Genomic DNA, 144179 nt, shown 5'->3' with positions numbered 1-144179 from the left:
CGAAATATATATTTTATATTATTTGTTTTACACAGTAAGAAATGAAATTTAGTTTGACTTTGAGGCATGGAAACAAAGTAATGACTACAATAGAAAAAATAGCAAATGCATAAAATCAAGTAGGAACAGGCAAAGTTTATTCCATGTTGAAAAGAGAAACACATCACTTCAGCTATAGAGCCTTCTTCGGGTGTCAATAAAATAAAGTATATACATATCATCGCTCTGTGACTACACTTAGTCTATTGCCTCAACCAAAATGATCAATAGCAGAGACTGCACAGCAGAATGAGTGACATATTTGTAGGGATAGTTAATGACTATGGTATTGTTTACTCAAATCATGAAATAATCTCCCCAGGGATCCATTTCTAAGTTTATTTCCAAGCCAATGTGTTCAATCTATCAAATCAAAGTGCTCCTATAACAGCATCTCTGTCCTATTTCCTCTCAGTCTCCACATATGTTCCTTGTACGTACACCATGCTTTCTCAATATGTTGTGTTAGTACTCCATGCACATCTCTGTGGACCAGTAAATTCCTCCTAAATGATAGCTATATCCACAATGTCCTTCTTGGATCCATGGCAGTGATGCAACATCCAACTCAGATGGTACTCAGCCTGGGCACCATCCAGACATGTGGGGAGGAGAATAGGATAGTTTGGTCAGATCAGATGCATCTACCTGGTGGGCCAACATAGAGGCACACAATGGCATGTACAGCAGCACCAGCAGCCATGGTTGCAGCAGGCTAAAATGTAAGGTGTGAGTAAGCTAGGCTGAAATAATAGGTCTTAAGTCTGGATTCGAATACTGAGATTGACTTGGTATCCCAAATATAGGGTGTGAGACTGTTCCATAAGCTAGGGGCCATGCAACTAAAGGCTTTACCACAAACTGTTATTTTATTAATTCGTGGAATATGAAGAAGACCTGCATTCTGTGATCTAAGCAGGCGACTTGGATGGTAAACATTAATAAGTTCCATTAGACAGACAGGTGCCTGACCTCTGAGAGCCTTGTAAGTAAGTAGAAGGATTTTGAAGTCCGCCCTGTACCTGACAGGAAGACAATGAAGAGAGCTAAGTATGGGGGTTATATGGTTGTACTTTCTGCTCCTAGTAACAATTCTAGCTGCTGCATTCTGAATTTGCTGTAAGGTGTTGAAAGAGTGGTGAGTGCTCCCTGATAGTAGGGCATTGCAGTAGTCTAACCTGCTGTAAATAGATAGATACTTTATTGATCCCGTGAGGGAAATTGCAGTGCAACAGCAGCTTAACACAGACAACACAGCAACAGTGTAACGAATGATACAATAATATTAATACAATACATACAATACAATCAGTACAGTGAGAAATGCACTAAGAAGAGTAACTCACAGTCCAGAACACACAAAGAACAAACCAGAACCGTACACAAAAAAGTCGTATTGCACAATATAAGTATAAATATAAATGTATTGCACAGGTCCCTGGCATATATTGCACAAAAACGGTTGTAAACAGGAACAAGAAAAAGAACAGATGTATCAGTTTACTGTTCAGTCCAGAAACAGGTCACTGTCAATGTTGCCTCTGCCCAGACGCAAGGTGGATTCGTTGTACAGTCTTATGACAGATGGCAAGAATTACCTCCTGTAGCGCTCCCTGTCGCACCATGGATGGATCAGTCTATTGCTGAACGTGCTCTTCATTTCTACAAGCATGTCATAGAGGGGATGGGAGACGTTGTCCATGATGGCCTCTAGTTTGGACACCATTCTCCTCTCAGCCACTACCTCCAGGAGGTCCAGGCCAGACCCAATGACAGAGCTTGCTCTCCTGATGAGCTTGTTCAGCCTGTTAGAATCCACTGCTCTAATCCCAGAGCCCCAGCATACCACCGCGTAGAAAATGGCGCTCGCCACCACCGACTGATAGAACATGTGAAGCATCTTCTACATACATTGAAGGACCTGAGCCTCCTCAAGAAGTAAAGTCGGCTCTGACCCTTCTTGTAAATGGCCTCGATGTTCTTAGACCATTCCAGTCTATCGTCGATGTGCACTCCCAGGTACTTGTACGAGTCCACCATCTCCACGCCACTCCCATGGATGTAGACAGGAGTAGGTTTGACCCTTTTCCTCCTGAAATCTACCACCAGTTCCTTCGTCTTTGTTACATTCAATTGCAGATGGTTCTCCCCACACCACTCCACAAAGCTGCTGACCAGTCCTCTGTAGTCTTCCTCCTGCCCACCCTTGATACATCTCACAATTGCAGAGTCATCTGAGAACTTCTGCAGGTGGCACGACTTTCGAGTTGTATTTAATGTCCGAAGTATAGAGGGTGAAGAGGAACGGAGAAAGAACTGTCCCCTGAGGACCCCCTGTGTTACTTACTACCTGTTCAGACACACAGTTCTGAAGTCTCACAGACTGTGGTCTGCCAGTCAGGTAGTCAGTGATCCATGAGATCATGGAGGCACCGACTTGCATCTCCTCCAGCTTCCTCCTTAGAAGTAAGAGCTGGATAGTATTGAAGGCACTGGAGAAGTCGAAAAACATAATCCTTACCGTGTTGCCAGCCTTGTCCAGGTGTGAGTAGGCCCTTTGCAGCATGTAGATGATTGCATACTCCACACCAACACTGGGCTGGTAGGCGAACTGTAGGGTGTCCAGTGATGAACTAACCAGGGGTCTCAGGTGGGATAAGACCAGCCTCTCCAGTGTCTTCATGACATGAGAAGTCAGCGCAACTGGTCTGTAGTCATTGAGGACAATGGGGCGCCCTTACTTTGTCACCGGGACCAGGCTTGATGTCTTCCAGAGCACAGGGACTTTCTCCAAGCGCAGGCTCAGGTTGAACAGTCGCTGGAGCACTCCGCTCAGCTGATCAGCACGAGCCCTCAGAACTCTGGGACAGACGTTATCTGGTCCTGTGGCCTTACCCTGGTGCAGTCTCCTCAGCTCCCTCTTCACCTGGTCAGCCGTGTTGGTCAGTCTGGCCTGGGGGATGGTGCTCATAGCGCTGTCAGTGCTAATGGTGGAGGTGTTGGAGAGTGGCAGCTGTGGAGGATGGGGGGGTGAGTAGCTGTTGGGGTTGTAGCTGTAGGTGGCCATGATTGTGAGGGGATGGAGGAGGTGTTGGGCAGTCGCAGCTGTGAAGGCTTAGGGAGCATGTGGCTGTGGGGGGATGGGTGTTGAGCCACAGAAGGCCCTGAATCAAACCAGTTCTTTAACAGGTTCAACTCGTTGGCCATCTCCAGGTTCCCCTCCATTGTACCCCCAGCCTGTTTGAAGCCAGTGATCTCTCTCATGCTGCTCCATTCATTCCTCACCCTATTCCTTTGCAGCTTGTCCTCTACCTTCCTCCTGTAGGCATCCTTGCTCTCTCTTAACTTCTGCTTTAGTTCCCTCTGTACATGCTTGACCTCTTCCTTATCCCCCCTCCTAAAGGCTCTCTTCTTGTCATTCAGAAGAGCCTTAAGGTCACTGGTGATCCAGGGTTTGTTATTGGAAAAGCAGTGTACGTCTTTGGTGGGGATGGTGTTGTCAATGCAGAAGTTGATGTAGTCAGTGACACAGTCCACCATGCTGTCTACGTCGTCCCCATGTGGTTCGCACAGCACATCCCAGTCGGTAGCCTCCAAAGCACCACGTAGATCCTCCATAGCCTCCTGAGACCATCTCTTCATAATCCTCTTTGTTGCAGGTTGGCGCTGGACAATAGGCTCGTATAGTGGTGTAAGCAAGACAAGGTTGTGATCTGATCTGCCAAGGGGGGGAAGGGCTGTGGAATTATATGCATCCTTAGCATTGGCATATAATAAGTCCAGCGTTATGTTTTCTCTGGTCGGGCACTTAACAAACTGGTGGAAAGTAGGCAAAGTGCTGTAAATAGAGACATGGTTAAAGTCCCCTGAAATAGCTATAAAAGCACTAGGGTGCTTTGTTTGTAGCCTGGCTGTGACTGTGTGTATGACGTCACATGCTGCCTCTGCGTTTGCCGTGGGTGAAATGTAAACAACAACAAAGATGGCGCATGTAAACTCCCGCGGCAGATAGTATGGACACAGTCCTATGGCAACCAGTCCGGGTTACAAACCCGCTCCTTCACGTGAATATGTCCAGGATTACACCATCTGTTGTTGACGAGCACCGCAAGTCCCCTTCCTTTCCTCTTACCGCTCTCGGTGTTTCTGTCTACCCGCAGTGTCTGAAAGCCGCCAATGGTAACATTCGAGTCCGGAATAAGTTCCTGCAGCCACGTCTCGGTGAAACACATGATACTGCATTCTCTATACTCCCTCTGGCTCCTCACCAATGCTCCCAGTTCGTCCATCTTGTTCACTAAGGACCTCAAATAATAGCATGTATTAATTTCTCTGTCTTGAGTGGAGAGAAACTGCCTTAGTTTTGTAATATTTTATAACTGTAGGAAGCATGTTTTAGATACTGTTTTCATATGAGAATATGTGCTGAGTCTTTGAGGCAAATTAAATCTTCTGAGTTAAGTGCTGAAGTTATAGTAGTCCTATCAGTATTGTTGATTATAAAATCGTCTTACAATTCTGATGCCAAGGTGTGAAAGATAATGTAACAGACTGTCAAAATCCTGAAGTACAGGAAATTTTACTGAACTTTTTTTAAAATATGAACATCTGAACATGGCATGGCATGACAACTGTCCTATCTTTCTAACACCCGAAGAAGGCTTCACAGCTGAAATACGTTTCTTCTCCTTTCAGCATGGAGTAAACCTTTACTTGTTCCTTTTCAGCCTACGCTTGCTGATGCAGCTACCCACCTGATATATAACATTCCTCTAATCACAACTATGAATGTCCACTGTGGGCATTTTTTCCATGATTATTTATTCTGGCATTGAAGCATATGTTATGTTATACCGAAGTGTCATAACCACTGAAAATAAGACATTTTTTCATCGAGAAAGTAAAACAATGACAAATCACTATGTATTGCAATTATCCGGTCCTGATCTAGATTTTCTACATACTTTAACATGCCATGTTCAGAAAGTCACAACTCCACACACAGACGCACAAACCAGTGACCCACAGCAAGAACACACAGACTCCACACAAACAGACAACACTACCAGTGATCTAAAGCAGGAACTAGTTAAGGGGGTTCATACAGAGACACTGAATCTTTCAACTGCCAATAGTGTCGTGGAATAGAATCACAACCCTTTCCCCCTAAATAAATTGGAGAAAGTGATTAAGTGAGCATGTTTTCTGAATGAGCAACACCAAAAATAACGAAGTACATACTGCATACATGCCACATAAGTATGCTGTTAACCTTTATCAATGGTCCATCAACATGCTTTTAGCTACATATAGTCCCAAATAGCGTTTGGCTATATCTCTAAAAACGCTTTATAACTTCACATACATCCAAAAATGTTTTTACTTACTGCCTGTTGAGTCGGGAGTTGCCTGTGGTGTATTTTCCAACCCCCTTTCTGGCAAACTGATGCTTGCAGGGATTTGATCTCGGTTGTTTCTTCTGCTGTGCCTCCATTTTCAGAGACACATTCTTGAACCTTGACCTTTACCCAGTCTATGAGCGCTGTAATTATTCCCCCAATGCACGTGAATAACGGTTCCGTTTTTCAATTAGTAGAACAGTAATTAAGATTTCATATGTGAAAATTAGATCTTTGTTAAGTGTTTTGTTTGTATTCATTCCTCTTTCTCATTACAGTGTTAACATACTGAATGATCCAGTCTCTTAGTGTCTCTTTATGAACCCCCTTAATTAGTTCCTGCTGTAGATCACTGGTAGTGTTGTCTGTTTGTATGGAGTCTGCGTGTTCTTGCTGTGTTGAGAGAGCTTTAGACTGAAGATCTAAAGGTCCCTTGTTCGATCCCAGGTTTCGGCATTTTGGTATTTTATGCCCTTTGTTCGTCTCTCCAGTCCCCCCTGCCTAAAGTGGAACTTTTGGTTAATTATGTGAGAAATAAACACAGCTTCTTTGTATTCGCAACAAGAGCCACCAGCAGTAGCAGCAGCAGCACTTTCTGCAGGTTTCCGTAGTGTATTGGTTATCACATTGGCCTAACACGCGAAAGGTCCTGGGTTCAAAATGGAGCGGAAACAAGCCACCTCTTCTCGCACACGTCTCTACTGCATACAGGTCCCTAGTGACAGGCCATATGTTTCCAATGTATTTCTGGTGCCTTCACGGCATCTTGTACAGTGTTCCTTCTGTACACTGAGCTGATCATTTACAATTTGGCTGTGCAGAGAGACCAAGATGAGCTATGTCGACTCAAAAGCAGCTGAAAAGAACAACAGACTGTTCACAAACCCCTTCTTAGTGAGCCCAAAATCTCATCAAGAAGCCAGGATATCGACTCCAGCAACAGGCCTGGGCAGATTGTTCCATACCTCGACTACTCTTGGCGTAAACAAGTCTCTCCTGTTCTCTGATTGAAATGAACTCCTCTGTCAGGCGCTGTTCTTTCACATCACTTATGTGGGGCAACATTAGTTGGGTGAAACCTTGCAGTACACTTTGCTATGCAGCTTTTTCGTTTTCCTTCATTCCTGCAAGCAGTAAAAGCGGAGCACCCTTCCTGCCGTGACCCGGATTCGAACTGGGTTGTTGCGGATTCCTTACAAACTTGACTGAACTGCTGAATGAGCTGAATGTCGACCTGCAGGGACACAATAAGCAGTGTCAACACGTAAAAAAAAAAAGTGCTCTCAAGTAAGCTTCTCAGTGCCAATGCTCACATTAAGGTAGGATATTCTTTTTTCTAAAATGGGGAACATTTTTTGTTCCCACAGAACAGGGGCTGCAGCAGAGCCTAGCACTGCTGGAGCTGTACTGTCAGACCTGGGCACTGCCAGCCTATCCGGGCCCAGAACAGGGGCTGGAGCAGAGCCTGGTACTGCTGGAGCAGGACTGTTAGACCTGGGCACTGACAGTCAATCTGGACAAGACCAGAGTTATGGTTTTCCAGAAGAAAGCCAGACCTCAGGGAAACAGGTACAAATTCACCCTCAACAACAACACATTGGAGCACACATCCAGCTACACACACCTCGGTCTCACTATCAGCTCATGCAGTGAAAAATTTGGTCTGAGGGAGAGCTCTACGAGGCATGTAACGTTCCTAGTTTTTCATCAAAGAAATATGATGTGAGGCTACATGTTGTCTTAAAAGTTTTATTATACTTGCTGATATAAACTTATACGTTTTTTTCCTTCATCCATTAGTTACTGTAGCTTGATTTTTAGCGATTTAAGCATTTTGTGTATATTTTTTGCCAATTATTTTTACTGTGTTTACTGAGCCCCCTTAGTGGGCCGTGGGCCCCCGGTTGAGTCACAGCTGTGGTGGACCACCTATGCATTTGTCCACTTCTTCCCCTGTATTAATCATCACCTATGAATGTACTAAAAATAACTAATATTGAATTAAATTTTATGAAAAGTACTAACATTTTTACAAAGATGCATATTTCGCAAATGTTTTTATTAAAAAGTTAATGTGAAGAATGGAGCTGCTTTTGTTGAGCAATCAGAAAAGTGGTATCTGGATCCAAGCTGGACAACTTTAGTCTCATATCCGGAAGCAGACGAAGACATCACATCAAGCACACCTTCTGCTTCCTTGCACATCACATTTATCAAGCTGTCGGAATTAGAATTACAGCATTGCTGGTATGGTTCACAAATTACCTCACTCGCATTTCACTTCTATTCTGCATCTTGCACTTGCGCTGTCACTATCGTCTCTATATTTGTGTTTCAGAGTTTCATAATAACCCTTCTGCTTTAAATTACACTCAGGACTTTCAAACTCAAAGAAAAACATTATAATAAAAAATAATAATTGCTTATACTTATATACAGTATGTTGATGATTGATTGAGGTGAATCGCTCAACGGTTATGTCTGGGAATTCAGTTCGACGAACCGCATTTGAAATACTACTGTGAAATTAATGATAGTGAAAGTTTCATGAATTGAAAATAGAGAAGAAAAGCCGCTAGTACAATAAAAAAGCTGGTTTCGTGATTCTGATGCGGCTGATCAGAAGAAGTTGTCTTTTGTGGAGTTGCGTGAAACGATTAAAAGAAAACTAGAGGAATGCCATTGTATGACGTTAAAATTCTAGAAACGTCAGGTAAGAAGTGAGCAGTGAGTAATAAAATAAATAATTAGTATTAGACAAGTTAATTATTTGTAAGTCGAAAATAAGACGTGGGTCTGAGTTTCAAATAAAATGGGAGCACTGAAAGCGCTATGGAAAAAGCTAGTCTAAAGCACGATTTGTGTACACCACAATTTTGTAGCAGCTGTGGTTGTTCTGATGTACTTATTCTTTACTTCAATGTTAGATGGAGAAAGGGAAAAATGTGATACATCATGATTTTGACTGGACACAATAGAACACGGGTGCCCAACCAGTTAATCGATCGCAAGAAGAACTCGCACTTGACTGAGAAAGCTTCAGAGAACTTTGCATTTTTATTTTCAACAAATTGTAAATATGACATTTACATTGGTGTTTTTCACTTAAGCGTATGGAGGAATGTCAGCTGTCAATCAGAGCACCCCCTCTCTTAGGCTGGGCAAACGATTTTTTTTAATTTTTAAAAAAGAAATAAAAAATAAGATACAATGATGTGTTCCCGCATAACTAAGACATTGCATGACTTTATAAAAAACAGGTTTAAATAGTTAATAACCACTTTTTAATGCATGAAACACGGGTGATTTTTCTTCCTTGTGATCATCTTAGAATCGTTGTGTACGCTCTAAGTTTTTTACTATTAGTAATCAATAATATTAAATTTAACACTGTAATAAATTGTTGCACTTTTCCCCGCATCTTGTAAAAATATATTTTCATTGTTCAAATATACATTAAATATGACTATTAGCGTTTTTCATTCCACCTTAAATGCTGCTGCAGTGATGATATGCCGCCTTTCGCCAGTAGATGGCTCTCTACAGTCATTTTTAAATGTACTAATCCAGATGGATTACTGTACATATCCTCGGTTAAAAATAACTATACGAATAAATAGCGATTGTTCAAATTGTATTTTTGTATGGAATATATTTCAGAAAATCGCAAACCAATTTTAAAAACTCACAGTAACACGAACTTACACTGGGAAAAGGTGATTGCACTTTCTGCTTATTACTATGGCACTCCCCCCTGATTATAAAAACGTCTCACAATTCTGACACCGAGGTGTGAGAGACACTGTAACAGACTATCAAAATCCTGAAGTACAAGAAACTTTACTGTAGCTTTTTTTAAATATGACCCTCTGAACAAGGCATGAGAGAATACATTGGCAAATGGTGATTGCACGTTCTGCTGAATTGCTATGGCCCTCCCTCCTGATTATAAAAACGTCTCACAATTCTGACAATGATGTGTGAGAGACAATGTAACAGACTTTCAAAATCATGAAGTACAAAAAAATTAACTGTACCATTTTTTAAATATGACCCTCTGAACATGGCATGTTGGATTTAACACTGAAACACTGAAATAAATTCGTTGCAGACAAGGACGTCGCAGTCGTTAGCAGTAGGACAGAACTGACACCGTTTTCTTTTTGGCTCTTGCAGCCCTTGCGCTAAGAGGTGTTTTTTTTTATAAGATAAATGTAAATGACCAGTGTGATTCATGGAATTTCATCGAAAACATATATGGATCAATTTTGATTCCAGATATGCAAAATTTGGATAGTGATACAAGATCCCATTTAATGTAAAAAATAAATTCATCATGCGTGAATGAGTCAAATTAAAAATAAAACGTGTTTGCAAAGAAAGTGCATTACAGTACTGTTGGGTATGCATGATTAGCCAAACGGGGTCATTGTTATGATTTCTCTATTATTATCAGGTGTATAGATCACAGAATGCAGGTCTCCTTCATATTCCACGAATTAATAAAATAACAGTTTGTGGTAAAGCCTTTAGTTGCATGGCCCCTAGCTTATGGAACAGTCTCCCACCCCATATTTGGGATACCAAGTCAATCTCAGTATTCGAATCCAGATTTAAGACCTATTATTTCAGCCTAGCCTACTCACACCTTACATTTTAGCCTGCTGCAACCATGGCTGCTGGTGCTGCCATTGTATATCTGTATGGTGGCCCAACAGATAGATGCATCTGATCTGACCAAACTATCCTATTCTCCTCCCACACATGTCCGGATGGTGCCCAGGCTGGGTACCATCTGAATTGGATGCTACATCACTGCCATGGATCCAAGAAGGACATTGGGGATATAGCTATCGTTTAGGAGGAATCTACTGGTCTACAGAGATGTGCATGGAGTACTAACACACAGAAGACTTGATGGATGGAAGGATTAATACCCTCATCATTTCCTTTTTTTATATTATATAATGTTAGCATGCCCAAAGGGGTTGGGCAACCAGTTGACCTTGGAGCCCTAGAGGGTTTTTTTCTCCTTACTAAGGACTTTTTGGTTTCTCTCCTCCGTTATCTTCTGGTTTTCTGTTCTCTATTCACAAAATGTATCGTCAATTGCATCGTTAAGCACCTTCGGGCAACCTTGTTGTGAAAGGCGCTATATAAAAATAAATTGAATTGAATACTGTAGACACTGTGCCTGTCTCTATAGATACCCTGTATCCAATTATTGACTGTCTCTACTGTAGACACCCCCTTTCTCCCATTATAGACTGACTCTACTGTAGACACTGTACGTGTTTCTATAGACACCCAGTCTCCCATTAAAGACTGACTCTACTGTGGACACTGTGCCTGTCTCTATAGACACCCTGTCTCCCTTAATTATTAATCCTTAATTTTCATTGTTAAAAACCAGTAGCTCTAAACTATTCATGTCTTTCACTACTTTCTTTCTCTCCATGCATGAACAATTGTGAATTCTTGGCAATATTTCAGAATATTTGGGAGCATTTACGAACATATGGGAAAAGCTGAAAATCATTTGCAATCACTCGTGACTCGTGGATCTGCTTTAGATCTTTGATAAGCATTTGGCAGCAATGGAACACTGGAGCAGGGAACACTGACTACATTTGGCAGAAGGTGGGCTCATTTAGAAGAACTGTACAACACCGGGGACTAATGCATAACATTTTGCAACACTGTAAACTTACAAGAACATTACATAAAATTTAGAAGCATTTTTAAACACTGACTACATTTGGGAGAATGGGGGTGTTACATTTGGAACACTTTAGGGAAAAATTGTTCTTTGTTATCTTTTGGAAAGAGTTCACAACATTACGGAATAGTAGAGATCATTTTAGAATACTGGTAACATTAGTTAATATTTCAGAACATTTGGGAACATTTGGGAACTTTTTGAAGCAGTGAACGTCACATTGGAGCACAAGTTAATTTTGTGAAAGTTTAAGAAAATTTTACAAAATATGGAAGCATTGGTTCAGTTCACTTTATTTGTCATGTGCACAAGTGCAATGAAATGCTTATTTGCATGTACAGTATGCTCCAATTCAAAGACATTAAGGGAATTATCAATTACATAAATGCAGAACAGTAGCAACAACAGCAAGATTAATAACATACAACTTAAAAGTCAGAAAAGCACTGTGAGAATAAAAAACATCAGTGTGAGCCAGTGGTAGGGGTAGAGTTCAGTAATCTGAACGTTTGTGGGAAGAAAACTGTCTCTGAATTTGGAAGTTTGTGCCTTTATGCTCTTATAATGCTTACCAGAGGGAAGGGTAGAGAAAAGTGAGAAACCAGGATGATTGTTGTCCTTAGAAATACTCCCAGCCTTCCTGATACAGTAAGACAACGATTTGGGATTACTTTGAATACTTTTGGGACCATTTCAGATATTTTAAGAACACATGGGAGCGTTCTTAAGCTTTAGAAAATATTTAATCATATTTGGGAAATATTTTGAATCTCTTCCGATCATTTAGGATACCTGGAAATGTTTGGGAAGATTTCAGAGCATTTATGACATGGTAACATTAGTTAACATTTTAGAACATTTATTTATTTGAGGAACAGCTGTTTTAGACATGTGGGAACTTTTGGAAACCTTTTGAAGCATTTAGGAATATAATGGTGAAGATGACATGGGTTTCGAACACTGGTGACTTTTGGTACCTAAAAAATTTACACATTCACCCGTATATTTCCAAATGTTTTGAAATGGTCTCAAAAGTCACCAGTGTATGAAATTTTTTACATGCCTCTAAATGCTTCAAAAACATGGTTTGCATGTGCTCGAATAAAATGTTGCATGTAAATGTTCTTGTGTGTTTCCAATATGTTTTATAATGTTTGAAATGGTCTCAAAAGTACTGTTCCAAAATTGTACTTTTTCCAAATGCTCTGTCAAACATTACCAGGTTTTCCAAATAATCTCAAGTGATACAAAAATGTTTTTTTAATTCAAATTTTCTTTTTAAATTTTTTTTAAAGTTCACAAAAGCTTCCACATGTTCTGAAATCCATCCACCAGTGTATAGAAATTTATATGCACCTAAATGCTTCAAAAACATGGTCTGCAGAGCCCCCCAGTTTTTTAGAAGAATGCTAAATTCTAAATTTAGCATTTATCTAAATGTTCCTAAATGCTTTAAGTGTCACCAGTATATGAAAATAATGTTAGATGCACCTATATTTCAAAATGTTCCCAAATGCTTCCACATTTTTTAAAATATTATTAAATGTTCACAAAAGAAACTAGTTTTCCCAAATGTTCTACAACAGTGGTTCTCAAACTTTTTGGACCAAGTACCACCACTGATCAAACCAAAGCATCCAAGTACCACCTGCAAGTCATCTTCCCATTGGAACCACAGAAAATCTCAATGACCAACATGAGTACACGCGCACACTCTCACATACACATATAATAAAAATAGAAACACTTATAAAAATAACACTGAGCACTTACCATTTCAGTGAGAGAGGTGAGCTTGTTTAGTTGAGCAAAGCCTTCCAATGTCAGAGATGAGGGCAGTGAGCTTCAAACGTAGATCTGGTTCAGCATCCATTTTGCTGCGGTACTTTGTCTTGATTGCAGTGAGAGCAGAGAAGCCTTTCTCACAAAGGTAGGTAGTAGCAAAAGGCATCAAAAATTGCACAGCCTTTAATGAGAGGGCTGGGTATTCACTCTGTCTTTGGATCCAGAAATGCAACAGTGACTGTCGTTTCAATTCTGACATCAGAGTCGCATCAGATGATAACTCGAGCAACCTCTTGCTCAGCACAGGAGAGATTCTAGGGTATTCCTTCGGCATCAACAGTAAAGGGGTTCCTGATCCACTCTGGTGTGGCCTCAACTGGAAAATACTCTGAGAACTGTTCTTTCAATGACAAGAGGTGCACTGCAATCACATCTCGAACAGCAGCATCAAGTTCCACACCGTATGTGTGCAGATGGTTCTCCAGAGTTGGGAAAGCAGACACATCACATGCGTTGATTTTATTAACAAAAAGTTGCAGCTTTTTCTTCATAGCAGTGATCTTGTCAGACACATCAAAAATTGTTAAAGAGAGCCCCTGCAGTCCCATATTCAGCTCATTCAAGCGTGAGAATATATCAGCCAGGTAGGCCAATTTTACCAGCCACACCGGATCATCAAATAGACTTGCCAAGGGAGATTGCTGGTCATGCAAAAACATCTGTACCTCAGAGTGCAGCTCAAAGAGCCTCGTGAGCACTCTGCCCCTTGATAACCATCTCACTTCAATATGTAGCAAAACCTGCACATGTTCGCTGCCCATTTCATTACAAAGCACACTGAACAGACGTGAATTCATTGGTTGAGCCTTGATAAAATTCACAACTTTGACAGCAGAGTCTAACACGGATTTCAAATCCTCAGGTATTTTCTTGGCTGTCAAGGCCTCGCGGTGGATGCTGCAGTGCGTCCACTTCATATCTGGAGCAACCTCTCTAATTCGTGCAACTACACCGCTGTGTCTGCCTGTCATCGCTCTGGCACCGTCTGTACAAACTCCGACGCATTTTTTCCAGTCAATGCCATTCTCTTCAATAAATTCATTCAGAGGCTGAAATATGTGCTCTCCTGTAGTTCTTGTTGGTAGCGGCTTGCAGAACAGAAAGTCCTCATGCGACATGCCCTCAAACTCATATCTAACGTAAACAAGAAAATTTGCCAAATTTACGACATCTACAGACTCATCTAATTGCAGTGAAAAGCATCTGCTCATCTTAACACGCTCTATCAGCGTACTTTTGACATCATCCGCCATATCAATAATTCTACGAGTGGCTGTGTCATTCGAAAGGGCCACCAGGTCGAGCTGTTTAGAAGCTTTTTCTCCACACATAATAAGTATCAGCTCTTTTGCCAACGGTAAAAAGAGTTCTTCACCGATAGTGTGGAGCTTTCCTGCTTTAGCAATCCGCAAGCTTGCATAGTAAGATGCTTCTTTGGCTTTGGAAATTGGAGTGGCACTGTTCCTTATGGTGGACTTGTGCTGCTTCAGATCTTTAAGTTTCCTTTGAAAAAAATCAACAGGCTTATCCTTCAAAAGCGCATGCTTCGTGGTAAAGTGCCACCTTAAATGTGCTGGCTTCATGCTTTCATTGCTGAGAATCTCATAGCACACAACACACTGTGGTCTTGGCTCTTCCTCTGTCCCAGTGTAAGTAAATCCCAAATTTAGATAATTTGGATCATACTGCCTTGTAGCCATCTTCCGACGCTTGCTAACACTAGCAGGTTCAGCAGCAGAGTTTGTGTCGGTGGCCGATGTATAATCCTCCTCAGTCTCAACAGGTGTGCGTGATCTGTCGGAGCTGGCATCATTACTCTTGGTGTCTATTCCTTTCAGCCAGGACATAATACTTGATTTTTGCGAGGTATTCATTTTCAAACAATTGTTGACGAATGTGGCGCTGTTGGAGAAATATTTCCCGTTTCCCCTTTAAAGGCAGTCAGAAGTCCGTCTCAGAAGTTTTTCTTTCATGCGCATGGATGCGAAACAGAGATACTTGATGTATTTTTCTCAAACTAACCCAGAACATTCCTTAAATATTATTTCTGTTATCTATCACGCTTTCCCATGCTTACAAGATTGGCGGTGTTCCAAGATCACGCACGTTCTCCTACCTCCCTATTTGCTGGAGATAGTTTTTTTTAAATACAATTGGTCACTTACTTCATAGCATGCATTCCTATAGAGTGGTATAGAATTACATCGTAACTCTGTGTCCACTCAAATATTAGCGCGCGCTGTACCGTAGTACGTAGGCTGCGTATTCGACACGTATTAAAATAGAAAATATGAAAACCCATCCCGATTTTTCAGCGCACACAACACAGTTCCAGGGTCATATGGCGTACCACCTGGCGGCACTCCGCATACCACTCCCGGTACGCGTACCACAGTTTGAGAACCACTGCTCTACAATCTTCCCGAACGTTACTAGATTTCCCAAGCGATTCGAAATGTGCTTGAAGGTTTAGAACAGTCACCAATGTTAGAGAACCATCTCATCTCTTCCCAAATGTTCATTTCATTCTTAAATGATTTGCAAATCCCCCAGTGTTCGAAAAAGATGTCAGCTGCACCTAAATGTTCTTAAACATTTCACATTGTTCTTAAATGCTCCCACACATTTATGTTCTGCAATCTTCCTGTACCAGTTTCACAACTGACCTGAGTCAAAATGTTCTATTATGCTTCCAAATTTATTGAAATGTTTCAAATGTTCACAAATGCTTCTACATGTTTTAAAATCTTCAGAAATGGTCTCAAAATCCAGTTTTTTTATCCGAAGTAACCGTGTCAAACATTTTAAGACATTGGAAAATGTGGGAGCATATTTAGAAGCATTCCTTCTGAAGTGTTTTTTCCGGACACTAGGCGGCTCTGCAGACCATTTCTGAAGCACTTAGATGCCTGTAACATTACTTATGAAGTAAGACACAAGATGTAAAAAGGGTTAACTTAAGTCAGTTCTGACTGAAAATTAGACTTCTAAGCAACAGGGGTTTATGGCAGGAAAGGGGGTTAACTGATAAGGATTCCAGATGCGAGCTAGGAACCCCCTGGGGGCGTAATCTTAAACTGACCATTTGGCCAGGGTCTCTTAACTGGCCAAATACCATGACCCCCCCCTTACCATAACACCGAATGACATCCGAAGCAGCAAGGAAGGACTATATAACCTAAAAGTTTGTCCCGGCACATCGAACAATACTTCGGTTTTGTTGTTTCTTGCGGGAAAGAAGACTTCGGCTTTATTGTTCCTTGCATGCAATAAACTCATCTGTTTAACTTCATCTCGGGATCCAGAACCTTATTCTTTCTGTTACAACACTTATAATAATAACAGTTAATAATAATTGCTTACACTTGTAGTATCCTCTCAAGGGGAACCAGTAAAGTAGGGGTTGTACATTTACTGGGACAATTCTTAATTGTATCAGTAAGTCACAAAATGATTCTTTTTCATGGTATTGGAATCTAGCCATGCGGTATAACTCAAACAACGCACACACACGAGTACTAATACACGAGAATACATTTATTAATACATAAAATGTGCATATAAACATAACAGATCTTATCGAGAGGGTTAGCAGAATACAAGGTATATATTCAATCACGAGGAGTTACCAATACCAAGAGGACATACATTCAGTATATCATTCATTTAGACCATTTCGTAAATGAACTTGGTTACAACTTCTACACTAGATACTCAAAACAAGTACATCACTCATAGGAATTAAATTGATATCAACTGGTTGGGATAACAATTGAATTCTCGAGCTATAATGCAGAAAGTTGAATACTCATCCAATCTCTGGGGGTTCAGATCTCCCGCGGACAAAAAACTTGTTGCTGTCCAATCGGCGCTCTCTGGCTCGGTGCCAGGCTGTGCTGTGCGGCTTGCGACGTGGTGGAGATTCCTGCAGCGACTCGCTGCTGATGCTCTCTGAAAACCAGCTAGTTAGTGTTGGCTGAAACTAGCAAGAGTTTGTGCACAGGAGAAAAATGACTGCGGGTCCCAGCAGGTCAGGAAGAAGACCAGTTCGTTCCTGATGAAGCGCTAGTTCTGAATAGTCATTCAGCTGTCCACAGTTCCGACCTGTTCACGAGGCTTGCTGCTGATGCTAACCTCAGTTGGATCCTTTGGTTACGCGCTGGCAACCTCCGTCCTCGACTCTTAGAACAAAGGAAGGTCAGGACCTTCTCGGACACACTGGCCGTTACGTGGTGGTTCGGGCTGAGTCTCAGGATGCTCAGGTGGAGCCCTGAGGCTGAATGTCCAGGAGGCGCGATGGGAACTGTGTTCCCTTGGGAACTGTTCTGCGCTTCCCAACTGTTCCACAGGCTCTCTGTGCTGCCTGTTTTTACCTGGAGGAACTGCAGGTCCTTCATTGGCTGAAAGTTTCATGGGCATCCGAGACCCATGTGGTATTACCACGTCCTACCAGTTCCTGATTGGTTGATCAAGGTGAGATATGAGTCACTTACTCCTGACACTTAGAAATGCAGTCTGGATGTCCATCTGGCACTCCCTAGACAGATAGGCGCCAATGGATGACTATTGATCATGATAGCCAGGCTTAGCTAAGTGCATCCCCATTTGGGAGCTGTCCCTTATCAAAAGAAAACACCTTAAATCAGCCTGCATGAATAGCTTCTTTGTGGCTGCACCACAGAGATAAAGAGAGAGATGGGGCCTCATTTGGGAAAGCACAGCAACACTTAATTCTGTCTTATTAACAAGCATTGCCGCTACACACTCCACTCAAAGCGCTTTACAGGTAAAGGGGACTCCCCTCCGCCAGCACCAATGTGCAGCATCCACCTGGATGATGTGACGGCAGCCAGTGTGCACCAGAACGCTCACCAAACATCAGCTATCAGTGGGGAGGAGAACAGAGCAATGAAGCCAATTCATAGATGGGGATTATTAGGAGACCATGATTGACCATGATACCAATAGGAAATTTGGCCAGGACGCAAGGGTTACACCCCTACTCATTTTGAGAAACACCCTGAGATTTTTAATGACCACAAGAGTCAGGACCTCCGTTTAATGTCTCATCCGAAGGATGGCACCTTTTTACAAAATTGTGTGCCCATCACTATGCTGGGGCATTTGGACCCACATAGACTGCAGGGTGACCCCACTAACACCTCTTCCAGTAACAACCTTAATTTTTCCCAGGAGGTCTCTGACCAGGCTCACACCGTCTTAGCTCTAGTGGGTTGCCAGTTGTGAGCTGCAGGGTGATATGACTGCTGGCTGACAGTATACTTTTGTACTCTACTTTTTTTTTATTGATCCAGGTTTTAGCAAATCTTTCTAATGCCTCCAAATGCTCAAAAATGTTCCCAATATTCCCAAACGTTCCCAAGTGTTTCTCAAGTGTTACCGGATGTTCTCAACTGTTCCAAAATGTAGCCAGTGTTCCAAAATATTCTTAAAATTTCTCAAATGTTTCCACGTGTTTTCTAAAGCTCCATAATGCCCTTAAATGTTCTCAACTGTTTCCAAAAGTTCCCAGCATTCCATAATGTTCTCAACTTCTCTCAAATCTTTCCAAATGCCCCCCAAATACCAGTGTTGACCATAGTAACCCGAACTTTTCCCAAATGCTCTCTAATGCTGATAAAAATATTTCCAGTGTTTTCACTGTGCTCCAAATAATTCCAATTGTTTTAAGACAAGGCTCATCCCAGTGTTTTCAAGTGCTCTCAAATTATTAAAAATGTACTCAAATGGTCCGAACATGTCGTAAATGATCCCAAATTTAGCCAGTACTCCCAGATTTTCCAAACTATTTCCAGGTTTCCCAAACATTTCCAGTTTTCAAACTGTTTCCAATTGTTCACAGTTTTTCAGAACATTTTCAAATGCTGCCATGTTTCCAATTATTCCCAAATGTTTTAAAGGCTCCGAAATGTTCTCATTTTTTTTTCTCCAAGTGTTCTCAGATGCTACTACATGTTCTAAAATGTTTCAAAAAGTGTTTCATATTTCAAACATTATTTTCAAACTTTGTGCCAAAGTGCACCAAAATGTCCTAAAATGTTCCCAGTTTTCACAAGTGTTCCAAAAAGAATAAAGTCAGTACTTAATGGTATGAAAGGTGTGGATCTGAAACTAGGTTGGGAGAGAGAAACAAAGAGGCAGTGTAATGTGCATGAAGGGTTTGGGAAGAGACACACTGATGGAAAAGAAGGGCATGTAGCTGAGACTGTACTGAGAGCAAAACACAAAGGAAGTACTTATTATGGCTGTGAAGCAGACACTGAGCTGGGAGATTCCACAATCAATGGAAATTAAGTGGGTGGAGATGAATAATGCTCAATAATGCTCCATCTGTCTACATGTAAATATCTCATGATGTATTTGTATTGTTAATGTAGTTTTTTATGTTAATTGTACTTGTTTTGCTTTGGCAAAAATGATTTTAAACATTGATCATGCCAATCAAGCATCTTGAATTGAATTGAACAAATGCTGTTCTAAGGGACATGAAAGCTGAGATTGACATGAAAGGTGTAGAGCTGCTAGGGTGGGGAGAGTGAGACACAAGGCAATGTGATTGGAGTTCATAGTGGTTTGGGAAGAAACATAGAGGCAGGGACACGAACGGCATGAAGCTGACACTCGATTGGTAGAGAAACACAGAGGAAGCATTTATCATGGGCATGAAGGGTATGGAGCAGAGACTGGACAGGGAGAGAGAAATTTGGAGGATGTCAACAGTTTGGAGTTCACATACTGTAGGTGATAGAGAGGAAATGAAGGGCTTGATGTTGACAAGGGATATAAAGCTGGTATATAAAGACACAGATGCACATGAAGAATGTGGAGCTCACATTAGGTTAGGTGAGAAAGTAACACACAGGCAGTACTTATGGGCATGAAAGGTTGGGAGATAAAAATGGACTTGAAGAGAGACACAGAGACAGTATTAAGTGGTTTGGAGCTGACACGGGTCTGTGGAGAGAGACAGCAACCCATAGGTGGAGTTTACTGGCCCGAGTGAGGGAAACTCCAAGATCTTTAGTATTGAAGTGGGAGATGTAAATATCCAGCATTGCAATATTACCGCTTAACCACATTGTGGAAGGTGTTGCATAACAAAAGTTTTGCTAAGATGCAGTAAAGATGGCTTGCTTTAGCAGCCCCAGCAACTTAACGCTAACAACAACACTTAACATAACAAAAGACAGGACCAACACCCACAAACATACCATAAACAGGATAAAGCAGATCAATGCCTTCTGCATATCAAAGGACAGAACCTAGAGCAGGACAGAGCAGGACAAGGAGCAATTACATATCAAAGAACAGGATAAGCACTCAGATTGTTAAACAGACTTTCTAACTCTATATAAGCGTTGGGAACCCCTTGCAATGTGTCTGTTCTGTGGGGCAGACCCAGCACGCATTGCTGTCTTTATTGAGCACAATAAAACTGAATCTGCACAAGACTGTGTCCTGCTCCTCTGATGAAGAATTTCCCACAATAGTATTATCTATGTCTTAGTTCAAGTAGGTAGCTGCGTCAGCATGCATAGGCTGCAAAGGAACAGAGAACGGTCGGAAAAAAGGGTACTGATGGAGGGATCGTCCTTTAAAATGAAGTAGTTGTTAAAGATGGTCCTGGGGATAGAAAGTGTGTTAAGGTGGTAGGGAAGCACCAAGGGAGTACGGTTGTGAGACGAGGAGTTCCTGGTCTGAGGGTTGTTTTTGGCCCGGGTGATGAATAAGAATGCATTTTGAGGTGGTTCTGGAAATCCATGTCGTCACTGCACTCAATGTAGCCTGAGGAACAGTAAAAAAGGGAGAGAGTTTTTGGTGTGAGTGGGGTGAAAGGAGCTGTACAGGAGATAGCTGTGTAAATCTGAGGTAGAGTCATGGATGGTTAATAGATAAATATATGTCTAGAAATGGAAGAGTGGTGGAAGATATGTTAACTGTATATTTGAGGGAAGGGTGAGAGTTAGTGATGCAGGAAGTGCTCTAGCTGGTCATTAGCAGTCATCAATGTATCGCTTGTAGAGTTCAGGGACAAAGCCAGTATAGAAAGCAAAGAAGCATTCTTCTACCCAGCCGACAAAAATATTGGCATAGCTAGGTTCCATCCTGGTGCCCATGGCCACTCCACTAATTTGCTGATAAAAAGGTTATGAAATGAGAATGGATTCAGTGTGAGTAATAACCTTTTTTATTAAAAAACAGCCCTCGGATCATCAACTGGATCAGGAACTCCTGGTCTCACAACCGCACTCCCTTGGTGCTTCCCTACCACCCTAACACACTTTCTGTCCCCAGGTCTTTCTCACACCTGAAGAAGGCTTCACAGCCGAAACGTTGTGTTTCCTTTCTTTCCAGCATGCAATAAACCTGTTATCTGTTCCTTATCTATGTCTTGCTGTCTCTCCCCCAGCCCAGTGTCAGCTTCTTGATTTTCATTTCCATCAGTATTGCCTCTATGTCTCTTTTTCTCCCTACTTAGTATGCCCTACTTCCTTTATTTCCTTCAGTACAGTTTCTATTTCTCTCTGTTCAAGCCCAGTGTAATTTCCAAACCCTTTGTCCATGAATACTGTCAATATGCCTCCCACCCAGCAGAATTGGAAGCTGTTTGGATTTTGGCAGGTGTGGGAATTCTGAGATTATATACTGCTGGAAAAAAGAAATGCATCATTTTCTGTAATGAGAATACTATAGTTATAGCTTATGTACTTTCACAAAAAGTTGTCGATTTGTTTTAAGCCCTCTGGCCAGCAATACAGCTTGTGCAGTGAGGCATTGCAACTTGCCAATCACATGCACTTTTACCCAACAAGGTCTAGGTGGAACAATGTCTGATCAGGTCACCTTTAAAAAAGTCTTAATTCAAATCTTAGGTCACTGCAAGAAAAATACCACACTGTTTTCTGTACATTCCATAATGCATTGAATGTCACCAGAAGCAAGAAAGAGGGCCATTGGCATGTTGCAGACAGGCATGTCATGTACTAGTGTTGCCAGACACTATGGAGTAAGCCGCTCCACTGTGTCCCGACTGCAAAGTAGGTTTCAGCAGACTGGTAGGACAGAGGACCATCTAAAATCCGGTCGTCCTCGAGTGACCACACCAGAGCAGGACTGTCACATCACACTGGTCCATCTGAGAGATAATTTCAGATTTGCCACCCGTACTGCTGCTGAAACTGCCGGAAGAAACAATGCCTGCATCAGTGACAGGACAGTGAGGCTCCATGCTGCTGGCCTCAAAGAAAGGTGACCTTTCAGGGGCCCTCTGCTAACACCTCCTAGACATCACACCCAACTGGCTTGGGCCAGACAGAGGCTGCAATGGACTCGTCAGCAGTGGCATCAGGTCCTCTTCACAGATGAGTCACTCTTCAGTTTGTTCCACACAGACTGGAGGGCCAGAGTGTGGAGGTGTTGCGTTTCTTTTTTCCATTAGTATATTTATATTTAGGGAAGAATTGTCTAATCCCTGAGTATATCACAGTCCAGTAGGAAGTGCATCTCTGACTATTTCTCCGCGCTGGCAGTGGAAACACAGCCTGTCCTCTCTGGGCAGCAGGGTCTGCCTGTGTCACACAGTTTCTGTAGCCAGGCTGTGGTCACTGAGCCCGCACTTCAACAGGGTCTGTTTCTCCTTGCTGTTTCTTTCCCTGGTCAGATACGCAGATAGTGTGTATTGTCTTTTAAGCATTCTGTACCATTCCAGTTTGTGTTTGTGTGTCTCAGTAACTAAGGTTGTGTTGTTTGGTTGGTGCTGTGATTGGTTGACTTTGATTCATGTTGATAAATTGCACTGTCATGAGTTAGGTTGGTGTCAGTGAGCTTCAGGACCCTCTGGCTGAGGGGGCTCTTCTGTAAGCTCAGCTTTTTGCTCAGCGGGGCCTTTTTGTGGTAGTTCTTGTTAGGTGTAGCCAAAATTTTTAATTGTCCTCTTCTGTATATTGATTAGCAATGATTAGCAATGGGTATTGGCCTAATTCAGCCCTGCATGTATTTGTTAGGAGTTTTACTCTGCACGTGGGGGATGTTTTTATCAATGTAGCAGTATATATGTGGTATTTGTCCCATTTAGTATAATCGTGGTCTGTGAGTGGATCCCACACTTCACTGCCGTAAGGTGCAATAGAATGGATTACACTTTCAAATATTCAGAGCCAGATTTTAATGGCAGTGTTGATATCGTAGAGCCTCCTAATGAGTGTAGAAATCCCTGCGCATCTTCTTAGGTGCTCTTCCTGCCAGGTCAAAACTCCCAAATGACTGGGATGTGCAGCTGGTTGTGTGTTCCAATGTGTTATTTTTTAGTGTAAAGTGGTACCTGTTTCCCTGAGATCTGTTTTTCTTTTTGAAAACCATGAGTCTGGTTTTGTCCAGATTGACTATCATTGCTCAGCTCTGCCAGTACTGCAGCTGTCCCCGTTCTGTGGGCAACAGGAGGACCAAGTCATCAGTGTAAAGCATAAACTTGATCTTTGTTTCGTGTATTGTGAGGTCTGGTGCTGCAGACCGTTCCAACACCCCTGCATGCTCATTGATATAGATATTGAACTGTGTTGGGATCAGGTTGCAGCCTTATCTCACCCCACAACCCTGAATGAAGAATTCTCTTTTTGTTTCCGATCTTCACTGTGCACCAATTCTCTGAGTACATTGGCTTTATTACATCATAGATTTTACCGCATATACCATTTTGAAGAATCTGTAAAACAGTCCTTTGCTCCATATTAAATCAATTGCTTGATTTTTTAAATGAAAAAAGCAAGAAAATATGTTTCTATTGTTTCTTGGTGGACATGTTTGATTGTAAGAGGGTGTAAGATGTTAATGTGATCAGTTGTCTGGCACTTTGGTATTCCTACCAAAGTGCCAATCTCACAATCTGACACAGCACTCTGTGCTCAGTAATGAATAAAGGCCAGGACATTTTGGTTGGCTAGTTCTTCTGGTTTTGATTTATTTAAAATAATCAACTTTTCCCCAAAACTGTTCTGATTTATTGACACCTCTATTGATTTATTGAGCTTCTGAGAGTTGTCTGTTAGTGGGTCTTTATGGTGTTTGTGGTGTTTTACAATCTTGTAATATCTGAGGCATTGTGTGTTTCTCTGTTTTTGGTTTGATTGATCTTGCAGTGCTTTTCGACTTTATCTGCAGGTTTCTGTTCTTCTTTTGCTTTTGTCTTTTAAGTTGCTTTGCATTAATTCTTTTTCATTTTCAACCACAGTAAAGTTAGCATGAAGTTGAATATTTGCTAGATTTTGGAACCTTAACAGCATTTAAACCAAATTACCTAGAGCTATCAAACTATCTTCATTTTGTTAAGCGTGATTTGTGATTTTTTTCCACAACCTTCACTTGTTCATTTAAATGCCTTTTTAGTTTTGAGACACAATGTTTCAGATGTCAATAACTGCAAGGAAAACAAAGAGCTTTCAAACCTCAGGTAATTTAAATAAAATGATTTGTGAAAATCTTCACAACTTTTATTTAAACAATATCTATCACCTAATTGAATTTTTAGAAATATTACCTTTTTGTGTATGTGCAGTTATGCATGGGAAAGAATACGGTGAACCCAGTGTTCATAATGTTCAATTGATATTTAAGCAAAATAAGTGCATATAACCATATAATATAACATATTACCACAAAACAAATTCAACGTAGTTTCCAATCATGCATTGTGTTCAAGAAAGATAGGGTTCAGTCTTTCTCTGATTTCTGAAATAAATTTATTTTCTGTTTTTTTTTCAGATAAAGATCAACCACATACTATATGTGATACATATAATCAAAATAAAGGATGAAAAATATATCTATATCTATGATAAATATATATAACTCAATAACTATTTAACCAGAGCACCAATGAAGATCAACACATTTTTAAAAGAGCACACAGTACACAGTAAAATTCCACCTTATTTCAATGAGAAGAAATTTCTCACTTTCAACTTCATTATACACTTGAGTAATTTCACTATTATATAATGGCTGTCATTGCCGTCGTTTAAGAAATAAGATTTATGAATAACTTGAAAAAGATATCTCTTAATAATAAATAATAAGCATGTCAAAAAGAAGTAAATTAATGTCTGTAGTGCGGTAGCAAATCCATCAGACCCTGGTTATGGAGCCCTCTAACTCAGCAGGTTTTTCAGATCACCATTACATCAATTTCTAGAGATATGGAACAATTCCATTGTGATGGGATGAATTAAATATTTAATTTGTTTAATTTAACTCTGTTAAAAAAATTAATTGCTTCATCAACATTATCTTCCAGGAGGTGGTGCCAGAAGCAGCTGCTGGGACAGTATACATTTTTGTGACTGAGGTCACTGCAGATATTAAAGCTGATCTGTAGTGATAGGGTTGCGAAAGTAGCTGAGAAACAGCCAGAAAAGCTGAAGGCATTGTACACTTTTTGGGATGTCAATAATAAAGTTAGGTGAGGTTAACGCACCTCTTCAGCGTTGTGTGGAATGCAGAAATAGTGCCTCTCATTTGGCAGATTGGGGTGATGGACCTAAATTTTAAAAGTGGACACACTTCTCAGCCAGCCCTGGAAAGCCTATACAATGGGTTGTAGAAAGGAGATTCTGTCTTAGCTGTCCTCGAATACTGGAGGAACAATGCAGATTCCATCCTGGCAGTGGAACAGTACACCAACTATCTGTGCTCGCATGAACATTTGAGGGGGCATAGGAGGCAAGGTTTACGACCATGTACGCTGGGATGTCTTGCGGGAGGAGTTGTGGTTGTATGAGGTGAGAGGGCTGCGGCTGTGTGCCATCCAGTCCTTAATTTGCAGAGCAAGTAAACTATTAGTTTTTAGTGCTGTAACTGCATTCTCTGAGTTACCCTGAGCTTGTTCTAAGTAGGTAGAGTACTTGTTTACTCTCCAGTTTGTGATTTTCATGGACAGAATATCAGGATGCAGCTGAGGTTTTTAATGTATCCATCCAGTCTGCGTATTTGAGAATTCCATTTCTACTATTTGTGGATGACGTTGTCCTCTTTGCTTCATTCGACTGTAATCTCTGGCATGCACTGGAAAGATCTGCAGCTGTGTGTGACATGGGCAGGAAAATATTTGCTTAAAATTTTAGGTTATGTTTCTCTCCCACAAAAAAAGTGGCTTGCTCTCTCCGGGTGAGGAGGGACCAGCTGACCCAAGTGGAGAAGTTTAAGTATTTTACGGTCTTGTTCACAAGCGAGGGAAGAGGGAGTTACAAGATTGAGCAGCGGATTGACAGTAAACTATAATGGTGAAGTGGAAGTTGAGTTTTCAGATGAAGCTCTCAATTTTCCAGTTAAGCTATGTCCTCACCTATAGTCATGAGTTTGGGTAGTGGCCAAAAGAATGAGATTACAGGTACAAGTGTTGGAGATCAGATTTCTCATCTGCAGCTGTGGGCTTACACTTCATGACAAAGTGAGGAACTCGGCTCCATGTATTAGCCTCAAAGACATACCAAAGACTTGTGTGCCAGAGTTCTGGCTGGCCAAGAAATGTTTATTGCTTCTATCAGGAGAGACTGGATAAAATGTCCAACCCTTAACTTCTTCTGAGTAACACACAAAGGTTTAATATTTAGATTTCAGAACTACCCATGGTTTGCCCATTCATTTGATACCAAACAATCATAGTCAACTTCTTCCTGAAATAATTATGGTGACCTTAATTGTATTTTAATCTAATATTTTCTTTGTAGCTTTCTGTAAGGGAATGAAGTAGGTGACTTCATGTTTTTAAGCCGGCGTCACACTACACGACTCGACACGACTTCTAGTCGGAGAGCATGTCAAATTTAACGACTGCAGTTGCTGAATCTCGCTGCCTTTTCTGTGCTAGAGGGTGTCAAACTATACAATTAGGAATTACAGGGGGTGACTAATTACATGATTCCCTCACAACTTTTTTATCATGGTTCCACATCTCGTATTGCACTGCGAAAGTACCGCGAGGTCTCCTCATTTCGGCAGCCAATCAACGTGGAGCACACCGGAACAGGAAGAAGAGCACCATAGGTAAGTAAACAAACAACATGGAGAATAAGCACATAAACATCTTGAAAAATGTAACACAGGCACTGTTTTCCACAAATAAACATCTTCAAAAATATAATTCTTCTTTATGAATATAGAACAAATTTACAAAAATAAAAAAAAGGGTTAAAAATATAAAACACCTTTAAAACAAATACTGGAAACAAATTAGCATTGCGCTTTAACGTGTAATATAAGGGGCACATTATCTCACAAGTACACATCTGGCTCACTGCCCACCCCTACGACTTGCGACTCACTACGAGAAAATCAAACCAGTCTGATTTTATCGTAGCGAGTTGCAGAGAGTTGTAGGGGCTGTTAAGAGCGCTATGACTGAGTCACTGAGGGTGTCACACTACACAACTGACGGGCGCTCGCTGCGACTGTCTGCAACTCGCTGTGATTTTCTTACGATTATGTAAATGAAGGCTATGACTAAAAATCCTAGGAAAAGTTGTATAGCGTGACGCTGGCATTATCTATAAGAAATGAATTTTAATATTAATATAAAATATTAAAACTTCTGATATACTACAAAAGCAAAGGGAGAGGTTTGTATCCCTCTACAAACCTCTCCCTTTGGGGAGTATGGATGGTAGTACCATACTACTACTACTATGGTATGGTAGTATCATAACTGATACTGGTGGCAGTATCATAACTATCTTTAAATTTTAAATCCTTTCCATAATGCTTGTTGCAATCAGAATTCTGTTTAATAATAAATTGCTCTTTAATTTAAGACTAAACAAGTGATATCTACAGGGATTTGCTTAGACATTCCTTGTTTCTTGAGGTTTAATGCAGCTAGTTATGTTTCTTCTAAGTATAACCATATGGTTTCTTCAATTAATATAAACAGAATGGTAAAACATGGTGTTCATGGCACATAGAACATACATATGAGTGATTTTAAGATATGGTTGCAAAGTTTCTTGAAACTGAAAGCTTAACAAGAGTCCTTCCTTGCATTCCTTACTGAGAGGTGGCCCCAACTTTTTTCTCTGGTGTTGGAGAATCTCTTCTCTTGAGTTGAGAATCACCAGGCGTACTTTGTTCATGGCCAAATGGTTTTACGGCTGTCTCAGTGCAACTATTATCTCTCATGAGAGAGGTTTAGCAGATCTTCTAACCTTTTTTTTTGGCACCACAAGGAATGCAATGCACCATTATTCAGGCATGTTCCAAGTGGGGGATACTTGCAGACTTACTTGTTAGCAAGAAATTAGCACATACATACCCTAATATCAAATAGTATGATTTACAGATGGATGGACTCTTCAATAGTTTACAGTGTTATTGATGTTTAAAAACAGATGACCTATAAAACTTATTGATCAAGTCTCTCCAAAATGAGGGCTAGTGACCCCTGAAATACAAAAGTTTCCCTGAAATTCCAGCTACACGCAATTAGGAAGAGTTTAGGGAAAGCATACAGGAATTAGTTTTATTTGAAAGGGATAAATAGATACAAAAAGATAAATTTAGAATGTCAATTTAGTCATTATGTCACTAAGTCTTTAGCTAGTAGACTGTGTGACCACCTATTATCAACAGATTGTTGTATTTTACTTTAATATGTTTCCAGGTTAGAAGTAGCTGGCTTCACCCAGCCTCCAACATAAAAAATATCATAAAGGCATTGTTCTCTTGATAAGCAGGACTTATTGATTAATTTATGTTTTTCTTTTTTGATTTTTACATTTGACATTCAACGGGATACTTCACTTCATCACCTGGGCAATCAACAGCTTCATAGACAATGAGGCATTATCAATCAATTTAATGACACCAAAACCTTTAATAACCAAATTTTGAAAAGCATACAGGAATAACATACTATATATAAATATACATTTATTGATGCTTAATATATTACAAAGTTCCTGCAATGGCAGGAAAAAAGGGCAAAGGACAACAGAGAAACTCCTTGTTTGGTTATTGTTGGCAGGTTTGCAGTTTACCTCAAGATCAGTTAAATCAATGTCACGCTTAATAAGGATCACAAAGTACTGGCCTTTTGTTTATAACAGGAGGATGTTCCTTAATTTGTGTTAGCGACTAATTTTTAATTTCATTTGAAGAAAATGTTACATAAGGTTTTTTTTGCACATCCTTACGCTCTTATTAAAAAATTGGTTACACTTTCATGTAATTAATAAAAATAAAAATCAATTTCAGTATTCACTCCATTGAAAGTTGCACACTATCGGGTTGAACGTGATGTTGCTGTTCATATTTTCTTGCTAGAAGTGAAAAGAAAACCATAGCTTTAAACAGTGGAACAGCTTACATTTTCTTCAACAGTTAAAGGCAGATGTAACAATAAATTTTAAAAAATCTTTAAATCTGTTCCAACTCTGGCACATTAAACAATTTAAACCTTTCATAAAATATAATATAATACAATGATAGGGTGGTTACTAAACTACCATTGGTACTTTCTGAAAAGCAAGGGAGAGACTACAATAATCCTCACCACCAGTGAAGATCGTTGTTAAAACCCACTCATATTAATGGAATACATACAGTGCTCTCCGAGCTCTGCGAAGTTGCCCCCCTACAAACAGCACAAATGAGTAAACGTGACTATCTACAAGGAAGTTTACAGTTACCAATACACTCTGTGCTTGTGGTTTCCTGCAACATTGCTGAGTGACATCACACCCCCGAAAAAACAAAATGCATTACTTCGGAAATGAAAGCAGCACAAACGCTACTTTCAATGGCGTAAACCAAGCACTAACAAATGCTATGGTTTTCAGTGACTGTGCTGTTTGCTGGGGGTGGGGGGTGACTTAATGGAGCTGGAGAAGCAAACAGTTTCTGGGTTTTGTAGCACTGCATACTGCAAAGGACGATTTCAGCTGGGAGAAACGTGACACCTTACAAAGTCAGTCACATCTGAGTCTTCAGACGTTGTATTCTACACCAAAGATTGACAAGGAATACACAGATACGAGGACTGTTACCTAATCGTGCTACTTTTGCACGCAAGAGCGTTGTAAATACAAAGACAATGATAATGACTGTTTTTTAAGACGTTAGATATATTTTTAGTTATTTTATCTGAAAATAAAAATATCTTTCCAATATTTTTGCAATCTGCATATACGAGACTGTAAAGTTTCCAATACAGTTTTGCAGATGTGTTAAGAATTACTTATGTCAATTTAGGACATAGTGCCCCTTTAAAACAAATCCTGGTTCTTTTTCACATTTATGAATTTGCATTGCATAAAAAAATATAAAAACAATGCTCTTGTAATACAGGAAGTTCCTAATTCTTTTTAAATGTGTTGCTCTAAAGATGGATCGAATCTTTAAATGTCCCTTGATTTACATATTTATTTAAGAAGGACACAATGAGAAACTGGTTATTTTTTCAGATTTAAAAAAGCACACAGCTACAAAGTATTAAGGTGTGCTAGTTAAAGCGTTTTTTAGGAACATACAATTGATTGCTAATGTTTGCTTTTTAAGGCTTAACCTGCAACACTTCTGATTAGGGTATGATATTGGAGACAAATTTATTTTTTTCTGTTCACACAAATGCACAGAAAATGTATTAAATGCAAAATTAACAGTTGCCTCTGGGCAAACAGAGAAACAAAATAGCAGACATTATCCTCGCACCAGTAACAGAGTGCTTGAACTTAACAGATGGGGTTACTGGAATCGCTGTACTGTATATGATAAGTGATTACCCGAAAAAGAAAGGAGCTACATCTCAGGAACTAAAGCAGCTGGGAATCTACTTTTAATGGCATAAATGGAGCGCTAATTAATATAACCGGTCTGGTTCTACTACGACATTACAGGGGGGCTGAATGAGACTTGAAAAAAGAAGAGGCACCAGATCTCGGAATCACCACAAACTGGCACCAAAAAAGCATTAACGAATGAGACCAGTTCAGCTCTCCTATGCTGTTGTAGGGGGGCTAAGTGATGTCATGCACTTGGGGGAAAACAAAGGCACTGTATCTCAGAAACAAAAGCAACACAAATGCTATTTTTAACGGCACAAACTGAGCACTCCAAAATTACTTATTACTTATTTCATAGACTGTGGTACCAATTAAGACAATGCCACTATACCAGCAGCTTTAAATTTAACTTTGTAAATTATGCTTTTGTTGATTCTTTCATAGCCACCCCCCAATGTGCGACGTCCATGACCTGAAACTTTTGGAGTGCATTGATTGTCTTCAATGTAGTATTTCCTTTTATACACTTTAAGAGGCCTATATGTAGTTCCAGAGACTTTCAAAGGGTATGTTATTATAGAAGTTCAGGTGGGTAGCTGCGTCAGCATACGTAGTCTGCAAAGGAACAAGTAATAGGTTTATTCCATACTGAAAAGAGAAGAAAAAAAACACAACATTTCAGACGTGGAGCCTTCTTCAGGTGTGTGACACACCTGGAGAAGGCTCTACGGCCGAAACGTTGTGTTTTCTTTCGTCTCCTTTCAGCATGGAATAATTCAATTACTTGTTATTATAGAATACACACCTAAAGAAGGCTTCACAGCCGAAACGTTGTGTTTTCTCTTTTCAGCATGGAATAAACCTATTACTTGTTCCTTTGTTATTACAGAATTGTTTTATTCAAAGAAATACTTAAAGATGTAAATAAGTTTGACTCTTATGTTTTACGGGATTCAATTATTTATAACAAATATAATGCGTTGGCTTTGTACAATAATATTATTATTGAATTACAAGATCTTTGGAATTGTATTAAGCAAAACATTATCCAATTGTCCAATTTGTTACTATTTCCATTGTATGATGTTTTCCCACTTGTCTTATTGAGAGGTGAATATGTCTGAAGAGCAGTTAAAAATAAAGATGCCTCATCTTTGTTAAATTGTTCCATTGTTAGATTTATTTTGAAAAGTAAAAATGGAACTATGAAATGTTATGTAGGTTTTATAATAGTTAAGAAATTCAATAACATAAATCTATGTCTTTGCAATAAAAGAAGTATCTTTCTCACCAGCAGAGTACATCTCTAACTGTTGCCGTAGTCGCACTTTCTGCAAGCTGTCATAGAAGTTAGGCTCTGGTGTTATTCCTACAGTTGGTGGCAAGGTGAAAATCCTTGTTATTTTTCTTTTGTTTCTGAAAACATAAATAAAAAATGTCATCAATCTTATGAAAATGAGCAAACCCATCCATATTTTCTGTTGGAAGCTACTTATTCCAGCTAAGAGTAGCGGCAGCCTGCAGCCTCTCCTGGAATAACAAAGTATAAGAAGTACAACACCATGGATGAGGCAGCAGGGTGCCTACACCATCTACAATGTATACACACACAGGGACAAACGAGTATGCCGGGCTGCTGAACTCTGTAAAATTAAGAATTTTTGAATGTAAGGTTTGCTGCTTGTGAAATGATTAACAATGTTATTAAATGAGCGATACACAAAACAAACACGTTAGCAATAGAAAGAAAATTCATTCTCAAAACCCACGTTTCATAAATAAGTAAAATTGTTTGCTCATTACACTACCGTTTTATAACCTTTGTAAACTATTTTTAATAGTAAACAAATCACGGAAAACCTGTTCTTAACATCAAGGTTAATTTTTTACAATAGTACAGCTATACGGTAAATGGAACTGCCAGACCGAATAGATTTAATCAATGACACTATCTAGATTGCGTTGTTAAAACAACGTAGAATAGCTTAGAATCTAACTCTGTAAAAGACGTGACCATACATGTTTATAGCATATATGGCAGCTACACCGACAGAAAATGTGTTTTACTTTACGCGGAAGCCTACCGTTAAATTGTACAAATAGCTCAATTCCTCAGCAACATCAAACAAAAACCTAAAAGAGAAGAACTTATATGCATTGACTTACTTTCTTGCATAAATGAGAAGGCCAAAGCTGACAAGAATAACAAGAAGATAGACATTTGTAGCTTCATTCCAGGCTTCGTGTACAGAGTAGTCAATACTAGTACCTTCATCGGCCATCACTCCGTAGCCTCCCATAATAATTAATAAATACAATTCTCTTTGCATAGGTACTTATAACTACACACGATTCCTAGTAGTTTCTACACAGGCCGCGTTCACAAATGCAGATTTATAGAAGCCTACACGGATCTGCAAGTTCAACATTTGCAAGGTATCAGACAAAAAAAAACGACACCATGTCACAGACAGTACCGTGAAGCAAGCCTTTTTTTTTTAGCAAGTTACATTAAGCGACACTAGCTTGGCAGCACCTTTCAAAATAAAAGTCCCCTAAAACCTGCCTTGTAAAAAATAATCCTGGACCAGTTAAAGTCACATTTATAGCACAACAACAATTTATACATCCTCACAACTAGGTGGAATGTGATAAATAGACCAACAGGTAATATGAAATTGCCGTTCTTCATTAGTTTTTTGCTTTCTTACAATCTTATTGGTGTTTTTATATCACTTCCTTATTGCAAATTAACACCGAGCTGTGCACTGCTAGATAGGAAAAAGTATCATTCCTGACCCAAAAAAATTGTGCCTCTCCAAAAGTAGTTCAGATCTATTCTACAGACCCACGGGTAATAGAAAATCATCATGGTTTTCTCAGATAAGTGTCTCTGTCAAAACTGCTGGGGTTCCCAGCATTCCCAGACTGGGACTGTGCAGCAATGGGCAGGGAGCAGTCTCACCCCCCTCCTGACCAAACAAACATTTGTGCCTCTCCAAAAATACCTCAGATCTACTCTACAGACCCTCAGCTAATAGTACATAACCATGGTTTTGTGATATAAGTGTCTTTGCTAAAGTAACTAAGGTTTCTAAGACTACTTGCTGTTCCTAGACTGGGACCATGCAGTGATGGACTCATTCCCCTCCCGACCAAACCAAAATTTGTGCTTAGTCAAAAAGTGACTCAGATCTGTTCTACAGACCCCCAACTAATAGTATATAACCATGGTTTTGCCAGATGAGCGTCCTTTGCCAATGTTGCTGGGGTTTGTAGGGACCTTTTAGTGGCCGATACTAGATTTGTCTCGAAGGGCATGTTATCGCAATGTGGGCATTGTTAACGCTTCACTGTCAATTTCACACTTTTTTCCTTACTGTCTATGGGATAATTGTTTGGGGTGTAAATGTAAGACATATTATCAAACTTCGGTTTTCTGCTTTATTAAATTTATTAGAGTGTATTGAAACAGCCAAAATATTGAATAGACCTTCAGTGGTGATGTGTCTTTCCTGGGAAGGTGGTTCTGCCACAGACATGGTATGGAGCCTTTTTGATTTGATCCGGTAATGTGGAAACGATGGCTCACATGTTGCCCAAGTACCAGTTGATAATTGATTCCCCCCATGCATTCTGATAGACTGGGAAGTAAAGATGCCTTGCAGGTGTTCTGTATCAAAACATTACAGATTTTCTCTTAAATCATATCAGCTTTTATTATTTTGAGTGTAGAACTACTCAGACAGCATTCAAATGCTGCTTCAGCTGTCTGACCTTTTATCCTTTGGACACATAAATTTTGCACAGCACAGGGGGAAGGAAAAACCTCATTTAACTGCAGGAAAACCTCCGGGAGTCCATGGCTTGGGAGCTCAATTTTGGATTATAGAAGTTTCGCGAGAAATTCTCTAATATTAGATTCTATGTCAATTTTACCTGGTTTGGCATCTATGGGTATTTTTGGAAATCTGAATAGCTTTAGATCCCAGAAGGGTCTTGAAAGTCTTGTGTATTGTTACAGGTAAGGCTGTCTGTTTCATTGTCACTGATTGCAAGCTATTCAAAGACTCTTTCAGTGCCTCTTTACTATGCGGTAGAGTTTATACTGTATGTACAGTAACTGTTCAGTGGCTCCAGGTTTTTTTGTGTTTCATGAGTATAGGCATTCTCAACTGTGAGTGCATGGTTTGACCAACAAATGTCTCTGTCTGATGCCTCCTTTATTTCTAGAAAACAAACACAACATTAGTTTAGTCTATGTTATGTGTTGGCTGTGTTGTGATGTTTTAATAATTTGCTTTCAATCTAAATTTCTGTCCAATGCATGAAAGTACCGCCCAATAATGTTCACCTCTGCTTATAGACTTTCCTTCATGGCATATTGTTGATTTAATTTACATTGCACTTTTTAATGTGCTCTGGGAATCTGAATCACAATAGTTTGTGGACAAGAGCTAAATCGTTGCTTCCAGACCACTGTTTGCTTACACTTTGAGCAATTCTGTGTGACTATGTTCTCTAGAAAAGACTTGTGTATGAGGGTCGATTAACTCATGAAAAACTCAGCTATCTGTGCAAGCAAATTTTGGTATGCAAGACACTACAGTTCTAGCAAAAGTCTACATGGGAAGTAATAAAGGTACTGTTTACTTGGCCACAAACAACCCAGGACATAAGGGGAATTATTAAATTGGCTGGGTCAATTTCTCTTGAAATCTATTGAAGGTATCACTTCGCATATCTCATCTAACACTGAAAAGTAGCTGCTAGGATTGTTGATGGCAGGTTTGACTAAATTCAGTAAACAGCCAGGCAAAATCTTAAAACATTTAGAATAGAATTCCATATTGATTTTGGTCTGTATTGCCTTTTCTAATTAGCAACACCCTACATGACAAAATTTAACCAGCACTCGTTTAGGGCTTTTGTTAACCTGTTTTTGAAAATGTAATGATAGGTGGCTTGTTGTGATCATTTGGATGACCATAAATTTTGCGTTCATTATTTAGACTAAAAATGTTTGGTTGTATCTATAGGTGTGCTCCTACTCTGTTCTGTCTGTTGTTTCCGGTGCTTTGCTGTCCTTCTGGTGTTTCTCTCTCTCTGGGGCTATTTATTTATGGGTCTTTCATTTGCTTTTGCTCAGCATTGACGTTTGGATGTCCTGAGACCCGCCTAGCACCAGGTCGCCCCATGTCCGCTACCTGAGGGCATAGGTTTCTATACGGCATTTCCTGAGCCCGGCCTAACCCCCGTTTCGCCGCTACACATAGGGTCTTTTACGCTCTCCTGCCATTCCACAGTTCGTCCTTTCCAACATCCGTGACAATAGGGGGTTCTTGGAATGAATGCCTGAGATGTTATGGAATTTACTTTTCTTGTTCCATTCCTCCTCTTCCACAGGGGCAGGAGACATAGTTATTCTAGACAAATTCAGTCTTATCTTATCACAAAATTCCCTTTCATGTGCTTTGTAAAGAGTTCCTAACCTTTCCACACATTCATTTGGAACTTTATCTCAGAAATTGATGTAGTCCATCCATCTTTTCGTATTGCTGAAATCTGCCCATTAGTATGTCTGTCCATATTGGGATTGACGACAGGAAATTTAATTTGAACCAAAATAGTCATTGGGCTCTTTGTTCTCCTGTCTGTTTATATCTGCCATTGCCTTAATGTACATTTTTTAAATGGTGAAGAAATGGAGAATTCACATTCTCTATGCATCCAAAATCAACATCTGAGTCCTCAGCACCTGTAACAGTGGGGACACTGCTAGTGTTCAGTTGTGACACTCGACTTCTGAGATTGGAAATAGACTGTGTGACAGGTGTGTTACTGTATCTACTACCCATGAAAATGCAGGTGTCATAAATATGAGCAGACAGGTCTTCTAATCCCATGAAATTAACTATGACACTAAAGATATACATGCCGACTCTGCAAAGTTTCCTGGGTTGTTTTAGCTGGTTTTGGAAAATTACCACTGTGCTCGTGTTTTAACGTCAGGGGTGTTCTCATAACACCTACCATGTAGATTCATACTATCGACATCACTTCTGCACATACTGTGCATTTCACTTTCGGAGGGAATGACATGAGGAACAATTTCCTTGGGTGATGGATGCATTACATACAATACTACTTTCCACTTTTGTGTCACCATCTAGCTCGACCTCCCTATCCTGGGAAACCATCTGTTTATCGTCTGTCTTACCACAGTAAGCCCCCAAAATGAGATAATCCAGCGCTGTTTGAGCACCAATGCTGACGTGATACATCAATTTTACTTTTTTTCTGGTTACATATGACTTATTATGTATTACACTGCTGATTGCTTCACATTTGTTCATGAAACTGAACCCAGTTTTTAATGCCGTGGCTTTAACATCACAATTTTCTGAGCAACACAGAAACCCTACAGAGTCAATATTGTAACGCAACGGGGGCTCTGGCGGGCATTGCACTCCACCTTTGGTTTTTTTGGCTGTTGGGTGATTTACAGATGCATTATGGTTTTTGCCTTTTCAAAACATTGCCAGTCATCCACTCCATGTCTAATAACCTATTTTTATTGTATGGTTACTCCATGTCACAGCTTTGGTTTTGGTCACAATACTATGATCTTCAGTGTCAGCATTACTTTGGTTGGGATCACAGTTGTTGTTTACACTTTTCCCTGTCCATCACTGCACGGTACCAGTCTGGGAACAGCAAGCGATCCTATAAACCCCAGCAACTTTAGCAAAGACACTTATCTCACAAAACCATGGTTATGTACTATTAGCTGAGGGTCTTTAGAGTAGATCTGAGGCATTTTTGAAGAGGCACAAATTTATGTTTGATCTGGAGGGGGGTGAGACAGCTCCCTGTCCATCACTGCACGATCCAAGTCTGGGAATGGGAGGTGCTCTATAAACCCCAGCAGTTTTGACAAAGACACTTATCTGACAAAAACAAGGTGATTTTCTATTAGCTGAGGGTCTCTGCAATAGATTCCATCCACCTTTGGAGAGGCACAAATTTCCCCTCATCCAATTCTGCACTGCAGTTTTTCTAGAGGTGGTCCGCACAGACCAACAATATTAATAAAGACTTGAAACTGAATGAAGAAGGGTGATTTGCTATTGGATGACTGTCTTAAAATTGTATGTTTCACCGCTTTTGAAAAAATATGTTTTTGTCCCTGGTTATAGTTTAAAAAACTGATTGAATTAAAATATAATAAAGGATTTGATTTAATTAGAAATTTCAGATACAGCTCCTTTTAAAGCTTGTATCTTAAAACCTTTTTCATGGAACAGAAAAAAAACATTTCTATGAAAAAACATAGCAATGACAATTTTTACAGTACTATAAATGGAAGAAAGGTTCTGTAAAATTAATAAAAACTTCTAATAATCTTAGATTTATCAAACTTGGAGATTAGTGGAGGAGATTTAAAATTAAAAAAAGGACCCTCTCAAATTCTGCCAGAATGTTCAAGGAATTACAGATACCCACGAAGAAATAACAAATCAGGTTTTTCAGTTGCTTGTCACTTCGCTTAATGTTGCTATACTCATACGCTACCGTGGTAGCTGAAGGACTTTTATTTTGATTGAAATTCGGCTATTTACATACACTTCCGGATCATTCGTGTCGCTTAGTGTAGCTAGCTTTACGCTACTAGCGGCCGAGCATTCAAAACAATCGAAAAGCGTTGCTGAAAAAGAGGTGCGTTGGCAACTGGCTATAAGGCTCATTGCTCCTGCTGGCGCCAACTAGGGAGGAGGTGTGAAACTCTTGCAAGTTACGCTGTTCATGTCTGTGAATTTTGTGCAATTGAAAATTAATTTCCAAGTATGAATTATATTGTATTTCCAATGTCATGATCTTATGCGTTTAATGTAAATAGCAAATCAATGAAAATACACTGTAAATTAATGTACACAATTTAAAAATGTCAATTGTTCTTGACAAAATCAACCCTTGTCATACATAACAATTAGAATTATAGAGCAATTGCAACAAAATACATCATATTATTAAGGAACAATTATTTTGTAGAAAAGGTTTGTGAATGCAGCCTAGAAATTCAAGTGATTAAATTAAAGTAATTGAACTTAATTGACTTCAACAATTGGAACATTTATTATTAATAGTATTTATTAATGTAAAAAAAGTGCAGCAGTCAGGTTCAACACATGCAATCCAATACAGAGCTTCATGAAGTGCATACTCTCATTTCTACAAACTTTACAAAACAACTACAAATTGTAACCAACTACATCACTTAGCAATTCTGCAGATAACCTATCATTAAAATATCTAGATCAAAACAGTATTCATGGGAAAGTAAGCTGATATACCGTGGTACAGGTCACATTTACAATTAACTGAAAAAGCTATGTAGAGAGAGTGGGCATAGTCTCCCAACTGTCTTGCCCAATGAGGAGACGGGGGATGCAGGTCTACCTGTTGACAATTGTCCTGAGATTGCCCTCCCCAAGAGGACATTGGAGGGAAATTGGAGGGTTGTGCTGTCAGCTCCACTCATAGCTTTACCACTCAAACTTCATTTGAGTGTATTGGTACATGATCTTTATTGATGTGCTGGAAAGGAGCCACTCTGGGTACTGTCTTGTCTTGGTTATCATTGATTATGCAAGTCTGTACCCTAGAACAATCCTGCTTCTGTCTATGTCCACTGGCAGGATTGCAGAGGAGCTGAACTGGGTGTTCACAAGAGTTGGAATCCTGAAGGAGATGCTCATGGACTAGGCTAAACAGTTCATGACTCAGTAATGCAGAACCTGTCCATGGTTGACAGATATTTTATCTGTTAACTATCAACCAAGAAATATTTATTAATCATCTGTGCAAATATAAGGGGGAAAAATATTTAATATTTAATTTACTAAAGAATTTTGGAATTTTGTAGACAACTGTGTTTGAAGAAACTAGTTTCTTACTGCAATACAGTAAGAAAGCTGTACAATTGATTATTCTTTTAGCTGATTTAGCTCCATCTCTTAATTTTCTAACTCCTTCAGTTTCAGAGTCGCAGGGGAGTCAGAGCATATCCAGGCAAACAACTGGGGCAAGGCAGTGTTGTGTTATACAAATGACAAAGTTCACGTGTCTGTGAAGCAGAAGTCTCTTTGTTCATATGCATATGGAAGTCCAGCTAGCAACCACCAGACTTAAAAAAATAAGTAGCTGAAGATGGTCCTTTATATCTTAAAACAATAAAAGAGTTACTATGACACATTCTAAACAAATGATAAGACAGCAACACATGCCAATTAATTATATCTAAGTTGCAGACTAGATAACAGTTAGTTCTTTTCATGTTCTGGGCGTACAGCCAGCTTACCAAATACATGCTTTTATCTTACTGACCAAGGACAGGTAGCATCTTTGTATACATTTGAGCACAAAGCCTATGTCAAGCCACTAGACTGCATAGTTTGCAAAAACATACAAAAACAAGAAATTATATTATTATCTCACTTCCCAGGAGTCTCTCTTATCTCTTCACAGGACACACCCTGCTGGGACACACACACTCACACCAGGGACAATCACAGAAGCAAATTAATCTACCATTGTGTTTTCGGACTGTGGGAGGAAACCGGAGTACCTGGAGGAAACACATGAGAACACAGGGAGAACATACAAACTCCATACCGATAGCATGCCGGGAATCAAACCCCAGCTGCAAGGCAGTAATACCAACCACTGCACCAATGTGCTGATTTAGTTGATTCTGCTTAATTGCAGTACAATCCAGTATCCAACCAGAACAGATTGGAGAGAATTGTATCTTTCAGTAGGAATACAGTGGACATTAGACAGTGTAGTCTTAAAGATCTATATTATCTGAGAACAGATAAAAAGGGCAGTGATATTGTGCTAGATGCTACTCACCCCCTCTGTAATCAGTATGTATTTTACCATCTGGAAGCAGGATACAGTCCGTCCTATGAAGATCAAACAGGGTTTTCGAGCTTTGTGCCTGCATCCATAAGGATGTTGAATTCTAAGGGTTTCCTTATATCTATTCTCTAAAATAGATTCATGGACATATCACTCAAGCACTTCCCCCTTTTTACCAGATACCATATAATTAATTCACCTGTTTTTATCATTTTAATATTAGTGGGTAACTACAGAATACATTGGACAGTTGAACTTTTTTTAACTATTGTGTTTTTATGTTACATGTATCAGGGATGTTTTTAGTGCATTTGTATGTTTGAAGATTGTGTTCTTTAAATTGCCAAGCAGCATAAATTACATTCCTCATGGAAAAATAAAGTTCTTCTAATTCTACCCACACTGTGGGATCATAATTAATGGCATCTGAAGCTCAGTTCCTAGAGAGGTTGAATGCCATTTTTCAGCTGAACTGTTAGTTTCTTTATCTATGTTGTCTAATAAAATGGAAACATTTACATCACTTTGAGCCTTGGATTAATTTGAGGAAACTGCATCTCAAACCATATTAGGTAGAAAATGCAGTTTTGCATAAAAAAGTGTTACAAAGCCATCAATCATGAAATAATAACCTATCAATTCATTGCTTAATTTAGATCACAACACACAGTCACCTTCAAAATACGTAATGTGATATCATAATGTGTTTTATTTGTTGCTCTTGTAGTGTCCTCTCACGAGGCACCAGTAATGTAGGGGTTGTGCATTTACTGGGACAATTCTTAATTGTAGCAGTAAGTCACAAAATGATTCTTTTGATGGTATTAGAATCCAACCTTGCGGGATAACTCAAACAACGCACATACACGGGTACTAATACACAACAATACATTTATTAATACATAAAATGTGCATATAAACATAATAGATCTTATCAAGAGGGTTAGCAGAATACAAAAGGTATATATTCAATCACGAAGAGTTACATATACCAAGAGGACATACATTCAGTATATCATTCATTTAGACTGTTTCGTAAATGAACTTGGTTACAACTTCTACACTAGATACTCAAAACAAGTACATCACTCATAGGAATTAAATTGATATCAACTGGTTGAGATAACAATTGAATTCTCGAGCGGTAATACAGTGAAGTTGAATACTCATCCATCTGTGGAGTAAGATCTCCTGCAGACACAAAGAAGCAGTGGCAGGCTTGTTGCTGTCCAATCCGCGCTCTCTGGCTCAGTACCAGGCAGTGCTGTTGCAGCTGGAGAGACGTTTCTACTGCAATGCTCTAGCAGTGGGCTCTCTGAAGACCGGCTAGTTAGTTCTGGCTTACTAGCAGAGCTTGTGCACAGAAGAAAAACAACTGCGGGTCCCAGCAGGTCAGGAAGAAGACCGGTCTGTTCCTGATGAAGCGCTAGTCCTGAATACTGATTCAGCTGTCCACAGTTCCGACCTGTTCACGAGGCTTGCTGCTGATGCTAACCTCGGGTGGATCCTTTGTTACGCGCTGGCGACCTCCGCTCTCGACTCTTAGGACAAAGGAAAGTTCTGGCACTCGGACACACTGGCCGTTACGTGGTGGTCCGGGCTGAGTCTGAGGATGCTCAGGTGGAACCCTGAGGCTGAATGTCCAGTAGGCGCGCTGCTAGAAAGTTCTGCGCTTGGGAACTGTGCTGCGCTTCCCAACTGTCCTGCCCTGCAAAACATCCTGCCCTTTGAACCATTCTACAGGCTCTCTGTGTTGCCTCTTTTTACCTAGAGGAACTGCAGGTTGTTCATTGGTTGAAAGTTTCATGGGCATCCGAGACCCATGTGAGGTTAACCTGCCCTACCAGTTCCTGATTGGCTGATGATGAGTAACCATGCAATCTGACCTTAGGGTTGTAAACCAGCTTTGAATAAGACTCCCCCTTGGAATCTCAGACTTTTAGGTGCCAGAAATGACATTTGTTAAGGTGGTTGATGTGTAGCAGCTTAGCTGTAGCTGATGTGTAGCTGCTCCTTATCAGGACACTCTATCAGCTAGAAAAACACCTTAATTGAACCAAATGGAATGGCCTCTCTGTATCACGCACCACTGAGATGAAGGAGAGAGGGACTGGCAAGGGAGCAGAAAACTTAATTCCTGTATTTTAATAAGCCTCGCCGCTACACTCTGTTCTAATTAATCAGTTTCTTATGGTTCTTGTTATTTTGTTATTTGTTATTTTTTTCTTATTTGTGTTTTTGTTTTGCTGTGTAAAATTGTTTTTTCCCATGTGGAATAATTGCCTAAAACTCCTGCTAGCCACCTGATTTTATGTGTGTGATTAAAAAAAATTCAGTCCAATCCATAAAAATCCAGTTAAGAAAGTCCACATAATCTCAAATAGTGCGTCAGTTTTTTCTTTCTGTTTGATACCAAGGTTCAGGCTGTGCAAATAATATTATTAAGCAATACAAATATATATTTATTTTCCTTACTAAGGTATTTACAACAAATGTGATCAGCTGTACCTGATTTGTACCTCTCCAAAGGTTGCTGCAGTGTATTGTACAGACCCATAGCTAATAGTAAGCTAATAGTAAAAATTGCAAATGACAAAATATAAAAAAATTGTGGCTCTCCAAAAGTAGATACAATTGTACAGCCTACAGATAATAGTAAAGGACCACTGTTTGGTCAGATAAGTGTCTTTGCCAATGTTACTGCAGTTTATAGACCACGTCCTGTTCCCAGAATGGTACAGCACAGTGCTAGACAGGGAAAAGTGTCTCTCCCAACTAAACTCACAGTAAAGGGGAAATGCACCAGTGGGCCCAATTACATTTTTAAAAATTGGGTTCAGCTTGTTTGCTACTATCCAACTGAGCAAAAAAAATATTCAGCTCATTTACATGGTGGGGTGTGTGCTCAAGCAAGCTATTAATATGAGGGACCAATCATGGATTTGATCCCATGCCACACCTCCCATGCATTATTTCCATTAATTGATTCTTCTACCTTGGATTTACTGTATAGTTTTCATTTAGCCTGTTTGAATTATGTCTGTTTCTTCCTTTGAATCACTTTCCCCTTTAATCTATCATTTGTTCTGAATGCCTGCTCTTTCTTCATAATCAATTTTTTAATCTATGAGGACACCCAGAGTTTACTGTTTGCAGAGATAACAATTTGTTTATACGGGATCACATTTAAAAAAAGATAGGTAGGAGGTAACAAAATCAGCCTGGTCATTGATATACTCACAGCCAAAAACATTTCAGTCTGTACAATCAAAAGGAGCCTTGCAAAGCTTACATTTATACATATATCTCATCTAACACCGGCTCTATCTGGGACATTGATGGGAAAGCTGCTGACAGGATTATTGATGGTGGTTTTAACCTAACAGCTACAGTAGGAATAATGCTGAGACCTTCTGTATAAGATTCTACATTCTACATATTTTGTTCTGTATTGCATTCATATTAATGACATACTGCATGGTAGTGTGGAAGACCGAGTCAAAAGGTCAGGACAGTGACTATGCGCGGGAAAGGTTTTCTGTTCGCACCTAAGACCACTGTCTTAGGTGCAAACTAAAGCCTGTGATTCCTCACACCCATTCAACCAGAGAGAAATGAAACAGATTGTAGGATGCCAAATGGCATCCCCCTGTCCTGTTTGTTTGACTTCTGACACTGCCCCTTTCCCTGTATGTTCCTTTGATATGTTAAAGTCTTGCCTACTTTTAATGTATAAAAAGGAAAGTATAACTTCAGTCCAGTGAGCATGTCTTGAGTGCTAGGGGAAACCCTGTCTCTGTGATGTGCTCCCCTTCAGCTGATTGTATTAAAGATCTCTGTTGACAATCTCCCAACCTGAGTGAAGACTGAGTTTTCTTCGACAGTAGTATTACATCAGCAGTTGTGTAGGGTGTTATCCAATCTATATGTTTTCTTGACCCAGTTCAAATGGCCACTTTGACCTGTGCTTGAGAATATGCATACAAGTAACCTGCTGTGATCATTTAGGTGACCAATAATTTTGCATTCATCATCTAGATAAAAAAAAAGTTTTAATTTTTATTACTGATGTTTTTGGAATAAAGACCTGAGATATTGTGGAATTCTCCTTTTTGTTTCATTCCTCCTCTTCCACAAAGGCTGGAGACTTACTTATTTCTGATAAATTCAATCTTATCTTGTCACAAAATTCCCTATAACACTCTTTGAAAAAAAATGCTACGTTTCACACATCCGTAAATCCTTATTTTTTCTTTACTTTGAAACATGAGTAATTTTGACATTTACCTCACAAATAGATATAGTCAATGAATTAAACCAAATGTTTTCAGTTTGTTAACATCCACCAAAGTTTTAATGTTTATGTTTTGAAATTTATCAAGAAATGGATTAGACAATATTAACCCCTCTATGCTTTCAACATCTTTTTGTCAACATAAGACACTTCAACACTTGTAACATTAGGACATTATTAGTATTCAGTTGTAAAATCTGACTTCTGAGATTTGAAATGGACAGTGTAACAAGAGTGTCATACCCAAGATAATGCTGGCATCATAAATACAGTACAAGCTGACAGGTCTTCTAATCCAGTGGAATTTACTAGGAGAATGGAGATATACATGGCATTATATCTTTGATCCTTTCCACTATGCTGGTTTTTACACTGTTCACTAGCTTGCCTCATAACACGACTTTTACAAGCTCTGATAGTGAATATTAGTTCATACACTGGTGCAGTCCCTTTGACATATTTCCAACACCTTTAAAGATAGATTTCTATTTTGTTCCTGCTGAAAATATTCGGTGAGGCTCTGAACAACACTGTGGAACTTGAACTTGAACTTTATTGCCATATGTAACCGGTACTGGTACAATGGAATTCTTACTTATACTTATACTTTTTTATACTTATAGTATAATTCTTACTTACTTATAGTGTTCACTATTAATTTGGAAAGTTACTGTGTTATGCCTGAAAATGTTCTTTTCTTGCTCTTTTAATAGCTGTTAAAAGTTGCAATATACAGCACTTTGGGGTGCTTTCCTCAATCATTAAAGCTATGGACACAACTGTATGTGGTGGGACAGAACCACATGCAATGAACTCATACCACAAAATGTTTTTTTTTTACCAAATCTGTTTACGATTCCTCTAGTTGCATCTCTGAATACTGGACTGGTGTATATGAAATTCTGCCACAATCAAATACCTCATTTGGTGAAACACACCACTTTTAAAGGTACAGCCTGTACAATTGTTACAAATCCATCAATGTATTTGCCTGTTTTGTCTTAGCTTTCTAGTGTATATTTCAAAATTCAAAGTGTGGTTAGTTTATCAGTATAAAGTAATTTACTGGCTTTTATGTTCTGATGCCATTTTCTATTTTATTTGAGAAAATGGGCTTGAACCAATACCAGTTAATTTTAAAAAGCTAAAGATTTTTTCTCTGCCTTTCCTAAAAGATCATTATATAAATCGGTGGGTCTGACATTTGTCATGCCACTTGTCCGTGTTTTTTGTTTTCTGAATGGTCCTGTCTGCTATAATATCACGAGAATACTCTAGCTGCCCTATGTAAACAACAGACTTTGTGGGGTTTCAAGAGTGATAAGGAAAGTCATTTTACAAGATGTATGATCAAAGCATACTGTACATGTATTTTCAGACAGAGGTTTCTAGAAGACTTTTTATGGTTGCTAAAACTGTGGTACTTGAACATTTAAACACAATTATGGGTTCAGTTCTTGAATTGTTTCAGCAGAAGCAAAAACACGTTCACGTGTTTGTCATGAAGTAACTTCCCTTGTGATGCTGCACTAAAGTGAGCCACTGTTCCTGAGAAAGGAAAAAATGTAATTATGTTTCCAATGGACTTTTGAAAGAGTGTACTATTGCTTTGTCTGATATAATACTCTGTTTCCTGGTTTACTATGGTTTGTCTGTTAGATTGCTGACCTCGCAATCTAGTGACGTCCTAAGTGGCATCTGTGTATCTTTACTTCTAAATTTCAATTTTAGTGGTGGTATTTTTAAAATAGTTATTATTGGATTTTTTAATACACAATTCATATAAATTTAATACACAATTGACACAAATATCTACATCACTACTGCAATAATAATAATAATAATAATTTAATAATTGCTTACACTTATATAGCGCTTTTCTGGACACTCCACTCAAAGCGCTTTACAGGTAATGGGGACTCCCCTCCACCACCACCAATGTGCAGCCCCACCTGGATAATGCAATGGCAGCCATAGTGTGCCAGAATGCTCACCACACATCAGCTATCAGTGGGGAGGAGAAATAGTAATGAAGCCAATTCATAGATGGGGATTATTAAGAGGCCATGTTACACCCCTACTCTTTTCAAGAAACGCCCTGGGATTTTTAATGACCACAGAGTCAGGACGTTGGTTTTATGTCTCATCTGAAGGACGGCACCTGTTTACAGTATAGTGTCCCTGTCACTATACTGGGGCATTAGGACCCACATGGACTGCAGGGTGAATGCCCCCTGCTGGCCCCACTAACACCTCTTCCAGCAGCAACCTTAGTTTTTCCCAGGAGGTCTCCCAGGCTCACACCTGCTTAGCTTCAATGGGTTGCCAGTTGTAAGTTGCAGAGTGATATGGCTGCTGGCTTTATCTACATAACTACTGTAAGCATTCTTACAGTGTGTTTCAAATCAATGGGATTAACATCGCAAATAATTTCCTTGGGTAACGCTGTGTGCAATATTGCATGACAATATCCCCATAATGGGAAACATTTTGAGACTATTTGAGACTTTTCCCTGTCCAACACTGCACTGCACTGTCCTAATCTGGGGACGGGAAGTATTCTATAAACCTCAGCAGCATTGGCAAAGACACTTATCTAACAAAACCAAGGTGATTTTTTATTAGCTGTTGGTCTTTACAATAGTTTCCAGCCACTTTTGGAGGGACACATTTTTGTTTGGTCAGGAATGAGACTTTTCCCTGCCCAGCACTGCACAGCTCTGTGTCAATTTGCAAAGAAGACCAAAAGCATTAGCAAGGACGCAAAAGTGAATGAAGAACGATTAATTTAACATTCCATCCAGTTTTGAGGAAGCACAAATTATTGTTTTGCTATAAATGTGACATTACCTTGTCCGGAATTTTTTTCCCATGAGGCATGTTCTGAAGAGACTTTTATTTTGAAAGGTGCAGCCAATAGGAAGCCACTTCGCTTCGCTTAATGTCTGTGGCTTCACACACTGACAGGTAAGTTCAAATTTATTTAAAGTACAGTATTTTCAGTTTTTGTCATTTTTATTATCTTTGTAGTATGAGTAAGTCGCGTGCGTTTCTGAAAATATGTCAATCGTTTTCGAAAGAGGGAGCTTCTTATTACTGAATTCATGAAAACCTTCAGGGTCTGAGGCCTGGATTGAGTGAGTAAGCAGTCAGTCTGCTTTTTGGAAAAAACGAAAATGTGGTAAACGTAATATGAGAGTTCCTCTGCCTTTTGCTATCCTTGTATAACATACATTATTCATTATTGAATGTTTATAAAAGTAGCACTAATTAACAATTATATTGTGTACAAATTCCACAATATTGTATTATATTGTACGGATATATACAGCAACATAGTAACAGAAGATAAAATGTTTTTTTCTGGTCGACTGATTATCGTGTGTAGTATTTCTGGACACTTATTTATTTACAGTTTTTTTTTTCAATTCCATGAGATGGAAATAATTTTTAAATCAAGCCTTTGATAGCCAGGATAATTGACTTGCTACTATTCAGACTGTATGCTAATTCAATTGCTTTGTATGGAATTAAGGTGGAATGAACCTTTGCTAACCACTGTTCTTGCATCTTATGTGCATCATTTTCCCATGTGTACTGATGTGCAACCGATAATTTATATGCATTTACCTGTACATAACACTCTTTAATACAAACGCACGTACTGGTGTTTCCTTCAGAACGAACATTACGTCACTTTGAGCTTCGGGTAGGGTAGGTCCCCTTTTCAGGCCATTAAGGCCCATGGGGGAATGGGGGGGACAAGGGCCACTGTTTTTCTCAACCACCCAACACTGGAAGTGGAGGTGATGTGGTCAGCATCATGCTCCGGCCAGCCTATTAGCCCCGGAAGGCTTAACCCCCGGTACTCATTTGGATAGCAGGCTGAGTGGTCTTGGGAAGGAATTAGAGCAGGCTAGATCGATTGAACCCAGGACTTCCGGTCAGGAGCTAGACGCCCTTGACGTCAGAGTTACCACGGCTCCTATGAGGTTCAGGTAGCAAGGTTTAAACATGTAAATGTTTAAGGGTGAAAGCTGAAACAAAGCAACATAGTCAGCTTACCAGAATACCTCTTTGTGGTTTTGCAGTGTGTCAAGAATTGTCTTTATGCAGTTTTTTTTTAGCTGAGTAGTTGTAATTTCAGAAGGCAGGGATATGGATGTTCACATGTATTGGAATTAAACCGTTTAACATTTTGAACATTTTGATTTATAATAACTTAATTTAAAAATCCCCTGCCTTTTATTTTAAGTCTTTACAGTTTTTTATGTTTTTAGAAAATTTGAGGAACACATCCCAAGAATGGCAGCTGACTCTATGGAAATCGACGACTCTTTGTACAGGTCAGTGACTCAAAACTTCTTTCATATACAGTGGCATTTAAATTAATCATGAGATATTCTGTGTTCCTTGTTGTTCATATTAAGCACCTTCAATTCATTTTCAGTAATTTTTGTTTTAAGCTGTAGAATAATGTTTTCTTTAACTTAAATTATCAAACTAAATTGCTTCAAAATTGTGTTTGTATTTTGAAGAATACATCATGTGTCTTAAAGCTGTTGAAGGATTCTATTTCATTAAAAGTCCTCAAGTTTAATGCTAATAATATGTATTTTTGCACTATAGAAGAATACTTATAAGCTGTTGTATCACATAATTGTAATTTAGGTATGTGAGTAATGATCTTAAGTTTAGTATAACTTGTTGCAGCTATTTTTCATTTAGAACATTAAAAAATGGAAAACTTACAAACGAGAAGTCATTTAGCTGAAGACGTTTATTGATTGCATTTAATGATCACCAAACAGATAGTACAACACATGAGAAGTTAAGCCAGGGTTGGGGAACCTACCGTTATTCATATCTAATATAGGGATTAGAGTTGTTCTACACAACTAGGTTCCTGAACCTGTAGTTTAGTTGTTAGGTTCTAGGCATTCCTGTTGGCATCTCATCTTGGCAATCATTAGGTAAACAGCATAGGAATTGTGGTTAATCATAGGATTATTAATTAAATATGATGTGTTTATTGGTGCAGATCAATACATTAATGCATTTAAAGAAAAGTGAAAAGAAAATGCATGTACCAAAACATCAAAAAAGAGATTTAGTTCACACAAGTTTTCAGCTAATTCAGCAAGTGACAGCTAAAAGACAAATGATTTCATGTCTGTAGGTGTAGTAGGTGACCTCCTTTGTATGAGATGTTAAACCTGGGTGCTGACTTCTTAGTCATTATAGATGCCATGACACTGTTCATAAGAGTAGGGATATAAACCATACCGTCTTGTTTAAATTCCAGTTTGGGCTTGCACAGTATGGCCTCCCTAAATTGCCCCTTAATTCAGTTAGTGATGTAACATGACCTTCACAAGGCCTGCTGTATGGTTGCTGGTGCATAATTACATGCCTTGGGATAAAAAGAGCTATCAAATTCAAGTGACTTATTATTAAAATCATGTGACTCATGACCTAGCAGTTTTTGTTTATGTCCCCACTGCACACACTGCTATTGCACCTTGAATAAAGCAGTTTATCCCTGTTGCTCCAATCCACCCAGCACAATAAGTGGGGATGAACATTGCTGGGATTAATCCTATCCAGGGGGAAGTCACATGCTCTCAGTCCACTTTGGCTAAGGTAACCAGGTTGAGCTTGGGCCCGGTGGCTCTGGTCTGAACTTGGCCTTTGTCTATTAAAAAATTTAAGAACATATCTACTTTACTCAAAGAAAAGGCCTTCCATGTTTACAAACCACACTCTAAACCACTTTTCTTTTTCTGAAAACTGTAAAGTGTGTATTTTTCTATTCTGACTTAACGGAAGTAGACTGATGTTCAGTGAGTGTCCTCTGTTGGGTGATTCTTATCTGAGATGCAAGACTTTTGAAATTCAAAGCAAAATATAGTCATTCTTGTAAGTTTGCAAATCTGTCTGATCAGTGTGGTTCCTTTTTGTGCACCATGCAGTATACCATCTTCAGTAGAAAATGGGTAGGTTTAGACACTATTTGAGTTACAGAAATAAGTAATTTGCATAAGTATCTACTTCTTCCTTTTCATTTGTTTTAGTCGTCAAAGATATGTCCTTGGCGACAGTGCCATGCAGCAGATGGCCCAGTCCCATGTATTCCTCAGTGGGATGGGAGGTCTGGGAGTTGAAATGGGTAAGTCATAGAAATAAGAAAATGTTTTGTTACAAATGTGGAAGATTTCTTATGTTGAGAGAGTATGAATATATATTGCATGTAATTCTATTTGAAATCAATCAAAAATAATTGCTATTGTGTGGAAAGCAAAGTTCTGGAATAGAGTAAAAATAATAAACTAGTTGTAGTTCTACCTTGAAATGCATTTTCCAGCTGAAGTGCTGTTTCAAAGGTGAGACATAAAATGCACTTAACATTTTGGTCTTTGAACTGCTGATTCCTTATGTTGAGTAATTACATATTAAGAACCCCAGTTCAAGATAATGTTAATTGTAATTGTTAAATACAAAGAAATTAAAAAAAATAATTCTGAGATATATATATTAAACATTGTAAAATGACAAATGGGACATTGCAAAATAAAAGATTGGAGTCACAGCACATCAGAATTAGAGACACCGTTCCTTATGTTCAGATTTTTGAACAAACTCTCAGTTTGGTTGGGTTTTATAAGTGTTTAAAAATTTCTGTTCATACATACCTTTTGTATAGACCAAGCCAAAGATAGATGTAAATATCTTAAACTGGGTTAAGCTGTTGGTTAAAGCAGTGATGCATATAGATCCACAAGAAACATCTATCCATTTTCTAACTGCTTTGTCCAGTTTGGGGTTGCTGGGAAGCTGGAGCCTATCCCAGCAAGTAATGGGGACAAGGTAGGATACACACAGATACAAATACACATTCAAATTTCCCAGAAGCCACTTAACCTAACAATATGTGTTAGGAATGTGAGAGGCAATCGGAAAACCCGGAAGAAACCTACGTGTATAAGAGAACATATACAAACTCTGTGCAGATAGCACCAAAGGTCTGGAATTGAGCCTAAGGCTTCAGCTCTACGAAGCAGTAACGATAGCAGTGCTATTGTTACAAATGGAGGTAAAAAGGGTGAATAACAAAATAACTGAGCAGATTAATCAGAAAGTAAACTAATCTTCTAAATGTAATCCAAATTTATTTTACCAGAAATATACCTGACCAGTTAGTGTTAGAGGCATATGAGTTCTTTGTTCAAACAAATATTAATTAACAGTGACACACTAAACAACACGCAACAGAAATGTACAATGTACAAGTAATGCTATTTACAAAATTTACACACAAGGCATTCAGAAGACTTACATCTTAAATACCCAGAAAAACCCCAGACTGCTATTAAGTATTTAACTCGTATATAACAAGGGTTAAAATAAGAGAAAACCGCCTTCTTAACTAAACAGAATACATCTACAGTTAAATCTCTCTCTGTAAACCCAGATAACTGCAAAATGAATGGGAAACTATCTGCCTGTTCTAAGACTTAACCCACGAACCAGAAGAGGCTGTTTTTAACTGACGGATCGTTCACATGGGAAATCCTAACAGCAAGAGAATAGCAAGTTCTCTCAACAAGGTTCAAAGTGCCAGTCTGGTCTTTCCGGATGATCTTAATGGAGCTCCTGCCTTTCCTCTCCTGTCCTCCTCTGTCTCTTCCCCCTTTCTCTCCCTGTCTGCTTGTTTTATGCCGTCTTCCTTGACTGTTGATGGACACTTATCATTTCGGCTGCACTTAATTAAATTAAAATCAACCAAGGTAAACTTTACTATTACTATGGTTATTGAATCTTGTAACCCTACATCTCAGCAAAAATCTCCTTGCTTTGAATTCCCCAAGGAAATGTTGAGACTAGCCAGGTGTTTTTAAGAGACACTTCATAACACTATCTGCTGTGCCACCATGCCGTCACACAATTAGCATTTTTACTGCTAATACAGTGTCTGCAGAAAGTCTACAGACCTGTACAAAATAACTCATTTTGTGACCTAACAGCCTGAAATCTAGACAAATTAAGTTGGAATTTATTTTACACATTTGACAACTGAAAACTTGAACATGCTTTCAAATGTATTCATGCCCTTGAAAGTTTATTTAGGATAAAATCTAGATGTGCATTTAAGATTTTTGTATTATTTCTATAAAAATTACGGACTTGTGTGACATTCAGGGTTGTATGTGTCATAGTTTCTAAAAACATAACCAACTGTATTCACAACAGAGCACTAAGTATTTTTTATCCGTCCTTCGATAGCCTCAAGGAGGTATTTCCTGTTCCCCTTTAAGGTTTAAATTTCTCCTGAGTGATTTTTGACTTCTTGTTGCATAGCGTCTGGTTGTGATCTGCTTTCTTCAGACCAGTCTGTATTTTAAATTACTATTGGAGTTGGAGAGTTTCATGTGCGTGGGTCAACTGAGCCACATTATGTGACATTAACCTTCCACACTTGTAAGTTGGAAAAGAAATGGAAGAGAAACTTGAACTTTCTCAGATGTAAAGAAAAAATCAAAGCAAAAATCAAAAACACAAAACAGAATAAAAAATAAGTAAAAAGTTTTGGGGATTATTTAGATGTACTTAAATATTTTTCCATTTATGCTGTTGATATTGGATGATATTGGATGGGTGTTGGTGGTCCCTCATAGTAGCACAACATTATCTCCAGCTGTCACCAGTCACCTTTGGCCCATCATTTGTCAAATGTTTGCAATAATCTCATAAACCCAGGGTGTCCTCCCAGCAACTATCACAATTAATCTTTGCATAAGAAGCCAAGTACCTTCCAGTGGTTTGGACTGGAACGAATGGTTAACATGTACCCCTGCCTTTCCTGGCCTGCCACTTCCAGCAGCAAGCGCAGACTTCCATGGCCTGGCTCACCAGCTGTATCTTGTACACCAGATTTTATTTGTTTATTGATGCTTCAAGGGATCCAATTCTTCCACAGCCAAAAAATGTCCTGGTAGGTTAATTGTCTTCTGGGAATACTGGCAGTGGTGTAAGGGTGTGTGTGTCCATGTTTACTTTGTGATGCACTGGCATCCTCTCCAAGGTGTGTCCTGCATTGCACCTGTTGCTTGATGGGATAGGCTCAGGCTCCCCTGCAGCCTTGAATTGGAATGGAGGATGGATAGATAGAATATCATTATAACACTGATTCCCAGAAAAGAAATACAATTGTTACCTTTTTGGGTTGCCTCTGAGTCATGGAAGGGTACTGATTTGGAAATAAAATAGCAGTAACTTGGTCTTTGCGCCCAGACTTGCAGGAAAGCAGAGGTGGAGCTAAGAGATTTAGAGGAGTCTTACTGGATTACTTCACAGAGGGGCAGTGATGAGTGTGCTGCATGTTAAATGAAATGTATTAACTGCATATCTATTCAGGTCACCAGGATGACAATAACATAGTAGAGGTTTGTATTGTTGTTTTTTTCAAGCTAAACTGGATATTAATTGTAAAATCCAAATTTTCATGTTCGTTTTTCAATCCAGCTTTAGTAACAAATGTGGTAGTTAAAGTCATCCATAAATGTCAAAAGTGAAGTCATGCAAAAACTTTTTTTTAAATGAATATTTGCAATAATTGTATCAGTAATATATGTTTGATATAAAAGGTTGTGTTATAGGCAAAGAGGTAACCAGCAATACCTAATTAGATATTTACATTAAATGGGTGTTACCTTGATAAAAAGAACATAAAAAAGACGCTTCCCTGAAAAATGTTGGGTTAATCTGGTTAAAATGGCAGGTACAGTCAGTACAAGGTCAAAAAGTAAGTGGAAACATATACCTGTTCACAGTTGGAGAAGTGCTTGGGATATTAAGTCATTGCACCAAATAACATTACATTTTACACATGCATATACTGTACATTTTTGTTAAGCTTATCCTATTTTTTGTCACGTTTAATCTCTTTCAGTTTATTGAATTACCTTCTAAGTTAATTGCTGTATGTGTTCACTGACATACTTATTAGGATGTCTGAAGTTTTGCCAGATGACTGTTGATGTTTGTGTATAAATTAATAGCTTTTACAATATTAGACTATAAAAAGCAAGTAAAATGTTGTTATACATTTATTTTATTTATTTATGTATAACATTTATATCAATATATATTTTAATGTTAAGAATCAGTAAAAACAGAAGAAATCTGTTAAACTATGCCTACCAGTATAAAAGTGTAATGTAATATTTATGCTTATTTTCATAATTAGCAGTCAGTATGGTAATATAAATTACCATAATTACCAAAATTACCAATTACCAAAATCTTGACTTTAGGTTTTAAGTCAGAAATATTTATTGGATTGTAAATATTTTCTATGTTTTTTTCAGCAAAGAATATTGTACTTGCAGGAGTAAAGGTATGTAATTTGCATTGCATTCAAACATGACTCTATATCCATTTAAGTATATTTCATGTAATATATGGTTTTAAAGTGTACTGCAGTTCGTTTCATAGTTCTCTGTGTACCCTATCATGTTTTATATTTTTAGTGAGTAGTCTTTGAGTACAATCAGTTTTGCTGTAATGTGCAAATTGCGTTCTTGGGGAATTGTTTCAGAAATTGCACATTCTATGAACCATTTAGTCAATGCATTTTAATAGGATATGGGGTAAGTAGTATGAAGATACCACCATGGGGAAAATAGAGCTCTTCCTGCAAGACTGCAGGGAAAATACTTAGCTATAACACTGCCCTTCAGCCTGAGCTGGAGAGGAAACTAATAACTGCAGCCTGGCCCTCCGGCTGGTGCTGGGGAAAAATAATAGTTAACAGCAGTGTTGCCCTTTCAGCTAGAGCTGGAGAAAAATAATGGGTTTAGTAGCAAACCTTCAGACAAGGAACAGATTCAGTCTATGCTAGCTGAATGCTGGGCGATCAGATAGACTTCCTCCTTGAGTTTGGCTTCTTGTCAGCACCTTCTCCTATGATTTGCACACTGCCATATTTTGCAGCGGGAAAAGCTTCAAATAAAAGAAGCAGTTCACAGGGAAGGTACCGTCCCTCTAGGACCCAGATTCTTGTGGCTTCACAATATGTATTGCGTTCTTTTATTATAAGTATTTTATTGTGTTTGTAACATTGGAAAAACTAATAAAGAATGAAAAAATAAGTATTATCCTAACAAGGTAATCGCAAGGTTTAGTTTTGACTGTTAAAGAATATGTACAGTATGTGGTAGGTAATGGACATGAAACCATATACAGAATAAAGATCACAGAAACCTGAACAACACTAAACCTAATGTTAGCGTTTTTATGAAAGTGAAATAAGTTATCATTTCCAAGTAACAATCAAAGCAGTGGTTTTACTTTAGGTAAACATTTGTTTACTGTTTCCCCCTTGTTTACCCAGACTGATGATAACCTAATCAATTTCACATTCTATTATATAACTAAACCCTCAGTCATGTTCTAGGAATGAAGACTTTCTTGCAGAAATGATTGTACAGGTATTTCATAAGGAATTTAATGGCTTTCAGGTATTATGAGAACTACAGAATATTTTTTTGTTTTTGTTGTTGAGAATTAAGTCACTTGGCTTTAGAATGCTTTGTCTTGTCTAATATTGCATGTGTTGTTTGCTTATTTTATTAAGACTTCAATTTAAATTAACAGCCAGTTCTCCACTTTTAAAAAGATATTGGTTTAAAATCAAATGCTGATGTGGCAATCTTTGTGATCCCACATAATTATAGGCATTGACTGTCCATGATGCAAAGAAGTGTGAGATTTGGGATCTTGGTACCAATTTCTTCATTCATGAAGAGGATGTTCTGAGCGATAAGGCAAGGTGAGGATTGGCACTGTGGGCTTTGAGTGTGTTAGAGACACTCCTGGGTTACCTTTTCCTAGTTCCAAATCTAAGTCTGAAGTATTTTTTTAAGAACTAAAAATCTTGCAGTAATTATGCCTAGATATGTAGATATTTTATCAGGATTTTAAATAAAATTATTTTCAGCACCTGGAGTACACTTTACGTAACTGCCTACACCCTGAATTAGGACCACTGTCTAATACACATACAATCTCTAAAAATTATAACAACAATGGTTTGATTTTGGGACAATCTGACGGTTCCATAAAAATATGTAGAACTTTGTCCAAGTCAGAAAGTAAAGCATAAACTTTAAAAGGGTAACATGATTTTTGTATTTTCTGATTACATACATTTACAGATTATTTACCCACCTAAAGGGCAGTTTGTTCAGCCTGCTCTTCCATGCCTTCATACACATGTATTGTGTATGTCATGCTATCATTTTAGTTTAAAGTTCTTTTGTTATAAATAATTAAGAAAATAAGCAATAATATGTTAATTTCTGAAAGGAGCTGTTTGCAGTACTGCTCACTGTATACTTGAAAATTGGATAATTAAAGATTTAGTCATTAATCAGCACAATTTGGAATGTTTTATATTCAAATCTTTTTCTTCAGAGTGGAGGCTGTTTATCCCCGCATTGCAGAATTAAATCCTTATGTTCAGGTCAATACATCAAATGCTACTCTGGATGAAACCACTGATTTGTCATTCTTGAAACAATTTCAGGTAAGTCAGTGTTTTAAAGCTTTTGTTGAGGACAAACATTTTATCTTAATTTTTGTGTCTTGTGATTCTTAAGTTTAAAAGGATTACACCAAAACATTAACCCCTACTGGTTCCACTTACACCTCTTCCAGCAGCAACCTACTTTCCGAGGAGGTCTGCCATCCAAGTACTTATCAGGCTCACATTTGCTTAGCTTCAGTGGGTTGTCAGTTGTGAGTTGCAGGGTGATATGGGTGCTGGCTTATTCTGTTCTTCTGTCAGAGAGCAGACATGGTCCAATAATTATCAAGATCGTATTTTATAACCGTTACAGTACATTGTAATTTTAGAATGTAGAGCTCTGTTTTTTCCTTGATATAGGAAACCATAAATGTGTACTATATTTTTTTCTTGATACTCAGCAGTTATCCCTCACAGCTGAGGATGTTTTGATACTTTTGTGCTTCAATGTGCTGGACTCCTTCCCAGATATTTTTCCTCCAGTAGTTAAAGACAATATGGAGTTGATATGATCTATTTCTTCATGCTTGCTTTAGCAAAATCTTTGAAATGCTGCTTCTGGTATGATTTCCTTGGGTAAGATTGGCTAAAATCTTCCACAAAAAGTGTTGGTGATATACCTCCAGTCCTTTTATGGGTATCCTGTGTAGTGAATTGGTGATTAATAATAAATGTTCAGGAAGTGATTTTTGAAGTAGAGCTCAATATATTGAAACGAAGAAAACACGTACCTTTAACGATAGAAATGCTATGTATATTTTAATTGTATTGAGTACAAAATGAAAAGTAGATAACAATTAACAATGTTGGTTAAGGTGGCTATGTGATATTCATTATAGTCTAGATATTGCAGCAACACATAATGCTTTGGTTAAGCATAGACAGAATAATAAAAACATCTGGCACCTGATTTTTCACTGGGCTGCAGGACTTTTTGAGACTGCTGTCATGGTTTGTAGCTACTGCAAGGAATACAGGGGATCCCCACTTTACATCTCTTCTCTCACTTTATGTCCAATGGATGCAAACTCCACCTTAAAAACAGTCCAGAGTGTAAAATATGACAAATGTTTAGTAAAATAATGACAACATATCTTTTTCTATTAAAATTATCATAGATAATTCCTGTATTATTTATAACGGTATGTGTTATAAAAAGCGTTTATGTAAATGTTACGTCTTTTCTATGCTCGACTTTACGTCCTCTGAATGCAAAGTGTCCTAACTAAGACATTCAGAGATATGTTGAGAAGCACAAGGAAATTGCATTGCAAGATAAGTTAAAATATGAGTAATTTTACTCTATTCAGTATTAATTCCCTTATTTATCATATGTACAGTATTTAAGGTAGTGTTATACTGTACATAAAAGTTGAATTAAAAATTATTTTGCAGTGTGATGGTTTCATCTTCTATATACATGTATGTGATACACTGTTAAAATTAAAACTTTAAATTTTAAGTTTAATGTTTTAATGAGTTTAATATTTGAAAATGTTGTTCGTTACTCACCCTCTCTCACACATACGTTTTCTGTCTCACACACACAAAATGTGTTTCACAAACTCTCTCATTCATTGTTCATTTTCAAATTCTAAGTGTATTGAATTGTATTGAACCCAGGCCCTCATTGCTGTGAGGCAACAATGCTAAGGTTAAATTACATTTAAGTGCTCAACGTAATAGGTCATTACAGTAATAATTCTGTTTACAGTCTTAAAATGTGAATGTACACTTCTGTAAACGTACTTCGTCATGTCCCGGTCCCATTTACTGTTAAAATACAATGATTCTCATCCAGAGATATGTTAAACTTGATGTCCTTCTGGTGCCAATTAATCCCTATTTCCATGATTTCTAATAGAAAGTCTCTGCTCAATGTCCCATTTTTACGGTCCCCATTAAGTACATTAAATGGGGATGTGTTGTGATATTCATACCAATGGTTACATGTGTTGTATCACTGATCAGGTGAATAGTTTTTCTTGAGAAATACATTGAAGAAAGGTTTTTGCAGGAAGCTTATGACTTTTATGTACATGGGCTCTGGGTCCAGTATGGTCTCTATGGAGACTGTTTAAACTTCAAAGGAGATTTTTTAGAGGACAAGGTGGCACTCTTTATAAGATGGTTAGTGGAACAGTATCAAAAATAATGACAGCATATGCCAAACATGGACAAACTGCATTAGCAAAAAGGAACAGTGGTCGCAAGTCGAAGCTCACTGACCGGGATAGACGGACACTTCACAGGATAATTGCTAACTGCCACAAAAGTACGTCCTAAAAAAATTACCACAAAATTGAATCGGCATCTCTGACTCTGTCTTGACAAAAACTGTATGTCATAAGCTTCACAAAGCTGGAATTCAGGGCTGCCATTCGGAAACTGCTTGTATCAAAGGCCAATGCACAAAGATGCACAACCTGGTGGAAGGAGCACAAAACCTAAAGCCCTAATCAATGGAAAAAAAGTAATAAGGTCTGATGAGTCATCTTTCACCCTATTTCCTACATCCGGATGGGTTTACGTTTGGAGAAAGCCGAAGAATGTCTTCAACCCACAGTGGCTGTTGCCAACTGTTAAACATGGTAGGGGATCCTTAATGGTATTGGCAGCCATCTCGTGGGAGTCATTAGGTCTGATGATTGCTCTGCATGGTCATAAAATGGCCAAGGAATAATGAGGCCATTTTATAGGACCAGGTGCACCCTATGGTGTAAACACTGTTCCCTCATGATGTTCCCATATTCCAGGATGATAATTCAAAAGTGGTTTCATGGACACCAGGATGAAGTCAAATGCTTTTCATGGCCTCCCTAATTACCAGATCTAAACATCATTGAACCTTTATGGGATGTTCTGGAGCGCTGAGTGCGAAGTAGATTTTCACCTACTTCATCCCTTAAAGAACTGGAGGCTTTTCTTGAAAATTGTGCAATATTCCACTACACACAGTTCAGGACTTGTATGACAGCATTCCAAGAAGGATTGAAGCTATTCTGAAGGCAAAGAGTGGCCCTCCTCCTTATTAGGTCCTTGATATCAATTGTTAGGTGTTTCCATTATTTTGTCCACCCCCTGTATATGTTGTTTACTTGAATGCCTGCTAAAGTTGTATGTCCTACCTACTTCTTAAGGCAGATTAGGGAATGGAGCCTGTTTTTAATTTACAGTATGTCTCTGGCCTTCTCTGGCTAATGTTTTCTCGCCCAGGAATGCTTACTCCTGTTTAGTCTTACAATGAGAAATCGTAATATTACATGCCTGGTCATATTTTTTATTACATAGTTTTAAGCCTCTGCCTCCTGAACTTGCCTCATGGGCATTGAGAAATTCAGTGTGGTACATCTTCAAAGATTTGTGAGAGCTCCTGTTTGAAGTGTATGCAAGATAGATGAACCATAACAGACCTCCAACATAACCAAAGTGGCTTAGGACTGATGCAGACACCACATTACTCCATGTCCAGGCTACATGATTTTTCACATTGATGCCGGTTGTCTGATGCTCCAAAGAAAGTTTATTGCATATCCTGAATTGATTGTTTTATAAACATTGTGTTCTGGAAAAGGATTTCTTTCTTTTCTGAATTAAAATCAAAACTGCCTGTAGTACAAAGGCAAAATACCAAACCTTAGTTTAAATGCAAAATAATGTTTAAAGCAAAATAGGTTTTTACAAAAGCTTATGAATAAGAGGCTATTCACCCTGCTTAAATCATTTGAATTCCATGATTTGTATTGTAGGCAAGCATAAAAAGTGAGTTAGGCATTAGGTGTTCTATGAAGTGTTTCAAATCCGGTGCCTTGTCAGTATTCAGAATGAGCGAGCACTAAATGTGCCGAAATCTGTCATGTTTAAGTTTGTACCCTGCAGAGGTTGTGTTAACTTTGTGAACTTTTCATATAACTGTAGGTGCAGGTCATCCAGGCTTTAACAGTGAAATTTGTTTGCTTAGGAAATATGACAGACAAGATGAAGTTAAATCTACATTGGTTAGACTACATTAGACTAATGTGGGTAATCCAAAACATCTTTATTTGAAACAATAGAAACAAAATGTAACAGTTTTATTTTTAATTCTCAGTGTGTGATTCTAACAGAAGCCAGGCTACAACTGCAAAAGAGGGTTAATGCTTTTTGTCACTCACAGCAACCACCAATTAAAGTAAGTGTGATTCCTAAGTATTGGGGAAATGTTTATTTAATCTTACATGTACATATATGTAATATTTTGAACACATTTCTTATTTCTGATTGTCATCAGTAGTTTTGTTCAGTAGTAATTCCTAAATGTCTGAAACCAGGAGCATTAAATTTATTGTTTTTCAAAATCATTCATCAATGTAGTGATCTAATGTAACAGTTCAAAATGAGGAAATGTTTTTCAAAGACCTTATGCTGTGTAATTTAAGATGCAGATTTACAAAGTTGGTCCAACTTTATTGAATGCCTAACTTTTTTAGCTGAAAGATGTTATCACACTATTGGGATATTAATGATGGGTATGCAAAGCAAGCAGTGCAGATTGAAGCACCTTTTTTTTAATTATTCCTCAGGATAATAAGATCAAATAAAGAGAAACATTGTTTGCTTAGGTTCCTAAAGCAAAATTCTTTGTTGTATGTTTTGGTATCACTTTGAAGCTGACAAATTGAGTCTTAAAATACCAGTTTGTAATACACTAATAAGAGTTGTTTATTTTTTTGACAGTTTATCAGCTGTGATGTGTATGGGATCTGTGCACGAATGTTCTGTGACTTTGGAGATGCCTTTGAAGTTTCTGACTCAAATGGAGAGGAGCCCAAGGAAGTCTTTGTGCAGAATATCACACAGGTATGACTGGATTTTTTTTTCCTAGGTAGGGGTTTTAGGCAATTAATGTATGCCTTTCCATCAGAGAACCACTCTGATGACAATGAAATGACTCATGCTCATTTTGTTGCATAGAAGAGAAAGCAATCTTTTTGTGAATTGAGTGCCTGTGAATTTCACCACCGTTAATGCATTACGTAAAGATAAAGCCTTATCTGCATTGCTTATGTGTACTGCTTATGTATATAAGTTTTGTATACTTTTTAGACTTTTAATAATTTTAAACTGTGTGTATTACAGCATGTTAAACATTAAAAAGTCGGTATATTTTGTAAAAGCAAGATTGCCCAGTTGAACAAAAGTACACAACCTTCCACCTTCTTCATAAATAATTTAATAATGCATCAATATTTTACGCATCAAAGTCTTTAACTTGGTAACTTACAGTAGGTTCTGGTTTTAAAGTGCTTGTTCTAGTATTATTAAGCTTATATTCTGTACTTCATAAAAAGTTATCACGTTTTATCCTTTTCTAAGTACATAATAAGAACACCACTTGCTGTTATTGTAAAAAGATAAATGTTGTAATTTAATATCACTTGATAGTTACACGATCATGTAACTAAGCAGCTAAAGTATCATAAGTGGACATTTTGGAAACATTTTGACATTAGTTTCTTTTTAAAAAAAAATTCTATTATCCTTGTAGTGGTAATGAACACTGTAATGTAGCAAGCTGCACCCAGGCGGTTCAAAGCGCAATCAGAGCATTATTTTCGGTTTGTTTCTCATAAAGCCGAATGCATAAAAATAGTCCACTATTATAGCTTATTGTGAACGTGATCTGCCTCTTTCAGGTTTACATCCGAATTGAGAAAATCTATCTTTTGTCTTAATCCAGATGTCAGCAGCCAGTAATCAGCCAACAATTGAACTTGGAATTTAAAAAAGTTTAAACTATACTATACAGTATACCGCCTGGAATTGAACCTGGTCCATCAGCGTCATTCAACAGGGAACCAGCTGGATGAATTATTGTACGTGGTGGTTTTTTAGTTTAAGGATTTCTTCATGGAAATCTTTAAATTAAATGAGGGAGGGGGGAAGGATTATTTTTTATTAAATTTTTAAAATCAAAATTAATAAAGAAAACATAGGGTAAATATAATTTAAAATATTTTGCTAACAGTCAACAATTAACAATCTTAACTTTATAAAAATGATAAAAATTAAATATTAACTAAGGAATCGGATGGCACAGTGGTTAGCATGCCTTTTGTATGTTTTTTCATAATTACAACAGTAACACCAGATGCCTAAGAGGCTTTCAAAATTAAATTATGCATGGAAATCTTTGAACTAGAATGATGACTAAGATATCAATCCATTTTTTATAGTGGTGCAGTGATTAGCTTTGCTATCTTACCGTGCTGAGGCCCTAGGTTCAATTCCTGAGGTATTTTATGTGTGAAGTTTGCATGTTCTTTCTGGGTTCATGTGGGTTTTCTCCAGGTAATCGAACTTCCTTTTTCAGTCCAAAGCCTATTGGTAGGTTAATTGGCTTATTGGAATACTGACCCTGGTTTTAAGTGTGTGTTTGTGTCTGTTTGTCTGCCCTGTGATGGACTAACGCTATGTCCGGGGTGTATTCTGCCTTGCATCCATTTCTTGCTGGTATAGACTCCAGCTACTGAGTAAAGAATAAAGAGATTAGAAAATGGATGGAACTAAAGGCACTGTGTAACTACTGTATACACAGCGATAGAAACCCACTATGAGATGGCATGATCTCACTTAGGATAAATTATTTTATAGTGCTGGTTAAAGGAGTCAGGCTTTCCACTTCTCTGGATCTGATCAATCTAACTACCTATTTCTGAGATTTTCCTATCCTGCTTGATTTATAATTATTCTGAAAACCTCCTTCTTGAAATGGGTCATTTATAAATACCTGTTTTCACTGTTAACATCTTTCACACATCTCTGTGACAAAATATACACTGATATCAACCTGACAGCTGCTGAGTCCTTAGTTCATCCTGCTACCAGCATTGAATAAAAAAGCTTTAGATTTCTATGTTTATATCTTTATTTAGTAGTTCCATTAGTGACAAAGGTTAAGTTACTTTCTTGGAAAAATGTATTTTATGTGTTGCAAAACAAAAATGACTTGCTTTAACGAAATATATTTACAAATGCTTTCCCCTGGCAATCTACCTGAAAGGCCAACTGTTTGAGAAGCCTTCCATGAAACCATATTTGCTATTAAATCATATAAGGGCTCTCTTACTGAATTGCTCCGTTTTTCATGTGTGCAAATTTTCGGACTCTGTATCCCATCAAACCTTCATGATAGGATATCAAACCCTACCGGAAATGCACCTGGTTATTCAAGCCCCTAACCCTCTGCCAAATCTGCTTCAGGTTCACACGTTCCTTTGTAACAGCTTTCTGTGATGTTTTGTATATCTAAGGTTTTGAAAGTGTTCCTGCATCCCTCTTCTGCACTGTCTGGTCATGGCTTTTTTGTGTTTGGTTATTTCAAGATAACACCTGCTCCAATTCTAAAACTTCTTGCTCATGTGCATTTTTGTATTTTCACATTTATTTACATCTCTAACACTTTAACGTCCCAAATTTTCATTTGCCTTATTTTTTTTTAAACTGACTTTTAGTTTCAGCCTTATAAAAGCTTAAGTTTCTCTCTTTTGTTTCTTGTCCTACAGAGCTCTTGAATTGTGAAGTTCCCAGCATGCTCTATTTAATGGTCAGGTTATATGTATTGGACGTAATATACACTCTGGACATATAGCAGTTCTATTTATATTGAGTTTATTTTCATTTTATTCAGTTTTTATTGCGCTATTGTTATGCAAGTTTATTTTGTAACTTTTAATTTTGTAATCCCCCCCCCCCCCCCGAGCTTGCAGAAAAGACATTTCATTGTCAGCAATTACTGCTGCATGCCGTCTTGTTGTGCATTTGATATATACATTTTGATTTGATGTTTAAGCTGTTATTACTGATCATCGAATTATTGCACTACACATTGCTTAATTCACCCCCCTTTCCTGAATATCTATGACAAGCAGAACTACTACTGTCTCTGGTGTGATCTTTTTGAAGCTGAAATTTCAGTTAAACAAATAAGAAATTAGATTGTTCATAAATCTAATCACTTATTATATGTAAACACAAAGTCATTGCTCTATGAAAATGCTCTTTTTCTTGTTTGTTTTGGGTGAAAACAGCTATTTAATTCAAAGAAGGAAATCCATGAAGTGAAACACATCAGCGATGCTTAAAGTAGAGAAAATAAACTGGAAACTCCAGCTGAATCACCAAACAGAAATATTATGCCTTTCTCCGAAAGACAATTCGGAAAACGGCAAAACCGAGCACAAAGCAAGAATGCAAAGCAAGGCACTTCATATCTGTATCTGTATATCTGTATATACTCTGTCTGTAGCGTGTGTGGAACAGAGGAAGTCAAGACTCGGTAAGGGGGTGGGGGGGCAGGGTAATATAAATGGAGACACATCGTTCAGGTTTTTTAGAATTATAAAAAATAAACCTTTGTTGAGTATACACGAGAGACAAAAGGTACCTTTTGAGACGTGGTGTATTGCTTGTAAAGTAGCTGATTTTGACAAACAGCAAATTATTGCTTGAAGAATTTAACTGTACTGTAGCTTTATTTAATTGAACAGAAAGTCACTTTACACCTTGCTTACTCTGTTACACAGAGTTTGTGTTAAGCACAGTTCACACCCTTTTGTCTGCTGGGGAGCGGGAGCCTATTCCAGAGACATTTTCATTGTCGATATCTATGCGGGGAGAGCATGTAGATTCCAAAACACTCTACGGCAGCAGAAGTAAGCAATTACCTGCTTAAAAACAAATTTGTTCCCAAAAGCAGATACTGTACAGTTATCGCTTTTTTTGCAAACATTCCTGAATATAACCACATTGTGTACTCTACATTGTTGTATTTTGTACCGTGACAGGAAAATACACACTGTATTTATTATTGTTGTTGCTGCTGGGCTTTGAGCTTTGAATTGCCTACTTAGTTCTTTGACTAGCTTGCAGAAAAAGACATTGCCCTGTTTTTTTGTCTATCACTTAATAAAAAGGTCAGTGTAGAACACGTTATTTATTACCGTGTGTTTGTTTGGGGGCTTTATGTTTAGGTTTATAATGGAGAGTCCCCATTACCCCCAGGGGCCAGGAAGGCGAGAAGACAGTTTCATACTATTTTTATTTTTTATTAAAATCACAAAAGCGTGTTTAATTAAACGCTTCTGTTGATTCACAATTTGACAATGCAAGGCAGAACAAAAGCATTAGTGAAATCACATTCCCAAATGTCCCCCACTGCACTCAACAATCTTAGGAAGAACACGAAACGGCCTGTTTGACATGTTCCTTTTAACTACATTGCCGTTGATACTGTTGCAATAGACAATGAAATGCTCAGAGTTTGTACTGCAGGACGCTCTGAACAAGTTAAACTTTGATGCAGGACAAATAAATGTATTTCCCACAAGCTATACCGTAGTGGCTTTAAAACTATACAACACCATGCTGTATGCATGTGACTCATCTTTGTACTAGTTCAAATACAGTACAGAAAAACGAGTGTTAAGAAAAACCAGGACATTTGATTGCTGGTTGACTTATGTTAAAGAGCAACAATAACAACAGAGCATACTACTGAAAATTCGTTCCCATCCCTCAGCAGGACTGTCTATTCTACATAACAAACAAAGCAGGGTGTAACACTCCAAGCCTTTGTGAGACGTAGGGAGCTGCATTACATAAAGTGGCTGCAAAGAAATATACTGTAGTAGGTAAACGTTAATTCCAAGCTCAAAAGAAAAGACTCAATGTGTCTCCTCTATAAATCTAGCTTCTAAGGTCATTTATTATCATCTTCTATATTGCATTAAAATTGGAATGTTTTTTACAAGTGTAAATCCACCTATTTTCTAACCTCTTTATCCAGGACAGGTAACAGTCTCACCAATACTATTTGGTAACATTTTTTACGATTTTGACAGACTTCAGAATGCTTCGGCTGATGCTTAAAAATGTAACATAATGCGTAGTGTAGTAAAAGAGCTATTGAGCACGGTACATCTTTCCGCCTGTGAAAAGATTTGCATATGTAGTTTATTCTTATCTGTGTGAAAACAGGAAATACAGAGGGAGCTTCAGAAGTTAAACAGAGGTCTGGAACACCCTGTCTCAAACATAGACGTTTAATAAACTGTGTGAAAACAGTGACAAATCACCCAGAACAAAATACAATTTTAAAATATAAGCAGTTTGAAATTAATAGTTGTTATTAATAAATCACTTAACTTTGAACATGTTGTGATATTTAGAAATGCCAATAGTGTCCATCATATTTACTATTTTAATTTTTCAAAGAAATGTTTTTGTTAAAAGAAAACTCATGCCGGGTGCTGGGTTCGAACCCCCCGACCTCCAGCATGCGAGTCACATGCCAAAGCCATTACACCAAGGCGCCACTTGACAGCTTATGTCATAGCTGAAAAGGGTAGGCAAAATGTTTTCAAGTAATCATGGGTGAATGAGTCAAATTGATGCAGATGTTTACAAAGAAAGTGGACAAGAAAGAACAAGAAACGGTAATCCTTTGCTTTTTTTACTTCGATAACAAGCGCAAGTATTCATAGAAAAGGTTATTTTGGCCAGCCAATCACATGCTGTGGTGTTCTGCGCTATTCTGCAGATAAATTCGCGCAGTATGGGGTTTTACCACGCATTTTGAATGGCTTCATCTGTATGGTCCAGGCTCTGGTGCTTTCCAGGCACAGAATTAGCTGTATCTGCCAGGTTGGCTGGGCTTTTGTTGTTCCTCCTGCGTATATATCCAACCAAATGCAGTCTGTACTTTCTGCTTTCTCAACTGTACTTGCTGATCCAGCTAGGTCCTTAACATCTTTGCTTCTTTATCTTATTTTGAGTGTAATTTCGACTATCCATTGTACTATTCTCATTTACACTCTATCTTGTAACTTCTATTTTTTTAATGCCCAACATTGTTCTTCCTTTATAAAAGCTGGTCTTATTATTGTTCATCAATCTTTTTTTAAATCGTCCTCCTGCCATTTCTTCTAATCTATTTACTATTTTGACTGTTTTGACACCCTGTTTACGTTCTTCTTTCTTTCATTAGTGTAGTGTTGAACCTAGATATAACTGTTGCAAAATCTTTTCTTGCTTGTCCCTTACTTGAGCCTTCATTTTGTCTTCCTAAAATGTAAATATTTTTGTCTTTGCCCTTCTTACAAACATTCCTGCCGTTCCTGCTGCTGTTTTTGAAATTATTGTTTGTCATTATCATTGTCCTTAGTTAGCAGCATAAGTAAACACATTTTACATCGACATTTCAAATTAATATTTCATAGTCTTTCAATTAAATATTGACAATGTCGAATCTGACCAATAATACATGCATTTTCTCTTACAACAGTTAAAACATTGAAGAAATGGCAAATAAAATTACAGCGAACAGGATAAAACAATATATAACTGTTGTAAGAGAAAATGCATTCTTCTGTTTCTTCTGAGCCCCTCCTATCTTTGTTCCACCAGCATGTTTGTTTTTTGTCTTATCACCTAGTTTAGTTTGTTTTAACACAATTCCTTGTTCCAATAACACTGCTTTAGCTAATTCCTGTATTCCTTTTACACCTTCTTGACATTTCCACTGCAGTATTGTAGCTTTAAATTGATACTTAGTTTCTCCTGTAAGGTTTCATATTTTGGGTTTTAATTTCTAGCTGTTGTTGCTGCTTTCTTGCCTTCTCTTCTGTTCTCTTTTGGTTAAGTCCATCTCCCGGTATTATTCAGCTCTTACGCAGCATATGTGTTATAGTCCAGTAGCTCTTTTTTTATTTATAGTAAAATTTGACTTTGATGATTTCTGTATGATATTAAAAGATCATGTTTCTTGGGAATAGATGTATTTGCAGTATTCATTTTTGAACTCTCTGCCATCTCCGTAATCAGTTCTTGTTAGTTGTTTTTAGCTCCAAATCCTTGACCTATATTTATGGTCTCAACTGTCTTCCAACAGTTTTTCATTATTATATCTCGGTGAGACTCACTTCAACTCTGTGACTCCACCACACAGCATCTTCTGTTTATTTTCTCAATGGAGATGGTTTTGACCTTTCTTTTCTATAGCACACTTGCATGATCTTCTTTGGCTGTAGCAGGGTCTCTACAGTATCACTTGTCAATTTCTCATCTCATTTCTCAAGATGCTAGATGTTCATTGCCTTTAGGGAATACTGTAGTATTTTTCAAAAACTCAATAACAAGTAAGTGTAATAATAAGTGCACAATAAGTGTAGGGGTTTTGTGAATTTACTGGGATAGTTTGGTAATTGTAGCAGCAATCACGAGGTGGTTCGTTATGGCTTTTAGAGAATCGATCGATCAGCGAAGCACACACATGGATTCAATACATAAATTGTGCATAAAACATATAACAGTCTGCCTGGATACAGGTGGCAGATCTTATTGTGAGGGTTATCAAAGTGCAAGGTATATAATCACGAAGAGATGCAAAGAATATGCTTCAATATACTATTCGGCTATACTATCGTTAATCAGTCTACATTAGCTACTCAGAAGTAAATACATTTCTTATATGAATTGAATTGATATCAACTTGTGTTGAGGTAACAATTGAATTCTCGAGATGCAATGCAGAACATTGGGTTTACTTATCCAGATATGAATTTGTATTTCCCGGCACGGGCACCAAAGACCAGCTAGCGGCTGCGTCCAATCGCTGCGGCGTTCAATAGGCGTTGTCTTTAGGGCGAAGAAACTCGGTTTGCTTCCGGTGTAGCGCTGTTGCTGAATAAAAACTTATTCAGTTTGTTGACAAGAGTCCAAACATATACTCCGGTGATCAAGCGAAGCGTCCGCGTTGGCTAGCAATTTACGTACGGGCATTCTTGGGGCCGACACTTTGCTGAAACAAGGTTCCAGTCCCTATACAGACAACACCGGCCATCATGTGATTGTCTCTGAGGGTGTGAAAAGTGGCCAGAGAAGCAAAGTTTTTGAGCTGTGTAGTGTCTTTTAAACCAGGACCAAGACAGATGGTGATTGGTCGAAAGTTTAGCGGGCATTTCAGACCCACGTGGGGTTACCACGCCCTAGAGGTTCCTGATTGGTTGGTCAAGGTGAGAGATGAGTCACAATGACCTCTGACATCTAGGACCGCAACCCAGATGTTGTCAAGAATCTCACAGGCAGATAAGCGCCAGGAATAACCATTGATCATGATAGCCAAGCATGGCTGGGCGCATCCCCACTTGGGATCTGTTCCTTATCTGAGAGAAAACACCCTAAATCAGAACTTAATGAACAGCTTCTCTGTGGCTGCACCGCAGAGATGAGAAAGAGAGATCGGGCCTAATTTAGGAAAGCACAGCAACACTTAATTCTGTCTTATTAATAAGTATTGCTGCTACACAAGCATGAAAGTCCAGGAACCATATTGTATGTTTAGTTGGTCAGACTGACACCAGCCATTCTTACTGGCAGTGGGTCTTGCTATTGTTCTAAAGGAGTAGTCACATGACAGTGAGGGATTTGTACTCAGAAGACTGTTTTTGTGTGACTTACTATCTCAACAAGTAATAACTCAGGGTAGCATGGTGGCATAGCTGGGGTCCTGGCTTTATTTCCAGACATCAGGTATTATATACTGTATATGTTCTTCCTGTGTTTGTGTGAGTTTCCTCCCACAGCCTAAAAAATACTTGTAGGCTAATTGGCTTCTGGGAGAGTTGACCCTGGTATGCGAGTGTGTTTCTGGATGTCTGTATGTGAGTCTGCTTTCACCTCTGCATTTGTACATCTGCCCTGCAATGGGATGGTATTCCATCCAGGATGTACCCTGCATTGCAACCATTACTTGTTGGGATGGGTTCCGGCTCCTCTGCAACCCTGAATTGGATTAATTGACTAGAAAAAGAATGGATGGATTTGTATGCTCTTGACTTTGTAAAGTTTCTGGGAGCTGTCAATTGGAAAGTATCTTATGGCAGCTGATAAATGTTGCAAATAACTAATCATGAAGTTTTATGCACAATTTTCTGACAAGTATAGTTCAGCTCTGCTACAGCTGAATGTGTACCATTGACAAGCTGTCTGACATAACACTGCAGGCTCTTCAAACACTCACATCTTTTGTACATCCTGTAATCTGCGATACTGGCATTTATTATTCTTGTAGGTGTATTAGATTTAGCAAAGTATAAATGTGTAAATTGTTCCAAGTGTTATTAAAACCATAATATTACTCTCTATGGTATGATTATTGTTAATGATTTTGAGTGAATCATTGTTCTACAACCTCTTCACATGTTTCTTTTTATGTCCTTATGGTCTACTATCTGAAGTTAATTTTAAATAACTGCCAGTGTCAAACGTTTTGTAGCATATGTAATTTTTTACAAATGTCTATATGTCTGTTTATAAAAAGTGGCTGTTTCTTGAAAGAAGCCAAAGACATTTCTATGCAGCAGGAGTATTACATATTCAGGTGATGTACAGTATGTGGGGTTAAGAGAGATTTTTTCTTTCATAACCCCTTCTGCTTTTAGGGTAATCCTGGTGTAGTGACATGCATGGACAGCAAGACTCACGGGCTTCAGACCGGACAGTGCGTCACTTTCCGGGAAGTTAATGGCATGTCGGAGTTAAACGGAACCATTCACCAGATTACAGGTAGGGAGACAGTGTTTTTAAGTGTCAAAAATGTAAACAAATTACCTTCCCTTTCATCACTTCTCTCAAAAAATGGCTGAATGAGATATTCTGATTAATTAGCTACTAAAATCCAAAAGAGTTAGATAAGCGGAACTGTCCTTGTCTCATTTGCATATTTGTTTCTAATGTACAACAGAAATTAAAATCTAGAAAGTTTGCCTTCATTACTACAAATCATCAGCTGCTGATGAACTCGTGCAAAAACACTGAAAATCCAGCATTGTAGTATTTTCATTCTATACTTCTTTATATATTTTCTCTTTTGTGGATAACTGTTTTTTTTCCCCTTGATTATCATTATGAAATGAGAAATCCACTGTGTGATTATATACAGATCCAGCCATTTAAAATGCGCGAAGTACACTGCGTCAAAACGCGGTAGGCTTGGCGCATCACAGCGCATCATAATGCATCATGCAACATGTTATGATGATAATATCTGGAATCACCTTGTAAAACCGCCAGGTGGAGCTAATAAAGCTTAACCTCTCATATACAGCATTGGAGCTGTCGCCAGAAAACGCCCAGTTTTGAATCCCGGTCACTGCTGAGGGACAATCTTTTTCCAATTAAGAATTTAAGTTGTGTACTCTTAAGACTTTTAATAATTTTAAACTGTGTATTACAGCATGTTAATCATTAAACATTAAAAAGTTGGTATATTTTATAAAAGCAAAATTGCTCAGTTGGACAGAAGTACACAACCTACCACCTTTATCATAAATATTTTAATTCTGTATAAATATTTTATGCATCAAAGTCTTTATGGTAGATGGACAGGCTGTAAGCACAAAGTATTACCGTGGTCCACTTTCTTTGTAACCGTCTGCATCAGTTTAACTGTTGGGACACGAAAATACTTCAATTTTTAATTGACAAAAAGTAACACCACACTCTCTTGTTTAAACTGATTGTTTTGTTGCTGCACTGTCTGTTAAACCAGAGGAAAAGAGCACCACTTTCTTGGAAGCATTTTGTTGATCTGATCACGTTTTCTTTTCCAATCATACAAAGTAAGATTTGAGAATATCTGATTTACCATGCCTATAATGGTTTCCCAGAGATTGCTCATAAACGATAATAATTTAGGAACATAAACATATTATGTAAACTGTATATGGCTGGTATTGGTAGTTTAAATAAAAAATACGCACCACTATTCCACTTTCTTCCTAAACATTTTAACCATCAAAATCTTTCATTTGGTTACATACTGTGGTTATTTTGGAAAAGTTTTTACATGCTCCTTCTAATTAAAATTAAGTTTATATACAGTACAAAATGCAGTATGGACAAATGGACAAAAATGCAGGGTATGCAGCATGGACAAATATGCCAGAATCCCAGGTGTGTGTTGCTGTGCTGAGGCTGCTGTGCAACTGTTTTTACTCAATGCATGTGACTAGCTCCAGTATACCTGAGTTGTGTTATAGCCTACATACTTAAAAAAAATGGTGTTCCTTAAATCAGTCATGTTATGGAAACTCACATTGTAGCAGAAATGACTGGATTAAAAATCCTCAAAGTGAAAGACAGTCATTCCAGCAGATTTCTTGGAATCAATAATGGAACACAAGTGGAAAAGTAGGAAAGTACTTGTAATTTGAGAACATGGGACATTAAATTTGAAAACATTGAACAAGGATTATGGGTTTATGGAATAAGCTACCCATCAGTTATTGAAACTGATATGCTAACTTCTTTCAAGAAAAGATGGAATGAAATCTTTGGATCAGTTTAGCTACTGACTACCAAATGGGCTAGATAGGCTGAATGGCCTCTGCCTGCCACTTGTTTGTGAACTTTCTAATGTCTTTTAATATTATTATTATTACCATCACTTTATTAACCCTTTGCAATTTCTTGCATTAGGAATTGTCTTTTCGCATACCCCAGCTTGCTCTCCATGAGATACACAGACAGGGAGAGAGCCTGGGGTCAGAGCGCAGGGTCTGCCATTGTACGGCACCCCTGGAGCAGTTGGGGTTAAGGGCCTTGCTCAGGAGCCCAACAGAGTAGGATTCCTCTGCCAGCTGCGGGATTTGAACCGGCAACCTTCCAGCCCCAGGCGCAGATCCTTAGCCACAGAGCCACCGCTCCGCCCCAGAGGATCTCCTACAGACACTCTGTATCCCTTGGATTTGGTAGTGCAGTAGTAGTTTCCCAGAACAGAAAATCTGTTTTATGCTTAGTCTTACTGTTTTTTTTATTGTTCATGTATGTCTTTCCTACAACTTTGGTGTACAGATAGCCATTCATAATGTGTGGTAAGTCATTGCTGTGTTAAGAGGCTCTGCAACATACAGATGCAGCCATTCAAAACGAGCGGGCGATACCGCATTATTTTGCGGTGCGCTTTACGCAGTCTACCGCGAGTTACCGTAAATTCTCGTATAGTACCGCAAGTAAAATAATAGTATCCGGAATTTCCGCAAGGTGGAGCTAATAAAGCTCAACCTCTCATGTTTGAGCTGTCGCCATCAAAGTCTTTAACGAAGATATTACTAATAGTATTAATAATGAATGACCTTGGACAAGCTGTAAACTCAAAGTATTGCCCTGGTCCACATTCTTTTTTTCATTGACTGTCTTTGTAAAAGTAACACCACAGCATTTCGCAATCACGCATTTGTTTCCAATCATGCAAAGTACAGTAATTTTTGAGAATCGATTCACCATGCCTTTCACATGCTCATAAAAGAGATTGATTTAGGAACATAAACATATTACCGTATGCAAACTGTACTGTATACAGTATGTATATGTATATTTAATGTCTTAACTGTGCCCGTTTAAGTATTGAATATTTATATGGAATTTTACCACTGAAGGGAAATCTTAGTAGCTGAGCATAAAAAGAATAGGAGCATACTGTAACGCGTGTGAAGGCCATAAACGATATTAATTTTGGAACTTAAACATACAGTATATAGCTGGTCTCAGTACTTTAAAGAAAACATACACACCAGTATTCCATTTCTCCCTAAACATTTTAAGCATCGAAGTCTTTAACTAACGTAATACCGGAGTCAACAAGCATACTTTTAGAATTTGATTAAAAGGGAATATAATATGGAATCGCGTATCTAAAGAAATTAATAACGATATAATTATATTCATGTACCGCAACACAAGAATAGTACACACTGTACATTGTCTGTTGATTATGTTTCTGTAGTGCTTTTTCAGCACTCTGCATGTGACCTTGCCGGTGGCGCTGTGGGTTAGGTTCCTGACTCCCACGTCACACGGTCTGTGATCGAATCCCGCTGGAGCCATGACTTTTTTTTTAACAAACATTTCTTTGAAAAAATGAAACGTTTCCCTGAGTCAGAGATTAAATAAAACCTCACTCGCACCAAACAAATTTATATTTCTAAATATCACAACATGATCGAATTTAAGTCATTTTAATAACAATGAATAGTCACCTAGGCGTTACAATATAAACATTTATATTGATTTAAATCGCATTTAAATCGCCTTTATTTAAAACCCATAAATAAAGCTGATACTGTTTAGACTTTTAATTATTTAAAACTGTATTACAGCAGCACAATGCACAATGCAATGTAAATCGCTATGTTTGTCTTCTGTGTAATAATGTTCACCTCTCTGTCCAGCAAATGAACAATAGTAATAATAATGAACTTTATTGTATACGGCGCCTTTAAAGGTGGCTCCTCAAAGCGCATTACAGGTTAAAAACAATAACAACAATACTGTTAGGCTGGGCAAACAATTTTTTTTTTAAAGAAATACAAAATGAGATATAATGATGTGTTCCAGCTTAGACATTAACGAAGAGCATAACACGTGTACTGTATACACTGCAAGTACAACCCCCCTCTCTGCAGGAGTGCTGGCTGTGACGAATTGAACCGGTTTCACGGGTATTTTCAAAGTAGAAGGGGGCGAGATTTCCAGCGAAAGACACCTCCCCCCCTCAAAAACCCAGTAAGTACAGTACTTACTTGTTAAGAAAGCTAGGCTCCTCAATGAAATTGCTTTAACATGCTAATGCGTTGGTGTAACAGTCCGGAAGACAATGAACATATTCTAGCCCTAAATGAATTAATAGCAAACATGGTTTACATAAAATACATTTTTCCAAGAAAGTTTAGCCTTTGTCACTAATGAAACCACTAAACAAAGACATAAATATAGAAATCTTAAGATTTTTAAAATACATGACTTTGCTAAAATTTATTTAAAAATAAAAACGATTACAAATGCCAGTGGAGAGAGAGAACAGGGGAGGGATGTTGGTTTTGCATAAGGGGCGTGGCTATGGAAATGAGGTCTATTTGGAAATGTGGAGTTACATGTTCTGGCTGTTTGTGAATTATCGTTGTTGGGTATGGAGTGTTGAGGTATTGATTTTGTGTAATGCTTTATGTTGAAAATTGAGGTGGATTTTGTTTATAATAAAGAGGATAAACTGGGATGGGAGGAGGGTTTGGTTTTGCATAAGGGGCGGGATTATGATAATCGGAGGAATTTGAGAGAGTTTAATGGTTTGATATATTTGATTTTGTATTGTGGTTGTTATCTATGTTTTTGGTTGGTATTATGTTTATATGGTTGTTTTTGTTGGTTGGTCATTATTATGGTTATTAATAATACGATCTATAGTTGAAATCTGAGCCTAAATAAAAAGAAAAAGCATTTTCAGAAAGCAATTACGCTGTGTTTATGTAGAATAAGTGATTAGGTTTATGAGCAATCTAATTACTTATTCGTTTAAAACACTATATAAAATAAAGTTTATTATTAATTTGCTGGACAGAGTGGTGAACATTATTATGCATAAGACAAAGATAACGATCCTGATCAGTTTAGAAATCTGTGTACACTGTAAGGTTTTTACTTCTTAAACTTTTAAAATACACGTTTCGAATAGAAATAAATCCTCTTCCTGGTACAGTATGTATAGCAAACCAGCACGTCTTTTTTCTCCAATCAGAGGGGTGTCAGATGGTGTCAGCCAATCACCATTCTGAAGCCCTACCGTAATCTCTGGTATGGGGAGACCCCAGAATTCTGTCCCATAGTTTAGATAGATGATAGATACTTTTATTGATCCCGTGAGGGAAATAAAGTAAATAATTTTCATTTTAGGAAATTATTAAACGCTCGGTTAAAAGCAAAGGAGATTGTCTGTTATAGTGGACATAAAAACAAGAGTTCGCTGGCATTATATCCTAGAAGACACAGACCGGCGCCAGACCGGGAGAATGCCCGCAGCGTAAAAGAAAATGCCTGATGAACTAGGGATTGGACAGTTTCCAAGTGCTTGTACAATCGATGGAAATGTTCAAATAAATGTGCAAAAGAAATAAACAAAATAATCATTTATTTCTTTATCATATTGGCTAGCTAATGTCCGCTCTTTGCTAGTTAGTGGCTGTGTTTCTGCGTTGGGTAGCAACGGGTGACTGTTCTCAGGCGGAAGATGTAAACAGCTTAATTTTCGTGTTAAATAATTTTTTAAAATTAAAATTCATTCTATACAGCAATCGCATATTTGGGTACCGTTTCATAAAACTTTCATGCTTAAAATGTTTAGGGAGAAATGGAAGACTGGTGTGTATTTTTTCTTTAAACTACCAAGACCAGCCATACACAGTACAGTTTACATACATACAGTAATGTTTATGTTCCTAAATTAATATCGTTTATGACCTTCAGATGCGTTATGCTCCTCTTCATTTTATGCTCAGCTACTAAAATTTCCCTTTAGTGGTAAAATTCCATATAAATATTCAAAACTAAGCGGATTAAAATGTGCACAGTAAAGACATTAAATGATTAAATCTTTTCACTACCAACCAATGCACCACGAGTGCCCCTGTCGGTCATTTTGGCCAGCCAATCACTTACCGCGGTGCCCTGCGGTGGCTTGTGGGTAGTTTACCGTACCGCGGGTTTGTACCGTGCATTTTGAATGGCTGCATCTGTAGTGCAGTGTACTTTAACTGGGTCCTACCGGACTTCTTTAAATCCACTTAATATGGAACATTAATATAGAATTATGTAAATAAAGATTACATAATACATTTTTTGTAGGTGAAAATAAAAATAACAGAAGTATAATGTCTCTGGAGGTCATAAACAAAATTGGGCAAGTGAAAATGGCCCAATTTTCTACTACTCTGCTTCTGATTTTGCCCCCAGAATGTGCAGTGAATTTACTGCCTAAGTGATTAGATCAAAATGGATATTAATACAAATGAGTTTTCTCATTGACCTTGAAGAATTTATTGACTGTTTTTGGGAAAGCTAAACGCCCCATACACATACTAAGTTCAAGTGAGTCTGAAGAGGACAAAGACGATAACTGTCAACAGTTGGTATCTGTGTTGGATCTGCTACAAAACATTGTTAGTGACATTGGTGAATTAAAAGAGGCAGCAACCCTCAGTAATACACTGATTGAAGAATTCCAGATAGAGAATAAAACGCTAAGTGAAAAAAGTCGCTGTGCTCACTCAAGTAACAGAAAAGCTGCAAAATGAAAACTCATGACTGAAGGACTTCTTCTGGACTTGCAGTGTTGACGTATGAGAAGAAATATTATAATGGGAGTATAGGAAAAAAAGAAACGCGTACAAACTGAGGAGTTGGTAAAAACGTTTATGAAAGATGAGTTGAGGTTAACAGAAGATCTGGTTGATAAAATGAGCTTTGAATGGGTGCATCGTATAGGGAGTAGGAGGTGATGGAACATCACTGGTTAAGATAGTGGCACGCACGGATGCAGAGGCTGATCTGGGTCTGGGAAAAAATTACCCAAAATGTTGTCCCAGTGTTAAATGATGTCTCTTGTCCAATGTTTTCAAACGATTACGCTCGCCTGACCCTGCTGGAAATTGAAAAACGATGCAAGGACTACTTGCTGAGTATTCTGATGAAGAAGCTGAAGGAGGAGCTAAGTAGCCTTGGCTTACTGAGAGGATCAGGTCCTGGGACAGCGGCGCAACCTGTTGCAGGTGCTCAAATGAGGAGGCGGGAAAAGCGGTGTGAAAGAAAACAGAAACGAGGCAAGAGGGCTGGAATCTGTTACAGGCTAAAAGCTAACCCTAACAGACCGCTCTCCCATCAATTTTTCTTTCCATCGTCCATTCTCTGGAGAACAAGCTGGACTACCTAAGACTGCAACGGGCTGCTCAGTGAGAGATGGAGTGCTGCATCTTTATTTTTACTGAAACATGGTTAAAGGACAATATTTTGGATACGGCCATTCAGCTAGATGGAATGACTTTCTTCCGTGCAGACAGAAACGTTTCAGAGACCTGTAAGTCTTGCGGAGGTGGTTTGTGTGTTTAAACAACAAACGGTGCGGAAATGCTGCAGTAGTCTCTAATTACTGCTTACCGCTAGTGGAATTTATTACAGTTAACTGTTGGCCCTACTATTAATCAAGGAAGTTTACTATGGTTATTATTGTGGCTGTGTACATCCTGCCCAGCGCTGACTCCAAAGAGGCACTACGAGTCCTTTATGGGGCCATCAGTGATCTGCAAACTGCTCATCCTGACGGCTTTTTCATTGTTGCCGGCGACTTCTATCACACAGATTTTGTCAGTTCTGCCTAAATTTTATCAATGTTAACTTTGCAACCAGAGGAGTGAACATACTAGACTTAGTTTATACAAACATCCGTGACACATGCAAGACTGTTCCCCACCCCCCATGGACTACTCTGACTACATCTCTGTTATGCTAATCCCAGCATACAGACCGCTGCTCAAGACCGTGCCAAACCGGTTTTGAAAGATATCAGAGTATGGCCAGATGGAGCCATGTCAGCCTTACAGGACCGTTTTGAGCACAAAGACTGGAATATGTTCAGAGAGGCTCATCAACTTAGAGGAGTATGCAACATCTGTGACTGGCTACATCAGCAAATGTGTTGATGACATCACTGTTTCCAAATCCACCATCATACGGGCCAACCAGAAACCATGGCTGACTGCAGAGGTCCATGCAGTGCTAAGAACCCGTGATGCTGCATTCAGATCAGGCAACAAGGCAGCCCTCAGGACTGTGAGGGCCAACCTGTCCCTTGCCATCAGGGAGGCAAAGTGCACCTATGCATGAAAAATCCATTGCCACTTCCTGGACACCAGAGACATGCGGCACATGTGGCAGGGCATCCAGGCCCTTACTGATTACAGGACTACCCCACGAGTTAGTGATGGTGATGCCTCTCTCCCAGATGTGCTGAACAACTTCTATGCACGGTTTGAAGCAATGAATGTTAAGCCTGCGAGGAAAACCACACTTCCTCCCGATTAGGTGCTTTGCCAGTCCGCAGCTGATGTGAGGAAAACACTAGCCAAAGTTAATCCACGTAAGGCTTCTGGACCTGATAATATACTCAAGGAAGTATATGCTCAAGGAATGTGCAAGAAACCTAGCTAACGTCCTCAAAGATATTTTTAATATCTCCTTGTGCCAGGCATTCATCCCCTTATGCTTCAAATCCACCACTATTATACCAGTGCTGAAGAAGTCAGCCGTGTCCTGCCTCAATGACTATCACCCCGTGGCACTCACACCAATTATCATGAAGTGCTTCGAGAGGCTAGTCATGAGCTACATAAAGTCAAGACTCCCTACCCCTCTGGACCCTCAACCGTTCTACTTACTATGCTGTATCTCTTGCCCTTCACCTGGTCCTGTCCCACCTAAAAAAGAAAGACTCTTATGTAAGAATGCTGTTTGTTGACTTCAGTTCAACATTTAATACAATTATCCCCCAGAAGCTGACAGAAAAATTGAGCTTGCTGAACCTTAACACCACCTAAAAAAGAAAGAGTCTTATGTAAGAATACTGTTCGTTGACTTCAGTTCAACATTTAATACAATTATCCCCCAGAAGCTGACAGAAAAATTGAGCTTGCTGAACCTTAACACCTCCCTCTGTGACTGGATTCTGGACTTTCAGACCAAGAGACCTCAGGCAGTCCAGATCAGTAATGACATCTCCAGCAGCATCACTATGAGCACTGGAACCCCCCAGGGCTGTGTGCTCAGTCCACTGCTGTTCACATTGATGACTCATGACTGTACTGCCAAGCACAGTTCAAACTGAATCATCAAGTTTGTCGATGACAGGACAGTGGTGGGCCTCATTAGCAACAACGATGAGTCACCATACAGAGAGGAGGTGGAGCAACTAGTGGACTGGTGCACAAACAACTAGCTATCTCTTCATGTAAACGAAAGAGATTCATTGACTTCAGGAGGATCCACGCTGTGCACTCCCCACTGTACATCAATGGCTTCCCTGTGGAGACGGTTGGAAGCACCAGGTTTTTTGGTGTACACATTACAGATGACCTCACTTGGTTCCTCAATACCACCTCCCTAGCCAAGAAAACATAGCAGCGTCTCCATTTCCTGCAGCGACTGAGGAGGGCAAAGCTTCTCCCGTCAATTCATACCACTTTCTACAGAAGCACCATTGAGAGCACCTTGACCAGCTGTATCACTGTTTGGTTTTGGAATTGCAGTACTTCAGACCTCAAGACCCTGCAACGAATTGTGGAAACAGCTGAAAAGATCATTGGAGCCTCCCTCCCTTTAACTCGCATCAGGATATTCTTTTACTGCTGTTTAAAAAAACAAAGTTCCCTATGTGGAGGTGACTAGTTTTTTTTTAATGCACTTAAGTCTGTCGTTTTTTTTCCAATTATTAATGTTTTGTTTCGATTTAGTGTGAGAAGGTGAGAACAAAATTGGTCCACTATGGTAAGGGCCATACTGAAGTTAGTGAGAGGGAATACAGGAAGTGTGGGGGGGGAGGTGAGGAAGACACAGGAGAACATATTTTGGGAGTTGGGGTTAATTATCATGTTCTAGGACGAATGTATTAAAAACATCTAGTAGTGTATATTACAAATTTTATCAATGGAAAATCTTTTCCTAATGAAAACACTGAGTGACCCTCAGATGTCATGGGGGAATTTATTAGAATAACCAGCTATTACAAAAAGAAAAGAGAATCTGAGGAATCAGAATTGTTGTTTCCGATTAATGTTTTACAGACATTTCTCAGAAATGTAATGATCAAGATTGGAGTACTCCGATTTCTCTCCAGCTAAAGTATAATGAGTTACTGAGAAAAAAATAGTTTGTTATAAATAGGGCCCAGCTTAGGTATTGTCAAGAGGTAGAAAAGGCAAGGAAAATGTTGGCAGCCAGGCTGAAGAAACGTATGACATGTAATAATAGTATATATAGTATTACCAAGGCTGATGGAATGATCGCCAAAGATCAGATAGGAATTCAGCTTTTTTAAATTGTTATGGAAAGTAATATAAATCTGTAGTAAATCCAGAACTACCTGGCTGATACAGATTTCTCAAAATGGTCTGCACTTAAAAGGAATGTTATTGAAGAAGATATTGCTATAATAGAGCTTAGGGAAGCCATTACTTCTTTTGCACCTAATAAGTCGCCTGGACCAGATGGCTTCACTGCTGAGTTTTACCAAACTTTCCAGCTAGAACTTAGCCTACTTCTCTTGCAGTCATTTAGTGATATGTGGTTAACAGCTACTACTTCCTTATCATTAATGGAATCCTTGATAGCATTAATACATAAAAAGGGAAAGATCCTTTTTTATGTGTTGTAGTTATCATCCAATTCGTTTAATAAATATGGACAATAAGATTCTGGCAAAGATATTAGCAACCCGGTTATATAAATTTCTACCAAAGTAAATACATCAAGATCAGACAGGATTTATGAAAAATAGATTTTCTTCAGATATTACAAGCAAACACCTTAACCTGATGCATTATGGTAGTCTTGCTAAATCGCTGCCTGCTGTGTGCACAGTTGATGCAGAAAAGGCTTTTGACAGAATGGAGATGGTCCTAATTATTAAATTGATTCAAATGTTATGTACTAGGCCATTTACATCGATAATTGCTCATGCAGTTCTTTCAATTTTCACAGAAGTCCAAACAGCGATGTCCTTTCTCCCATTGCTTTTCAGTTGAGCCATAGAGACCTTAGCTTGTAAAATGAGAGCATCAGCAGAGTTTAAAGGTATAGAGGTTTATCGGAAAACTAATACAATTTCATCATATGCAGATAATGTAATATTAGTTCAGGTGGGTAGCTGCGTCAGCATGCGTAGGCTGCAAAGGAACAAGTAATAGGTTTATTCCATGCTGAAAAAAAGAAGAAAGAGAACACAACGTTTCGGCCGTGGAGCCTTCTTCAGGTGTGAGAGAGACAGGGCAGTAGGCAAAGGTAAAGTAGCGGGAGAACAAAGGTTGGGAGGGAGGAGGAGTGAGAGGCGGGAGTAGGGGACAGAAAGAGAGGCCAATCAAGAGGTGTGAAGTCAGAATGGGTGCAAAGAGGTGTGAAATGAAACTTCCAATGAATGGAGAAAATTTAAAAGAACAGTAGTCTGTCGTTAAGGGAAGGGAGAAGGTGTGATCCTAGCTGCAGAATAATTTTAGTTTCGGTGGTCTTTCTGATGTATGAGTTCGGAAAACCGTCTTTGAGAACACAGACGGAGAGATTAGAGTGGTCGTGGCCGTCAGAGGTGAAATGAGAAACAATGGGCTTGGAGAGATCTTTAATCTTCACAGCCCTGACGTGTTCTCTGAAGCGGTCTCCGAGTCTCCTTCCTGTTTCTCCAATGTAGATGGCTGGGCATTTACTGCAAGAGATACAGTAAATAAGGTTGCTGGAGGTACAAGATGCTGTCTGGGTGATCCGGAATTGTCCTGAGGGGCCTTGAATGAGTGTGGTGGTGGCTGTGTACTTGCAGGTGATACAGCGAGTTCTGTTGCAAGGAAAAGTGCCAGGTGTGGATGGTTGTTGAGGGCGGTCAAGGGAGCTGTGAACAAGGAGGTTACGCAGATTAGGTGGTCGGCGATATGAGATGATAGGGCGATCAGAAAAGAGGGCCCCAATGGAGGGATCATCCTGTAGGATGGAAAAGTTGTGGTTAATGGTCCTGGGGATAGGAAGTGTGTTAGGGTGGTAAGGAAGCACCAAAGGAAAGTGGTTGTTACGGCGGGAGTTCCTGATCGGGTTGATGGTCCGGGGGGTGTTTTTGGCTCGGGCAAGGGCCCTGTCAATCACACTGCTGGGGTATCCTCTGTTGATGAAAAATGAGTACATTTCCAGGGCTTGGTTCTCGAAGTCGATGTTGCTGCTGCATAATCGTCGTAACCTAAGGAACTGTGAAAAAGGAAGAGAGTTTTTAGTGTGGTTGGGGTGAAATGAGCTGTACAGGAGGTAGCTGTGTGAATCCGTGGGTTTGTAATAAACTGAAGTGGACAGTCGGGGGTAGTTGATAGAGAAGTTGATGTCTAGAAACGGAAGAGTAGTGGAAGATATGTTAACCGTATATTTGAGGGACGGGTGGAAGTTGGTGAAATGGTGCAGGAAGAACTCAAGCTGATCGTTGGAGCATGTGGCGGCACCGACGCAGTCATCAATATATCATTTGTAGAGGTCAGGGACATAGCCAGTGTAGGAAGCGAAGAAGCATTCTTCTACCCAGCCGACAAAAATATAGTCCAGCGTGTGCTTGAGGGCTGTAAGGCTGTCATTATGGGGAATGACGGTGTACAGAGATGTGATGTCCATGGTAAAAATGTAGCATTCGGTACCCTGAAATTGGAAATCATTAAAAAGTTGGAGCGCGTGGTTGGTGTCTTTGATGTATGAGGGAAGATCTTCAACCAGCGGTCTCATGAGGCTGTCGAGAAAGGCTGAGATGTAAGTAGTTGGACAGTTACATGCTGATACGATGGGGCGTCCAGGGGTGTCCGGTTTGTGGATTTTGGGGAGGAGGTAAAATTGAGATACCTGTGGATGTTCCATGATGAGCCGGTTTGCCTCATGGGGGAGCTCCTTACTGCTGATAAGAAGAGAAATGGTGGATACCACTTCCTTTTGGTAGTCAGTGGTAGGGTCCTGTTGGAGAGGGAGGTAGGCAGAAGTGTCAGTTAGTTGTCTAGAGGCTTCAAAGATATATAGATCCTTACGCCACTCCACAACAGCACCTCCTTTGTCCGCTGGTTTGATGACGATGTCATCCCTGTTGCGGAGAGACTGGAGCGCCTGATTTTCTCCTTGGGTGAGGTTAGACCTATGTTTACTGGGTATAGAGAGTGCCTTGGGAGCTTGATTAGTGCATTGGTTGATGAAATAATCAACTGGTGGAAAACGGCCAGAGGGGGGAGTCCAACAGCTCTGTTTGGGATTAATGTTGTTAATGACATCAATAACCGGGTTGTTATCAGCTGCCTGTGAAGAGGAATTGTCGGCAAAATGTGCTCTGAGACGGATCCTGCGGTAAAAGCGGTTAAGGTCGACATTGGTCTGGGGGATGTCCAGCTTCCTGGGAACTGGTACAAAACTGAGCCCTTTGCTGAGGAGGGATCGCTCATCCTGTGAAAGGGAAAGGTCAGAAGGTATGGTGACAACAAGGTTAGGGTTGGTGAGGGTGTTCGGGGTGTTGATGGTTTTCTTCTGTAGAAGGTGACTGAGTTTTTTGTCCTTCTCTGTAGTGAGAAACTGGTAGAGTTTAGAGTTGAGAGATCTAATGAGGTTAGTTATGAAGGGAAGATGATGTGGAGCTGTCAGCCGTAGAAATTCCTTAGCCTCTTTGATGTTGTTGTCGGAAAGAATAATCTGTTTTTTGAGGGAGAAAATGGTAGAGAGCATTAGTTTCCTAGAAAACATATGCCCAGCAGTTTCTAAGGCACATTGCCACATTGTTTTAAATTTTCAAGAGCTGTAATAGACAGATGTATTTTAATGCATCTTTGTCCTTTAATCAACTGGATCTCCAAGGTTTATAATAAATTCTTAACCTATTTACTAGCCAGAGTGGGATAGAGTATGTATTAGGACCTATTATGGAGCTACCCAGGGCCCTGCTATAGAAAGCAATGGAAAAAGTGAATGAAGCATTAATCATGAACGTTTTCCAGTGATCTATCATAAATCCACGTTGGATTAGGTTAGTCATCATTTCAAGACTAATAGTTAATTGTCAGAATTTATCAACAATTTATCAACAAGTTTTTCTTATTTACAATGCTGAACGTCTCTTCTTGGAGACTTACTAATTTTTTAGCTGAGTTAATTTATCAGAGCTGAGGCCACAAGTATTCACAGGAGTAGTCCAGCGCAGGACCCCAAGTCACAGTCCTTAAACATCAGCAAGTTGAAGCAGTGAAGAAGAATGTGCTAAAATGATCTAAAACTGATGCAGGAAATGATCAACAGTAATCGTAGTTTTTTAAAGTAATTTATTTTACTTAGTATTAACAGTATGCTCCGTTTGTGCTGTAAAAATTAGTGTTTGTGCTGCTTTGGTTCCCAACATAAAGCGATCTTTTTTTTTCAGCTACACTACAGCTGTGCAGGATAATCAACAGTTTTTTACTGTTATGATTTTGTTTATTCACTCTTAAATGTAGTATTATGTAGATTAAATTATATAATACACTATGTAAAGCAACATATAAATAGAAAAAGATACTTTTATTTTATATTTAAATTAGCAGTAAGACAAATATACATCATTTTAATGCAAATGTATACCCATTCACAATGGCCTAAAGCAATAAGCTATTTTTTATATAGCCTGCTGAGTAATCTTGCTTTATGAAACAGCCTTACCTTTATTTTTAATATTTAGCTTACTGTGAAAAATTAATTAAAATGTTAATATAGCATACAAATTAAATTTTATGATTTTTAAAAAAATATTAAGGGACAGAAATTATTCCCCACAAGGGTGGTCATTAGCTGGTATTCGAACCCAGGTGTTTTGTGCGACATTCCGGACCTCTTCCACTATCCACATTAACCATTCACTGTGCCACCTGGTGGTTTTACAAAGTTGTGCATTCCTGTATCTGTTTATCTAAAAAAATAATGGATGTTGGGCATTACAATGCATTGTAACGTAGCATTGACAGCCAATTCCTACTGTGTTTTCTGGTTTTGCTCTTGCATTTGTTGAATGGTCTGTAAGCTATTCTAAAGCTTCATTCCCTTCCATGGGGGAAGTATTTGTTAATGACTATGTACAAACAACCTTTTTAAAATGACTTTGAATTACAGACCTAAAGATGTTGCATTGTGTATTATTAATTTCTTTGTGATGTATTTTCTATGCATCATCTCCTAGACATTATGCGGTTATCATTAATGCAGTTATTATGTAAGTTAGAAAACGTTACCTTGACTTTGTGCACAAACACACAAAGTATTTCTGTTTTGGATTTTGTATTAATAACCAGGTAATTGGATTTCAACTAATACCTTGCTATTTCGTTTTTTACATTGTAGAGCTTCGATAAAAAGCCTCTCTAATATGAAATATATCAAATGAAATTTGTTCATTATTGTTATTCTAAACCTGATTTTTTTTTCAGTCCTGTCCCCCTATACCTTTGCAATAGGAGACACGTCTAGCTTGCAGCCATATATCCATGGAGGAATAGTACTTCAGATAAAAACACCAATGATGTACTGCTTTGTAAGTAAATCATTAGTCATTTAGCATTACATTGAAGTAAATTGCTTTGACAGTGCCTACAGTCCTTTAAGGTATTTTAATCTTGAAGATTCTATTGTAACCTATTCTAATTTATGTTGATTAAATTTGATTAAGATGTTTAATATCTTTAGTTATCCATTTATTAGCATTTTCAGATAATTTCTCATTTTTTCCAAAAAATATTAATAACACCAAGTTTGTATAATTCCTGACATAATTCATCTTTCAGACTTTTGTTTTGTCAGAATGCCTTTTACTAGGGTCTTGTATTCCAGTTTAGCACAGACACTACACAAACAAATACCAAAAAAATACTTCAATCCACAGTATTTCTTAAGTACACAGTAGAAAAAGTAATTGGATTGTATAAATGATTTCTAAAACAAATTATCAATAGGAAGATAGTGTCCCATCACCTAACCACTTGAATAATATTGCAATAATTGGGTTGTTCGATCTTTCATATCAAATGGTCATAAGTCCAAATTTGACTGCCTTTTTCAACCCAAACCATTATTGAAAAGTAAATTGTTTTATTTCAGACATATTTTGATTAGATAGAATTGGGATTTGCATAACACATAGCACACACAAGTACAGGCAATGGGATATAAAATACTTGTAATATGCAGTGCATTTTGAAAATTGAGAACATGATTAATCTATCACTGATTGATGAATGTCTAAAAGAGTCAGAAATGGTTTTGCAAGAAAAGACTGCATAAATATTAATAAACATATAAATAAAATAAGTTATTAGTTATTGTTATCTTATTAAAAAACTTATAAAAATTACTAAAAGAAAACATTGCTGAGGGTGAAAAAGTGTTAGATTTTTTAATTTAAACTTCAATATTTAAAGTAAGCTCCACAGTGATATAAGAAAGTACTTTTTTAATACCGCAAACTAAAACGTTTTTATGAATGCATTAAATTACATGTAATGTAGTCTTATCTTTAAATATAAATTTAATGAGAGCATTTAATGCATACATGAAATGGGATTCGACAACATTGTGGAAGCAAATACACTGATATGTTTCAAAACTGACTGTGATAGAATATCTTGGCTTGTAGGAAAATGATGAGCTCTGATGAGAGCTCTAAATTAACTGTTCTAGATTTTTCATATGCCTCTTATGTGGTGTTCATATAAATAAAAGTTATTTTTCAACAACAATGACACCACTCAAGTATATTAGTCTTTTCTGAAGCATTGGGGCTACTGTGGATAATGTTGGAGGCCTAGAAAAGTGATTTTTACATCCATCTCTTAACTACCCGGCGCATTGATGAGGAAACATCAGTCTAAGGTGTTTCTGCCTCCTATTCTTTGTACCTGATTTAGAAGCTGTTTGGAACCAAACACTTTGAAAATGCTTTTCATGTTTCTTGGGCCAGTCCTTCTGTTTTATTTTCAATCTGTTAAATTCAGCAAATAAAGAGTAATTGTGCATTAAAATGTGCAGAAATATGTCATATTTAAGTTTGTATCATGCAGAGGTTGTGTTAACTTCTTTTCACTTAGAGATTTATTGAAACATGCAATGCGACCAGGGGTGCCCAAATTGTATGTGGTCTGGAACAGGACACACACCTGTGCCTAGTTCCAGACATGACATCACACTGCCTTCTGTCTGCTGTCATTGTGGTGCAGTGTAAAACATTGACAAAATCAATGACTCACTTAGAGAAGTAGCACACCCCTAGGTGCATCACCACCTATATAATGTAGATAAACAAATATTTTTGGAAATAATATTCCAATATGTTTTAAGTGCTCTCAACTGTATGCCAGAATAATCTTTGAAGGCAGTTAAGTCTTAATTTAATGCAGTCCACTGACAGCGCATGGTACAACTTCTTCTTTGCTTTTCTTCAAGAAACCATGGAAGATGTTTTCTCATATTTCCAGTTCTAATTGAGTAATTTAATTGCACACCAAGAGACTTGTGGCCTTTAGCTATGTCAGAAGTATGTATTTTATTTTGTTTTCAATTATTCTGTTTCAGGAGAACATGGAGAAGCAGCTTTTAGATCCAAATATTCTCGGCCCTGATTTAAGCAAGCCTGAGGTGAGAGAACTTTTTGTTTGTTTCCTAATGACGATATAATCTCTCCAGTGGTAACTAGCAGTGTATTATCTTAGCCCAGATAAATCCAGTAATGCATATGGTGTTTTAATTTTGTCTATTTTAAATATTTTGAAGGGTTGACTGTAAAATATGGTACGAAAGAATTTATTTAAATTGTAAAGACTACACGGCTGTTTGAAATTTTTTATAACTTAAATGTCATTTTTCACTTTCACCAGTACTGAATATTATTTTTTAAATGTTTGTGCGTGTCCGTATGTCAATTTGTTTGCGTGTCATTTGCTGGGGGGGGGGTGTAGGAAAGCCCCGAGATTACTACTGGGTCAGCAGTGTTGGGAATTTGTATAAATTAACAGGACTTTCAAAGAGGAAGACAAATAAACTCTGGTGCTTCTGAGACACTTACAGAAGTGTAACAATACATGTATTATGCTGTCAGCTATCCATAATCAGTGAGTGGTTTGTCTAGTTTGTGATTGTTGGGAGCAACAGCACTGGTTTTTTCAATGATCACTGTTCAGGCATCTTACATGTACACTTGTATTACAGATGCAGCCACTCGGAATGTGTGTTAATTTTTATTACCACTGTATTATTTGCAGTACTGCGGCTCAGTATAGTGTGAGATTCATTGGCCAAAGATGATCAATGGTTCTTGTGGTGCGTTAGATGTTAGTGAATTTCTCTACTGTGCATATTTAAATCTACTTAATATTAAATTGGAATTATGTAACTAAAGGAAAGTTTTGGTAGCTGAAAATAAAAAAAAACATCTTCGAATGTCATAAACAATATTAATTTATGAATATATATATAGTTCAGGTGGGTAGTTGCGTCAGCATGCGTAGGCTGCAAAGGAACAAGTAATAGGTTTATTCCATGCTGAAAAAAAGAAGAAAGAAAACACAACGTGTCGGCCATGGAGCCTTCTTCAAGGGGTGAGCTCACACCTGGAGAAGGCCCCACGGCCGGAACGTTGTGGAGCCCTTCCCAGATTGATGAGCAGCAACAATTGCTTCTCTGAGTTCATTGCTGATGTCTTTTCTCCTTGACATGGTGTTAACACACACCTGAATGCTCCAGACAGTCAAACTGCCAAAATTCTGCTTTTATAGAGGTGGTCACACTTCCTGATGATCAACTAATCAAGTGCATTTGATTAGCAGCACCTGGCTGCTAATTACCTTCTTAATTCCTATGGAAGCAGTAAGGGTGTACTTAATTTTTCCCACATGGTTTCTGCATTTTGGCTTACTTTTTGTTGAATAAATAATGACATACTGTAGTGAAATCTGTTGTGTTGTCTGCTATTTGAGGTTAGATTTGTCTAATAATAGAAGCAGGTGAGGACCTTTTTTCACATGACTATATATATATGTTGAATATATAACTTATAATAGGAGGTCTGCTTTATTATTGCATCATCACATCATCATGATATTATTGTCCTTTCACACTCCCTCAAAGGCTATATTTGGAAGATGGTAAAACAGAGTACAAAGCAAGAAATCATCACAGCAATTAACAGGTTTTTGGAAGAGGAGATGACCAAACAAAGTTGTAATAATTAAGAGACTTTTTCATGTTCTCCCGAAGATTGTAGAACGCAGTGAGCGACATTTAATTACATTCAGGAATGTAATTTCTCCAGTGAATTTGTTCTGGCTTGCATTGTCAGACAGTAAAACAGTTTAAACAGGAAAGTTAATAAAAAGTAAATATAAGAAATAATATGAATACATCACTGTGTAATATTGTGCATGAACTGTAGAATGATCAACATACTATATAAATATATATATATAGTGTAAGGTAGCTGCGTCAGCATACGTAGGCTGCAAAGGAACAGTTAACGGGTTCATTCCATGCTGAACAGAAAGGAAACACAACGTTTTGGCCGTGGAGTCTTCTTCAGGTGTGAGGTATATACAGATGCAGCCATTCAAAACAAGCGGGGTACGCTGCGGTATAATGCAGTGAGTGTGTCGCATCAAAATGCGTCATTTCGCATCATACTGCAAATTATATTATGTTAATAGTATCCGGAATCACCTTGTAAAACCGCCAGGAGGAGCTAATGAAGCTTAACCTCTCATGTCCAACATTTGAGCTTTTAAATTTAAACTGAATACGTGATCGGATCAACTAAATGCTGTGGTGTTACTTTTTGTCAATGAAAAAATAAAGTCTTTTCATTTACAAAGACGATTACAAAGAATGTGGACCAGGGTAATACTTTGAGTTTACAGCTTGTCCAAGGTCATTCATTATTAATTCTATTAGTAATATCTTCGGTAAAGACTTTGATACATAAAATATTTCTGCATAATTAAAATATTTGTGTTAAAGGTGGTAGGTTGTGTACTTTTGTCCAACTGAGCAATCTTGCTTTCATAAAATATACCAACTTTTTAATGTATAATGATTAACATGCTGTATTACACAGTTTAAATGTAAAAGTCTAAAGAGTATACAACTTAAATTCTTAATTGAATAAAGATTCTCTCTCAGCAATGATCGGGATTCATAACCGGATGTTTTCTGGTGACAGCACCACCTGCCGGTTTTACAAGGTGATTCCGGATACTATTAACATAATCTAATTCAAATCTAATTTGAATATGGTAATCGCGGTATACCGCGACACACCTACCGCGTTGTACCACAGCATACCCCGTATGTTTTGAATGGCTGCATCTGTATGATATTTGGTAGCACCTTACCTAAAGGAAACAGTGGAGCAGCTTACTCCACAGTGTCTGCCAACTCTGGCACATGACATGCCTGCCTGCAGTATGCCAATGGCCTTCTTCCTTGCTTCTGGTGACATTCGAGAAAGAAAAAGTGTGGCCTTTTTCTTGCAGTGACCTAAGCTTTGAATTAAGGCCTTTTTAAAGGTGACCTGATCGGGCATTGTTCCATCTGTACCTCATTGGGTAAAAGTGCACATAATGAGCTTTCGTGTGATTGGCAAGTTGCAATGCTTCCCTGCACAAGCTGTATTGCTGGTCAGAGGGCTTAAAACAAATTGACAACTTTTTGTGAGAGTACATAAACTATAACTGTAGTACTCTCATTCCAGAAAATGTTGTTTCTTTTTTCCGTCAGTATATTTTGTTTGGGGGCAAACAACACATAGCACATCACCCAAAGAACACCATCCCTGCTGTCAAGAATGGTAATGTTACAGTATATCATGTTACTAGGATGTTTCTCATTGGCAAGGACTAGGGCACTTGTCAGGATACTATGAAAATCAATGGAACAAAGTACAGAATAGTCTTTGAGGAAAATGTTTCAGAATGAAGGAATTTAAGGAATAGCTTAAGGATTACAGTCCATCAGTGGTCCCTTTGCAACTTGACTGAGCTCGAACAGTTCTTTAAGGAGGAATGGACAAATATTACCAAATCTACAGTAGGTGTGCTATATTGGTACTGTATAGACCTATCAAATATATATCCAATATGGTTATATTTCAAGTAAGTATTAATACAGGGTATGTACACTTAACTAACCCATATTTCTATATTTTCATATATAATTAATTTTCAGAATGTTTGAGCGTTTGTTGTTTACATGGAGGTTTTTTGTTAAAATGTGTAAATAAAGGTAAAAATATTTCTGATTCATTGTGTCTTAATTTTAGACTATTAGGCCACAAAATGTGTTACTTTGTAAAGGGTGTGTAGACTGTATGTAGGCACTGCATATGTAGATTAATATGAAGATTGTTAGCTCTTTAAAATATTAAGCACTCACAAATAAAAGATAGCAGTGTAAAGAAAGTTAGTAAGCATTAGTAATCATTATAATACTACAGTCAGTTTACATTTATGAATTTTGTTACATTGACAGAATATTCAGCTAAAGATACACAGTGCCTTCAGGAAGTATTCAGACCCCCTCTCTTTCCACACTTGTGTTGCGGATTTATTTCAAAATGGATTGAATTGACTCTTTTTTGCCATCAATCGACACACAATACCCCATAATGATAAAGTGAAAACACGTTTTAGGAATTTTTGCAGATTTATTAAAAATAAAAAACTGAAATCTCTCATTTACATAAGTGTTCAGATGCTTTACTGTTACACAACAGATTGAGCTCAGATGCATCCTATTTCTTTTGATCATCTTTGAGATGTCTCTATAATTTGATTGTAGTCCACCTGTGGCAAATTTACTTGATTTGACATGATTTAGAAAGGCACACACCTGTCTTTATAAGGTCCCACAGTTCACAGTGCATGGCAGAGTAAAAACCAAGCCATGAAGTCCAAGGAACTCTCCGTAGACCTCCAAGATTGGATTGTGTCAATGCATAGATCTGGAACAGGGTACAAAAAATTGGTAATGCATTGAAGGTGGCCTCCATCATTGTCAAATGGAAGAAGTTTGGAACCACCAAGACTCTTCCTAGAGCTGGCCGTCCGGCCAAATTGGATATTCGGGTAAGAAGGGCCTTGGTCAGGGAGGTGACCTAGAACCCAATGGCCACTCTAGCAGGGCTTTAGAATTCCAGTGTAAAGATAGGAGAACCGGTTGGAAGGACAACCATCTCTGCGGTACTCCATCAATCAGGTCTCTGTGGTAGAGTGGCAAGACGGAAGCCACTCCTGAGCAAAAGGCATATGACAGCCCATTTGGAGTTTGTCAAACAGCACTTAAAGGACTCTGAGAGCGTGAGGGAAAATATTCTCTGGTCTCATGAGACAAAAATTGAATTCTTTGGCCTGAATGCCAAACCCCGTGTCTGGCGAAAACCAGGTACTGCTCACCTGGCAAATACCATCCCTACGGTGAAGCACGGTGGTGGCAGCATCATGCTGTGGGGATGCTTCTCAGCGGCAGGGACTGGGAAACTGGTCAGGACTGAGGGAAAGAAAGGAGCCAATTACAGAGAGGTCCTTGAAGAAAACCTGCTCCAGAGCGCGCACAACCTTGGACTAGGGCGAAGATTCATCTTTCAGCATGACAACGATCCAAACACACAGCCAAGACAACACTGGATTGGCTTCGGAACAAGTCTCTGAATGTCGTTGAGTGGCTCAGCAAAGCCTGGACTTGAACCCCATAGAAAATCTGTGGAGAGACCTGAAGATTGCAGTTCACTGACACTTCCCATCCAGTCTGACAGCTTGAGAGGATCTGCAAGGAAGATTGAGAGAAACTGCCCGAATCCAGGTGTGCAAAGCTGGTAGAAGCATACTCAAGAAGACTCACAGCTGTAATCGCTGCTAAAGGCGGTCCTACAAAGTACTGAATTAAAGGGTCTGATTACTTACGTAAATGGAAGATTTCAGTTTTTTATTTTTAATAAATTTGCAAAAATTCCTAAAACGTGTTTTCACTTTATCATTATGGGGTATTGTGTGTTGATGGATGGTAAAAAAGAATCAATTCAATCCCTTTTGAAATAAGTCTACAACAACAAAGTGTGGAAAAAGCGGAGGGGTCCGAATGTTTTCTGAAGGCACTGTAGCTATCCTATGGACTGTTTTTTGGACATTATGAAGAACACTATGCAGGGATTTTTATTTTATTTGTATGCCAATAAAACTCTAAAAAACACTTAAAAGAGGTGAACATGGTACATACCTTTTCACTCTTATTCAATGCAGATAAATGGTAAGTACATTACATTTTTTAATTACAGTAAGATTTTCCATGATTCATCTTTTGCTTAATTTGTTAACCCCTCATTAACCATGGAGTCAAATATTGTATACCAATTATTTGCTGCTGCATCTGGAAACTTGTATGTTTTTTTAAGTAAAATTTTAAATTTTATTTTGAATTGATATTTAACTTGGCAATTGTATGTGTGCTTTTGTCTATTAACGATCTCTCAAAAGCCTTTTATTTTTTGTGTCATTTTTCCTGGTTTGTGTTTCCTCAGATACAATGTACTTTTATAATAATGTCTCTGGTTATAAATTACTTTGTCTCAAAATATTTAAAAGTTGAATAAGGTTCACAATTATGGGTCCACATAGAAATCTTTGTAAATAAGTACTCAACTAAGAGGAGAGACCAATATTTAAATTGTTAGTTCAATTAATCAGTGTGTAAAGAAAATATAACAGAGGATATGTTTTACTGACATTTTATCCTAAGTAGTTGTCTGAAGATAGCTTTAAGGGATAAGGTTAGGTTTCTAGTGAAAACAAAGGTTTCTGTACGAATAAAAGCAAACTAAGACATAAAAAGGAACAGACAATTGCACAAGTAGCACAAAAATATTTCTTTGCTGTCTAGAACTTTCTCCTGATTTCAAATAGTATGAAATGTTTTCCCAAAAAGACTATGTTGAAACAACAACAAAAAGGGGACTTCCTCTTTTAACAAATGTGTAAATAAACAGGAATTCCTAAAGATATCAGTATAAAGCAGTATATCAGCATAAATCTGTATTAATTCATCTTCTATTAACACAACAATATTTGTGAAGAAAGCATCTACCACCGAGTGACTTTATTCATCTCTCTTTGTTTAATAGGCACCATTGCAGATACATGCAGCTTTATTAGCCTTAGACGCATTTCAAGAGAAGAATAAGAGGTTGCCAGGCATCGGGTAAAATTTCAGTCTTCTAAATCCTTCTTATACAAAAATTGTGTAAACTATTATTTAAAATCTTCCAATGAAATTGTCATACCTCATCCTTCACATAGGCTGGCCTGCAACGGAGACTGTCCTGTTCTACCTTTTTGGCATGATCCAAAATCCCTGTCTGCCTGGCAGCACAATAATTAAAAAAATGAATTGTGGTTGCACCACTAACTGCAGTGTCAGGGGCTGCATCTTGTCTGGTTTGTTGTATTCATAATTTGTTTGCTTGGGTTTGCTCCAGTTGCTGCACTCCAACTTCCTAAGGCAAGCTGTTTAGGATGTTCTGTCCTACTGTAGGTGTAGTGTTGCCTTGCACCTTATGTTTCTAAGATTTGCTTTGGGCGGCCATGATACTCGCCAGGAAAAACAGCCTTCTGATCATGGATGTAGCCTTGAAAGGAAAATGAATGAGTAACGATCTTATAATTTATAACCTAAGAGTTTTACAGATGTTACAAAATGAAAATGCGGTTATTTAGGAAGTGACAACTTTTGAAAGACTGAAATTCTATGAAAGGAGTTAGTCTTAATGTAATATATAACATTAGATTATATAACATTATTATCTTATAACTACATGCATACATGCATTTCAGAAAGATACTTTGTTTTTTAAAGTCTCCAAACATGGGCTCCACATGGATGCAACATAATTGTGTTGCACTTTTTTTGGTGTAAACTACCAAATGTTGCTCACACATCATCTCTACTGTGGTTCACTGGGATGCTATAATGTTTAACTTGGTAGTGAATGAAACTATTTAAACTACCTACAAACAAGGAATGCCACACCATGCCATACAAGGAATTATAGTTAGTCACTATTGTATATGATATATATGATCATATATATGATCATCATATGATCCTGTGATTGTCTGTTTGACATAAGAGTAGTTTGTGTTCATGAATGACAAAAAATCCCAGTTAAATACATTTTGATTCCATATTGTACCACAATAAAATGTATTTGTTGTATTCTAGAGTCCAACAAGGTTTAATTTGTCTAATTCTTCTTTATAAATATGTAAAAATTTCATTTATTAAATGTTCATCAGAGCCTCATGATATTAATAACTTCAAAACTGTATGTATTAGGAGTCTTCAAGATGCTGAAGTATTAATCAAGCTGACAGAAGAAGTCAACAGATCATTAGTGAACAAAGTAAGTATTATTTATTACAGTTTATTACATTTATCATCTGTAGTATATCCATTGCCATTTTGGAATGTATTCATAGGACTAGTATTAATATTACCACTTGATTTTGAACAGAATATCTAAACTTCTAATGTTGCAAAATAAGAGTAAAGAAAGTCATATAGCAACTCTTAAATTTGTATCCGGAAATATGTGAGAGCATTTCAGCTAAATCAGGTGCCATCAGAATACCGTGCAGTTTAAATTAGTGAAATAAGTGTTTTAATAAGTAAAATTATTTTAAATGATAATTTAAGAATATTTTTTTATTGGAATAAAACAGTTGTCCCTGTCAGTCATAGGTATGTAGCATTTCTTATGTTCCAGTGGTATTTTTCAAATTTAGAATTCATGAAGTTTTAGGATATAGAGAATACAAAGGTCCTAAATCTGATAACTTGTTATGTTCCTGTTGCTAGGCCAGCATCAATGAGGAGCTTGTAAAATGGCTGTCGCGCACAGCAAGGGGCTCCCTTCCCCCTTTGTCAGCTGCCCTGGGGGGGATAGCCAGTCAGGAGGTCCTGAAAGCACTAACAGGGAAGTTCTCTCCCCTGCAGCAGTGGGTAGGTCCTTCCTGTCTCGTGTAACTTCCCAGTATTCCCCAAATGGTCCAGAAAGACACTGTCCAGTTAGAACCGCTAATTCTATTTGAAGATAGACATTGAGGATATCCATGGACAGCAACAGAAACTGTAGGTTTTCAATACTGTTTTTACTTTGTGCAAACTATTTTTTGTCAACAAATTTAGAAAACACAATAGTGAAGACCTACACATGTCATGACGATCAAAATTGAATTGAATAGCGGACGATAGAGAAATGTACAAAACATATTAATAACTAGAGTTGAGTAAAGACGTGTAATAAATAACTTAAATACCTTCAACACATTTAGTGAAAATGTAGTAGAAAATAAGGGTGTTTCTAATTATTTTCTCACATTAACTAAGTTCATGGTAAATCATTGGGATCATGAAAGAAAGAAAACATTCAGTTGTGATAGATCACAGCATAAATACAGAGTAAGGATGAGAAATACAGTAAAGAAAGAGGAAAAGAAGGTAGAGAGGATACACAAAACAGATGAAGAGAGTGAGACAGAAGAATACATTCTTCCTCAAAGCTTGGGCCACACGAGATTGGTTTACTACTCTAATCTAGTGTACCCTAATCAGCAGAGCTGTCAGAGAATAAAAAACATTTTTTTAATGTATTCAGTATTTTATTTCATGATAACTTTATAAATCTGTTGTAGATGTCTTCATGCTAAATATACTGTATAATACAGTTGACGAAAAGATGCTCTACTTAGATCAGATTGCTTTGTTTCATAATTAGCAGAGTTTTGTTTTTTAAATAGGAAAGAATAGGCAAGGTTAAAGGTACATTAAGTGACAGAAAATGAACACCAAAAATGCAGAACGTACATATCCATGATCTAATCAACCTAAATCTATGACATCAGCAAACAGGGGAAACAATTGGAGGATGTAAACAACAATGTGGAGTGTTGTGTATCTAAAACTGATCCCATGACTTTGATTGTATTCATGAATATGACTAGTTTACTGATCTGTGCACATGCCTTAGATATTCTTTTCTTAAAATAGACTACTTATATATTTAGGAAATTCAGTATAGCCTGGCTTTGTCATACACTTCGGTTTAGATAACAGCATTAAGCTTCATTTTTACTATGTTTTTTTTCCCCACAATCTTTTTCCCTTTTGCCTCCATTTTGATTTAATTTTTTCCTTTTCGTGTGTCTGCAGTTCTATCTGGATGCCATTGAAGTGGTGAAAGTCCTGGATTCTCTTTCTTTAGATGAGTTCCACCCCAAGTGAGCTATTATTTTAAAATATATCTGTCTTCCATATTTATCACATATATTTATTCCTTTTTTGTCTGATTTCACAAAACACTGTTGAAAGATTTACCCCATAGAAGACTTGATTTCTCTCACACCCTATACCTTGAAGTGTTGAAATTCTAGGTATGGCCAAATCACTTAGTTTTGCTGCTGTGTGGGCAGGAGCAGGCCAGTTTTAGAAAATATTTAAATTATCTCTGCTTCCAGATCTCATCCAATATTTAAGCAATTTAATTCTTGAGAACGTTTGCACACGTACAGATGTACTGCCAAAGATGGTGGACATTTTAAGATTATTTTTAATATCTGGATATTCCTCATGGTAGAATGAAAGTCAACAACAACAACTTGATTTGAACACGACATTTAAGGCATCTTTCATGTTTTAAAAGCTGCCTTTTAAAACAGATAAATATTTATTGGTATATAGGTATAAATAGGTAAATATTTATTGTATATCGGTTTTCCCATTGCCTTATAGGTATAGATGAGTTCAAAAATTGTTACATCAGTCAAAAAGTCTAGGTACCATTTCCATTTGAGCTCTGGAACAATTAGTTCTTTTTCAGCAGAAATGTTGTTAATTTCAGGAAGTAGTTTGTAAAATAATTTGACAATTGCTCCATCTTAGCTATCACTTCAATGTGGTATAATACATCTCCATATACTCAGCGAAATTCAGAACAAAATTCCTGAAACTGTGGTAAGATAGATAGATACTTTATTGATCCCGTGAGGGAAATTGCAGTGCAACAGCAGCTTTACACAGACAACACAGCCACAGTGTAACGAATGATACAATAATAATAATAGTACAATACAATCAGTACAGTGAGGGGTGCACTAAAAGAGTTACTCACAGTCCGGACACACACAGAACAAACTAGAACAGAACAGTACGCAGAAAAATCGTATCACACATATGAATATAAATAAAGATGTAGATATAGATATAAATATAAATGTATTGCACTGGTCCCTGGCATATATTGCACAAAAAATAGTTGTAAATGGGAAAAGAAAAGAAAGAGAACAGATGTAGCAGTAGATGTGTAGATGCGTTCAGTCTAGAAACAGGTCACTGTCAATGTTGCCTCTGCCCAGACGCAAGGTGGATGCATTGTACAGTCTTATGGCAGAAGGCAAGAATGACCTCCTGTAGCGCTCCCTGTTGCACCGTGGATGAATCAGGCTACGTGCCTGGTTAAATGTTATACAGCACATGACACAAAAGCCTTGGATACTGGCTTGCTGATAAATTAAGTAGAAGGTCTGTTCTGTATGTGTAACAGTTTCTTCTTTTATTCCTTTCCCTGATTATGTGCCCAGTGAGTCTCTTTAATTTACCCAGTATGCTTGGGAATGTCATCAGTTATCACACTTGGTCCAAAACTCTGAATGTGTCAGAACCATTCTACATTTCTTCTGTGGTCTGCACTGTTTCAGCAAATGTCTAGAAAATCTGCCCTGCAATTCATTCACAATGCATGATAGACAGTAAATGACCCCAAGAGTGCTTCTGATCTTCTGTACATGCATGTATATTTTTTGTTTGGATTTACAAAGACTCTTTCTCACGATGTGCAAAAGGATAGCAAAGGTTTTTTTTTAGTTTATGTGCATATATTTTTGTTTCAGCATTACTCAGACTGATCTAAATGAAATACCAGTAACAGACATTGCATACAAACAAAAAACAGCACAAGCTGTGTCAGATTGTCAAAAATCCAATTTATGATTGGGGCCTGTTACTTTTTGGGCAGAGGAGATCGATATGATGCCTTGCGTGCTTGCATTGGAGAAACCATGTGCCAAAAACTGCATAGATTGAGAACATTTTTGGTAAGTATAGTGCCATAGGATGGAAATAAGTTTAATTACTTTATATTAGTACTTTAATACTTAATATATTAATTCTTTATTGGCATAACAACTAGTTGCATAGAATTTGGTTTGCTGAGCTCATACAATTAAAAGCCTCGTACAATACAAATATACAGCAGAGCCAACAATAATCAGCATGCACAAAGCACATCTTCACGTACCATCCTAGATACACACCAGTAGTGTTTAAATGTAGTTTGTATTTTGCAAATTGAGAGCAAGGAGTTACTTGGGCAGAAACAAAGAATAGCAATACTGGAACTGAATTGATGACTTCTTTATTACATTTGCTGAGGCTATACTCTTCACAATATTATGTCAGCCTTAGTCATTTACAGTATGTTTCTTTATCTGTCTTCTTGTGCAATTCTTTACTTGATTTAGAAAGTCAGTTTTCCATGGAAGTGTTAATCCTGTCTTTTTTAAAAAATATATTCTTATTAGGTTTTGCACTTATATTCTGTTTGTAGGGAGTAAAACTGTGAAAAATAATGCTATGTTTAGCCATTCTTTAGAAAGTGGGTTACTTAGGAGGGTTGCTTCATAAGAATCCCTGGCAAATGGACTGTTAAGTTCTGCTGATCAGTCTTTAGCAATATTTCCTACTGTATGTCTGGTATTTCAGGTGGGCTGTGGTGCAATTGGCTGTGAAATGCTGAAGAACTTTGCTCTTCTTGGTGCCGGTGTTGCCAGCAGTTCTGGAGAGGTGTGAAGGGGACTGGGGTCTTTTTTTCTGAAAACAGATGGGTCCTCCAGTCAGTTCTGGTGTGGAAGTATCTGGAAATAGTATATGTTTAGGGCACTTCAAAGAACCATTGATGCTATGGAAATCTTATTTTATTTTAAAATACCATTAAGATCTAATACTTCAGACCTTACCAAATAGTTAATGTATTTTAGGTTTAGATTACATTTTGCAAAAGAATCTTCAAGGAGGAGATGATCTTCAGATAAAATCTTTTTGAGGTATTTACAGTTGGTAAAAGGATGTCTTTTATTAGATGGTAAGCCATGGTTTTGAAAAAGGTTGTTTATTAATGCTATAATTGTTTATTGTTCAGCTGTTTATTACAGATCCAGATTTAATTGAAAAGTCAAACCTGAACAGGCAGTTTCTTTTCAGACCGCATCATATACAGGTAATTTTGATATCTGTTCACAAAAGCAACATGTACTTGTTTTCTTACACCTGAATTGTGGAGTGAATACACCTGAATATAAACATTAAGGTTAAATCATTCTTGAACCTTCACTCTGCCACCTCTGTGGCAAAGGAATATAAGTGTGGTTTACTAGTAAAGGGGTTTTGTGAAGAAAATTGGGGAAAAAAGGTTCATGTTTCACATGATGGAAAGTGGTTCAACTGAAAATATAGCAGGCATGCACACATAAATGAAGGCTTGTGAAGAGAAAGCACTCAGTTTGCTGATGGTTTACTTTCCGTTTCAGATTTGATCACGTTAATAACAGGAAACTGTTGAGGTTAATGACAGTTATAAACTGACAGGCATTAAACTGGAAAAAATGATTTTTCGAAGCAAAAGTGTTTTTGTTTTAAATGTGTCTCAGTACATTCCAAACCTGACACTGATGTGGCTGTCTCTGCTCATTCTAATTGCATCTCTGACATAAATACATGGATAACTTAAAATTTCCTTTATCTGAACAAAAACTGAAATCTTGCTTCTTGACACTCCCATCAACTATGTAAAACAAATGCAGTAACCCTATCTGTACATGGTAATTTACTTGAGTTTCAATCAAAATTGAAGAACTAGGGGTGACATTTGATCCAGGCTTGACGATTGACCCATATACACATGCAACATATTGTCAAAACATATGAAATTTCGCCAGACTATGGCCTATGTTGTTGATGAAAAGCTAATCAACACCTATTTTTCCTCATATTGACTACTGCAAAGCCCTACTCACTGTGGTATCTAAATACACATTGAACAAACTACAGTATGTCCAGAATTTGGCAGCCAGAATGCTGACCAGGTCTAGTGCAAGTGATCATATTACTGCTATCCTGGAGTCCTTGCACTGGCTTTCTCTCAGGGTTTGTGTCAATTTTAAAATACTAACGCTTACTTACAAAGCTCTGTGTGGCTTGGCACTGCTGTGCCTGTCTGAAAAACTATCATTCTACCCCCTTCAGCAACATTCGCTCATCTAATTCTGGTCTTCTGTTTGTCACCCAAGCCCGTTTTCACAGTGACAGGGGCTTCTCCTGCTACACTCTGGAATTCTATCCCTTAGAACATCAAAGAATTACCTTCCCTGAGCTCTTTCAAATGTAGACTCAAAACCTTCTTTTTTAGAAGGGATTTTTTTTAACTGGTTCCATGTGCCACTTTGCTTTCCTATTTTATTCTATACCTCCATTTACAGTCTCCTCCCAATTTGTGTTTTTTGTTGCCATTGTTGTTCTGTAAAGCACTTTGACAAGCCACTTTTGAGGGTGCTATATAAAATAAAGCTTTATATTATTATTTATTATTATAATCATCAATACTGAAACCAGACAGTTTCTAGACAGTCTAGAGAGCAGTGTTACAGAAGAAGAAAATGGTGCGGGCATTCTTTTTGAGGGTGTAGTGGATAGCACATACTACTGTTCCTTATTGGGTTAGGTCAATGTCTTGATAAGGACAGTTTGTTTGGATGGTGGATGTTAACAACTAAATGTCAGTGCTTACCTGTTGACTTATATGGTTCGACCAGTTTTTCACATGTGGTTATTTGTACAAAAAGGAAAACAAGGTAGGGAGAAGTATATTTTGCCCTCCCAATTAATATTCCACTGTTTAGGGCGTATGATATTTTCCCAGAGGTTAGTAGGAATGTCCTTATAGGCATGGGAAGTTTTGATAGTTGTTAGATGTACTGTATATGGAGAAGCAAAACTAGCTCTCCCTACAGTCTCATCTAGCCACCTCTAATGAGCATTCTTTCCATGGTAACCCTTTTCTTAATTAGGATAAGCCAAACTGAGTAGCTAGGATCTGGGGGTTAGAGGAACGTACTGTAGTAGAAAAACTGATTGCTGCCTTGATAAGTTGTGTCAGAGATTGGTTATTTCAAAGAACTAGGGAGAGAAGAAGGAGTTATGGTTTTGCGTATTTTGGAGAGGGTTTGGTATGTCAGGGCTTCAAGACCCTGTGGCTCACTGAAAAGAGAGAGTATGCATAAATCCACTAGTTACAAATTGAGGTGTCCTAAGTAAGGCATAGCTCCTACAGGTCATGCCACAGTACAGGAACTCAGAAATTATCCCGTAAGGGGAAATACTGTTATTACTAAACTCAAAGGTTTCTACACAAAAACTTTCTCCTAAAGTCCAGTGATGCACAGGATGTCACCAAAGCCTGGATCTGTGGTTGTAGAGTTAGCACAGCTCTTCACTTATGGTACAGGAGACTAAGGGGGGAAAAAAGTCTCCCAAAGCAGCAAAGCCACAGGACCATGGAAGAAAAATCCAGCCAGAGTTCAGCTAAAACACCCAATAAAACTTGCATACCTGTAGCATGAGTTGGAGAAAGATGCATTGGTGCTCATACTGGCAGACAAGCAAGACCAAGACCCTGGCGTAGGCTAGTCAGTCGTAGTAAATAATACTGGTAGTAGTAACATTAGGTTGGAGAACATTGCTGTAGAAACATTATTTGTTAGGAAATTTGCTTTTATTAAATCATTGCGTTGTTCAAGCTCTGAACAAACAGGATGTTTATATTGTAAAAGCACAAAAATAACACTTCATTCTTCACTCTCATACAGTCTTCTTGTACAGGTATGAGTGAATGGCTGTCTCTCAAACTGGTAATGACCCTAAAAACAGATGGTTTTAAGTTGTCTTTAAATCAGAAAATAATATTTCTAAGGTTGAGGCACTGTTCTCACTAGTTGACCATGTATCTGAAAATACATAGTGAACATGCAAGAATCATGAAAAAAGGTTTGTAGCCACAATAAATAGGTTTTAGAAGATCATTTAGATTGACAAAAATAAAATTTGACATCTCTAGTAGTTTAGAATGTATGAGTTTGAGAAACAAAAAACAGCCGAATCCGAATTTCAGTTTGAATTTTGGGAAATTCTAATGATTTCAAAAGCAATCCAAATTCAGCTTGTTTTCTCTTGTGTTTCTGCAGCATCCTAAAAGCTCCACTGCTGCAACAGCAACATTGGATATTAACCCACAGTTAAAAATCAATGCTCATCTCAACAAAGTGTGTCCTGCGACTGAAAGTATTTACAGTGATGAATTCTACAACAGAATAGATGTTGTAGTGACAGCACTAGATAACGTGGAGGCAAGAAGATATGTGGACAGGTAAACCATATGTATTGAATACTCTCCACCTCCAGGACAAGGAGGATTTTTTTGTCAGCTAACATTCTTTTTATCCATATAATCAAGATGTTTCGTTATGATCATGAGAACGATTGAAGTGAATCCAAATTCTGATGTGTTGGCATTATTTGGATAATAGTCCAATGGGATGTTTCCTGTGCTGGTTTCTTTACATTTTATTGAAGTTGTATTGCTGCTGTTTATGCATTGCATTGATTGATTTTATGTGGCAGAATTGTGATATAGTGGTATCCTGCTAATACTGCTTTGAACTTCCAACTCTTCCCATTCTATGTTTGACTGTCATTAGAACACAAGTAGTTGTGAAACTACAGTATAGTACATGCTATGGATGTTTACCTTACTACTCTATTACAAATCCCCACTGTATCAAAATGATTAGCACCGTAGCCTCTTGTCTGAAAGAACATTTTGTCATAGTGTAAAAGTAGCAAACAAATTAAATTTTAGTACCAAAAAATAAACAATAAATTCTGTAAACCTTAAAACAACAATATTAATACTGTAAATACCACTTTTCCACTGTACAGAGTAACAAGCGCATAAAAAACATTAATAACTATATGGCATGAAAAGCTGTAATCGGCAACTGTAGCTGTATATAGCCACAGTTTGGTATTATATTATATATATCTCGAGTAGCTGTATTGTATAGACTTTTTTTTGTGAATATAGCAACATATTTAGTGCTTACAATTTTAAGTAATTAACCATTAAAACAAGAAAGAGCAAACCTTATACCATATTCATATTCTAAAATAGCCAAGCTCACAGTACTGTACATGCTCTTTTTTTCTTTACAGCCGATGTTTATCAAACCGGAAGCCACTCCTGGATTCAGGGACCATGGGAACAAAGGGACACACAGAAGTTATTGTACCAGACCTGACAGAGTCTTATAATAGCCATGTAAGTATTGACATTTGAGCAGGGAACTGCATCCATGTATCTTAATAACTAATGGTTAATTCCACACTAAAAAAAGACACATGAAGATGGCTTGACAGCTAAAATGTGGTACAGATCCAACCATTCAAAATGCGAGGGATGCGGCGGTAAACCACGTTGCATGTACCACATCATACTGCATGTTTTTTTTTAAATAGGATGAAATAACTTGCAAAACCACCAGTTGGAAAGCTTAATGTCTCATGTGCAACATCTGGGCTGTTGCCAGAAAACGCCCGGTTTCAAATCTCAGTTAATGCTGAGGGATAATCTTTTTTCCAATTACAGAATTTACGGTGTAAACTGTTTAGACTTTTAATAATTTTAAGTGTATTACAGCATGTTAAACATTAAACTGATTAAAAAGTAGGTATCTTTTATAAAAGCAAGATTGCTCAGTTGGACAGAAGTACACAACCCTCCACCTTCTTCATAAATATTTTAATGATGCATCAAAGACTTTAACTTGGTAACTTACAGTAAGTTGTGGTAATAATTTGCTTGTTCTAACATTATAAAGATTACATAACTGTACTTCTTAAAAGCAGGTTATTGCACACTTCCACTGTCGTGGAGTGTGTTGGAATCTGCATGCTCTCCCAGCGTAGTTATTGACAATGAAATGTTGTCCCTGGAATAGGCGTACTGTATAAATGATAAAGCAAAGATTATGAGAAAAAATCACGAGTAAACTGGGTGAAAACTAGAGCTGAATCCCCAGATTTAAATCCAAAGATGGTCTGTCATTCACTGAAAGACTATATAAGGAAAAAGGCAAAACCGAGCATGAAGAACAGCACGATTAACAAGTTCTGGGAGGAAGAGCTGACTGAACAAAGTTGCAATTATTTTATTAACAGACTTTTCTTGTTCTTCCAAAGATTGTTGAGTGCAGTGTGGGACCTTCGGGAGTGTGATTTCACGAATGTTTTTGTTCTGTCTTGCATTGTCAGATTGTGAATCAATACAAGCATTTAATTAAATATGTGTTTGCATATCACAAATCAAAAATAAATAAAAAATAGTATGAAAATGTCTTCTCATCTTCTTGCCCCTTAGGAATAATGGGGTCTCTACATTATAAAAGTAAATATAAAACCCTAAAATAAACACACAGTAATAAATAATGTGTTTTACATAAACTTTTTTATGAAGTACAGATGCAGCCATTCAAAGTGCGCGTTACAGACACGTACCGCAGGTGACGTCGCTCAGTATGACGCAAGATGACGCGGGGCACCGCAGTACGTGATTGGTTGACCGACAGGGGCACTCGTGGTCCGTTGGTCTGTCGTGGAAAGACAGTAAACGTCTTTGCTGTGCCCGTTGTAGGTATTGAATTTTACCACTGAAGGGAAATCTTAGTAGCTGAGCATAAAAAGAATAGGAGCATACTGCAACGCGTGTGAAGGCCATAAACGATATTAATTTTGGAACATAAACATACAGTGTATAGCTGGTCTTGGTACTTTAAAGAAAAAAATACACACCAGTATTCCATTTCTCCCTAAACATTTTAAGCTTAGAAGTCTTTAACTAACGCGATACCGGAGTCAACAAGCATACTTTTAGAATTTGATTAAAAGGGAATATAATATGGAATCGCGTATCTAAAGAATTTAATAACGGTATTCGTGTGCTGCGACAGGGCTGTGTAGGGCTGTTTCGCCTGCCTGTTCATGTGAGCTGTCTTGTAGACGTGACTACCAGCTGACAGGTTGTGTTTTCGAATCCAGCTGGTGCTGCACTTTTCTTTTAACAAACATTTCTTCGAAAAAATAGAATAGCGATATTATGGACAATCAATTGACTTTTATATTTCAAAATATCGCAACATGATCGATATTTGCGATATTTTGAACATATCTTCCCTTCTGACAGCGGTGCCTGCTTCTATTGTGTGTGTGTGTGCAACAGAGTAAATTTTTAATAGCGTTTTAAGCGAATAGGTAATTAGATTGCTCGTAAACCTAATCGCTTTTTCTACATAAACACAGCATGATTACTCTCTGAAAATGCTTTTCCTTTATTTTTAAAGTAGGCTCAGATTTCAACTATAGATCGTATTATTATAAACTTTCTTGGAAAAATGTATTTTATGTAAACCATGTTTGCTATTAATTCATTTAGGGCTAAAATACGTTCATTGTCTTCCAATCGAGTCGAGTTGACATTGGAAGCCTGCCACACCCGGACTGTTAAACCAACGCATTAGCACGTCAAAGCCCATTGAGGGTATTGAGCCAGTATTGGCTTTAGTATTCCCCCCCTCTCCCCTCAATTCAATTCAATTCAAGGTGTTTTATTTGCATGACAGATGGGTACAAGCAGTGTTGGGTATGTATATTGTAACGCTTACGGCAGACAGGCACTGTGTAACAGCCGGCGCACCAGAGCAGCGCACCGAGGGAGCGTCTGCATTTATAACTTGGTTTTTAAAATTAGTCAAGCAATATGAAGCATCTTCTTTTACTTTTGAGTCCCTTAAATACATTGAACACAGCTTTCTCACCACTTAAGATTGCTCTTGATACCATCCTTACACAAAGCAGAAGGGAGATTTTAGTGCCTGAGCATAAAAAGAATAGGAGCATACTGCAACGCGTGTGAAGTCCATAAACGATATTAATTTTGGAACTTAAACATTCAGTATATGGCTGGTCTCGGTACTTTAACGAAAACATACACACCAGTATTCCATTTCTCCCTAAACATTTTAAGCATCGAAGTCTTTAACTAACGCGATACCGGAGTCAACAAGCATACTTTTAGAATTTGATTAAAAGGGAATATAATATGGAATCGCGTATCTCAAGAAATTAATATGCAATAACTGAGTCAAGGGACTCAGAGGATCCAAGGCTAGACTGAGTATAATAGGCTTCGGGCTTCTATTGTGACATCTACTGTAAATTACAGAAATGTTAAAAGTAAACAAAATAAAGTAACTAAAATGTGGTCTGAAGTCACCCCTTTAGACACCCCTTTTACTTCACTGGTGTCAGATATGAAAGGCAATAGTCTCCCGTTCTGTCTGCTGTGTGTTGCAGCAGAGGGACTCCCTGCAGCCGAAAGGGGCAGAGTAACTTGCATGCCCTCTAGTACAGTTTACACATGCACGACTTTAAAAGCTAGCAAGACAGGTTTCGATTCACATTAGCTGGCGAGCCTTGTTAAAAAAACGAATGATAATGTAACATGCCACTGTTCATGAACAAAGTTATACTGAGATTTCCTAAGATACGCGATTAAAAAATAAATAAATAAAAATTTGAATCTCCTGCGGAACACATTCCATAAGAATCATTGGTTTTACAGTATATATCGCCTTTAAAGGTGGCTTCTCAAAACGCTTTACGGGATAAAAACAACCAGAACAGCAGCAACAACAATATTGTATTTCGTTGCACTTTGAAAACCAAGTAATAACTTAACTATACAGTACGTGCAAACGTTTCGTATGTTGCTGTCGTGAATGCCTGCGTACCCATAAGTATCTTATTTGCCTTGAGTCTGTCTACAGTATCTCTGTCCCACTACCCCCATCTCTCCCTCAATTCAATTCAAGGTGTTTTATTTGCATGACAGATGGGTACAATTCTTGTTGGGAATGTATACTTTGATATTTACACCCGGTGCGGCACCGAGGGAGCGTCTGCATTTATAACTTGGTTTTTAAAATTAGTCAAGCAATATGAAGCATCTTCTTTTACTTTTGAGTCCCTTAAATACATTGAACACAGCTTTCTCACCATCCTTACACAAAGCAGAAACTGTCCGATGACTCACAGTACAAGTGGAAAGATTACAGATTTTAATCGTCTTTAATTTTGCCTGTGGAGTGTATCTTATTAAGCTCTAAATTGCATTTTGAGCGCGGTTTTTTACTTTTTTTTAAATGCATTTTGGGCGCGGACAGCACATACAAGGGTTAATGAACTGCGCCAAGAAATTTAAAATAGTATTCTTTAGGTGTGAGGGTAGGAGTGGACCGCAGCAGGCATAATCAGCAAACCAGGAAAACAAAGAACAGGACAGGTGAGATGTGTATCCAGAAAGCGAGTGATCAGAAAAAGGAAATGGAAAACGCAGAAAAAGAAAACGCTTTACAGGATAAAAACAATAACAACAGTAGTGGCTGGGCAAACGATTTTTTTTATCGAAATACAAATTGAGATACTGTACTGTATAATGATGTGCATGAACAAAGGTATACTGCAATTTTCCTTAGATACGCGATTAATGCTTCGTAGGAGGAGGCGGTCTTTTCCTCTTGTCTAACAGTCTGTCCACAAACAAAACATTCCTGTTAGACAAAAGGAATTGAAAAAAAACAATTTTGTCAATGAAAACCGGTGTGTGTGTCTCTCCCTGCTGGATGTTCCTCTCACAAACTGCTGAATGAATAAAATAATTTTATTGAAAATGCGTTTGCGATTGTCTGGTATTTAATTTGGTCCCTTTTAACTGTTTTTCGATCTACTGTATTGCTTTGAGATGCCACTTTTAAAGGCGATATGTAAAATAAAGTTTTTTTTATTATTGTTATAGAGAAACATGATCAGATTTTCCCTGGTTCAGAAAAAAGATCTAAAGTGCTACACATAACTTTCTTAATTCGATGTATTTAAAGCAGTGAACTACTGTAGGTGTCACATAACATTCAGAAATACAATCACGTATTTGACAAATAAAAACGATTATAATCTAATCCTTCCACGTTTGATCCCAAAATCCCAAGAAATATAAATCTTGACGGGTAGAAAGCTATGCTGAAAGTTTATTAAGATGCTTAGAAGACAAAGATACTGTATCAATTTATGTTGCATTAGCCTGATTATGATTAAAAAACACATATAATTAAACACGCGTTTGCGATTTAAATCAGAACACGATTTAAATCAATATCGATTCCATATTATATTAGCAGAAAAGCTTAAAACTACCACTTTTTCACACGCTATTTCACATGCTAGTTAAATACTTCGATGCTTAAAATCGTTAGGGAGAAATGGAATACCGGTGTGTATTTTTCCTTTAAAGTGCCGATTCCTGGAATCTGACACCCCTCTGAAGTGGTTCCATAAAATCTGGTATACGGAAAAGAAAGCGTTGATAAATACAAGTGTCTTTTAATACACTCTTTGCTGTGCTCTTGAGGATCCTTGTGATGTTTTGAGCTCTAGTTGAATGATAAGTGTCGCATTTTAAATCATTTTCGTAGTTAGAAATTATGAAACGCCCTGTTAAAAGCAAGGAAGTTTTTATGCCCGTTGAAGTAAAACAAAATGCCTGACAAAGTATGGCTTGGACAGATTCCAAGTGTTTGTACAAATGTGCTAAAGAAATAATACTTTGAGTATACAGCTTGTCTAAAGTCATCCATTATTAATACTATTAGTAATATCTTCAGTAAAGGCTTTGATGCATAAATATTTCTGATAAAGGTAGGTTGTGTACTTTTGTCCAACTGAGCAATCTTGCTTTCATAAAATATACCAACATTTTAATGACTGATGATTAACATGCTGTAATACACAGTTCAAAATTAAAGGCTCAAATGCTGTACATGAGAGGTTAAGCTCCCCCTGGCGGTTTTACAAGGCGACGCCGGATAGTTAACCACGTGACACCACGTTAACTGCGTCATACCGCGTGATACTGTGACACGCCCACCGGGGTATGCCGCGAAATACCTCACGCATTTTGAATGGCTGCATCTGTAATATACAAAACGTCTTATGGTTATTTTGGAAATATTTTAACATGTTCCTTTTAACTAAATTGCTGCTTATACTGTTGCAATTGACAATGAAGCTGTCATAGTATGTAATGTAAAGTGCTGTGACCGAGGTACACTTTGGTACAGTACAAATAAATGTATTTCTCACAAGCTGTTTAAAACTATACAGTAAAAAAAATAATATATTGTACATAATATTCACTACTTTATTTTTTTTAAATGGTGTTTCTTGTTGCAAGAAAATCACATGCCTTGACTGGGATTTGAACACTGACCTCCCGGTTGATAGGCAGGCATCTAATCCACCATACCAATCAGGTGCTTGGCGAGATTGCTGAAACAGGTTGAAATGTTTCCAACATAATTGCGAGCAAGTCCAAGAAGTAAATGCAGATGTTTACAAAGAAAATTGAATACGGTAATACTTTGAACTACAAAAATATGTGACATTGAGATCCTTAAATCAATATCGTTATTCATTTCTTTAGATATGTGATTCCATATTATATTCCCTATTAAGCAGATTCAAAGCAGTATACATTTTTTGTGCGATAACGAGAACAAGTATTCATAGAAAAGGTTAAAACATTATAGCTTTTTATAAAGAATATTAACTTAATATTGTCAGAAGGAACACATCAAAACTTTTCCAAAATAACCGCAGTAAGTGACTGTGTGAAAGACTTTGATGCATAAAACATTTATAAAGAAAGTGGGATACTGCTTTGTATTTTTTATTTAAACTACCACTACCAGCCATATACAGTTTTTATTATATATTTATATTTCTAAATTAATATAGTTTATGATGTTCAGATATGTTGTACTCTTGGTTTATGCTCACCTACCAACTTTCCCTTTAGTTGTAAATTTCTTTATTAATATATCATATTAAGTGTATTTAAATATATGCAGGAGAGAGATTTAAAGAATTGTTTCACAAAGAACTAATACACCACAAGTGCCACCTGTCTGCCATTTTGAAAAGCCAATCATGTAACGCGGTAGGTTGTAGATGTTTTCCCACGGTACGGGGTTTTACTGTGCATTTTGAATGGCTGCATCTGTATACTTTTTGTGTCTTTATACTTTTCAGTGTAGAGTTAACTTTTACCTGTTTTTAGGCAAGTTTTGAATGCAAGGGAACAAGTAAAGATTTATTTTATGCTGAAAACTTAAGAAAAGAAACAGGATGTGGAGCCTTCTTCGGGTGTGAGAGACAGAGGAAAGCCAACAACTTTGCAGTGATGTCATGGATTTCCAAAACCAAGCCCTCAAAATGCACTCTTTTTTCATTAACAGAGAATGTCCCACCCATGTTATTGACAGGGGTCTTTCCCAAGCCAATAACATCCCTTGAATCATCAACTCAATTAGGAACTCCTGGCCTCACAAATACATTCCATTGGTGCTTTCCTACCACCCTTTCTATCCTCAGGACCATCAATGACAACTTCCCCATCTTACAGGATGATCCCTCCACTGGTACCCTTTTTTCTGACCGCACCACCATCTCATATCTCCAAACACCTGGTCTGCATAACCTTGTTCACCGCACCCTTGACCGCCCTCAGCAGTCATCCACACCAGGCACTTTCCCCTGCATCAGAACTCACTGCATTGCCTGTAAATATACTGTACAGTACCAGTCGAAAGTTTGAGTACACCTTAAAGCCATGTTTTTTCATAATTATCTGTGCTTTAAACTGTGAAAAACGAATATATACTGTATAGAACTAAAAAGATCAGGCAGGCCAAAGGTGACTTCAGAATCAGAGAATACATTCATTAGAGCCACAAGTCTGCAAAACTGGCGAATAACTGGCCCGAAATACAAGCTGAACTCAATGCAACTAGAAGTACAGATGTTTTGACATCAACTGTTCAGAGGAGGTTGCGTGAAGCTGGCCTACTAGGAAGAATTGCTGCAAAGAAACCATTGTTAGTGCAAAATAAGAGGAATTGACGTGTCTGGGCGAAAAAACACAGAAACTTGACCTTTGAGGCCAGCTTCTCAAACACAAGCGTTATCTCTCTGACATTCTAAGGATCACTTAGAGGGCATTATACTCATCTAGTCGCAATTCATTCCTTACGGGACTTATCCTGCCACTTAAATTAGGGAAAGGGGAAAAAGACTGGCTACGCAAGGTAAAATGTTGGACTATGAGCTTGGAAAGGTCTGTTTTATCATACCATTTATGTTAAAATATTCTGAATCATTCTTAAAGCACATTGTAATAAATTATTTTGATTTTATCTTTTGAACAGTGTCTCTGCTTTATGGAATGGACACTGTAGAAATATATTGTTACAAATTGGGGGTTAAAAAAATGGTGAAAATCATTTGACTGAGCGGTTTAGTCAATAAGTGAAATAACTATTCATAACCCCCAACTTGTAAGCGATTTCTAACAATATACCCAAGTGGTTGGTATAATTAGAGGCACCTGAATTCTTCATTTTCTGGACAGCTTTGTTGAGAGGAGTAATAATAATCCAGGCACACTTGGTTAAACAAATATTTATTACAATGACAAGACACAAACTACGCACAACAAAACATACAACACACAAGTTACAGTACTTACAAACAAGGTGTTTCAGAGGCCTAACATTTTGGTCACCCAGAAAACCTCAGACTGCTACTAACCATTAAACTCATAATATCCATGTCTCTGCCTACAAAGGCCACGCAAGAGATGAGCTGCCTTCTAACTAAATACAAAGCAACCTGCAGTTAAATCTCTCTCTCTGCATCCCTGATGCTGCAAAATAAAATGGGTGCCATAGAAATGCTCTCTAATCCAGGAAACCCAAGTTCCCTAAAAAAACACAACAGTATGCTCTCTCTAACAAGGTTCAAATACTTAGCTCAGGTCAGGCTTTGTTTGGATGATCATAAGTAGGGGCTCTTGACTGGCACAATCTTCAAGTTCCAACTCCTCCGGACTCTTGTCTCTTCTCTTCCGGCTTCTTCTTTTTCTTCTTCCTTCTCCCCTTTCTGTGTTCTTAATGTGATCTTATACTGTGTGTGTCTGTACTGCTCCTTGACAATCATTATCCCACAACTTACCTAGGTATACTAAGGTAAACCTTAAAATTGTTTCTGCTCAGACCTCAGCAAACATCCTCTCTGCTTTGCAGCTAGAAGTGTTTACTCTTCCAAATGTCACAGACTTTATCTAAAATCTAAGAGACACTTTTCAGTCACCTAAGGCTGTAACAATATAAATCAGCTAATGACCACTCTTCTAACTTCACAGAATCCAGTGTGATTTTTATGTCTTTGTAGTTTTTATCTCTGCAAAGGTTTCTTTTTTTAATATTTCTATTTTTTTAAAACAAGCAATCAGAAACTAGAATAAAACAACCCCTCTTACCCTCCTTCTCCCAATCCTACCTATAAAGACAAATCCATTGTCAAACCCACTGAATGAGCCACTGCTAAAAATAGATTCATCATTCCGGAATGCATCGGACTTTGAAACTTTTTCTCAGTAAAATTGTTTTACTTCCTTCAGCTTTGTTCTTTTTCTATATTTGTTCTATGGCCTTTTTCATCTGTAATTTTCTGGATGTTTGGATCCATACAATTTCCGTCACTTTCAGAGTCTTATTGCTCCCAATCAAGAGCACATTAATGTGTTTGTGGCTTTCATTAAACAATTTCTGTGAAAGGAAGACATCCTGATTTTTATCCCCCCAGTGGTCTGTAATCAACTGATCTAATTTTCAATCTTTTCATTTACAAGTCAACACTTCCCCTGAGAATTAATCTCTTTTGAAGTTTTCTTTAATTTTTCCTGCCCACCTATTTTCCTCATATTTATGCCCTCAGGCTCTCTCTTTTTATGCCTGGAGAAAACCCTACAGCTTGACCTTGAGCTCCTCTGTAGCCTCTGTACTAATGGAACTCCACACAGTTCCTTCTGCGTTATTGTTGAGGTCATGATAAAGCTAATTCTCACATTTCTAAGTATTTAGCTTAGAGATTTTGCATACAAGTACCTTAGCTTCTGCAAAGGGAGGTTTGTGATTATTATTAACAAAATGTGTTGTTTATGAAATTTGTAAAATATTTTATTTTTGTGAAAGTTATTTAATGATTGTATTTTCAGCGGGATCCTCCTGAAGAAGAGGTACCATTCTGTACATTGAAATCCTTTCCTGCAGTCATAGAACACACAATACAGTGGGCGAGAGACAAGGTAAGCTTCTCCTCTCACATGGTGTTTTAAAGGGCTACAGGTAGTGAACAAAAATCTAAATAGCTGGGTAAATGAAAAATGAAAGCAAGATCTTAAACACAAGTGTGGCTTATTTGTTAACTAAACAAAGTATATACCAGCATGCTTAGGGTGATATATAAAAAGGCTGGGACAGATAATGGTTACCTAGCATGGCTACAAGAGCAGAGCTCAGTGATGTTAAAAGAGGGATTACTATTTGTAATGTTTGAAACAAATTTCAGTGACTAGTTCAAATTGCTGATGTTTCATGAGCAGCAGTGTCTAAGTTGATGTCAGCATGGAACTCCAAGGGAAGGACATCATCAGTAAAGATCAATAGTGGGTGGAAGTGCATCCTCTAGGATTGTGATATCCATACCTTAATTCCAAGTGGAGGGGAAAACAAGCAAGCAGCTGTAGATAAATCAACTACAGATTTCAACCTGCTATGAGAGCAGCCAGTGTCCTCAAACAGTCCTCTGAGAACTACGCAGAGTGGAGTTTCCAGTCAGGTTACAGTCCACAAAATGCTTGTCACACCTGGCAATGCAAATTCGCATGTCTGCTGATGCTAAAAGCAGAGGCAGTGAACTGCTGAGTGTGGAGAAATGTGATAATGGTCGGATGAATTATTCTTCACCATGGAACAAGTAAAAGTTTATTCCATAATAAAAAGAGAAGAAAAGAAACAACGTTTCAGCTGTGGAGCCTTCCTCAGGTTTTTTCTCTTTTCTGCATGGAATAAACCTTTACTTATTACTTTGTAGCCTACGCATGCTGACGTAGCTACCTAATTGATTGTTCACTATGTCCTGACAAACCTACAACTGTATTGTATCCTAAAAAACTTTACAGTTTTGAGTGCTTGGCTCCGAAAGTGAATAGTTATGGTTGTTCTGCAGTGTTTTGAGGGCATTTTCCTGGTGTGATGTGAGAGGACTCATTTCCGTAGAAATTAAAGTCAATGCTAATCGCTACTCTATGGCACTACTCTACGAGTGATCATGTTCACCCCATGTTGTAACAGTTCTTTTCTGCTGGGAGTGGTGTCTTCCAGGATGACATTGTCCAAATCCACAGAGCATGTGTGGTCTGTGATGCTGTGTTTTTTTTTACATTACCATTGTCAAATATTTAAATATTTATCTCTGAATCCCATGAATAAAAATCCTAAAAAGGAAAAAAATGGTTTGTGAATGTCCATGGAGGAGCTGTGCTTGCTTGTTTGTCTAATGTAGGAGTCTAATGTGCCAGACACCCATTTAAAATCATTTCCTGAACTTATTGCATGCCAGTGGGTAGGGTTTAGGCTAAGACCCTATATAAGTTCTGAGTTAGGGTAGATAATGTAATTTAAACCTTTGGTGAACAACTTTGGCTGCTTTATGCCTTTCCCTTTTGTTTTCTTTAGCTCTTTAGCTGTCTTCAGGAGATTTTACACCAGAGATGCTATTATATGATTTATAATTCTTGTTTTGTATCTAAGACACATGTAGTTGATTTAAATAAAATAATTATGGCTTTCAAACATCTATTTTTTTCTGCATGGACTGCACTTTTTACTTCTACCTGAACAAAAAGGTTACCTAACCAAGTCTTCAGATTGGTTGTCATGTTTGAAGAACACAACAACAGAACCCAAACAAGTATTTATGGGATATCCTGTAATGATACTTGACACAGTGTTTTACACTTGTATGAACTTGGCATGAATTGCTCATGGAACAACAGTGTTGCAACCCTCTTACAGAATTCCAGACATTAGTAGACTATATGCATATAGGCTGTACTGGCCACATGTAGTGATGCCTCATGAAGTGACTTTATATTGGTGTTTGAATTTTTGTCCACTACCTAGGCCTCATTGTTAAAAGAGCTTCTAACTAAAGCCCATTTTCTCTGTGCAGTTTGAAAGTGCTTTTACACACAAGCCTTCAATCTACAATAATTTTTGGCAGACATATTCATCTGTAGAAGAGGTATTACAGGTAAGAAGAACATTGAAACCATAACATTAAGCTATAGAATATTTAATTAAACTTTCAGAGAAAAGTTTACTTGTTTCTTAAGTGGTATAGTGTTGCTTGCAATTATAGAAGTACTTGGTAAATAATCAGAAAAAATATTTGTGTTTCTTGAATAAATTAGGGAGTTTTATGTGTTCCGCATTTAAAGAAAAAACACTTGTGTGCCTGGTGTAAGGAGACATAAGAAAGAAAAAGCACCTATTTTTTATGCATAAAAAGTGTGAACTGTATAAAACAGTTTTCTATAGCTTTTTACAGATGCAGCCACTAAGAACGTGCTGTATGTCTTCCAAATGTGTAACCTGTAACCCGGCAAGTTGAGTTATGCAATTCACTGGCCAAAGATGATGGATAAATGGCACTTGTGCTGTGTTAGATGTTAGTGAAACGATTGCTTCATTTAATCTCTTTAATGTGCATGTTTAAATCTGCTTAATATGCAATATTAATATGGAATTTTACATTTAAAGGGAACTTTTGGTAGCTGAAAATATAAACAGAAGTAAGATATACTTAATGTACCTAATGTTATGCAAATTTCTTCACTGAGTAATCAATTTTGATTATGAAAAATATATTTCACACCTACTGTACTGTAGTGGCTTTAAAGCCGTACGGTCTCATACATAATATAAACCTAATATACATAAAGTAGATGGTAGTGGTAGCTAAATATAAAAAGTACACAACAGTACTCCACCTTCTTCATACACATTTTATGCATCGAAGTCTTTAACTCATAGTTATTTTGACATGCTAACTTCATAAAAAGATATAATGTTTTATTTGTTTCTACAAATCCTTAATAAGAAAACTGTACTTGCTGGTATTGTTGTAAAAAAGGTGTGGAACTGATCTGATTAATTTAATAATTAACATACTGTTATACACATTTCAAAATTCTAAAGTAAAAGTCTAAACACAACTTAAATTCTGTATTTTGAAAAAGAATGTCTCAAGGGGTTCCTCATTGACTGGGATTCAAAAGCAGGTGTTTTCTGACAACAGCCCAGATGCTCCCACACACCATGTTAAACATTCAGTGTGCCACCTGGAAGTTTGCAAAGGATGCACGCAGATGGAACGAGATAACTAACACCATTACATACTTTATGTTAAAATGTTCAGTAAATGTTCATTAAAAGTTATTCTGTTTGTGTTTCCATGAATTATGTCCTTAAATTATTTGTAAGACATTGAGATAAGATGAGGTGTGTGCAGCTTTAACAGTTTTGCATATTTAAAACATGATCTTCCAGCATATAATGTAAACATATAATTTTAAAAAATTATCGCTAATTTATTGTTATTGAGGTAAATGTGTGAAATGATGGTGATATTGATTTGAAGTCATATTGCCCAGCCCTACCTCATACTGTTAAACAATTTAAAGACTTGGAAATCTGAAAGTTAAAACAAGCCTTTCAATCATGCTGTCTTGTAGGACCCCCTCCAGCTTTATTATATATTTTGACTATATAATAGTCAAATTATATATATATATGAGGAAACAAAAACAAAAGACAAATATTTCAAATACTTTTAGATTTTGTGAGTGTCAATTATTAATTTTACATTTCTAAAATAGTTAAAAGTTTTTTTTTAAAGGATCTATTTATAACGGAACAGGAATAGTCTCCTTCACAGCATGTAGTTTTACTAATTACTAATAATTCTTTATACTGTATGTATACTGTATAATCATTCTGTTCGAGTTATACAGTATTGTGACATACAGTTTCTCATTTGGAGTTGTGGGTTAATAAACATTTAATATTGTATCAATCTGACTACCACATACAGCTGCTGTAATTTAAGGATTCACTGTGTCACCTGGACGTTTTACACAGTACTACAGTCATGCATCAGATTATTTGAAAAAAAACCCATGACGTGATGTTGTCTGTGATACTGCATTGCCTAACAGTATACTGAGTGACACCTCACGCATTTTAGAACATTCTTTGTATATAACTTATGTAAGGTACGATAGTATATTACGATAGTAGTATGACTGTAATGAAATCACTATACTTGTACGATATAATGTTTTATGCAACATTAGTTGCAACATAGTGAGATTTGTAGACATTTGCTGTATTTACCATCTGTCCAAAACTAACTTTCTCTTTGGTGTCAATGTTTCTCAGAGAATGAAGTCACAAGAAACCTTAGATGGGTCTTTTCAAGTAATCAAGTTACTAAGTCGAAGACCAATGAATTGGGCAAGTTGTGTTACACTGGCTAGATTAAAATTTGAAAAATATTTTAAAAGAAAGGTAAGTTGTTTTTTTAAATTTATTGTTTTGGAGTGTTCACAGCTTTTCCATGTCATGTTATCTTTATTTTCTCGATATGATGGAGGTATTAAATATGCTATTTTACAGCCCTCCTGCTCAATTTATATTATATAAAATGAAGAACATACTGTAAATTATAACAGAGTAAAATCAAGTGATTAAAATCATTCAGAACACAAATGCTTTAGTGTTTTTTGCATTCCATTGAAGAAACGGATATCCATCGATATGTTTTGACATGATTGTGTAATTTGATTTTATAAGCAATGCTTATATAGATATAGTACTTATATAGTTAGATATCAAATAATAAATGTCAAATTAAAGGAGAACCGCAACTCTATTTTCATATTTTTCATTTCTGCACATTTTACATTACAAAATAGTCAAAATTTCAAAGTATACGCAGTGCGATTCAGAACGAGGCAACAGATCTTCCGGTTTGTGACAACATTGCAACTTAAAGTATTTTCACAAAGTTCACGATTTAATGCTCAATTTGAAATTGTAAATTTTTTCTATAATGTCAATGAATTTATTTCGTTACCAAGATTTAATAACTGGTTTGAGAAATTGGGACTGCATTTTCCCTTCAAATGAATAAATCAGAAGTGGCAAGGTAATTTCACAATGGACCAGACTGAAAGGAATAATAAACCTTGGACAACAGCTTTAAATAAAGATGAAATTTAAACTAAAAGCATTTTTACATGCATTTGCCACCACTAGCAAACTTTTCATTGATTCTGTGCTATATATTTCTAATGAAATTCAGAAAATGGAGTGAAGTGTTTTGGATTCTGTGTTAGCTGAACATGAAAACCTGTAGCCTATTATTTTGTATGTGCTTTTGTAGATTAACTTGAAGCGTAGAAAAACTGATTAAATTTGCTTTTGTCATTGTATTGTCCCAGTATTGTGTCCCAATGGCTACCTACAATGGCAAGTTAGTTTAGTTCAAGAATAATTTCAAGGTTGCGTGAAAACAGTGATCTATGTCCTGTGACCCATGTCCCAGTTGCTGTATCTGGATGCTTAGATAAGGGCAGGTCAGCACAGACACAACAATCATATCCATGTGGATTAAAAATGGTCAAAAATGGGGAATGCAAAACCAAAATACTTGCTGTTTTTTGAGCAGCTAACTGAATTCTCCCAATCCCTCTTTATGACAAAATGAACTGCTAAGTGGCTTACCGGTTTCCAAAACATACTCTTCCAAACCCAGTCTCTTTCTGGGAATCTTCACAAAACTCTCAATCATACAGTTTTATTTCTCTCCAAGACTAACTTCAGAAATCTTCCAAAGTTGTTAACAGTTTTTGTATCTGAGTGAGTTACTCTGTCTCCCTAGTGAAACCTCATACAGAGGATCTGCTCTCTGTCCTCTGAACAGCAGATGTATCCAATAGTTGGAAGATTTTCTACTTTTTAAATAAACTGATCAGGAGACCATGGGCAGTAGCTCTTTCCCTACAGCTTTCTGAGGAATGTGGTCTAGACAAGGCCTGCTGTCTTGTCTGAATCTGCTGAATAGTGCCTCTTATAGCCACTAGCCCCTTCATACAATGACATTGCAAAACAGATGTGGTCATGATATGGACAGATTTTACCTACTGAAGTGACATTAATTAATTAGAATATCATGTTCTTTTATTAAAATGATATAATCTGTTATTGTTTACTGAATTTATTTGATTATACATTTTTTACAGTAATTGTGCAGATTAAACAGTGTTGCTGAGGTGCTTGTGTTATTGAGAAATAGGCAGCAGGACGGGTTGTGCTTCAGAGATGCAACCAATGTAAATTCCCAGCTGTAAATATAGTGCTATGCAAGCAGAATGTCAGAACTACTGTATTCTGCAGTGATGATGAATTAAATGTTTGGTATTCCTGTAAGTATAGTGAGTATATACTTGACAAGTACAGCGAGGATATTTCCCAGATCTCAGCTGCTGAGTGGTATGTAGTTCGGTGCAAATTAATTCAAAACCTTGTGCAGTTTTTACATTTTACTGCTTTAGCCTATTTTAATTACACAATCATATGGTCTTACCTTGTGAAGTTGACAAGTTGTGCTTGATTTTTAATGTCACTTTGCTTCTTACATTCAGGACACATTTAGATACACTACACATGAAAAAACTGGTTTGTGCTTATGTTCATTGCTAGCTATACAAAACACAAGATACAACAGATTTTCTAAGTGAAAGCCAGTCAGAAAGTCAAGTACTCAAGTACAGAACATTTTAACCATTAGTGTGGGAAATTTATATTGGGGCAACTTATAATGGTGATACCCTGAAGTTACCTAATTTCAAAAGTAGTAGTTATTATGTCATGGTTGGTCTTAATTTTTCAGAGAACATACAGTGCAGTCTGTAAGTATTTGGACAGCGACACCATTTTTGTTGTTTTGCTATTGGCTCTGTACTCCGGCATTTTGGATTTGAAATTAAACAATGACTGTGAGGTTAAAGTGCAGAATGTCAGCTTTAATTCAAGGGTATTTACATCTACGTTTACGTGGGTGAACCATATAGGAATCGTAGCCCTTTTTATATATGGTCCCCCCATTTCAGGAGACCAAAAGTAACTGGATACATTAACATAATCTTAAATAAAATTGTCATGTTTAGTACTTGGTTGCAAATCCTTTGCAATCGATGACTGCTTGAAGTCTGCGACCCATAGACATCACCAGACGCTGGGTATCTTCCCTGGCGATGCTCTGCCAGGCCTGTAATGCAGCCATTTTCTGTTCCTGCTTGTTTCGAGGGCTTTTAGCCTTCAGTCTTCTCTTCAGTAAGTGAAATGCATGCTCAATGGGATTTAGGTCGGGTGATTGAATGGGCCAGTCAAGAACATTCCACATTTTGGCTCTGAAAAACTCCAAAGTTGCTTTAGCAGTATGTTTGGGGTCATTGTCCTGCTGCAAGGTGAAGTGCCGTCTAATGTGTTTTGAGGTTGGTTTGATCTTAGCAGATTTGCCGTTGGCAATCACATCATCAATATAGACAAGTAAGCCACTTCCACTGGCAGCCATATATGCCCCAAACCATGACACTACCTCCACCATATTTCACAGATGAGGAGGTATGTTTTGGATCATGAGCAGTTCCTTTTTTTCTCCACACTTTCCTTTTTCCATCACTCTGGTACAGGTTAATCTTTGTCTCATCTGTCCATAAGACTTTGTCCCAGGCTTTTTTATGTACTGTAACCTGGCCTTTCTGTTCTTGAGGCTTGCCTGTGGTTTGCGGTCTGAGGTTATGCTGTTGTATTCTTCTCTTTATGGTGGTGTTTGACACATCTATGCCTACATCCTACAGAGTGTTCTTGATCTGTTCAGTTGAAAAGGGGTTTTTCTTCACGATTGAAAGTTATTCTTCGGTCATCCACTACCGTGGACTTCCATGGTCTACCAGCTCGTTTGCTATTGCTAAGCTCACCAGTGCGTTCTTGCTTCTTAACAATGTACCAAACAGTTGATTTTGACTCACCAAATATTTTGGCTATGTCTCTGATTGATTTATTCTGATTTTTCAACCTCATGATGGCCCGCTTCACGGCATTGACACTTCTTTGGTCCTTATGTTGAGAGACGACAGGAACAGACTCCAGATGCAAATGCCACATCTAGAATCAACTCTAGACCTTTTTTTAGCTCTCTTGTGCATGAACAAACGATGCAATGACACACAGCTGGCCAAGAAACAACTGAGCAGCCAAATGTCCAATTACTTTTGGTCCCCTGAATTTGGAGGACTACATATAAAAAGGGCTGTGATTCTTGTATGGTTCACCCAATACGGACATAAATACCCTTGAATTACAACTGACAATCTGCACTTTAACCTAATAGTCATTGTTTCATTTCAAATCCAATGTGCTGGAGTACAGAGCCAAAACAACAAAAATTGTGTCACTGTCTAAATACTTATGGACTGTGCTGTAAATTCATAGCAGGGACACACTTTATTACTCTCTACTCTTTGAATAATCAATAAATATAGTGGAGTACAAGTCTTTAGGGTTTTCATTGTAAAACTGAAAATTGTTAACCTGGATTTTCATGATAAATCAACTTTTCACTGCAGTTCATCAAGGGAATTAATACATTCAAAGACTCATGTGTTTGGATCCCTCATTCATTTTCTACTATGCTGTATTCCCAGATATAACTGATTTCAAGATACATTTATGCATTGTGGTAACCACCTGACTGGAATTAAAAGCCCTTTATCCCTCCCTAGCCTTGTGTCAATTTAGTATTTTTGACTCATTTTCTTGAATAGGTGCATGTGCAATAATGTATAGTGGAACTGAATCCTAGGATCTAGCATAACATATTTGTTAAAAAATATTTAAATTTTGTGGCTGGTCTTGTGTGTTTTGGTCATGTAAAATTTCATTATATTTCTTGATTTCAGGCAGTTCAGTTGCTGCATTCGTTTCCTCTTGATACAAAGCTGAAGGATGGAAGTAAGTATAACAGCACAGTCATTGCTAATAGCAACATGAGAATATTAAATGGTTTTATTTTAGAATCCTGAAGATTCTTTTAAGATCCTGGAAGTTAACTTTTTGCTGTTGTGGAAATGTGCTATTCACTTGAAAGCAGGGCAGTACTGCTTCCAGATGTTTAACTTTTTTCAGTTCACATCAAAGTGGTACATGTACATTATCAGGCTTCGAGAGATTGCTTGTCTGAATATAAGGTTACAATAGAGTCTGCTAGATCCACCTTTTCTCCACCATCAACAGGTTGCTAAAGCCAAACTGTCCCACTACATTACCTGCCTCATCGCAACTTTGCAACACATTCTTAGATTTCTTTAGCTCCAAGATCGACAACATCTGGCATCACATTCTCTCCACTGCTCATATCATTTCCATACCTCCTCCCTCCTTATCCAACTTTTCTTGTTCCCTTCTCTCCAACTTCTCTCTTCTTGACTCAGCATCCCTCAATAAACTAGTTACACACATGAAACCTACCACATCTATTTTAGATCCCATTCCCACCACTTTATTTCAGTCCTGATTCTCTTCTCTCTTTCCCATTGTCCTCAATATTATAAATAAATCCTTGAGCACTGGCGTTGTATCAGTGGTCCTCAAAACTGCTGCCATTACCCCTGTGCCAACCTTTTTGAACCCCTACAGTCTGGCTTCCATCAACTTCACAGCACAGAAACTGACCTGGTCAAAGTCACTAACAATCTTCTAATAGCTTCTGATTCTGGTTCTCTTTCTGTACTCATCCCTCTTGATCTCAGTGCTGCTTTTGACACTGTTGACCATGGCATACTTTCTCATCTTGAGACTGTGTTTGGAGTTTCTGACACTGCTCTCAAATGGTTCAAGTCTTACCTCGCTGATCGCTGTCATTTTGTCTATCTTAATGGGTATAGGTCTGAAATTGATCTTGTTAATTCTGGTGTTCCTCGGGGCTCAATACTGGGTCCCTTGCTTTTTAACATTTACATGTTTCCACTTGGTCAGCTTTTAAGATCACATGGACACAGCTATCATTTCTATGCTGATGATACTCAAATATACATCCATACCAAACCTGACACTGATGTGGCTGTCTCTATTCTATCTGATTGCATCTCTGACATAAAACTTGGATAACTCAAAATTTCCTTCATCTTAACTGTGACAAGAATGAAGTCATGCTTATTGGCACCCCCATCAACGTTGTAAAGCCAGTTCTGTAACCCTGTCTGTAGATGGTTCTGTACTTGAGCTTCAGTCTAAATTGAAAAACCTTGGGGGTGATATTCAATTCTGGCTTAACAATCGACCCACACGTGCAGCATATTGTCAAAACAACTTTTTTTCACCACAGAAATATTGCTATCGTTATCACTAACAGTGCTGAAAAGCTGATCAGCACATTTGTGTTCTCCCAAATTGACTACTGTAATGCTCTACTTGCTGGGGTATCTAATTCTACATTGAACAAACTGCAGTATGTCCAAAATTCAGCAGCCAGAATCCTGACCAGGTCTAGTGCAAGTGATCACATTGTCCCTGGAATCTATGGACTGGCTTTCTGACAAATTCCGTGTGGACTTTAAAATCCTCATGCTCACCTATAAGGCTCTGCATGGCTTGGCACCTCAGTACCTGTCTGAACTATTATCGCCCTACTCCCCACTTCGCAACCTTCGCTCTTCTAATTCTGGTCTCCTAACTGTCCCCCAAGCCCTTCTCTAAACTCCTTCAATTCCAGAATCAAAACCTTCTTTTTTAGAAGAGACTTTACTTAACTGGTTCCATTCCTTACCCCTCTGCTCCTACTGTACTTAGTACCACCATCCATGGTCTCTTCTGTGTATTGTAATGGTGTTTATCTTGTGTATTCTTTTTATCTATTGTTGTCATTCTGTAAAGCACTTTGAGAAGCCTCCTTTAAAGGTGTTATATAAAATAAAGTTTATTATTATTATTATTATTATTATTATTATTATTATTATGTGCAGAATGGCTAAAGAAGAACTGATAGAGTCCTGTTGTCTGTTGGTAATTTAATGGTTTCCTCTTCCGTCTTAGGATCGGTAATAATTGGACCTGGACCTGCTTCCAGGCTCCAGTGTTTATCTTCATCTTCTCTTGAGCATGTTGCAGGTTTTGCCAGGCTTTTGCTCAATGAGAGTGCTGAGTACAATGCAAGATTTTTCATAATGGGAAAACTGACTTGTTTTAAGAAAAACATTAATACTGTCAGAAGTTAGACATGCACACAACGGTATTTAAAATGTTAATTTGGTGAATGTCTGAAAACACTATTGATGTTGAAACGTCAACAATATTTTTAGTTTAGCTCATTACTGTATTGGTGCCAACAAAGGAAATGCAGACACGCCATTTCCTCACTTCAGAAGTGACATATTCATAAAAAGATATTTAGAATGGATATCTTTGGACATTGCAAACAACAAAAAAGTTCAGCAGTCAAATATTCCTCTGTCAGACTAAATAAAGACTATTCACTTGCAGAGAAACACAGGTCCAACTAAATTCTTCATAGTGGAAGTTAAATCCAAAATGACAAAGTGGTCTGAATTTTTTTAATCTTGTTTCACTTTCATTGTTCTTGTACTGTGTATATCACCTTTTTATTGTAAAGATCTAGGTTACCTGTACCTAAAAGTGCTGATTTCATAATTCTGTCTGTCCCTGCTTGCTTTTTGTTTCATTCCCTTTCTGCTGCTTACCTGTTTAATGTACAGCTTTTATTTTATATAAGCAATTTAATAATAATACAATTTAATTATATAATACAATTTGGATGTCGTGGTGGGAGATTAGTCTTAAAACACCAGGGTCTTGGAAATTCCTCCCTTGAAAATCTACATTTTAAGCAACACTTTATAGAGGTCATTATGAAACTCTGAAATTGGCACTGGCTGATATCAATTAACAAATGCCATTCAAATTTAAAGGTGAAAGTACATTAAAAAATGTGTCCCATTTGAAAACTATCAATCAGCATATGATTAAAAAACAGTGATCCTCCAGGTTCAGGTTTAAAATACCATGTTGTAATGGCCTGATGCCCCATTCATGGGAGAACAGTTGGTATATTTTGCGTAATTTAACTATTTAGAATAATATACAGTGTTGTAACAGAAGAGTTCTTGTTCCGGGATGAGAGTGAAAACAGATAGGCTTTATTGTATGCATACAGGGAACACCTCAATAGTAGGGATGTACCATGGTTAAAAAAAAATTTGACAGGGTGTATGGTTAAGATCATGTTCAGCACAATCAGCTATTAAGAGAAGTTGAAGTTGTCTGGCCAGCATTCCAGATGGTGCCTTCCCTCCCTTACAGCCTTGAGATAAGCTAAAGTTTCATAGATAAACAAAATTCCACAGGATTAACAAGGAGTTTCATAAACAGTATTTGCAAATGAGCAGTTAGAATATGTTCAGTATTCTGATATTTGTCTAGTAAAAGTATTACCGGAGGAAGAAATAACAAAATCTAGAAAACAGATATTGATCACTTAAACACTATGTTAAACACAAGACTGTTGTTGAGCGGGCTCGACTCAAAACAGGTGAAGTAAACTAAGGAAAAATTGTCAATACCACTCTCCGTTTATTCAAAGCTTTGTACTACTAAAGGCATTTCATGTCATCTCCCAGTACAAAAATGACAGTATGAGGAACATAACACGTTCATTCACGTTCCTTCAAAGTAAATTAAATAAGGTAAACTTGGCAATACCTCAGAGCTTTGTACTGTTAAATTCATGTACTATTAAATATTTAATGTATAAAATACTCCGCAGGTAAACAAATATTCATCACTCGAAATGAGGTCACCAAATACAAGCTCTATGTCAAAACTTCGTACCAAGATTGCATACAGTATGAATCAAAAGTAGCCTAATTATTTTTTTACATTAAATATTATGAGTTTTAAAACTGTAAAAAAGTTTAATTTTACTAATGCTTGAATATTTGATTCTTCATGGCAACTTCTCTCTGCTTTGATAGGATACAACGTGAAACATCATTATTCCGCATAGAACTATGGGCAATTCCCTAAATGCGGACTTCAGAGAAGGGCTCATTGGGGGTGCTCGTGAGCACCATTGTTGAAACACAAATTTAGAAATGGGACACCGTAAGCCCTTGCAGACTATGCAAAAACATACATCTTGAAGGGTGCAGGACCGCAAGTGTGCATATAAGGACACAGCCTTTCATACTATATAAGGCAGATTATTATTTAGAGAATCTGTGATGCACACACGCAAGACAACATGTAATCTGGTTTCCCAATTTAACATATTCAACAACGTTTAACAAGTTAAGTAAGTGATAAAATAAATAAAGTATAATACAGATCCTGTAAATACAATTGCAATAAACATGTTAACTGGGGCATTATCTAGGATAAACATACAGTGGCTATAGAAAGTCACCACCCCCTTTCAAAATGTTCACCTTTTGTTGCCCTAAAGCCCAAAAAGAAAAATTGTACAAATTGTACCTTGCAACATCCAAGTGAAAATAAGATATTCATATTGTAAATAAAAAGTTGGATAAGAGAACATCCCCCTGAGGTAATTACAGCCTTGTCTGTTTGGATACATCTCTATTAACTTTGCACACCTAGAGGGAGGAAGATTTGCCCATTCCTCCTTTCAGAAATGTTCAAGCTCAGTCAAATTGTGAGGTGACCACTGATGGACTGCCCTCTTCATGTCATTCCAAAGATTTTCTATGGGATTTAAGTCAGGGCTCTGACTAGGCCACTCAAGCACATTCACCTTCCTGTCCTTCAGCCACTGTATGGTTGCTTTGTCGGTGTGCTTTGGGTCATTATCATGTTGAAAGGTCATGTTGAACGGTGAACCATCTTCCCATTTTCAACTTCCTGGCTGAGGGCTGCAGGTTTTCTTCAAGAATGTGCCTGCATTTTGCACCATCCATCTTTCCTTCTATCCTGACAAGTGCCCCAGTCCCAGCTGAAGAGAAACACCTCCACAACAGGATGCTGCCACCACCATGCTTCACTGTAGAAATGGTATTCTTAGATGGTAAGATGTATTAGGTTTTCGCCAGACGTACCGTTTTGCATTACAGCCAAAAGTTCGATTTTGGTCTCATCTGACCACAGCATCTTTAAGGTGATTTTTAGCAAAACATAAACAAGACTTGATGTGGCTTTTTTTAAGGATTGGCTTTTTTCTTGCCACCCTCCCATACAGGCCAGATTTGTGGAGCACTTGTAATATTGTTGTCACATACACACAATGACCAGTCTTTGTCATAAAGGCCTGTAGCTCGTTCAAAGATGCCATCGGCCTCTTGGTAGCCTCTCTGATCAGTCTCCTTCTTGCTCGGTCATCCAGTTTGGAGGGACAGCCTGATCTAGGCAAGGTCTGGGTGGTGCCATATGCCTTCCACTTCTTAATGATGGTCTTGGCTGTGCTCCATGGGATATTAAAGTCTTTGAAATCTTTTTTTGACTTGTGCTTTTTCACAACCTTATCTCAAAGTTCTTTTGAAAGCACCTTTCCACCCATAGTGGATTCTTTGCTTTGAAATGCACTTCCAAGCACTGGAATCCTCTAGAAACAGCTGCTTTTATTCTGAACTCAAAATCACCACAATTGATCACAGGTGGGAGCCAGTTAGTTTGTTGTGTGATCTGTAAGATGATTGGTTATACCTGAGCAAGTTTACAAAAGCAATTGTAAGGAGGATGTTCACTTATCCAAATAAGGTACAGTATTTTACTGTTGTAATATTAATTAATTTTCTGAAGTTTTTATTTTCACTTGGCTGAAGTGGGTTACTGTGTTTAAATAAAAATTGAACAAGCCTAATTTAGTTGTTTTTGTTTTCAGAGTGTCATACAACAAAAGGTACAAATTTTGAAAGAGGGTTGTGACTACCACTGTAACTTTTAAAGACTAAATTCTTTGAATTCAAGTAGCATTACTACTAAAGGTAAACCAGTCTATGAATGCTTGTGCAGTGATATAATCCCTTTAATTAGCTATTCTGTACACAGATAGGTGGTTTTTATTTTTATCTTTCATAAACAGGGATTTAAGGTGTGATAAATCAGCATAGGTTTGCCTTGCCATCTCCTGAAGCATTCAGACAAAGGCAGCAGTGGCTGTCTATTTGTACTTTAAACCTTAAGCTGACAGTGGTCAAACACATTAACCATCATGTGTTTGAATGTTGAAGGTTGGCTAATTACATTTCAAACATTCTTGCATGACAAAATTTTACTGAAGGTAACCTGTTACAGAAGCAATTAATATATAATGTATGATTTGCATTACATACCCAAATTAATTGCATTAAAATGCAAGGGGTCATTAAAAGGTCATTAAAATGGTAGCATTTGCTCAGTAGAATATAGTACACTTAAAGGGTTTAAGTTAAAAAGAAATTTGAAGATCTTTTTCCTTGAAGTTTTTCTTATGCATCCCATGTTTCTAGTTTATAAATGAAATACAAACAAAATATATTGATCATTATTTGTTTAAAATATTTTTGTGAATTTTCATTGAAAGAAATTTCATTACATCCACACTTTAGCATATAAAATGATATATTTTTTTATTTTTCACATTGAAAAATGAGGTTTGAGTGGGAATCTACTTAATTGGACATGGTTAGTAATATGTTTTTCTTTTCTTAGGTTTATTCTGGCAGTCTCCCAAACGGCCACCTTCTCCGATAGATTTTGACTTCAAAGATCCTCTGTAAGTAACTTCTATCATATCAGAAAACTTTAGTAATTGTGTACCCAGCATTCTAAATAGGGCTATGCATGTACTTCATTTATAACTTTATGGTAATTTGCAAAGAAATACACAAGCCAGAAATTGAAACAATGTATTTTAGTTGTAATTTCTGTCAATATTAAGAACCTGCTTTTTCCAGTTGATAGAAATCCATACACTACATTCATTTCCATTTTTACATAACATTGTAAATGAGGGAATCTGTGAATAAAAGAACTTGTGACTTCTATTTGCTCTCAGGAGCTAACCAAGGCTGGACGTGGTTATAAGACATCTAAAATCCAGTTGCTGTTGTAACAGGCATTGGTGGACTAGTAGATGGTCTTCTGTCTGGAGTTGAATTTCCAAATCAATATGGTGATGGGGCAGTGTGCTTTTGGAGGTGCTGTGCTTCAGTGGAATGGTAAACTGAGGTCCAAACTACTTGGTCTCTAAATATATTATAGCTCATAAAGAGCAGAGCTGCTCTTTGTTTCACACTGGCCTCAAAATTTCCACCCCAAATCAATTGGTAAAGTCCTGCTTCTCCACCTGATCTAATATGTAGTGGGGCTGCTGGGGCTCCTTTACCCTAATGGACAACCAATTTTAAATACAATGTTTAGCATAATAATAACATATTAGCAAATTTAATTAATCTGTATTTGTGGAATGGAATTGTAATGTATGAAGACTATATTGTTTTAAACTTTAAAGAATCACCACAGCAGAATTATAAATGCTTGTCACATTTTAAATATTTGTTGAGCTCTGTAATACTTTCTGTCCCTCAAGGCACTACAGTTTTATTGTTAGTGCAGCAAGACTGTTTGCAGAGATGTATAACATCCCACATGCAGAAAAGGTAAGCATCTATGTGGCATTCATTTCCACATGGTAAAAGCTGGTTGTCATAACACTAATTTTCACGCATGAAAAAGTTTATAAACCATGGTGTCAGATACACTTTTTTATATTTCAGGTTTAGAAAGAATCAGCATTGATGAGTGCACTTCAAACCACAATAAAAGTAAAATGTACACAGTAACTTGTTAGATCACAAAATAGACCATTTTTAGGTATGCTCAACGCCATATTCTGTGATTCAAAACAAAGCAGCCTTATTACGCTGTAAACAAGCAGGTTTTGTGAAAACATCATTAGAGCTGTTAAGAAAAACCCTCAAACAGCAGTCAAATATATTGCAGACAATCTCCTGACAGGCAGAAACTGGCATAGAGATATTATGATGCACACAGACAAACAAGCAGATGGATAGATTATACACATAACACATACTGTAGATTGTAAACTGAGAGACTGTAGACTGTAATCTCCTGATTGCAGAGGTGAAAGTATCTTAATTCACTGCACTTCACCAAGAGAATTACAAAGACTACACTGCAAGATACAAACCTGTCATTAGCACTAGAAACAGAAAGGTCAGGTTAAAACATGCAAAGAAGTACAAAGGTGAGCCACAAAAGTTCTAAAATAATGGTAGTATGGTTTGGTAAAAATACTGTCATTCATGGCTGCCTTTTTGAACTGTCTCACTAATCTTTATTGATAATGTAAGAGATGATGGCAGCAGAATTAATTCTGAAGTGTAGAGAAACATCATTTCAGCTCATGTGCATTAAATGTTTTACCGGTTCACCCAGCATCAAGACAATGAACCAAACCATACTGCACTCTTAACCTAGGAGTTAATCAACAGAAAGTGGAAACTTTAGAATTCAAATTCAACAAGAAGTAGAACTTTAGAAAGTCAGTCTCCTGATTTGAATCATGAAAGCATTCATTTACTTTGTTGAAAATGAAACTAAAATCAGTAAACCCCACAACAAGCAACAAATGAAAGGGGCTGCAGTTAAGGGTTGGCAAAGCAGGAATGTATCAAGAGTCTGGTGATGTTGGTGTTGATGGGTGGCAGTCTTAAAACAGACATTGCTTGAAAGAGGTATATGTCCAAGTACTGACTTGAAACTAGTTTAACCAAAAGAAAATTAATTTTTCCCAATACTGTTGCTGACCTGAAATTGGGGGATTGTACAGAAAAACATTTTTGTTGCAACATGGATTCACTTGTACAGTATGCACAAAAATATCCAGAAATAAAAAAAAATCTTTTCATACTTATCTTCTGATCTGAAATACAAATTTCAGTTGTACACAGCAAAAATGAACATTTTTATAAACCCCTTCAATAATTTAGGTATCACGGTATGAGATGAGTAGCACATATTCATTATTTGAATGACATGAGAAATGCTGAGTGTTTTCTTAGAGATATCTCCCTAAATGATTCTCTATTGGGCAAAATGTCTTGATTTAAGATGGTCACACATTATAACTGTCCATAACTGTTAGCATTTGTTTGTGAATGATATAGATTTCCAGTGCCTCAGACATAAACCTATGGCCTGCCTGTATCACAGCTTTTCTTTTCCTGAAGAATTTCTAAAGATGTTTACCTTTTCTCATTTGATCAATAGGATCTATCACCAGAAACTATCATCCGGATCATTTCAGATGTAACGATTCCAGAATACAAGCCTGCAGAAAAAGTATGTTTCTCAAGGTCTTTTAAAGAATTTATTTTTTCAGTTTAGAACAGAATCAAAACGACCATACCCTTTAACTTTCAATGAAGCAACCTTTTGATCTTGATCATTTTGAAATGTTGCCATTGAGTAAAATAATACTATTTCTCACTGATATGCTTCCTCATAGGAAACAGGTTTAAGACTAGCAGGGTCATATTATCCATTGTTGTGTCTAAAATGATATGGACCTCATGAGTCGGGAGTTAATGGTGGCAATCCCTCGCTGCATGCCAGCAACAGATCCCAGATCCTTACAGGTCTTTTATGGATTGGAACTAGAACTTGGTTGCTGCTTTTGATTGCTTCCATTCCATCGTCCATCCAGTTTTTGTTTTCTGATCCTAGTCCTGTCTAGTCCTTTTCATGTATCCCCCCCTCCACTCACAACTCCAGTAGGCATGTGGTTGGTCTGGTGACAATGCAGTGCTGGTCTAGCACTGTCCTGACAAAAGATTTATCCCATTATAGAGTTTAGGACCATGGAGTCACACCTCAAGATAGAATAATGTGAGAGGATCACAGGCTATGCAACTAAGAATCACTGCTGGTCTCCTAACAGTCTACCAATCATCTGTCCTGCAAGATTTCTCTGAAAAGCCATCTGACTTGTGTGATATAGTTTGCAGCGATCAACACTCAGCCCATGGGCATGAGCCAAACAGCTCTATAGGTTGCCTACTCCTTGATAAGGGCCAGACAGTGGTCTTTTCCTGAATGCTCATATAACACATAGTCACATTTTTAGCCCAGTAGTGGAGGAGAACTTAACAGGGGGTGAGCTGCTGGCTATAGTTCTTCTACCTAAATATGCTGAAAAAGAAAAGAGACCCAGTGCTTTAGGGTCTTCACATACCATCCAGATGCCCTTGCATCAGTATTTTGGCCTTCTCCAGTTTGGGACCTCAGATAGCTCTCTGAGGACCTCTCCAATCCACCATAATTGAGCTACTGCACTGCCTGGACTTGCCTTCCAAAAGTGCCTCCTGTCACAATCTTGCAAAGTAAAAGAGGTCAAGTTGTTAAATGTAATGCAGTAATAGTAATGTAATGTAGTGTACTATGTGGAACAACTGAATCATTTACCATAATCCCTTTTCCACTTAAGTTTCCCCACTGCTCATTTACTGATAGTGCAGGCTGGAACAAACACCTTACTAGGCATTTAACAGACATCTGATGTGGAGCAACACATTCATATTCTTCAGTACTGCTATTTCAAATGTATTTTTTGTAGGAATAAGAGGTGAAACTTGCTTTTACTATTCATTTTGATCTCCTAGAATTTAGAATTTGAAACCAAGAAACAAATTCTTATCTTGGGCAATATGTGGAAGTGCCAGTTAGTGGAAATGTTAAATTTTAACTTGTTTTAAAAACATAAGCTCTTAGCGGTCTCTTGTGATTTTTATGTTGATTGTTTTGCATGTAAATATGAAGAATCAAAAGAAAACGTGAAAACATTTCCTGTAATATAAAAGGAGGCTATGTGTAACACCTATTTCTTGAGAATTGTGACTACATTTTACCATCACTGTCTTCTTTTATCGCTTTTTGTCAACATTTTTCAAAAGAAAATTGAAATAGATGAAAATGCCAGGAAGCCAGAGCAGACGAAGCTTGTGGTAAGCAGTGAAGAAGAACAGGAAGCTATCTCTCAGCTGGAGGATGTCATCTCTTCTCATGCTGTCACAAAAGGTATTACATACTTGATGTAATCTGTGGCAATTCCTACATTCCGCACATGTATACACACATGTTCTCTCTAATTCTGTCAGTAAAAGAAAAAACTGTGGTAAAAATTATCTTCATTGTCTTTTTAAAACTAAGATTTAGTATTTGGTTCTAGAAATTATAGATCTGGGGTGCCACACCCATTTGCCTGTTATAGCACGTTTAAGCTTTTATTAGTTTTAAACAAATCAGGCCCTGGTTTTAAATAAAATATCCAATATTGCACCTGCCCAAAATGCTCTACTTTTCCAGTGTATGTGGTGTAGAGATATGTTTAGAGAGATGTAAACATGGTGTCAGAATCTCAAATGATCTTTCAAAGAAAATTGTAAAAGTTTCTCTAACTGAGCTGAAGAAGCAGACGATCTAGACCATAGGTTTACAAAAACATTTTTCTCTGGTGACCATGATATCCGACCATCTACACTTGCAGGTGGGCACTTTAAGTAATTCTTTGTCAATCACAACATAGTACATAGTAGAATTTAATTAACATTGCTATATTATACCTTTAGGATTTACTTAGAAATTACAGCACATTTATGTCAGTAAATGCTTCATATGTAGTCAAACTTAAATACAGTAGCTAACAAAACTGTTCACCCCCCCCCCCTCCTTGGACATTTTATTGTTTTACAATATGGAATGATAATGTATTTAAATGGTAAATGGTATTTAAATTTTTGATATTGATCAACACAGTGTTAAAGTGAAAACAAAATTCTACAGATCCTCCTAAAGTAATTATAATTATAATAATATAAGAGAAAATGCCATGACTTCCTGCAAACCACGCTAATGAAAAGAAATGGCACAAGTATAAGAGTGTTTCTGTATGGGTGGTGCAACTTCAACACACATTTCACATATAGTACTTTAGCAAATGGCTAAGAAAGAAAAAAATAAATGTTTACATGACATGATCATTCAATTCAATTCAATTTATTCACAACAAGGTTGCCCCAAGGCACTTAACAATGTAAGTGACCATACATGTGAGAACAGAAAAGACCAGAAGACAACGGAGGAGAGGAACCAAAAACTCCTTAGTAAAGAGAAAAAAAAACCCAGAGGTTTTTTTTCTCCTTACTAAGAAGTTTTTGGTTCCTCTCCTCCGTCGTCTTCTGGTTTTCTGTTCTATATTCACAAAATGTATCGTCAATTGCATTGTTAAGCACCTTGGGGCAACCTTGTTGTGAAAGACGCAATATATAAATTGAATTGAATTGAACTTTAAGCTTACAGCCTGCCCAGGGTAATTAATTATTAATACTATTAATAATATCTTCCGTAAGGACTTTGATGCTTAAAATATTTATGCATAATTAAGATATTTATGATGAAGGTGGAAGGTTGTGTACTTTTGTCCAACTGAGCAATCTTGCTTTTATAAAATATACGGACTTTTTAATGTTTAATGATTAACATGCTGTAATACACAGTTTAAAATTTTTAAAAGTCTAAAGAGTATAAAAATTAAATTCTTAATTGGAAAAAGCTTGTCCCTCAGCAGTGACTGGGATTCAAAACTGGGCGCTTTCTGGTGACAGCTTAAATGCTGTACATGAGACGTTAAGCTTTATTAGCTCCACCTGGCGGTTTTACAAGGTGCTTCCGGATACTGTTATCGTAACATGTGGTATGAAGCACCACGCCTACCGCGTTTTGATGCAGCGTACTTCATGCATTTTGAATGGCTGGACCTGTAGAGAGAGAACAATATTGGTCCCAACACTGATCCCTGTGGTACCCCAAATTGAACTGGTGACATCGACAAAGCAGTACAATTATTAGATATTTGAACATAATGAAAACGATTAGTTAAATATGAAGTAAACCACTTAAGAACGGTTCCACATAAACCAACATCAAACTCAAACCTGTGTAACAAAACAGAGTTGTCATCCGTGTCAAAGGCAGCACTAATATCTAGAAGCACAAGCACTGTTGCATTCCCCATGTCAGTAGCTAACAGAATGTCATTTACAACTGTTGTTAATGCAGTTTCAGTGCTGTGATCATGCATTGAGTGCCAGGTAAAAAGTGGATTTAAAACTGGTCTATGTGGCATTTGTTTAATGCATCCTCACACGGGGATGTGCACATGGGGACATCTGATTTCCTCCCACGGTCCGAACACATGTTGTGCAAGTTCATCTCTGAATTACCCTTCCCTATATGCATGTATGAGTGCCTGAATAACATAAGGACTACGTTAAAAATAAAAATAATGCTTTATTTAAAAACATAAAAGACAGCCACAAACAGTTACTACAAGTAGGCTACAAAAATATCCTGAATGTCTCAGTTTGAAAACACATGCATTAAACATATACCAAAACATATTTCAGAGTTCAGAATAACTTCTTTTTTTCTAATTTTTCAGATCATCTCCAAATTAAACCAGTGTTTTTTGAGAAGGATGATGACAGCAATGGACACATTGATTTCATCACAGCTGCTTCCAACCTGAGAGCCAGAATGTATAACATTGAGCCAGCCGATAGGTTGAAGACAAAGAGAATAGCTGGCAAGATCATTCCTGCCATAGCAACAGCTACTGCAGCCGTGTCAGGATTGGTTAGTATGAAGATCAGGAGCTGTTTCATGGACTGTAATGTACAGTATGCTGCATTTGCATAAAGGATCATTTTTTACAAGTATTCTTATCTCTTGTTTTATGAGCACATTTGGTTCCAAAATCTCTTGCTTGTGGTTTGATAATATTTTTAAAAATTATGCATTCAAAATATTATTCCACACCATAACTAGTGTAATGCCCTTACAGTTTCTGTTAAGATAGGTTAAGCAACTGCACTGTTGTTCTAATGTTCAGTGACTGCATGATGTAGTGTAGCCAGTTTTCATTTTAGAATATTGATTTACATTTTGTAGTTGTTCCAGAGTCCCACCACTATATAAAATAAATTGCTTCCTGTTTTGAGTTAAATGCTCTCCCTTGTAATTTCATCTTGTGCTCAGTGCTGATTCTGAATAAGTCCAATGAGTTGACATTGTCAGTGCCTTTGGGTGTTGTTGAATTGGGTCCTTTCATAGTCTTCTCTGTTTAAGACTCAATTTACTTAGCCTTTCAGTGAAGGATTTTAATGTCACTCTTTTCTGGAGTGATTTCAGGGCAACCTGAAAGTACCTTTTTATAATAGAGATTTAAATTACACACCATATTCCACGTGAGGCCTCATTAAGACATTCTTCTAGTAGTACATTTTATCTTAACATTGCTTGCTTTCTTATTGCTTCTCCATGTGTCTAGAACATAAAAAATATTGTCATTATAGACACCCAAAACTTTTACAAGGTAGCTTCTTCAAACACTGTAATTCGCATCTTATATGTTCTTGCACTTTGTATTTCTCTTAATTTTAGGATGTTTTTTTCTTTGTCCTGTTTTCTAGGTGGCTTTAGAGATAATTAAAATTGTTGGAGGACACTGCTTTGACTCTTTCAGGAACTGTTTTTTCAATCTAGCAATTCCAATCATAGTGCTCACAGAACCTGCAGAATTGAAACGGACAAAAATTAGGTAGGAGCATTCTGTTTGAGATGATTAATGATATACAGAAAGTAAATTCTTCCCAGACGTTTTGTAGCGTAGTATATGTATTATGCTGATTAGCAGTTACTACTAAGGTTCTAAGGGAATCTGTGCAGTGTTTCGTGGTTTTGTGTTAGTAAAACACAAAACTTGCGATTGTTTGCCTTTGTTTCATCGTGTCTTTAACAGTTTAAGCATAAAAATAAGTTTATTGATTAAATGTTTTCCTACACAAAAATAGGCTTCTAAAGTTACCATTTCTCAAATTTAAAACTAAATTGTTGATGTTCACAAATTTAAAATGAAATAATGTATACAAAGAACTGGAGATCAAGCCTACTACCGAGAGCTTTGATTATGGAAGTAATGTAGTTAACAAACTACAGTGTTATACTGTAGCTTTCATGCTTTGTTGTGTATTTATCTCCTCTACAAAGCCTTCCATTTCTTTCATTCAAAATGCCATTAAATCATGAAAAAAAACTTTAAAAACTATAATTTGTGTAATGTAACAATGTTCCTTATTTTTCAATTATATGAAAAAGATATTTAAATGAAGTTCTCAACAATTGTGGTTCAGACCAAGCTAGGGTTAAAGAAAATCCAGAATTTCGATTTTTAGCACTAAGATCTTCTTATATTATTTTTTAAATTTTCATGTCTACAGTTCCCGTGCCTGAATTATACAGGTAATGAAAAAGTTCTAATTTTTTTTACAGAGAACACATCTATTTCTCAATCTGGGACCGATGGACAATTTACGGAAAAGAAGACTTTACCCTTTCTGACTTCTTTAATGCTGTGAAGGTAAGACCTCTTATTTCATTTTTCAGCTTTATTCTTGTTTCATAAGAGCAGGACTTCCAGCGTAGGCAGTGTCTTTTATCTACTGTGTTAAATTAAAACTTGGAAGGAAGGGAGCTTGTTAATCTTCCTAAAATGTATAGATTGTGATGTGTCAATGAAATGAAAAGGTCAGAGTTCTTGGTTATATAGAAAATGAATGTAGAATATACAGTCAAGAGAAGTTATGTTGAAACCATACAAAGCATAAATTAGAACATATCTGAGGTACTGCCTATCATTCTGATTTCCACTAAAAGGTATCAAGAAAGTCCAGAGAAAAGAGACAAAACATACTCTAGGATTTAAGGAGGACAAGCTGAAGGAACATGATTCTTTCAGTCACAGTACAAGATGCTTGATAAGGAATCTGCACAGTTATTTCAAGTATAGTGAACAGAACATGGACATGTTACTATGAACTAGTTAAATGCCATTTTCACACAAATATTCAAAAATAACTTTTTTTCGTTGTTATTCATTGAATGCATCACTGTAGTGGAGACAGGCAAGATGTACTCAAAGCTCCTGTTGACCTGAGCAATAATTGTATAGAGCAGCATTGTCAAAAATCCTCTCTAAAATGGACATTAAAACCAGTATAGTATTCTCAGCACTGGTTTTCTGTAGTAAAAGTTCTTTGATGAGTGGCAGGTAAAAGAACCACTTACAGATACCAACTTCTAGATGTCTATTATTTATAACAATAAAAGCCAATACTACATTCTTTCCACAGCATTAACCAGTTATTGATAATGTATTTCCTTAGAAAAGTTGTTATTTGTTTATCAATTAGGCCTTGGTCATTAGTATTTACAGGTGCAAGTTTACCTACAGTGGATATAAAAAGTCTTCACTTTTTTTCTGATGTAAAGCCAAAAATCAAGATAAATCATGTCGGACATTTTTCCATCTTTAATGCCTTGCAACCAACAAAATTGAAGAGAAAAACAAATAGGTAATTATTAGGAAAAATAATTTAAATTAAAAAAACCTATAACACCCTGGTTGCATAAGTGTGCACACCCTTTTATAATAGGGGTTGTAGCTGTGTTCAGAGTTAACCAGTCATCCAAAGTTGTATCAAGATATTTTGGCACAAAACCTGCTGGCCTCAGTCAGAAAGTGGAAGATGAAGAGGAATTTCACCTTCCAACATGATAACAATCCAAAGCACACATCCAAGTCAACCAAGGAATGGCTTCAAAAAAGGAAGATCAAAGTCTTAGAATGGCCCAATGAGAGTCAGAGTCCAGGTGTGCAAAGTTGATTACAAAGACTTTCTGCTGTAATAAATGCAAAAGGTGCTTCCACAAAGTATTAGTTGGGGGGTGTGTGCACACTTATGCAATCAGGGCATTGTAGGTTTTTTCATTTCAATTATTTTTCCTAATAAACTATTTGTTTTTCTCTTGAATTTTGTTGGTTGCAAGGTCACATTAAAGATGGAAAAATGTCTGACAAGATTCATCTTGATTTCAGGCTTTACATCACAAGAACCTGCAATTTCAGTAAGGGTGTGTAGACTTTTTATATCCACTGTAAATCCTAGTAATGTCATTTAGAATGGTATTTACAACTTTGAGAGAGATGTCAGGTTCTTGTAAAGCAGTCCTGCAGTTCCCCAGGGCATGCTACATGGCATCAAACAGCTTCACCAGGCTAATCCAATCTGACTAGATGACTTTTTCTGTCACCTAAGTCCAGGTTTACAAAAGGACTCACCAAGTATTCACAAGTCCAGCTTTATTTAGCTTAGATATAGTATAGCTACTAGTATTTTGCTGTTCAGTAACCAAGGATGTGTAGTTTCTTATCCTGTTAATCTATCATGATAAGTACTTTTTTTTCAGGAAAAATATGGTATAGAACCAACCATGGTCGTGCACGGTGTTAAGATGCTTTATGTTCCAGTAATGCCAGGACACAACAAGAGACTTAAACTCACGTAAGTAGAACATCTTCACTGAAACATACAGATCTTACATTATTTGTGGCAAGCTTCATATAACTTTTGGTCCTCATGTAGTCATTGTATTTTCTTAAGCTATTGGTTCTAGTGCTCATTTGCTATTTTTAGTGACTTTTTATGAACTGTTCATGAAACAATAATTTGATTGTCTCTCAGATAAACAAGTCTGTGTTCCTACTTTTCTCATGTGCACTTTTGGGATGACTTTAATAAAATCCAAGTATTAGTGGTAATAACCTTGGGGATCAACTTGCCATTATATTCTCAACATTAATAAGAAATTCATGAAACAACAATTTAATTGACTCTGAGAAACATAAGTCTTTATAGACTGTGTTTTCAGATAGATTATTGTTCAATCTTAATCTTCTTTCACTGTTAATGACAAGGGTCTACTAGCAGAAAAAAATATTCCAGTCTCAGGGTCTCTCTAGATCACAAATGCATTGCTACATCTTTTAATGAATACGTTTCTACAGAATGCAAAAACTCATCAAGCCATCATCCGAGAAGAGGTATGTAGATTTGACCGTATCTTTTGCACCTGAATCCAATGGAGATGAAGACTTGCCTGGACCACCTGTGAGATACTACTTCTGCCCGGAAGACCTCTGAAGTACCCATAACTGAGAAATGAAGGACCACTAGCATTTGAACAGCAACGTAGCACTTGACTGTAAATGACTTTACATATTACTGCATACCTCTCTATGCAGTTGCCTTAATCTGTGTTCAATATTGATCTTGTTAATTATCTTTATAAATGAACTAGTAAACTTGTACACCCGGAGATCATTTTTTGTGTTTTTTTTTACATTCTTAGTACTTTGAATACACATGTAGAACAAATGATCAAAACACCAAATATATATTTGTATATTGCTAATTTATTTTTTGCCTTGACTCATTTAGTGCTGATGGATATAATGCAAGTTCAGAACAATTTCAGTCAGAAGTCTCTTCTATTTCAATCTTGTCTCAGCATTATCATTGTATATTTCTTCAGAAGACTAATGGATATAAGAAAATAATAATAATAATTGTTTCAGGTTTTTATATTATTTAAAAATGATTTAATGTATAATTTCTAATATAATT

General features: G+C 37.6%; 2 protein-coding genes across 3 annotated transcripts; one reads left to right on the top strand and one right to left on the bottom strand.

Moving 5' to 3' along the window:
* Positions 1-28862: 28862 nt before the first annotated feature.
* smim19 (small integral membrane protein 19) lies at positions 28863-33305 on the bottom strand. The gene is made up of 3 exons (XM_088922636.1): positions 32955-33305; positions 32080-32204; positions 28863-29327 (listed from the first exon to the last, which is right to left on the bottom strand). The coding sequence occupies exons 1-3, from the start codon at positions 33116-33118 to the stop codon at positions 29266-29268; spliced, it is 351 nt and encodes a 116-aa protein (XP_088778762.1). The 5' UTR covers positions 33119-33305; the 3' UTR covers positions 28863-29265.
* A 14610-nt stretch (positions 33306-47915) lies between these two features.
* uba6 (ubiquitin like modifier activating enzyme 6) lies at positions 47916-143869 on the top strand. 2 transcript variants are annotated; one of them, XM_088933389.1, is made up of 33 exons: positions 47916-47973; positions 49287-49352; positions 51081-51175; positions 55374-55402; positions 56742-56836; positions 57481-57592; positions 61683-61763; positions 62309-62431; positions 72073-72196; positions 87670-87773; positions 89807-89869; positions 96393-96469; positions 97604-97670; positions 98126-98269; positions 99479-99546; positions 101340-101418; positions 102086-102166; positions 102522-102599; positions 105619-105800; positions 106646-106751; positions 116655-116744; positions 118673-118753; positions 120943-121071; positions 125529-125580; positions 132286-132349; positions 133166-133235; positions 134869-134940; positions 136551-136674; positions 139097-139290; positions 140127-140254; positions 140986-141073; positions 142963-143057; positions 143561-143869. In XM_088933389.1, the coding sequence occupies exons 1-33, from the start codon at positions 47948-47950 to the stop codon at positions 143694-143696; spliced, it is 3123 nt and encodes a 1040-aa protein (XP_088789515.1). In that variant the 5' UTR covers positions 47916-47947; the 3' UTR covers positions 143697-143869. The 2 variants fall into 2 exon arrangements, with proteins under 2 accessions (XP_088789515.1, XP_088789571.1); XM_088933445.1 differs by having other exon boundaries at positions 47934-47973; positions 49271-49352.
* The last annotated feature ends 310 nt before the right edge of the window (positions 143870-144179 follow it).

Source organism: Atractosteus spatula, chromosome 1 (genome assembly GCF_055471065.1).
Source record: "Atractosteus spatula isolate fAtrSpa1 chromosome 1, fAtrSpa1.hap1, whole genome shotgun sequence".
NCBI lineage: Eukaryota > Metazoa > Chordata > Actinopteri > Semionotiformes > Lepisosteidae > Atractosteus > Atractosteus spatula.
Note: the sequence above shows the minus strand (reverse complement) of the source record. Positions and strands in the feature narration are given on the sequence as shown.

Coding starts and splice junctions, on each gene's coding strand:
- smim19 (XM_088922636.1), bottom strand. CDS start 33,118: ATGCAAAGAGAATTGTATTTATTAATTATTATGGGAGGCTACGGAGTG. Junction 32,205..32,954: donor CTTCTCATTTATGCAAGAAA/GTAAGTCAATGC, acceptor TTATGTTTTCAG/AAACAAAAGAAAAATAACAA. Junction 29,328..32,079: donor GTTAGAGATGTACTCTGCTG/GTGAGAAAGATA, acceptor TTTCACTTCTAG/CAAGAAAATATGAACAGCAA.
- uba6 (XM_088933389.1), top strand. CDS start 47,948: ATGTCTGTGGCTTCACACACTGACAG. Junction 56,837..57,480: donor GTTCTGAGCGATAAGGCAAG/GTGAGGATTGGC, acceptor CTTTTTCTTCAG/AGTGGAGGCTGTTTATCCCC. Junction 133,236..134,868: donor ACATCCCACATGCAGAAAAG/GTAAGCATCTAT, acceptor TTTGATCAATAG/GATCTATCACCAGAAACTAT.